Here is a 144,179-nt window from a genome sequence, read left to right as displayed (position 1 = left end):
ATCCTTACTAACGTCTTGGTTTAGGAATAACTGGGTGTGACTCATTACTCATTATTGGGCAATGGTTAGCAAACGCTACTTGACTTTTTCATTTAGAAATGAGTTTCATGACATCACTTTACTCACAGGAACACAAGCTTGGTATGTAAGGGTGTATTAATGGATTTAGACTCATTTAGTGGCATATTAATCAATGTATGAAGTATCCATGAATCTTTACTCATTAACTAATTATGGAGTAATTGTGAGGGAATCACATAGAACCACTTCACTTCATTGTTGGTGATAGTGATCAATTGAAATTAGTCATAAATTATTCATAAATTTACAAATAAATAACATATAACATAATAACATATAATAACATATGTGTGTAATATTTTGCAACATGTAAAAATAAGCTTCTTATTTTGAGAAATGTCCTCTTCAAAAGATTTCAATCAGCTTAATTAAGACATGAGGGTTAAAAGCTTAAAAAGGTACATCAGGGGAAAACCTAATGAATGAGAATGGGAACACTTAGGGGACAGCTTTTCTATCACACAGTCTCAGAGCTGCCACAGTTAAAGCTTCATCAGTCTTTAACCAGCACGGTGAAAGAAAACAGACTGCAGCGGTCTGGACATTCAACACTAATCAGGATGTCATTTGAAGCAGCATACACATATACACCAATCAGGCATGACATTCTGACCGCTGACAGGTGAAGAGAATAACACTGATTATCTCTTCATCATCACCTGTTACTGGGTGACATATGTTGGGCAGCAGGGGAACATTTTGTCCCTAAAGTTGATGTTAGAAGCAGGACAAATGAGCGAGCAGAAGGCTTTGAGAGAGCCTGACAAGGTCCACATTGTGATGGCTAGATGTCTGGGCCAGAGCATCACCAAAACTGATCTGCAGTGGTCAGTATCAATTAAAAGTGATCTAAGGAAGGAACAGTGAACCAGTGAAAGAGTCATGGGCGACCAAGGCTCATTGATGCCAGTGGGGAGTGAAGGCTGACGTACAGTGGGTTAGACCCCCTTAAGTTTTTCACTCTTTGTTATATTGCAGCCATTTGCTAAAATCATTTAAGTTAATTTTTTTCTTCAGTAATGTACACACAGCACCCCATATTGACAGAAAAACAGAATTGCTGACATTTTTGCAGATTTATTAAAAAAGAAAAACTGAAATATCACATGCTGTCCATTTCTTAATATAGGGTGCTGTGTGTACTCCTGTATCAATGAAGAAAAAATTAAATTAAAAATTAACTTTGCTAAATCATGATGATGATTTAGCAAATTGCTGCAATATAAGAGAGAGAAAGAGTGAAAATTTACGGGGGTCTGAATGCTTTCTGTATTTAAAATGTCATGCTTGGATAGAGGAAATGATCAGACAAGACTCAGTTTTTCTTTTTTTTTTTCTTTCTTTTTTTTGTGTGTGTGTGTGTGTGGGGGGGGGGGGGGGGGGGGGGGGCAGAGACAGAGCAGAGCAACTGCAGAAAGCCTCCCTGCATGTCAGGTATTGGTAAATCAGGTAGAGAATCAGGGGCAGCTGCTTCGGCTCTTCTTCTGTGCATGAGAAATGTGTGGAGCTCTTCACTGTGGATCCAGAAAACACTGTCATGTCATGTCCACATTTGCACAGATGGCATGAAAATGATTATTAATTATTAATTATAGTTGTTTTACATGTACAAAGATGGAGTGCCTCATAATAAAACAGTCAGTACACGCATGCTGGTGCTTCTCTGTGAGGCTATGCAGGTGCTTTGATCTAATATAGGCATGCTAACATGTTCCTGCTGTATTCAAAAATTTAGAGTACTGTACGAAAGATAATTAATTTGTTGTATTTAAGATGTAATTTCTCTAGATCTGTACAGTAAAAGGTCATGAAATATGTCATTTACAGGTGGTGTCAATACGCTCTGAAGAATTCTAGCTAAAATAATATATTATAGTGCAGTATGACTTAACGTGAGGTTTTTAATATAAAATAACAATGTCCATCATATAAAGTGATTGTACTGCAGGTGGAAATGAGAGGCAGTTATCAAGACAACCCCTATAAAGAGGTTGACCACCCCTTTGACCACAGACCATTTCTCTGCTCTCATCCTTTCTGCCTGATGTTTTGCTCACTTTTGCATTTTGAGCTCTCACCACTAGAGGTAGCATGCCTGCAACATCCTCCAGCATGACCGGTGTGGCGGTTGGTCAGTAATGGTGTGGGGAGGCATTTCTTTGGTGCTTTGGTCTTTCTATGTGCTACACAGAAGTACCCTGACTGCCATTAGGTACCAGGATGCAGAGGTGTCAAAAGTACAAACATTCTTTACTCAAGTAAAAGTATAGATACCTGTGTTTAAAAAGACTCCACACTGTGCTGACCAGGAGCTCGTTCAGCAACAGTCTCCGACTCCCACGATGCACCACTGAGAGACACAGGAAGTCATTCCTGCCTGTCTCAATCGAACTACTGAACTCTGAACTGTGACAGTCACTCAGACACTGTACATTCATACTGGTATTTCAATCAGGAGAGACTAAATGTTTAGATGAGAAAGTATTTATTGAAGTACAATGAATGAATTGTGCTTTGGCGTTCTAGACCCCGATGCGATGACCGACATACGAAGGGGGAAAGGACAGGAGATGAGGCTGCTTAGGCAGGAATCCCCCGGGTCTAGACCTGGTGGTGGTGAAGGAGCAGAAGAGCAGGGGATAAGAGGCCTTGCCCTGATGAGGAACTGGTGGTGCTTGGGGTGGAGGAGGGTTGCCGAAATCAATCTGAAAGACAGCTGGAGAGGAGACAGAGACATTTTAAATGAATTGCTGAGCGGTGATTGGGCTGGAGAGGAGTGGCTCGGCCGCTGATCGGTGAGGGAGTTGCTCTATATTAACCAGCTGATTAAGAGGGAGGCAGAGAAAGAGAAAGGGGCGAGGGAGGAGGTGAGATAAGTGTGAGGAGGAAGAGGTGATGAAAGAGTGAAGATAGTCTTCCTGATTGAACTTGCGCTAAGAGCTTCATGTTCATGTCATGCTCTTTACTGTAAAGGTTTTTATACAGTAGTAAATATGCTCTTCTTTAGATACAGCATTTAACCAACTCAGTTTTAAATGCTGGGTAGCATTTAAAACTGAGTTGGTTAAATGCTACCCAGGTATTTAGATATTTATTATATATTTCAATTTTTATTTGTCTGTAATAAAAAAGAATTTCCCCTCAGGAATAAATAAAGGAATTCTGATTCTGATTCTGATAAAAGTTGGAGTACTGAACTCAACTTTTTTACTCAATTTAAAGTAAAAGGTACAGGCTCTAAAACACACTTAAACTATAAAAGTATGAAGTAACCTTGCGAAGGACAAAACCACCATTTTTAAGGAAAACTCCCAACAAGCTGTCGCCTGATTTTTTTAAAAACCAATATGATTGTCTTTTCTGTGTGTGTTTACATACATTTCTAAATGTGATCCAATCAGTCTATTGTCTGCACATATTATTGACATGGATGGGTCAAATGCATTGGGAAATGGCAAAATAAACACTATTTAAATGCAAAAAACAATGACACTGATTCGAAAATGTTTGGAGTAGAATGTAGAGATACAGAGAGCATCTGTTGCCTCATCAGCAGCATGCAGGCATTGTAGGGAGGTCATACAGGCACGTGGAGACTAACAAACTGCTGAGCCTCATTTTGACTTGTCTTGAGGGATTGAGACTCAAGTTGGATCAGCCTGTAATGTGATTTTCCACTTTCATTTTGTGTATGGTTCCAAATCCAGACCTCCATGAGATAATCATTTAGATTTACATTGATCATTTTTATTTTACTTTGTTCTCAACATATTCCACTATGTAGTGAACGAAGATTTTTCAACTGGAATATTTCATTCATTGAGATCTAGGATTATTTTTTAAACAGTGTATTAGTGACAGCAGCATTCACTGCCCGGCTCATCCACCTACAGACACACACACACACACACACACACACACACCAAACAAGCCTCCAGCAATCAGATGAAAGTAGAACATCTTGGCATCATAAAATATCTTTGCTTATGTGAAAAATACACAGGTCCAGACCTCTGTGACTTTAATGGCAACAGGATTGTGACTGAGCAGTGGAAAGTACATGCAAGGCAAAACGAAGTAACAGCTGAATGGGTTTTACATCCCTCTTTTGTTGCTTTTTTGTCATTCAAGTTTGGTGCGGGGAAAGGATGAGGGGTCAAAGTGTGACATGTGTCTTGGTTGTGTGCATAATGCTTACAGCAGTGAATGCAGCTGCGGTACATTCGAAGGAATAGGTGCTACTCAGAGCACAGCTCATGTTCATGGCTTTGTGTCTTTTACTTCCTGTCGTTGATCCACGTTGATCCAAATGCTTTATCTGTGTCTTTGTCTATTTTCCAAGCTGTATCTGCATGGCTGTGCTCTTCATCTTTACTGTTTTAGGTCTTTTGTGTATACTGTTTGTACAGTTGTACCTTAAAAGGCTCGTTTTTCCAGTTATGCTGCTTCCTGTATCTCCTCACATCATAACAGGCCGGTGTCAGCTACTGATACTGATATCAGCTGATAATCCTCCTACTCATTTTTTGTTTAGTACAATGTTTTTTATTTCAAACACAAGAAGATTTTAAGAGGTGTTTCCCATGCTGGGAACTCCAGCCATTGCTAGTTTGAAGAGAGTCGTTTTTATTAACTTTATATGTTCAATTTAATTTAAATGAAGCTCTTAGCGCAAGTTCAATCAGGAAGGCTCTTTCACGTCATTCATTTATCTCTATCCCCCTCCCCTTCTCTCTCGTTCTCTCTCTTTCTCTCTCACCCCCTTGCTCTCCCTCTCTCTAACCTCCCACTTTAGCCAGATGATTAATATAGAGCACCTCCCTCACCAATCAGCTGTCAGTCCGTCCCTCACCTGCCCAATCACAGCTTAGCAAAAATATTTCTTATAAGTCTTATAAGTCTATTGTCTCTTGTCCAGCTGTCCTCTGGCAACCCTACTCCACCCCAAGCACCACCAGATTCACACCAGTTCAAGGCCTCCTCTCTCCTGCTCTCCAGCTTCTCCACCACCACCAGGTCTAGACCCAGGGGGGCCTCTCCCCCTGCTCTTTCCTTCCTTTTGATGTGGTCATCATGTCGGGGTCTAGAACGCCAAAGCACATTCTAAATTTTTTGTATAACAATACATTTTCTCTCAATCAGTCACCTGAGTCTCTCCTGATTGAAATCATGTTATTTTTCAACTAGACTCTACTACATAGAGTAGTGCAGTTAGACTTATTCCTACAATTCCATCAATGACACAAAAAATATCATATTTACAAAGTCAGTGCTAAAAAAAAGCTGTTGTACATTTTAAACCAGTGGGGAGGCTCCACAGACTGAGGGACAAAGGTTGCCTTCAGTCTTTGTGTCCTAAAGCCTTGGCTGCGAATAACAGTCTTGTTCTAAAATGGCGAAGGCACTATATAAGGCCATATATAGTGAGTATTGGATGATTTCAGACCCAGCAAAGTGCATGGCTTTGTGTCTTTTACTTCCTGTCATTGATAATCCTCTGTGATTGGCTGTTCCCATTGGTTCCATAGGTGTCTTATTACCATTACCTGCTGTATTTAGTCTTCAGGAGAGTGGATGATGAACACATGCCGTTTGAGCCATTCTAAAGTAAAGCAAAAATGTTTTAGCCTGGGCCAATGAGCCCAGGCATCTCACCAACATTCAACCAAAAGGTTTAAAAGATCTACAGGAGTCATATGCAGGAGTAATATGCAATAGATTCTATTCCATAACACAATCTGAGCCAGAATGAGTGTTCATTCCTGTATACCCAGTTTGACTTGCCCTGTCTAGATGTATTCTCCACCTACTTTTTAAAACTAGCCAATTATTTCTCAGAAAATAAAGAACTCACTTTTTAACATTTGATCAGCTTCACCCCGGGGAAGGTATTAAGGTTTGTTCTAATGATGTAAGGTTTTGGAAAGAGGAGGACTTTCCACAGTATTACTCAGCATTTTCTGACTTTATTGTTTCTGGAGCTCTGGGGACTTTCCAACAAGAGTCTTTTTAAGTTCTAGAAGCCTGAACTTTGACACCATTATTTTTTAAAAGTTCATTTTTACCTTTACTTTAATAGAGACCTTACAATATAAGTTTTAACTCATTTTGGATATAAATATTAAACATAACCAACATCCCTCATTTTTAGTGATATTGTACAAAGGTTGAAGACCTTTATTTCATGTAGATATTGATTTTGCTTAATATGATATTTAAACAAATTCAACCTAAAGAAGTATATTCACTATAGTACAGAGGAGTATGAGGACCATTATAAACAAAAAAAATAATAATTTTGGTCTTCTCTGTATGATGCAGAGAACAAATTTCTAAGTTTAAATTATGATACCAAATTTAAGGTATTAAAGTCATAATTAAAAAAATAATTATGATCATTTTATCATTAGAATTCTACTTAAATCTTGGAATTGTCAGAATTCTGAGAATAAAATGAATTCTGGTCTCATTTCACAATTTTGCGCCAAAGTTGTAAGATTCAGCCTAAAATTCTGAAATTCTAAGAAATAAATCACTATTCTGATTTTAATCTCAGAATTCAGAAAAAGCATACCATTCGTTTTTAAAGATCTTATAAGAAAAAAAAAGATTAAGAGACCATACACCACTTGTTTTTCTTTTGCTGTTCTTTTTTGTTATTGCAGCTGATTTCACCATACACACTACAGCTGTTCCCAGTGGTAAAAAGGTGTGTGAGAGAGAGATAGTGATGGATGCTGTGTTAGGAAGGTAAATTACATGGAGTGAATAAACAACGTGGCATTCATCTTTGTTGCCAAACTGGCTTTTGAGAATGTATTAATTTATTTTAATTGTTATTTCAGAAATAGTATCCTATCCAGTTGAATGAATGTCTGCAGGTCATTGTAAAGGAAGGGAAGAAAGGGTTAAGCCTCTGACTTCTTTTGACCTCTTCATGGCTGGTAGCATTGACACAAAGTCCTAAATTGATCTCACTCAATAAAAGAACTCGATAGCAAAAAAAATGTATTTGCACATTAATAACTGCAAGGGTTATTGGCCAGTTGCCTGGCCATACCTACAAGTCATTACTATGTTGAAGGAGGATTCGGCTGCGCACTAACATATGCATGACCAGCAGAATGCAGATGCATTTCTCTGCCAGTGCTATTAAGGCTGTTCTCCATTCATTGCACATGGTTTGCAAACAGTATGGCATTCTAATTTGGTCATTTCTGAGGTATGGTGCACACACACTCTATGCAGCTCAAGCCCCGGAGTCAGAGTCTATACATGTCTCATCTGCTGCAGGAGCTGAGGCCACGGGAATAATTTGTTTGTGGAAGCCATCATAAAATCAGCTGAAAGTAACATTTCACTCTGACTTATCTCTCTGTGGGTCATTTTATCTTTCAGCTCCGAGTAATGATAGAAACATATGGTGTCATTCCCTGCTGCTTCACTACAAAAATGAAAATAGGTCAGTTTAGTAAAGAATCCCATGCAGTTAGTTACCCTGCAGCCTTAAATGACTCAGCGGTCACAGTTTACAGATGGTGTGCTTTAAGAAAGAATCAGGCTAACAGGTGTAACCGGTGGCACAGCCATGCTGCGACAAGGAAGGAGAAAAAAACACTCAATTAGTTTAGTAATCTATTCGTTTTTTAGAAATATTGGTTATTTAATAGCAAAATAATCTTGTTACATTCTGTGCATTGTTCTGTTTTACTCACAGCATGAGTCTCTTTACATTTGATATCTACCTTACCTAACAATGTGGACATATTCCACATGGCACTCACCCATGCACCCACACAGGCACAGCAAAATAAATGCAAAAATCACAGAGAAGGCCTTACTAAACATAGCTGCCAACTTTGATTCAATGCTTTTGTATCATGTACCACACATGCTTGTAATTACATATATCTAGTCCCAAAATATGCAAATGTTAGGAGATTTCACAATAAAAGAGGAAGACATTTTGACACAAAGCCAAATGCAAAATGTTTTTTTGTTTTCATAAAGTCTCTAGTCATTTTTACGGATCATTCAGATATTTGTAAAGTACAAGCCACAAAATGTTTATCAGTATTCATGCTGTGCCAAGTTTCTGATGTGCTCTGCTGTGTATTTGTTTATGTCTTGGAGACAGAATATGTGATTTATAGTTAGACTGGTGGGGGTGGCAGCAAGGGAAGCTGTTATGTTCTTCCTTTTGCTGCTTGTCGTGCGCCGCTGCTGTTCTCTTCAGCTCGCTCTATGTTCACCCCGATATGCACCCTCAGGCAGTATGCCTTTCATTATTTCTTTTGAAACTTTCATCTGAAGTCTCTGAGGGATTAGCCCTCTTGATTCCTGACACAGTCAATGAAAAACAAGCCTCATATACAGGGAGGCTTACAGCCAGAAAAGCCGTTGCTCAGCCCTCCCCCTCGCCTCTCCGTGTGGAGCTGCATAAGTGTTAAGCCACAACAAGTGGAGCCTTCTGGTTGTTCTTTTGGCCATTTTTGCACATTCAAATTTGTGTATCTGTAGTCAAGTGTTAGAGCAGAAAATTATGATTTCATATTTTGAGATTCAATTTTTTATGAGATCCTGCGGTTAAATCCAAATGATAGGACCATACTGTAACATAGGCTGTATTTGCTAACATCGTAGCAATATGCACATAGCACAAACAATGGTGGATGTCTATATATAACTAAAATAGCTAAAGACGTGAAGAAATTAAATTTTTTAATGAGCTATAGTTATGTAAAGTATTAATGTCAGTTTTAATAGAGGTCATTTGTATAACAGAGGTTGCCTTTAAACTTAGCAACAAAATGGGATACAGACACAGTTAGCATTTAGCCAAATAGCATACAGTAGCAGTTATAGACCATAAACAGAGCTACAAGCGACTGCCTCACTAAGAAAATGAAATGTTAAAGATTGAAAAAAGTGTCTTTGCAGCATGCTGCCATTGAGTGTGGAACTTGTCACCATGGTAACAAAGAAATCGAGGGAAGCATGTTGTAGATGCTGATACTTCTGGTCATTTTGGCCAGAACATCATTGAAAAAGACCTAATCAAGTAGTTTTAAAGTAGAACTGGTGATTTCTGTTAAATGACTCAAATCTTCATGTCCAGAGTTTACATTAAGTCACAGGATTTCACAACATTTAACTGTAATATTTCACAATAATTTACTTTATTTCAACATTACAATATTTTACTGTAGTATTTTATATTAAGTGTGAGTTAGTACATAAACCAATGAATTTTTTATGGTCTTTGCGCATGGATTGGAGGGGTAGTTAGCGGTGATTAGCTGCAAATTAGCGCTAAGCTAATTAGCCCAGCAGAAATCCCACTTCATTTCAAAACCGTTTTTCTTTGTGAAGCTTTGCTGCACATACAAGTAATATACCACTGGAAACCTCTAATTATGCTCTTTCATTTTTGTCCCCCTGTCGACAATCTTTGAATTATTTGACTGAGAAGGTGTAGTGAATTAGACGCGAATTAGCATGAACGGCTAAGTTATGTAGCTCAGTTAGCAACAGCAACCCTGCATCATTTCAAAACTGTTGTTTGTGAAGCTTTCCTGCACAGACAAGTAACTTACACCAACAGAGGACAGAAATTATTCTCTTTCATTTATGGCATCACATGTAAAGCGAAGGGAAGTTTTGGCACAAAGACAACTAAGGTACAGCTCAAATTATGTAGGCCTACTTGTTTTCATAGGAGGGGTAGCTTGTGAGCTACACTATTGAGAAATGTGTTTATTTTGCCACCAGTTAGCACAGAAGTGTACAAGATTTTTAAAGTTTGCAGCACAGTTAAGTTTTCATGAATTGTAATTGTTTCTTTCTATTCTTTTCTAGCCAACATCCACATTTCACCTAGGACCAGTTGAAACCTGCTAGCAGGCTGGATCTCTTGTTGTTGTAATAAAAGGTAAAATAAGTATGATCTTTGTTTTCTTTATTTATTGTGGAGAAAATTCAAAGCATGTTTGTGTAGTTGTGTTAAAATCACAATGAAAAAGTCAAATGTACAGTATTTTGCTGTATTATTTAAATTGTAAATTTACAGTAAATTACTGGCTAATGAGTTGCATTACTTTTACAGTGACAATGTAAAAATACTGTGATTTATCTACAGCAACATCCTGTAACTCCACAACAACATACAACTTTATCACAGTAATTAAATGGGCTTTATAGCTGTGAAATTACAGTATAGCTGTAATTTTAGTGGAAATTACTGTGAAATATTCACAATATTTTACTGTAAAAAGTTTACAGTAAAATATTGTGATATTACTAGGAAAGTAATGCAATTATTAGCCAGTAATTTACTGTGAATTCATGGTGAAAAATTTTACAGTGTACGAGTCCTATGGCTGCTTGTTCCACTGGGCAGGGCACATTATGACCTAGTATAAAACATTACATATCTACCTGGCATTTACTAGGTAGATTAACTGCCAAGCATTCCAGCAACGTATTGAATTAGCAAACATGAACTTAATACAGCTGAGCTTCCTGACAATGGTTCCTTTTCCTATAGTGCTAGAAGCACAGCAAAGTTTAGATTTTGTGTGATTATAGCACAATTTATAAGAAATTTGATTTTTTAAATTGATTGCAAACACAAGTGGCCAAAATGAGTTTCCTTCAAAGGGTGGCTGGGCGCTGTCTTAGAGATAGGGTAAGGGGCCCGGTCACCCAAGAGGAGCTCAAAGTAGAGCCGCTGCTCTACTGGAACACCGGGAGGAGACCTCGTGGTAGACCCAGGATGCGGGATGTCTCTTGGCTGGCCTGGGAACGCCTCGGGATTCCACCAGAAGAACTGGAGGAAGTGTCCAGTGACAGGGAAGTCTGGGCATCTCTGCTTAGACTGCTGCCACCGCAACCCAGCCCCTGAAAAGCGGTTGAAGATGGATGGATGGATAGATAATCAATCTTTTAAATTATGTTTCATAACCTCCTAAATAATTAAACCTAACCAAGTAGTTTTGAGTCAGTTGACATGTAGTAGTTTATGTGTGGATGTGTTGGTGGTTGATTGACAGGCACCTAAGACACAAAGTTGCTGATAGGAAGCAGAGGACTGTTGGGTTAAATTAAAAAATATAGTGGGAAAAGTATTATATTTGTTATTTATTACTGAGAAGTATTTGTTTTTGGTTGCTAATACCAGATTTAATGGTTTATTGCTTGTTAAAATCATTTTTTTGTTCGGATGGAAGGCAACACTACCTTATGCTCACAATGTATTTTTAGAGCTCTTGAGTGGATCAGTGTAGATTAAACTCTGGTTGGACGGCAGAATATTCCAATCTTGACTCCATACACCATTAAAACTGAGTTATTAGAGGTCCTTCGGGATTTACATGCTGTGTAATGACGTATCCCCCTCCTCGTACTCCTTTCAGCTTACTTTTGTCAGCAGTTTCATTACTTTGCACTTTGCTACTAAGCAGGTGGAGCTAATCTATCTAGCTTGCCCTTCAGTTATGGTTTACTGTCCGGGGGACTGGACACAAGTGTCTCCAATAATCCCTTAATTAGGCAATGATGGACTATTCATTTAGTATGCAAAGCTGCAAATCTCCCCATTCACTGAGCGGAGCCCTCTGCAGTCATACGGAGGCCAGCACTAATGATCTCAGCAAGTGGCAGCAATCCATTGGAGCACTGCAGCAAGTGCACATTAATCTTACCGGTGATCCAGTTGATGAATGACCTCGGCCCAGAAGCCCTGGCAGATCCCACCTTAATTATGCTGAGGGAGCCACACCTGGAAGGCTCCAGGGGGGGATGCAGCTAACTAAGGAACAACGACTCAGGAGAAGGACCGCTGTCCACAGGCAGCTCACTCCACATGCAGATCCAACCCTGTGCATTACTGCATCGCCTTGGGAAAATAAAGTCTTTACAGAAACTCCGTGGAGGACATTAAATCTGGGACTGACTTCCAAAGCACAAGTTGCAAAAAGGGCAAATGGATGTCATCAATTCAAGACACTTTCAGCTGATAGATCATTAGAGGAAAATGATTTTTAGGCCAGACCCAGAGGAAGCACATTCATTTTTTTGTGATGATGCTTCCAATAGAACATTTTCACCACTGCCCTAATTGTACCCTATTATCCGGCTGCGCTCTGACATGCTTTAAGAAAAAGAGCACAGCGGGGCAAGTGTTGCATCAGTCTAACATCAACACCCAGAAGATGCTCTGTGTGCTGGCACAATGGGGGGATGAGCCAAAAAGAGAACGTGATCAAAAAGCATGAGTAAACAATATGATGGGGGAAAGGGAGCAAAAGCACCAAATCCTCTGCAAACTATTTGATTAGACATTACAAACACAGGCGGACTAATGTTTCTGAATTAATCTATCTTTCAGGGTGTAATCAGGGTCAGGCAATGGGTTTATATTGCCTTTAAATATAAATGATCTAATGATAAAAAATAAATTAATTAATTAAAAAAAACATTTTAGCTTCAGAATTTTAACACTGTACTGCTCACAATAAAATAAAGAGATGTCAGCAGGAGTTTGGGGGGAGTAATGAATGTAAAATTTAGCCAGTAGACACCTTGGATATTACCTTGATGCTGCAAAAAAAAAAAAAAAAAACATCACACACACACACAATTAAAGAGCTTTCTAGCGGCGTGTGATTTATGCCGGCTTCATTTTCCCTCCAGTAATGGACGATAGTTCCTCATGTCCTCATAGGATGCAACTGAGAACATAGCACATGACCCGTTCATAGAGGTTATTGGATTCTCTGACACAAGAAACTCCAGTAGGGATAATTTGTCCTTTTTTATGCAGCAAAGCCACTGTGACTTCTCCAGAAGCAAATTTATGAAAACTCATTATCTTGTGTTTTGATATGAGGATCAAATGGGAATTTATGCTTTGTTAGAAGAGATGAAAAAATGGCTTGATTCTATCTATCTATTCGTCTGTCTATCTATGAATTGATGTCCACAGAGCCATCGCTGCATCACAAGCATCCAACAAATTGATATAAGTGCATCCATGTACAATAAAGTTAGGATCCAAAAGGTCAGCTGGAAATGGGGACAAAGCCCAGAGGAGTTCCTTTAAGGGCCAACTGAATTTAATACACATCCATCACTTTTTATCATCTAATTAGTCCACAGTGTGGCAGTCTGGTCAACATTGCAGGGAGGGAGAATTATTGATCAGGTAAAGGATAGTATCTATCATTTCCTACCCCAGCATTGACTCTTCAGCCCGCTTGAAAGCAGGGAGGACAATAATCGGAACAGGAGCAGTGCGGGATTAGAGGTGTCTTTCAGCCAGTCTGTTTGTTCTCTTTAGAGTGGCCACTGGCTAATAGGCTTGTTGCTGAGGCTCTGCAGTGCAACACCTATTGAGATATTAAACACAACAACTGCACAAAATTACATAATTATCATTATAATGTTTTTATATTCTTAAATTAGGGGCAGCGGTGGCTTAGTGGTAGAGCAGGGTTGTCCAATAACCGAAAGGGTTATATTGGTGGTTCAATCCCATTGTCTTCAGTACACTCACTGGTGCACTCCTCCCTAGTCATTGTAGCAAGGCACTTTACCCGCATTGCCTCCAGTGCACTCACTGGTGTGGTACTCCTTGCTGGTCATTGTATGACACTGCTTGGCAGCAGCCTTAAGCAGTTTCCCTTCTGGGATTATTAAAGTATTTAAAATAAAAAAAAATACAAATAAACATCACTTGAAAATTTCTTTTTTTTTAAAGACATGTTTTTTTTTCAATGAAGAAGTAATCAGATATACAGTCTAGACATTGTTAATGTGGTAAATAACTATTCTAGTTAGAAAAGGCTGATTTTTAAGGAGATATTTACAAAGGTATACAGAGGCACGTTTCCAGCAACAATCATATATGTTCTAATTGTACATTGTGTTAGCTAATTGTGTTAAAAAGTCTACTAAAATATACATACCATACATATATTCTTAATGTATATTTTGTACCATAATATCAGACCATATAAATATTAATCATATGCATAATTGCAGTATTTGTACAGGTCTCACTACTGGTTTTACATATATGTTTAGACGTTTGTATGCCATACACTTATTCCATATGGGTAACATTTATGGCAGTGCCACTTGGGATACTTAGATTTCTGTTAGGTGCTGTTAGGATCAAAACTATGAAAAAACATTAATATCATCTGTGCAGAACTGATTCTGATTAGTGCAATAAATATATTAGCTAAACGGTTTTATTATGGCGCCACCACAAGACAGAACTGATGAGCTGTTCTATTGTTGTGGTTATTGTTGTGGGAGTATATCTATTTAAACACGTGTACTTTGGTGTTAGTTTTATTTTTTGCCTTGTTCATCACTGACAGAAAAATTCCTAGAAAAGTGATTCTATAGAAAGTGCCATAATTAAAGCTCAGAAAATCAAAGCCAAGATGAAACAGAAATGGATGAGTGGGCACATTACCATAAAATATGTTCTTTAAAAAAGGGCCAACAAATCCTTCACAAGGATCAACAGCAAATTCTGTAAAGCCTCCACTGCATAGAAAAAGCCAGATAATGAGAAGTACAAGCTGTGTTTCAATTCAAAGGCCTAAAATAATGTGAAGCACAACAAAGGCAACACATTCTCACATACACCTCGGGTACCTTTAGCATCAATTTTCAGTAGATTGCATTTCCCTGTTAGATCCTCTTGCTAGGTTGTGCAAATACCACATTATTGTGATTGTTACGTCTACATCTATTATTAGATTAAGGAATGAACTGTTTGCTTTTTTTTCTTCAAACACACCCTGACTGTTCACAATTGTAGGTCTTAATATGCTATAATTACCCTGCCCTGCTAAACATGCAAAAAATATAGTCATAATTACAAAAGAGAATAAAAAAAATACATTACCCATAAACCACACATTTCTGTAAATGCACATCATTTCTGGGTCAATGACATAGAATGGTTTCACTAGGGAGGCCAGCCAGGATGTATGTAATGCAAGCTAATACATCACTGGGGCCGGGGTATTTATCAAACATTCCTACATGTCCGCTCTTATTCATGTCGTGGAACCACCAAGGCTGGAGACTGAACAATACTGGAAGAATATATGGGAGAGCGAGGCATCACAGACCTGAAAGCAGACCACCACAACCTCCCTGAACAGGAACCAGTAACCATCACAACAGATATCCAAGAGAAGGTTTCAAACATGAAGAATTGGATAGCACCGGGGCCTGACATCCACACCTACTGGCTGAAGAAGCTAACTGGCCTCCATGAGTGCCTGGCAGCTCAAATGAACCAGTTGCTAGTAGATAGGACTCACCCAGAGTGGCTAACTAAAGGCAGGACAGTCCTAATCCTGAAGGACCCCCAAAAGGGAGCAGTTCCATCCAACTACCGGCCAATAACCAGATCATCACCAAGACTGGCCTCGCTTACGGACTACGAAATGGAGCAACCATCAGCCACCTCCTGTACATTGATGATATCAAGCTGTATGCGAAGAGTGAGCAAGACATCGACTCACTGATTCATACCATCAGGATATACAACAACGAGATTTGAATGTCATTCGGACTGGACAAGTGTGGTCGAATGATAACAAAGAGAGGATGTCAAGTACCTTGGAATCCTACAGGCAAATGGGAACCACAAAGAAGCCGCAAGGAAAGCAGCCACAACCAAGTACCTACAGAGAGTAAGGCAAATCCTAAGGAGTCAGCTAAATGGGAAGAACAAGGTCCAGGCCATCAACACCTACGCCCTGCCAGTTATCAGATACCCCGCTGGCATAATAAACTGTCCAAAAGAGGCCATAGAAGCCACTGATGTGAAGACAAGGAAGCTCTTCACAATGCATGGAGGACTTCACCCCAAGTCCAGCATCCTGAGGCTGTACACTAAGAGGAAGGAAGGAGGTCGTGGACTGGTGAGCCACCATCCAAGATGAAACAGCAAGAATCCACGAGTACATCAGGAAGATGGCCCCAAGCGATGGAATACTTAATGAATACCTCAGGCAACAGAAGCCCAGGAAGAGGAGCAAGAACCATCATGTCATGTCCCCTTCCACGGAATGTACCACTGACAGACACAGGAAGTGGCTGACATCGAGAAGTCCTACCAGTGGCTGGAAAAAGCTGGACTGAAAGACAGTACAGAGGCACTAATCGTGGCAGCACAGGAACAGGCCCTGAGCATAAAATCGATAGAGGCTGGGGTCTACCACACCAGACAGGACCCCAGGTGCAGACTGTGCAAAGATGCCCCTGAGACAAACCAGCACATAACAGCAGGGTGTAACTCCCTGGTAATTGGTAATTGGTAATTGGAACCCTCGGCACTGTGACCCTCAAACTCGGAGATTGGCTCAATCAGATCCCAGGAACAATGTCAGAATGCTCAGTCCAGAAGAGCTCAGTGCTAGGAACAGCTAAGATACTGCGAAGAACCCTCAAACTCCCAGGGGGGAGGACCCGAGATTGAGGAAGACACACCACCCAGGAAGGGTTGAGAAGGGAATTTTTATATATTTTATATATATATATATATGGGTATACAATTGGTGAATGACTGAGCATTCATAAGCAATAGCATATGAAGCAATAAATAACTCACTGAGGAACTGGCCTTCCATTGTTTACACTAAAATAAGACCAATAAAACACAAATACAAGAGCAATATTATTACTACTACTGTTACTAAGTATTTTCCAACTGAGGTTTCAAAGATTACTCAGATTGGAGGGCTCTGGATCATGTGACCTCCTAATTCAGACTAATACTGCTTTTCCAATAGCTTCCACTGGAGCAGCCTTTGAAATAGGACAGACGTTGTCTGGGCTTTATGATGTATTTGGTTTTTAGACAGGGATTGAGTTTCTAAAGTGGGGCACAGTCATCATCTTCTCCTCTGAGATCTGTGATGTTCAAACAAACAAATCAACACTGTCAATAAGTCATTCTGACAGTTGGCCCCACTGCTGGCAAATTCAGCTATTCAAAAACAGCCTTCTAGCAGCAGTAATAGGCTAAAGTGACAACTAACTTACAGTGTCTGTTTGCAAACAGCCCACTCAGGAATTCAGGATTTTGCGCAGCTGTGTGTGTATTCCAACAAGAGAACAATGCAGCTATCCAACTGTGCATGTTCTGCCAGAATTCTGCAGGTTTTATTTAAGAGAGGACTTGTCAGGGTGTAAATGTTCAGTCTGCACATCTGTGGAGGTTTGAGAACAAATGCGCCAGCTGACAATCTCAACACTCGACATTCAAGACCATATACACTCATTGGCCACTTTAATGGTTACACGTCTTCAACAAATTGCAATCAGCCAATCAGATGACAGCACCTAAGTGCATGTAGATATGTTAAAGATGATCTACTCGAAGTGAGCATCAGAATGGAGATCTTGGAGACTATGAACATAGCGAGGTTGTTAGTCTGAGTGAAACTGCTGATCTACTGGGATTTTCACACTCAACCATCTGTAGTGTTTATAAAGAATAGTCAGAAAAAGAGAAAATATCCAGTGAGCCACAGTTCTCTGTTGATGTCAGAGTTCCTGTCACTGTGACTCATCAACACTGGACAATAGAAGACTGTAAGAACTCTGCCTGGTCTGATGAGTCTTCATTTCTGCTGCTACTTTCAGATGGTGGCTCAGAATTTGGAGTAAACAACATTAGGGTAAAGATCCCTTAGTACCAAGATCACAGCCTACCCGAGTGTGACCATGTCCATCCCTTTATGAGCGCAGTGTACCATCTTCTGATGGATACTTCCAGCAGGATAACACACCATGTCACAAAGCTTACATCGTCTCAAAAATGGCAATGAGTTCACTGCACTCAGATGGTCTCCACAGTCAGCAGGTCTCAACAGAGAACCTTTAGGGTGTGCAGTTGACAAATCTGCATCAACTGTGTGATGCTGTCATGTGAACATGCGCTGGAGGTGGTGACCTGACCAAGCAGTAGAACTGCCTCCGTAGAAAAGCTTCACAGCAGAATTAAACATGTTTACAGCCTGTTACAAAAACAGCTTTTGTCTCTGTCAATAAGTGATGATTGTAGAGGGGGTACATTTTATGTGTAATTCAATCATTTTCTTAAGACTTTTGGATAATTGTGGATGTGAACACGTTAAGTGACAACTAGTGCCTCCCACTTGAAGTCATAACAGCTTTTAGAAAGCTATAAGTGACATCACAGACACTTTGTAGTTCTCTATCAGTGTTAGAAAGGATATTTTTAAAAAGTATTCAGTTACAGAATACAGATTACATGTTCTAAAATGTAATTTGTAATGTATTTCCATTACATAACTAAAACTGAGTAACATATTTTGAATACTTGGATTACACATTGCGACAATAGCATTTTAAGTGACTCCATGCACCAATCACCCCCTGCTTACTACAAAGGACGGTATAAAACACTCAATAAAATTTCATTTTACACACAAAACAAGGTTTGAATATATACAGAGGTTCTTCAGTTTACCATGTACCATGTATCTGACTGCAAGCCACATGTTCGTACTTAAATGTTAATCAGCCAACCAGCGACTGGCCCATAGGGGGCGCTGGGGCACTGCCCTCCCAGAGGTGGAGGGGAAAAATATATGATTTTCTTTCAAAATAATATTATTATCAGTGCAATTTTACTTAATGCATGCATAATTTTCAAGAGTGACAGGTGTGATTGGACTTGGACAGACAGACTAAAAGCAACTCTTTGAACACATTAAAAACACAAATGATCAAAATTTCATATGGAAAACCGCATAAAGCTACCTGTGCTCAGAAAGATTAGCATAGCGATAGCAGCTACTGTGCGGACGCAATAGCTAGCACCTTAGTGGAGAGGCACCATCCTTCCCGAAGGACAAGGAAAAAGTTGATCGCCCAGGCCTATGATGGGGCTTTAGTAATGAGGGGTGCCACTAGAGGAGTGCAGCGTAAGGTACAGGACATCTATTCAAACGCTCACTACGTTCACTGTTATGCCCACTACTTAAACCTGGTAATGCAACAAGCAATCGCTCACATCCCCCAGATCAGTCACTTTTATCGACATGGGAGGATTTGCTTCTTTTTTTCCTCACAAGATCGAGCAAGAGACCCGCAGTGTTTAATGAGGTGGCGGTGCATTTCAACAACCTGTAAACACACTGTACGAGCACAAGGACGATCAAGTGAAGTGTTTTCAGACCTTACAGAACGGAGAGGAGCCACCCAGACATTCATTAACAGCATGCAGGTAGGCGAAATGCATTCATAGTGATGATTCTGTGTAGCCTTAAATGTTTATATATCATCTTATTCAAACTATTCATTTATCTGTGAATTTGAAATATAATTGGCAGTAATTTTAACACAACCTCGGGTTTGGTTAATATATCTCTAGCCAGTTTTCAGAACTTACTCATGAAACACCTGTATTGGATCAGGGAGGCTGTTCCTAATATGGTGGAGGATGAGGTGTACAGAAGACCTGCTCAGGAACCACCCACAAAGAAACAGAGGACATTGGGAGAAGGCACGCAACACCATTTGGCACTGAAGGTAAGCACTTGCTGCTTGTTCTGATCAGATCATCAAATTAAATCTGAAGATGCTGGCCATTTGATATAGTGTCAGGGTTTCAGGTTTGAGCCAGGGCTTTTGTGTTGAATTTGGTTTGTGTTTATTTTTGTGCTTGCGTTATTTCCTGTTTTATTTTGGCATTTCCTGTTAAGTTCTGTATTACTGACTCCTCCTTTTTTGTACTCCTAGCCTAGAGATCTTGTCTTGCCGTTTTTGTGTTTTTCCACATAAGTGCGATTTTGTGTTTGAACTTTGGACTTGTTGCCCTCCTGGCTTTTTAATAAAGACTCTGCTTAGAGTACTGCACCGCATACTGCATCTGTGTCCTCTTTCACGCTGAGCCCTGACATATAGTGGTTCTGACTGAAATGTATATTGTCGTATTATGATATGAATAATTACAGTAAGCCATATTGGTTCATTACAAAATAAAGGCTACAATATTGATCATGGTGATACATGTGAAGACCTAATTCTCTTCTTCTCATATAAATGACATATCATTGTATAGGTATGTGAGACCATTATGAGCCATGCCAAGGAGAGGTTTTCACTCTCCAAGCACCTCCTCAGTGCTACTCAGCAACACAGCAGAAAGTTCCCAGATTCAGCACTGGAAACCATGGTGGAAGCCTATCCGTCATTGGACAAGGCCAGACTTAAAACAGAACTGTCTTTGATCTATGAAAACAAGAAGTTGCAGAGTTGCAGTGGTGCACTGGCTCTCTTTTAGGTTTTGATGGAAAATAATCTGTAAGACACATTCACTGAAGCTGTAAGTCTTCTAAACATCCTCATCACCACACCAATGACAACATCAGAGTCAGAGAGGTGCTTCTCTACATTAAACAAAATAAAGACTTTCCTTAGAAACACCATGACACAAGATCGGCTCAACACTCTGGCTATTCTCTCCATAGAGAAGAAACTGACACAAGACATTCCTGATTTCAACACCAGGGTCATTGAAAAATTTGCCACTCAGAAAGACAGATGAGCAAAGTTCTTGTAAATAACTCTCCACCCCATTCACTTCATCTTCTCCCTCTTTCTCACACATACTGTCTCATACCACACAATGAGACAAGAGATCAGGAGAAAGTTAGACATCTGCTGTAAACAAGATGTTTGTTGGAATGAGGACAATGGTTTTTATGTGACTTGTTTTATCCACCAGAGTGAATAAGAATTATGTAGCAGAAAAAAATATGCATTAAAAACCATTAAATCTTCACAAAACACTAATTTGTTCGACCACAGGAATGTAGCTTGAATCCTGGTTAATTGATGTACCCAATTTCTTGCCAAATTAATCACCTAAAAAACAATAATGACAATGATTTCAGTGCATTTATGACTCTTTATGTGATAAGCAACTCCTCTGACCTCTTATCCTAGTCACACTAACTGATGAACCTGGCCTAAATAATTGAATAGTGTTGTCTCTAAATTCTTCAGTGTACTATGTGACTATGAGACATTGAGAATTCAACATTTTGCAAACAAAAAGAAAGAAAGAAAGAAAGAAGCTAGTAAGTAACTAAAGAGACTTCTTTACAGTGCAGACCTTGAGACCTGTGATTTTGTGTTACAGCATGGTGATGACCTAAGCATCCTGCTGAATCCAGGGCATGTAGCTCCTGGATCACTTCCACTTCCTGCCTGACTTATCATCAACATTGTGATGCACACACTTACACTAAAACCCAGCCGGCTAACAGCAGGAAGGTTCCCCCTTATGAGTCAGGTCCTGCTCAAGGTTTCTTCCTGTTACAGTAAAAGGGAGTTTTTCTTGCCACTGTTGCTCTTAAGGGAGTTCAGGCTCTGGGTCTCTGTAAAGTGCTTTGAGACAATTCAGATTGTAAAATGTGCTATAGTCTATAAATAAAACTGAATTGAACTGTATTGAAAAGCATCCTTTTCCTATTTGGCACTTTAACAGCCAAAATTCTATGGGTATTTACACTACATACCCACGATATGCAGCTTGCAGAGTGGTACACATACATATTTGCACATTGTGTTTATACATCCTGTTTATATGCAGGGCCCCCGGGCCTCAGGTCCCTGGATGCAAAGAAATCATGTCTTTCCTTGGCCCATTTTGTGATGTTGTTGTTCAGCATGACTTCAAATATGTATTAACCAGATTTGTGATTATGTTTGCTTGTTGAAACCAAATGCAGAGGTTGGTGTGATTTTGCTCCAAATGTATTTGCCAGGCACAGAAATAAAGCACACTGGCAGAAAGTAAAGGTGATCTGTTGCAATAAATGTGTCATTGCTGCTTCAGTAGACAGTCTCTCTTTTTCTCCAATCTTCCTGCAAAAATATTCTACAAAGAAAAAAATGCCTTCAAGCATCACTCAAAGGTATTTTTCTTATTAAATATAGCAACAAAGGTGTAGATTTTTCTGAACCTGATTCTGCTGCTATGTACCTTACTTATATCTTAATAAGAACGAAACTTGTGCAGGGAGATTTATTTGTAGTCTGTGATTAATTCAAGGGATGCAAGAAAGAGAGGGAAATAAATCACAAGGTCATATAAATATTAATTCACTAAGAGCTGGTGTGCCAAAGAGAAGTTTGTTCCAATTTTCCTTTGTCATTATCCCTCAGCAGCTGATGTATTATGGCGGTCACTGGTATCTGCTCCATCATTTCCTGCCTGACCTCAGCCGGATAAAGCATTTTTTTCACAGTGACACAACAGGGTGTGGTGGTGCTGGCCTGCCTACACTGCTCTGACTTAAATTACACCGAGCACTGTAACAGTTTGCACATCTGTACCTGCCAAAGCCGCCCCACAATGGCCGTTCATCTCAGCTCCACTAGACAAGCTCAGACTGTGGCAGAGTTCAGAATCAGGTCATTTCATATTAGCAGACCCAAATCTCAGAGGTGGTGCAGCAGCAGTTCCTGAGCTGTAACTATATTGAGAAAGTGCCAGAGGCCTGATGTATTTTGCACTGACAGCACAGGGACCTCTTCATGTGTGTTGCATCTTACAAATTTGGACAGGAATTATTTTACAGTCTTTGGGGTTTTTCACATGTGACAGTCTCAGGACTCCTTTATGTAGCACCTTAGTTCAATCAGACACTGCAGGGGCTTTGTTGTCGTATTAATTTACCACAGAAGTGATGGGAGGTGTCATGTAAGATGCTAACTGTCTCAGGGCTAACCAGGCAGCATCTCCCAGCACACTGCCACACAAAAATACACTGGGCACCAATATCTACAACTGATATGCTAGGATTTGACCTCTCATGATGTACAAAATTTGTTATATAAAACATCTATTTTATTCATCACATACTTACACATAAGCATCACATTCAGGTGATTTGTTTACCCCAGAAACAACAGATATTAACGCTATTGCAGGATGGCTCTGACAGCTGGAGCTGGTCTGACTGTGACCGATGCGATCTAGCTATCCGGGGGTGTGGTGCTTTTGTTGGCCACTGAGGACCAACCACAATTTGATGTACTTACTGTAGGTCTAATCTTTAAAGCAATTCGGTTAGATATAATCACTAAAACTGCCTGGTTAGGTTTAATCATCAAAACTGCTGAGCTAGGTTTAGTCATTGGTTTCAGGCATGGAAAGTATGGTTGGGTTTTCATTTCAATACCTGATGTGATTATGTTGAGTTATTAAAATTACTGGGCTAGGTTTATTAAAACTAGTGAGTTGGGTTTCATCATTTTAACCTGTAGTCAATAAAATTACCCAAACAGTTTATGAATTCAAGCAATTGTTTAGGTTTAGTCATTAAAACTACCACTTTGGATTTAGTCATTGAAATTACCCAGTAGATTTAGTCATAAAAACATCTTGGTTTGGCTTCGTTGGTAAAACTACCAAGTAGGTTTAACAATTAAACTACTCATTTAAACTACCCAGTTAAATGTATCAAACCAATTAGGTTGAGTCATCAAAGCTGCTGAGCTAGGTTTAGTCAATAACACTAATTTGTTAGGTTTAGCTTTAGTTAATAAAAGTATGCAGTTAGGTTTAGTCAGTAAAACTACTTAGGTTTATTTATTTAAACTACCTGGTTAGACCTAGTCATTAGAACTATTTGTTACAATGGATAGTTTGATTCCAGTAAAGACTGTGGTTCAGGTGGAAACACATCATCATCACAGGACTTAAGGCACATATTACAAGGCAAACCTGTCTGCCTCTCTCCATTATTTTCAGCTCCCATGGTAACAAGTGCCACTATAAACAACACATTTGTCATTCACTCTGTATATACAGCTGCTGCTGACTGTATTCAGCTGTCATGCATTAAAATGAAACAATTCCACTGAGTGCATTTAAACGTGATGTGAACCAGATGCCTTCTATCCAAACTTACAAGTGTACTGTACTACAGCTCGGATAAAATCAGATGAATAATTTTACATTAACATTGAGTGAATGTTGTTAGGAGTGGAGACACTGCGCAGCTGCAACACATTTCATTCCAGGTGAAAAAGTAGTATGGATAATTCATATCAGAATACAATCTAGTCATGAGGTGCATGTTAATGTGAGCTGCAAACAGGGCTCTTTGTGGCTTACAGTTTAATCCTGATGAACACTGGATATTTGCTGGTACTGTATTGTGAGAGACCTGTGAAATAAGATTGGGTGTAATAATAGTCCTTTGGTGTCTGATTTTATTACAACATCTAGCTTCACTTAAAGACTTGTTGCAGTAAGGTTAAGTACATGATGCTGTTGGCCTTCTGGAAACCAGTAAATTACTTTGCAACAGAGCAGCTGTCTGGACTTGTACTAACTTCTATAAACACAATTTTTCCTGAGTGACTGCTTATTTGTAAATGCAAATAGACACAATCTGCGCTCTCCACTTCCACAGGGGAAAACTACGTCTGAGCGATTTATGACTGGCTCAGATAACAGACACAACAAAGGGAAGATAAAATGGCTCAATATATTTTCTCTGGTGCTCAGATAATAATTTATTATCAGCTTGGAGTAGCAGCCGCTGTCTTAATGCCACTCCACTTGTGTTGTTAACAGCAGAACGTTCTGCTGCAGCTGGTGGAATCTGAGCATGCTCAGAAGTCTCACTTACACAGGTAGGTAGACGGACAATAGTGGGAATTTTACAAACGGAGCAGTTCTGGTTAGAGAGCTTTCTGCTTCTCCAAGTGGCAATTTACGAATACAACAATTTCAACAAACCCATTGAGCCTCTCCTACGCTCTCTTGACTGCCAAACACCCAGTAACCATTGTGCTCCAAACACTTGTCCATGCTTTCCTCCCACTCTACCAATCACCTGCATTCCTTACATATAGCTCTGCTTTGCCAATTATTTGATATTTCAAACAGACTGAAACATAAATCTGAACAGACAAGATCAGTGCAGGCTTGAAAGCTGTTGAATGGTGGATCCAATGTTTATAGTGCAACTTATGTGCAGCCTATTCATCACATTTAACACATTTATCCAAGTCACAATTACCAAACAGTACTTTATTCATCCAGCAACATTAGCATAATGATATTTGGAGCTGTGTTTGTCAACTCGTTTATAGCTGCGTTTTTCCTTTCTAAAAAGTGACGACCTCCACATTTAAGAGCTAAAAAACTTATTTACAGGAATAAAAACATTTTTATCATCTTTAATAGAGACAACTGCCAGCCATTTATACAGATTATGGCTTAAAGTTTTGCAAAAGTGATGACATCATCACTTCGAGGGACAGGCAGGTGCAATCATCACTAAAAAAATGTTATTTCTAAGTCTTAGAAGTGATACATCCTGTCATACATACATTGTGCATGTCCTATGTGTTTTTGGGGTACGAAACCGCAATCTTTACCTAACCTCCTAACAACAACCTCCAGGCATAAGAAATCAAGCAAAAGCAAGTCAGGCCCCATAGACCTCCATGTTACAATGTCTAATTTTACAGCAGAAAGAAACATGTTTTCAGGCATGTAATTTCCCATACCTTTAGAGCTAAAATGCAGACAGCAGCTGCTAAACAATGACCCTACAAGAGCAACAGAGTCAGACAAATAAAAAAAAGCTTAGCCAGCACCTGCAATAACTAAATTTATTGACTTCAGAAGTATATGATTGGATGGAAAGTCAGCAGTGGTAATGTATTTCCTCTCTGGTAGCTCCCATGATGACAGAGATTTTCTGATTCGGTGGAAACACATTGACTGAATGCTAAAGAGCGACTTTAGTACACTGCTGTCCTTAACACTCTATAAGGAAATGACTTTGTATCACCTCATGCTTTTTTGCATACACAGCCAGCTCTAGTGCGGTACAGGCATGACAAATTTGGTCAGGCAAACATAAAAATATGGCAGTGGCTATATGCTGTGTGAGAGTATTTGTGGCCTGGTGGTTATTGTGGTTCTCCATGGTGTAGTTGGAGGTGTATGATGAATGAGATCCTCTAATACAGGGAGACATTTCAGCGGCATGCAATTTTAGATCCTCATGCAAAGTGCAAAGTTAAGGTCCACTGAATATTCACATCAGTAATTATAGTCTGCAACCATGTATAATAAATTCAGTGTATAATACCCCCCGTCCCCAGCTTAATGCAGAACACAGGGTTGTTTTTACGGTGTGCTTTTTGTGCCATTTGTAAAGCACAACTGCCCCCCCCCCCCCTTTATGACTCATCATTTTGATTTCAAACACACTCAGGATCAACTTTATTTTACAGATTAACTAAATATGATGCTCCACAAAAAACCAGCAGGGTGCAGACATGAGCTTTGTGTAGGAAAAAAAATAATATCAAAAATGATCTTTCTGAGTTTAACACTCAACTTTATACAGTATGAAGCCATAGCAGACTCCAAGGCAGTGTAAGCCCAGTGTGTGTGTTGGGTTGTGTGTGTGTGCAGTCACAGGACTTAACAGGAGGTGAAGCTCCTCTCCACACGGCTCAGATCAGTAAATCTGACGTTTGTAGCCCTTCTTGTGCGCGGACAAAGGGAAAAAAAGTGGGTGTACACAGTAGTTGTGCTGTGTGTGTGTGTGTGTGTGTGTGTGTGTGTGTGTGTCTCTACAGTGCTTCAGCTCAGATGAGCTCACTCAGCCGATGCGCACATCGGTAGGATCCTACCAATGTGAGAAGGCGCAAGGACGGCGAGCAGAGAAGTGTGGATGATTTTTTGCGGAAAAGAAAAGGCTGCCGACTTTCTCCAACACAAAGTGACGCGTAAAGGATTGCGCGCCTCATGTTGAGGAGATTGAGTGGATTTGTGGTTTGCGCGGATGGACGGGGAATCCACTCTTTCATCGCAGATGGGACTGGAGCTGCTGAGAAGAAGACTTTAAACACTTCCTCCTCTTTTCATAAAATGCCAGGATTTTGTCCATCATACACTGTCCAGGCTGCTCATTTGGAAGGACGCCAGACCTCCAGGCTCTCAAATCTGCAAGTTCAGTCCAATAAATTGTGACATTGTCTGTCAGCCTTGGAATAAGAAATCGATACTCAAGAAAAAAAAGGGACGCGATATTCTTCCGGAATTTTAACGATCTATTTCTCCCCCGCTATCCTTATAAATATGCGATTTGCTTGGATTTGGATGGTTTGGTCCAGCTTCACGCTTTTATTAAGCTGGAGCAGCGCTGATAGTGACTGATTATTGCTGTTGATTTTGTCCATGCAAGACTCGGGGTGGAAACATGTCTGGCCACTTCTTTGAGAGGATCACTGCTATCAGAGATGGCATTTTGGTCCAGCACTTCGGTTTTCACCTCTAAAGTGCCCCGGAAAATCTTATTCATGTTCACCCTCTCCCTCTCTGTCACATACTTGTTCTATAGCTTGATGAGCTGTTACAACTCGCTGCAGTTCCCTCTGCAAGAGAACTATGTTTATCAAGGGAGGCTGGTGACAGAGGAGACAACTTTTGTGACATTGAGGGAGAAACTTTATTCCGTTTCCCAGGGCTTTACCGAATTCACCGAGGCCGAGAGGACAACCTCGGTTTCCACCGTAAAGGAACGCGATGCTGAGGCCGAACAAAGGACAGTGGAGTGGATTAGGACACAAGCGTCTCCAACTAAATCTGCGGCCGCGTATCACACCACCGCGCTGGAGAGGGAGCACCAGGAATTCAGCACCACGGACAGCGAACTCAGGGTGAACTGCACCTCGGATTACGGAGAGAAGAAACTTCCCCAAGCCATCATCATCGGGGTGAAAAAAGGGGGGACCAGAGCCCTGCTGGAGGCTCTCAGGGTGCACCCGGACGTCAGAGCCGTTGGGAATGAGCCACATTTCTTTGATAGGAACTATGAGAAGGGGCTGGACTGGTACAGGTGAGTCTCTAGTTTGACTGTCATAATGTGTGTGGACATTACTCTTATAGTTGTAACTGCTCTGATGTTGCACCCAAAATTCAATTTAATATTGATTACTACACTGCAGTAGTTGCACTGATTTCTAGTTTAAGGTGTGCAGTCAGTGAAGCCATCTGATGCTCCGCAGTCTTCCTAAACATCATTTTATTTCAGCAATATGCCCTCATGTAGTGGCAAACGCAAACACGCTCTTTAGGCTTCTATATCAGAATTTTATTTTATAAAATGTGTCTCCTCAATCATGCTCAAAAAAGAATGATCCTGTGACGATTTAGGCTGAATGATTGATTCACAGAAACTCTGTTATTAATCAGGCACATTAATACAATATACTTAAAATTAAAATAATATTAATTGCTATGTGATATGCAGCACTGACCATTTCAATGGGAACATTTTTATGTTAGAATACCTGCTTCACATGTGTCATTTATTGACATTCACTTTGACCCTTGCTGTTTATTACTAATGTGTTTATGGGAAAAAGACAAAAAGAGAATTTAAGAGTTCATTCATGGTCAGTTGGTCAAGGCTCTATTAGAGGTGTTGTCACATAATAATGTTTGACCAGGGGAATTTTACTAACTGAGTCAATGAGCTGATGAGAATGACTCAAAAGTCCCTTCTGTTCCTCTGTAGAAGTCTGTTACTCCGGTATTTGGGTTGTGGAACATCTGCTTTCATCTCGCTGCATAGACATGGGAGCTCTCGGCTGTTCATTTAGCCTGTGTTGATGCAAGCTGTTTCATTATGCTTACGGTGAAGGGCTCATTAGACAGGAGGATGACATGCTTCCATAAATAATAATAAATGTGCTTGTGTGTTTTGCTTTGGTTTTTTTTGTTTTGTTTTGTTTTTTTGTTTTTTTTGTTCTAAGTGAGAATTTATTTATACACCTTAGAAACAGCATTTTTACACCAACCTGGCTTAAGAAGAATCTGGGAGTAAAAGAATTAAAGATTGGATCGCGCTTCATCATTTCTCTTCTGGCTAATATGCACATAATGGAAGCAAAATTATAATCACCTACAGATGCTAACCGAATGAGAGCTATAATCCAGTAAGTCATATCTTCATAGATTTAGGCCTGTTTTAGCAACACCTGCTCCACATTTCCACAGAAGAGGGAATGTCACCTAAAGATTGTGTAGTTTCTACTGTTTTAGACCTGAGCAAGCTATTTGCGATGAGTCAATAGCTTATAGCTTCTGCTTCTGGAACCTAGAATAGGGGGTTTTCATGCATGATGATCAGCTCAAACTCTGTGTTACACACATGCACACACAGACACACAGACACACCCACACACACACACACACACACACACACACACATATATTATCTTTCCGCTAAAGAAAGATAATGCATCTCATAAATCGTGCTAAAGGATGTCATTGATTATCAGTCATATATTTTCACCCACTGTGTCTGAGGACTCCAATCAGCTGGAATTTGCACCAGCCTGAGAACCTATTAGTGAGCCTAACTTGTGTTTTCAGCACTTTTTCATAATGATGTTTACAATAAAAGGAAATATAGAAAAAAAGGTTCCAAGCACTTCAGTTAACTGCAAGGATAACAGCGGCACTTTAAGGCTGCCTATACTGGTAAAAATATCACCTCTTCTTCAAGTGTCAGATTGTCCATTTTTAGATTAATTCCAGTTGAAAAGCATGTGTGGCCAGATCAAATAATACAGCAGGAGGCATGAGGTTTCTCATCTATGGAGGTTCAATGGAATTCTGCTCTGCATTGATGTGTGCAGTGGACAGTCAGGGGAAAGTGAGCGCAGTTATATTAGTCTTTTCACACGGGGTAAGAATGGCTTTCTGCACACTGAAAGAACACGGTGCCCGAGCAATTGTGCTGACAAATATACTGTGTAATAATGGAATTACGCCGTGTAAAATGTTGTGAAATTTGTGAGCAAATCCAAAGTTCAAGTAATGAAAAGTGCATTAAGGCACAGGTATTCTAACCACACACATTTCTATTTGTTAAAGTTGAACTGAAAAATATTAAAAATCAACATAAAGAGTCAGAAATACAGATACGCTGTGTGAATATCATCCCAAAAAAAAAAAAATCCGTAATAACAAGCACAAGTGTTTATACTTCATCCATAGGTGATACCATGTAACGTTCAAGATTTTAAATGGAGGCAACTAGACTCTCTGGACTGGATTTAGTTTTTTTCTGAAGACATTTCACCGCTGAGACTTCCTTCCTTCGCTGAGTTTCCTCGATATAAACTCTAACACATAACATGACCTGGATGAATGATAGCATCCACAGACATACGTGTAACATGTGGGTTTACAGCAGTTTTTATTCATGTTGCTAAATGCGTTTGATGCAGTACATCTTTGAGCCACATGAGGGAGCTTGTTGGTTTTCTACTGCACTTACATAAATCAGATATATAGCACATAATGATTATCAATAACAATAACTGCACTTAAACACAAGGCAGGAATCAGCATGTATAGCAGTGTATGCCAGTGTTATTCTGATAGTGAATCGTAGTAATAATTGAAGTAATCAAAATGGCAGTACAATGTTAATTTCTGCACAAATTGTCATGTATTTGCTGTATTTTGCTTTTAGTTTGTTTTGTCTTGTGGTGGGTTACAGCCATTCACCGTTATTTGTTCTATTCTTTTAATAATCTATACTTCTTCAGCTCTTGTAGTTCTGCAAAAAAGCTACCTATCCTGCCTGTCCTCACTTTGAAAACACAACATTAGCTTGTAGTGTTAGGGGGACTCAAACCCTAGACAAGTAAATCAGTCTGCCATGTGTACCCCAAACCTACCTAGTCTACCTCCTAACAGTGACTTTTGCAGCTTTATCAGTCCCACGACAGATGACAGTCCCATTAGTATCATTGTAACATAATGTCCTTTGTCAGACAATATGTCTGTATATATTCCATTAGCATAAACCTAACCATGTGTCATATCTTGCAGAGGTTTTATTGACCAAATATGGTGTTATTGAGAAGACGTGTTGTACCTGTCACTACCAGTGATTGCTCGATGTCCCTGGCCAATCACAGATCTGTTAGCAATACACTGGGGTAGTGCTAACACACTACCTTACCAGCTGTGAACATAAGCAGCATCTGTTATGACAATATGCAGTGAGTGACATGTGAGAGATTGTGGAATATTTCAGTGCAAAACCAAGCACAAAAATTATCAGTGTTTTACCTATTACCCTCATCTTTAACTATTAACATTGTTAGTTAATCAGGGTTTGTTTTTTGTTGGTGGGTGGCTCAAATTCATACAGCTAGATTTCTAACTTGGGAATGGGAATTAATGATAAAATATGATTATGTTATTGTATCAAATACACAACTGTCCTAGAGAGCATGAAAGTACAGCATCATTCTTGAGGCAGAAACACACCCCAAAGATCAACTCTGCATATAATATATAGTTTAATGTTTTGCTAAAAGGAGCCCATCCTTTTAATCTGTGTATATGAGAAAGCCAGTTCATAGCCTGGTCCCATAACTGTCCAAAAACTATAAATTATCCTTTACACATAAAGCTTCTCAGTATAAGACTTAACAGGATATAAAATTGATTTATGTACTGAACTTCATCAAATAACTGGTGCCACCAATGGCCCAATACTCTGAGGTAATTGCAGGTAGAAGAAAATACAACACTTAGGAAAAGGAGTGCAGGTCCTCTGTATAAAAGTACATGGGAATGTACTGTAGGAGTAGATTAAAAGAGTATGTTTGTTGTGAACATATGAGCTCTGTTTCTAAAAATGTTAAACTTACAGAAATGGATCAGTAAACCAGAACCAAAGATCTGAGGTTTACAAGCTCTAATATCTCTGTGTTATTAAAACACCTATGCAATAAAAGCTAAGGAGATGTGCCTATAAATCTCTTTGAAGGAAATGTTCCTACGAGTCAGAAGTAGCTCCATGATGATTAGTCCCAGCAGACATTGCTTTTTATTCTGGCATATTCTAACTCTATTTTAATCTTGTTGTTGTTGTTGTTGTTTTTTCAATCTTCCTCCTTGTAAAGGATGTCAGAAAATCCAAGGCAACAATGTGCTACAAACTTTTACCTCAGCCAAGGTTGCACCATTGAGTGCATTCACTCACTGGCGTCACCTTATCGAAGATCCTTTCTCTGAGCTGTATTGTGTAAAAAAATATCTCCTATTGAAATATTAAAGCCTATTCACAAAGGCAGTGTCAGCATACCACGTCTTTTTCTATGTGTAATGCAAGCAATGCAAGGCTTTAGTATACCTGCGACCTTTGGTCGCAAGACTAAAGTCTGTGACAGGAGGTGTGTAATGGGGACACAGATCCACGGCCAAGTGCGGCAGTATAAAGTCTAAATCCAGCGTTTATCCCTTGTTTAGCCCTGCTTTCCCTTTCTCAGCTCCTCCATGGGCAGCTTAGCCCCTGACTCTTGCCACCTGACTGGGAGCCCATGACTCCACTCAATGGGAAGAAGGGGGGAAAAGAGCAAGGTGGGCCAGATCCCCGAGCAGGCAGGATGCCATCCCTTCCAGCTGGGCCTCTGCGCTTGTGCTGCTGCTGCAGTGCCTCCCTGTCCCATGCCTTCCCAACATGGCAGGATCTGCCTACGCCTGATAAGACAGCGCCAAGACTCACAAGGACGCACCTCAGAGCTACGATGCCAGCGCAGTTGTGGAATTAAACTTTTTAATTAGCAGCGTACCCCTGTGCAGACAAGAGAGTGGACAGTTCACTCGGGTCTTTCTCATTGCCCACCCTCTTTCCACTTGATTAAATTCCCGAGCTACACATAGCACTGAGGAGCAATCATGTTTATTTCTTGTTTGAGAATCTCTGTAGATTCAGCATAACACAGAATAATTACTTACCGAGCAGCTAGAAAGGGGAAACCCTTATTTTCCCTGGTATGCAATAAATAGTGCACCTACTAGCACCATTTTTAAGTCAATGTGTTGATGTCATATTTCTGAGAAGGCAATGACTTGAAACTGTGAAAGGGCACTCAAACATGGAGCTGATTGTCAAGTGGATTGATTGCTTATGAGTGCTTGTTTAATCTAAAAGGTGAAAAAAAACATACACTTACATTTTAGGTAAAACTCTGATAGAATCATAGTTTGGGAGGTCCAGACCTATAGGAATCATATTATTATAAATCCACTTTGGAGCTGGAATAGAAATTATGTGCAAGTTGTGATGCTAGTCCACCAGTTTGTTAGCTTTTTTTATTTACATAAGCTAACTAGCCAGCTAAAATTATCCGATCTATCCAGCCATTTCCACATGAATTTGAATAAAAGGTGGAATGCATGTTAAAAAGGAAGATCCCGGTTTCTTATTATAAGTGTTGGCAACAAAATGAGACACTGCTAGAGTAGTATTTATAGTAATTTCCAGTGGGACTAACGCCATATTTCTGAAAATTGCCAAGTCATACAGTGTCCTACCATTATAGTTTTCTGAAAAGAAATCTTCATGCCAACTTCCTATTGAGAGATACATGTAGACATTTTATGAGATACATGTAGTTTTTTTCTATGAAGTCTTATGCTACATCTGTATAGCTTAGACAGTCCTGAGAGGTACAGCACATATAGCTAGCACAAATGAACTAGATAGTTACTAGATACTAGATAGTTATTATTGCATTTTAACTAATTTATTTTTATTATTATTAGTAGTATTATTTTGAATTGGACTAAGGTTAAACAGCTTTGTGTCTACATTTTTTTTCACTTGTGTTCACATATTATTCTCATTATGTAGATAAAAAATGTATTCAGGGTGGTTGTGTAAATTTATTCAGCATCATCAGGCTGTGACTTCTTTAAACCTCAGGTGAGACCGTCACCAATCTGCACATATTTGAAAAAAAAAACTGGAACAGTCTTCTCCAGCAAATATCTGGAGATCAACATGTAGAGTAGAGGGCTGAATTACCTTTCAGGACATTTCTGCTTTTACTCAGGATTCGTTTTGCCTGAATGGAGCCTCCGTTTCATCCCAGGGTTACAGATAGGTTTGATCCTATTCAAACCATCTGTATTGTAACATGAGAATTATGGAAGAAAGCTTCATCCATTTCTGCATATGGACCAAAAAAAAGAAAAAAGAAGAAACCCCTCAGTTAATGGATATAGCCAATTTCATCCTGCCTTTGGTCCTCTTCAGACTTCTTCCATTCACACACACATTTCTCTTGTCCTGCTGTAGCTACACTCCAGTGCTTTCAAGTGGAAGTCTATTTTACTTATAGTTTAATTTTTTCTCCTTCCATTGCTATGAAGTGGTCATGGGTTACGGTTCGCCATCAAGGCTCATATCCACTGTTTTTTTTGTGTCCATCAAAGACACTCGATAAAATTCAGGGCAGCTTCCTCTTCCTCCTCTTCTGTTGTGTCAGGAATAGAAGGAAGGACTCGTGTTTTTTGTTCCACAACACGGACAGATTGTCAGAAAAAAAAGAAAGACATAGCTTCATCTGTTTAATTATTTATTTTGGACCAAAAATAAAGTAGTCATTTTATGCTCAAAGGGATTCATTTCTCCCAAAAGATTATTTGCATGCGACAGAATTGCCATGATGTGCTTCTAGTCTGCTAGAAACAATGGCTCTCTTTCGGGTAGAACGCTGGTTCACAGACGTCTTTAAATCTCTGCAAATAAGACTACCTTGGGACAAATACGCATGTCAATCATACTTGTCAGGATTCCAATTTCCCTTCCACATCTCCTGGAGCACTTGTGCTGCTCGTGCTCCTTTATTGGCTGCGAGGGATGTGGTCTCATGACACAAGCTGATGCATTTGTTCAGTCAAAGGGAAAACCCTGACAGGAATGGTCATGGAGCCAAGACGCAGGGACTGCTGGGAGTATGTTTCAAATGTGTGTCCAGGAGCTGATAGGTGCTTCTGTATTATGTTATTCTGAAAAATGGAAGGAATGGAAATGGGAAAAATGTTGGCTTCTCCTAACAGTACAGGTAGCATTATCATAATGACCATTACACTACGCAGGCAAAAATTAGCATCACAAATTCAGAATTTGCACCATTTTTCAAAGATTAGATGGAAATGAAACCATTAATAGAGTTGATCTTGAGTGTTGAATACATCTTGTGCCCCTTATAACATCTACAGTTCAGCAACAACCTGACAGGCTTAATTCAATTATGGCTGTGTGATGTGCTGAGACTCCGGAGGTGTGAGCTAATTCCTCTGTTTACACCCCTGAGTCACTGTCACAAACAAAGACAAACACATTCATTGGCTTCCAGGATCTTGTTTGCTGTGATTGTCCCATTGCCTTTGAAGTTTCTCATCTCTTTATGTTGTTTACTTATTCATGCTCTTTCTTTCCCCTCAAATCACCATGGGGTATTCCGTTAGAATAATTTTAGCACAGTGTGAAACAATGTACGAGCTGAGTATTAGATGTGTTAACTGCACTCAACGCTCTTTTTTACATACAGTGGCAATACTGTGCCGTTGCCGGATTGACTTTGAAGAGGGAAAAATCTGCTCAATTTAATCCAGATTTCATAATTTTGCGATGGAACATATTGCTGACGCCTCTGCCACCAGCAGGTTGGATATGTTGGAAGTCATTAACACAGGCTGTAGCATTTGCCAAACTCCCCTGAGACTTGGATTAAGCCAATGCAAAAGGATGCTTTTAGGGATTATGCTAATTGCTGTATCAGGAGGTGATTGTTTTTCCTGGGTAATTTGGATTATTGGCATTAGAGATTTAGGAGTAAGGTGATGTGTTCTGCTTTTCTAATAAGGTTGTTACCGGCTATCAGCCATGAAGGCAACTCTTCCCTAGTGGGGCCTTTGATACATTGTCAGTGTGCTGTATGATTCAAAGGCAGAACTGCACACAATACAATCAACGGTGAATTACAGGCAAAGAGCAAAAACCGGTGATGCTTTTCTTACAAAGTGAATATGATATAGTGATGGTGCTAGCCTAAGGTGGATGTAGAAACATTCATTTGAGCTTCATTCTCTTGCTGTATCAATGTTTATTACAGTATTTAATGTTTTGAGGTGTTAATTCACACAATAAAAAAGAATCCCACAGGAAAGAGTCTTAAACCTGGAAAAGTGTTAGCATTTTAGCACTTGTCCCATTAAGGTTTTTAATTAGGTTTCTAAAAACAAGACATCTGGTTTACACAAACTGATGTTTTAGTCCCTGATGCAGAATGCACTTGTTAGCTATTGCTAAGTGGCTAAATGGAACTGCAAATGTCATCAAACATTGTAGAGAAGAAAGAGCAGTAGTGGTGGTAGTCTAAATTAAAAGGGAGATGAAATGATGTAAATCTCTGGGTGGTAAGTGAAATCTGCAGGATGGGTTATCGTATGTAAATAAATACGGACAAACCTCTGTGATGTCAACCATAGGGTTTACAATAAGATGCCGAGGTTGCGACTGTTACCATTTTGTCAGCCTCATAGTCTGCCTAAACTCTGTGTTAATTCAAATACTGGCAAAGAGGTGGAGTGCCAGAAGGGCTCAGGGGGGAAAAAGTTATGTAAGCAGGAAGCATGTGACCGGAGTTACCACATGCCTGTCACTCAAAATGGTCACACCTATACTGTGCAAAATATAACATTTACAATTAAACATAGTATTAATATAATTACAAGAAGTCTTTGCTTAAGGCTATTACCCCGAATCACATCATAGTGCTGTGACATTTAGAACAGATAACCAATAAAGAAACTAGCCATTTATTTTTAGTGTCAATAAATATTGTTTTTGACTTCACAGACGTAAGATGATTGCAGCGTTACAATGTATAATATATAGTGAAACATAAGACAATGTCAAACGATCGCTTTTCTGTCTGTGATTCAGACAGTACTGAACTACTATAAAACTACTGATGGTTCATTACCACATTTCCCGTCAAAACGCTGAGGTCTGGTGTTATGACACTCACTCACTGAGTTGAGTACAACACTGTGTAGCTGATATGCTGAGGGACAATGCCAGAATGCATCAGGTGCAGACTCGGAAAAGTCTGGTACCCAAAAAATAACCTTTGAGTTTCATCACAAATGCATTGCATAACAAAAAACGCTTATCAGATTGTAACAAATGTCTTCGGTAGACTTATAACAAAACGGGGGGTGATTATTTCATCAGCTGCCGTTTATTTATTTAATTATTTGTACAAGAAAAAAAAAATTGCCTCAGTGAACACATGACTGCTCTGCTGGGGACAGGAAGTGCACCGGAGACCCTGCCAGGCTGTTACACACTCTGTGCCTGTTCCAACATGCGCACCTACACCTGTCTGCCACCTGCGCTACATTGTCAGAGACAGGAGAAACACCTGCATCTACAATGAGATTCATAGAAGTTTTCTCTCTATAGATGCTTAACAAATTTATAGGACTGATTAGGGAGGCTTTGTGGACTACAATGCTGCTCATTCGGGACACAGTTTCCTATTTCATGGATTAGTTTAGGAATTTTTGCAAATTAGATGTCTTAAACTGACATCAGGCTAGTCTGAGGTTAAGGAGAGTATGCTAGCTTAAGCTAAAAAAGTAACAAAGAACAATAATCTTGCCTAGGGCACCAATATGGCTTGAGCTGGTTGCTATGATACAGAATATCAACCAAGTAATGTGTTGCAACTTTGCAAGTAGTGTAAACGCGTGTGAAAGAAAATTTCTGTGTTAAAATGGTGTCTGAAAGTTTTAAAAACAAGAGCCAAAACATCAGCAGATATAAAATTCTTGTGCGTTTAGAGTAGATTCAGGTCAAAGAGTGACATAGTCACACTGCTGATGAAAAACCACCATGGCCCTGATGCAGAAAAAAACATGATATTACCACTACCATGCTTCACAGATAGGATAAGGTTTCATACTGAAACACAATGTTTACCTTTTCCCAAACGTTTCAAATGTTTGTCTCATCTGTCCACAAAATATATCAAAGTGGCTACAATTTTTCCATCAACACTTGTTTGTAATTTTGCATGTAGTATTTAAAAAAATGTATAAGCTCTAAATTTTATGATGTATTGATTCCCAACCACGATTTTTGACTCTCAGTAACATAAAATCAAAAAATCTCATAACCTAACTTTGGTGAGCCTTTTTAAAATCTGTCTGCACTGACAACAAAAAATAATTAATTGTTAATATTTATTCTCTGTATTTTTTTTCTTACTTATAAAGAAAACTGCCAGGCACAAAAAAACATATTTTGATGTCATGATCACATAAAATAAACATCTACCATAGAATTTCACCACCTGTCAGGCCACAAACTGGAAACTGAATCCTTGCTTTCTTTCTCTGTCCTTTTTTCATATAGTGTGTGTGAACCGCACTCAGTTATTCATTCCATGCATTTTAAATACGCCCAGGGTGAATCTCCCAGTAGTCACTTTCTACTCTAATCGACCTCTAGTTTGTTTCATGTCTACAAGGCAGAAGGAGGCAGAATTCTAAGTATGAATTGATTTTTTTTGAATGAGCATACATTTACTTTTAAACACCTGCACAAACACACTGAGGGTGTGCCGTGCAGCCCACGTGACATGCTGTCTTAATTGATTGGAGTAAATGAACAGGGACAGTGCTCTCTCTCTTTTGACTCAAGGTCACTTTGTCATCAGAGTCTTAAACCTGTGTCCTCTGGTCTTTATAAAAGGACCAACTTACCATGAAAGTGTATCTGGGCCGAGGTGAGAAGGTAGCTGCTGTAACTAATGGGTTTATTTAATTCAATTTATTGCTCCGGCTGCTGCATCATATGAGACATGCTGGTCACTGTAAGATTGAGGTTTCTTTATGAAAGAAAGAGAGATTAACCCTCTTTTCAAAAAGGGCAGAATACACTCTCATGTCATGCTGGATTTTTCCTGCCTAGATAGCTGGATGTATAAATCTTGCAGAACTAAATGAATATAGGTTTGTGGTGAAATGGGGCTCTAAGGCTTATTTTGTACAAGCCTTCTAATCAGCTTCATGCTGCGGCTCTGCTTGCCGGTCTTGGGAATCTGTAATAAATGAGGGCTTTGTCAACATGTCCACTGTTGGGTGCTGGGAAGCAGTGTCTTTTGATTCCAGTGCGTGAGCTGAAAGGCACTCCACCAGCATATTTGTCTAAGCAAATGTTTTAGCATTCACTGCTATCTTTTTCATCTATTATGTATTTCTATGGATTGGGGATGGCATTCTTTTTTTTTTTTTTTTGCCCTGAGCATATTGGAATAATTAATTCGTCCTTAATACCATTATGTTGGCTACATGTCAAACCATATCTGCCTCTTAACACATTGTCTCCAATTAACATTTTCCAAATTTCTGATACTATCTGTAGAATACAAATGAGCAGTCCCAGCGGCTGCTGCCTCTGAGCTCAGAGCCAGTGGCTGTCTCTTTAAACGATTTTGTAGTACACCTTATTCGTGTGGGCTCTGAGCTGTGGGAAAGCAGAAAAAAAGCTTCATGTTAAGAGAATGTATGAGACATGATAATTATCTCAGAAATAGAATAATGTCAGGGGGAGAAATTTCACACCTGCATAATGTGCATAAAACAGTGATTTTCCTTGGTTTGTAATGAATATGTTTATGCATGTTGTTGCGTTATAGATTTGGTGTTATACTGAGGCAGCTCGCTTACGTCAATGAATATCTGTGAGGTTTTATTATGTGACCTTGTATCTCCATGTATTTATGGAGCCATAAAGGGGGTTAAGAGATAATATGGAAAAAATGGAAACATTCTTGTTTGTCTTGTAGAGTTGTGATTTTTTTCCCCTTGGATTTTTCTGATTTAAATGTCAAAGAATATCAGAATAATTTTTTTTTCTTTTTCCTCATTCATGTACAATAGAGAATAGTCTTTTTCATGTAAGTATGGGATTTTTTTATTTTATTTTATTTTTTTACTTTATTGTCAGAGAATATCCACATTCTGTTTAATCTTACAGATGTTGGGTCAAAAATATTTAAAAAATACATTTTAAAATAAATATTATATATAATATTTAATATTAATAAATGCATTAATATTTTACATTAAAAAAGAGTGGTCAAAGAATACTTAATATGTTTGTAATTTATTATTATTTTTTTTTGTTTGTTTTTGTACCCTACACCCATTCCCATAATGGGTCAGTTTTTTTTTTGGAGGGTTTATGTGTATGTGTAACAAATAGATACATATATACAGTACATTAGAAGTATCAATGGAATTTGTAGATAATTGCATGTATCCAACGTAATGGCTGAAGTCCCTGGCTTCCATTTTTTCCTTCTCCCTCTCTCTCTCTCTGCTGCGCCTTTATTTTCATAGTACAACTACATCTTGGCCAACAGTGAATGCGTTTCTGAGGACACAGAACACTGCTTCCTTCTATCCTGCCAGCTAGCTGATTGCAGGTAATTGCATTCACCTGCTATCCCAGGTGTAAACCACTTCCTGACTACAGTTTCAAAATGAAAGCCAGCAGGGCCCTTTAGGTACAGAGGACTTGGAAAAACAACTACCACCCTAAATACTCAACAACTTCCAAAACCACCCAGACTAATTGCTCTCCTGCATGTTCTTTTTTTTTTTAAATAATCTCCAATTATAATTCTTAAATGAAAGCCAGAATAAAAGAACATTTGAGTCATGCTATTGTGTGCTTCACACTGAACTGTCTGTAGAGATGGTAAATTATTCTGATGTATAATGTGGACTGTGCAGACATCGCAGCGCCGGTGCCCCCTGCCCTGTGTAAGTGCTAACCCATAGAGTCAGATATAGCTATTTCTCCCCATCAATTCATTGCTTTTTGTTGCCTGAGTCTTATATATATGTATTAACTTTTGAAAGCTCAAAATCTGAAAAGCAGCAACAATATCTGCCACAAGTTCTGTCATTTTTGAAAGTTGCTAGAGAAGCCGTGCAGGGAAAATTAATGTAATCATCTCCCTCCCATTGTTTTGATACATTTACAAAACAAAAGGAAAAAAAAGTGTTGGATCTGTTAGCGTCACTGCACATTGCTGTGTGTATGGTCTGCAAGGCTGTGCTACACACTGTGGAATTTTATGCCCAAAATAAGGCATCAGGAATCATAGATTGTATATATGTGGCCCCTCTCAAAAGCCAAAATTTCTTGATGAAAGAGCCTTTGTATAGAAAAAGATTCCATCTTGGAAACAGACGCTGTGCAGCAGAGGTTAAGGGATGAACAGAAATCTGCATATTTGCTGTTGTGACCAAATCACCCGCCCACTCCTGTGTCAAGCCTACCTGTCCCTTAACTTTTTGCATAGCTTCACTGCTTAATTGGCTGTTGACTGTGACATAACATCCTATTTTTTTAGCCAGTAATAAATGATGAAATACTTACATGAAAGAGTAGTATGTGAACACAGATCAGCATGATGAACTTCCTAACTAGGCGTAAACCAACATTTTTAGGAGTAGTTGTAGTTTATTAGTTGGGTCCATGACCCACCCAGGAGGTGGGGTTTATTAACCTACACTACAGCCAGCCACCAGGGGGCACACAAGATGTTTTGACCTCACTTTCAGGTGTTGTGTGTTATTTACACACAAGCATGGCAACAACCAAACAAACAACAAAAAATGGTTGAAATTGTTTTTAAAACCAGTTAACGTGGAGCCAGCCTAACAAGGGGAAGTTTAATGGGGTAAGCATCTACATACTGAGGATGTTGTGTATGCTAGCTCAATATTCAAAACTAAAGGTGTGTGTTTTCATTGTGAGCTGCAAGAAGATATGAGTGGGAGTTAGGGGAGCATGTGGCTGCGTGGGGCTGTGTATAGCTACAGCTCTGGTGAGACACAGCAACATGGTATTAGACCAAAAGGACTTCTAAATCTGTGTGTGTGTGGAAAAGTTGTGGAGCAGATGGATGCTGGCAGAAATTAATATACGTTATTGTAACATCCAAAGTTCATTAATGCAACATAGTTGTGTGCATGCCTGTTATCCTGATAATTATTATAATAACATTTTCCACTTCTACCTCCACTCACCTGTGCAATAACTGTTAATATGTAAACTGTTTTTTGATTCTATTGCATATTTTTATGGGTAGTTTATCGTATTATGTATATAGCTTCTCTTTTACTTTCTGTATCTGCCGTTGCGAAAATGCAATTTCCCCATTGTGGGACTAATAAAGGTTTTCTTAATCTTAATCTTACTTTTTCAGCACAGCCCTGTTTTTCTTTGTTATAGTGATTGATATGTCTGAGAAATTACTGCCTTTGTTATCCAACTTGTTTGACAATCATAACAAGCAAAAAGTTTTAGACAGAATAGATGCTTTTCCCATCGGCACCACTCCACACTCAGTGCCTAGATAATCCTACATTTGCGTACTGGAGTATTTAAATGTAGTTTATTATTTTTCTGCAATAGTATCCTGGGACAGGTTGCTTTTTGTGTTATCCTATAACTCCTTGCTAATCACAGCCCTATAATTGATGCAAAACTCAACTGAATGTGGTGTGTATCTATAAACATTTTTGCTGCTTGCACTCTTAAATGGCCATTTGGGGAACTGTGGTTTTGACCTTATTTTGCAGACCTGGAGTTTGCCTCTTTCTGTAGGTACACAGAGTTCATATATAATGATGTGAAGCAACTAATACTTTCTGTGATCACAGTGTCATGTAAACCTTAGAGTAGGCCTACATGTCCAAATGTGTTTTTTTTTTTTATTTTATTTTAGATACTTTAATAATCCCAGAGGGAAATTGCTTAAGGCTGCCAAGTCATACAACGACCAGCAAGGCGCGCCACCCCAGTGAGTACACTGGAGGCAGTGCAGGTAAAATGTCTTGCCCAAGGACACACAACAATGACTTAGGTTAGGATCAAACCAGTACTGGACAACCCTGCTATACCACTGAGCCACTGCTGCCCTTGTTGTTTGTATTGTATAATGTATAGGTTAGGTTTATATATTTTTATTATATGATATATATTGTAATATATTTTCTACCTGGCTGAAAATGTATTTTTCCTCTGTAAGGTTGAGCATTTTACGTAAAGGTCTATTTGGATTGGCTCACTTTTACAAGCAGCCTCAACTGGTCCTTTGAGGTACTGCAGTTTTTGGTGCTTGAGCATTAACCTACATAACATTGTGCACTATGCTAATGATATGATCATATCTACATTGTGTCTTCACTGTGAGATTAATACAGCTAGCAGCTTTATTTAGCGTTACAAAAACAGTTAATAAGGACTTTCATATAAGCTATTTGCCAAGCTGACCTGGCATTGCTAGCATATTAACAAAATGAATGTGGTAAATATTAAAGGTTAAAAAAATTACTTTCAACATTGTCAGTCGGTACTGTATGTGCTAGTACACTTTCAGATCAAAGCAGTGCGCACAGAACTATAAATATAAAACCTTGTTAAAGAAATTACTGACACAAAAACAAGGTAAACTGATTGAATTTTAACAGCTACTCTAAAGACAAGATGTGTTTTATATTATGTAGCAACATTTTAGAATGACCATCTGCACAGTTGGCTTTTTCCATATGAAATAAGCCTCAGGGTGTGATTTCAGCTTCCTCAAAGCTATTGCTGTGGTTTGTTTGTTTTAGAGTGGCAGTGCCTTGCCTGGCCTCTTTATTACTGCATTCCCTAATGCCTTGATTTAATGCACTCTCAGAGGTCAGATATTGTGCCGGCAGCCACAGACCACTTCCTTCAATACCGCCCCATTAATAACAACGAATAAATCAGAGCTCACTGTGAATTTCCTCACTTGCATATTGAGCCTATTTTGACCTGCTACGAGGGCATCTTATTACACAGGAGGGTATAGCAGCAAACACTCATCTGTTTACACTTCAATCCCAAGCACAAATGTCTAGTCCATGTCCAAATTAATTACAGGTGCTATTCATTGTGGGGTACTTACATTTACATTCTATTAGAAATACCCCGAGGACCTCAAATTGATCCTCGGAAGATTGTAATGTTCACTCATTTGGCTTAACTTATCAACAAATGATGCAGAACATGTATCCAAGCACATGCATGTAACAAATAGCGCGTGCACATAAGGGTCTGTGAAATGAGTCATTCTGAGAGTGCAGTGAAGTGCCAGAGCTTTGCAGCAGCCAGCTTTCTGCACATACATATCAGATTTAGTTTATCATCCAATGACACAGATGTGGTCAGACAGAAGAATTATTATTGTTGTCAGCATGTGTTTATCTTGATTTAGCCCTGTATAATCAAGTTTACCCAGCATGCACCTTTGGTTTTTTTATTGCGCAAATTTGCCATCAAAACCTGTGTGTATAACCGCAGGTGTCACGATTCCCTAGAAAAAAAAGGACCTTCACATTCTGCATTTTTTACAGATTCTAAACATGAGCTTTTGTGGTGAGGTCTGCAGAATTTGTTTTTTATTTAATTTTTTTTAAGGGAAAAGGGAAAAAATTAAACATATACACAAATTGTTGTTTTAAATATATTACAATTTTAAGCTTAAATGTGGGTCAACTACATTTACTGCTTTCTGCACTTTCATTTAATGATAAATGGTATAAGTTTGCCAATATTTATTTTTAGACATGCATTCCAAACCTGCTAGCTGCTGTGCAGATTTTTTTAATGACTGGAATTACTGAAATTTAGGCCACCAGATCTAACTAAGAATAATAAGTTCACTTTTTTGCCCATCTGAGCAGCTCACATTTAGTACAGACACATGTGTGTGTGTGAAGCTATAGGGCCTCTAGAACTGATTTCTTTGGTAGAAATTTAGCACGAATCCTGAAGTGAATGGAAAGTGTGCGCGTTCAGGTTCCCGCATATTTTACCTCAGGATACATTACATCTGGGATGTGCGCCTCTCGGCAAGGTTTCCGTCAGGGCGTATATGTTTGACGGAATACTGATTAAATAAATAAATAAATGCATAAAGATAAAAAAACAGGACTGGTCCAATGGTTATATTGTTTATGTTCCATTAATCTCCCACAGCATTTTCCCGCGCCTCACATGAAAGCATAAATCGCTCCAGGCTACTGCCATACACTTTTCCATGCTGTAATGGAAGAATTCACAGAATATATATATATATATATATATATATATATATATATATATATATATATATGTCAGAGCTCACTATATGTAAAAACACAGGACACCGTTGTTCATACTTGGAAAGCTTTTATGAAACATAATTATGATGTGAAAATGCATGTTGCCTTAGGTTATTAATTTTACACCTTTTCTTGAAGCTAGTAATCAAAGACTGCATTAATCACACAAATGAACAAAGAATCTTGTTAATGGAGATAAACATGAGAAGGAACTTCAAATACAATCCTTGGAGAATTATGGTGCACATATGTGTGTTGATATGCGACTTCTATATAGGGATGTTCATGCTGGTCATTGACATTTGTATTTTTTTTCCTCCCATTGCAATTAAAAATGAACAAACCCTCTACAGCTGCAAAACTTGGCAGCAGGGACTTTGTCTTGATTTGTGAGGCAGTCAATGGGATGTCTTGGAGTGGGTGGGCATTCTCTCAGATGTTAAGATTTATAAATTATGCACAAAGTAGCTATTCCAATATTTATCACTATATGTGATATTCTTTATTGCACAAAAAAAACAACACTGGCACATGTCATATATAAAGATTTCTTGTTTTAACTGCAAAAGCAGTGTCCAATTATCTGTTTCTCAGTCACAATAATCTCATTACAATTCTGCAGTCAACTTAAGTGGATGCTAAGAATACTACAGGGATAGTAAGAGTGAATGGATCTCATGTTTTCACTTCCATACTCGGCTAAATTATGCACTGGAGCATTGTTTATCCATCAAACTAGGCCCTGTTCCAGCAATCCACTCACAAAGAACTTCAGAATTAATTGGCAACAGCAAAGTAGAGTCACAGCAAACAGACAACTTTCTTCTTTTCTGCAAATAATATTCAGCGTTGGAGAAAAAAAAAAAGCGGAGCTCTGTGTTTTATGCCTCATACCCCTTGGTTCTCATGCCAAAGCACAGTTGCTCTGTGAAGTGTTTAACCTCTTAACACCTCCTCCCCCCAAAAAAAAGCTCCCCAAGGCTACAAGCTGAATATCCCACCTAAAAATTAATGCGGCAGCGACTTCAGGAGGTAAATGAAAGATTGTGAATGACGGTCTGATAATTGGGGTCTGCCTCTGCTCTCCGTCCTCTCTGTCTCTCTGATCTGGCGACAAAGAAAGGAATGGGAGGAGGAGAGCAGCGCAGCTTACTCAGCAGAAGAACCCATTTGAAGTAGGGACATACACACATACTCCTTTATACTTTCTAAAAGCCCTTTAGTACACTCTTAAGAGACTTGCTTACATATATATTGCGTGTGGCTTACCTGTTTTTGAAAGTTACTCTTCAGCAGTGCTATCAGCGGCCCTCGTGCAGAGTTGCGTTCATGCTTGAGGGGGGAAGCTGAAGGGGGGGGGGGTTGAAGGCAAGCTGCTAAGTGGTGCACCTTGGCGAGAGCAGTGTTTACCCATGAAGCACTCAGCACAGTGACACATGCTTTCACTTTGACTAATAAATCATTGAAGGTCTGATGTGCATCGATGGGAATGCAGTGTCAGTTTTGATACTTGATTAGCATTTCTGTCACTTCGCCTTACGTTTAACATAACTCCAGCTGTGTGACTGCATTCACACTGCCCATGAGCATGACTAAGGCGAACCATACCTCAAACTGACAGCCGGTTGTGGAGATGTGTCGACAAACGTGTAAATTTCATTGAATATTTGAAACAAATAAGATGTGTTGCAACGGCTGTTTGCATAATGTAGCAACTGCAGTTCTTCTTTTTTCCTCTCAATATCAATCCTCTGCAATACATGCAGTCTGTTATGAATTACATATATAAGAAACGTTTGATGTTCTATGAAAAAACATGCATAAAGGGTTATCAATACATGCAAAGCCCTTGTACCTGTGGCCTGTAGGGGGACTGGAAAAAGACAGCATGGATGGTAACTTGCTGATAAAACTAGCATAGTGAGTGATTTGGCCAAGAAAATAGACAAATTTGTGATAAAAACACAAAAATATCCACTGACCGGACACCGACAGTTTGTAGACGTTTGTAAAAGACAGTGTGTGTGTGTGTGTGTGTGTGTGTGTGTGTGTGCACACGACGGCCACGACCCACCAGCAGAAACATAAATCGGCACCCCTTCTTTGGACATAAATGCGTTGCTTGGCAACAATCCTGGCTTTTGCACACACACACACATACATCACAAGAAAAGCCACAGCTACGACAATAGTTAATCAGGCTTGTTGCCCTCTGTGTTACAAAGTCAGATGTTGCCAAGACTGATGTAAGATCTAGTTTTTTTCTGCCTGAAGCACTCAGTTCCAGAACCTAATAGGTGATGTCACTGAAGGTCCGTATTTATTTGCCAACAGTTATTCACAAATGTCCTAATGAACTCATTTTGTGATGCTAAATTTGGACATATTTTGTCCTCTTGCATCATGAACATGAAGTGATGGTTTATGGATCTGTCACATATTCATAAAGGAATAGGTAGCTCTAATTTGTCACAGTTGTTAATAAAAGGGTATCTGGATATGCTATCTGTAATATCTGTATCCCTTAGAATGCCAGGAGATCACAAAAGCTGGCAAAATGGCAAACATGTCTTTTTTAAGAGATGCCAAATATCTTCTTGAATACAAATATCACTGCATATCACATCTATTCTAGCTCTTCTTTAAGCCCTTGGTATTTCTCCAGCTTCTGTATCTTGCCATCACTTGGGATTGCTACATCTACCACTATGGCTTTCCTCTGCTGTTTGTCCACTACTACTATGTCCGGTTGGTTAGCTATCACTAGTTTGTCGGTCTGTATCTGGAAGTCCCACAGGATCTTAGCTCGTCATTCTCCATCACCTTTGGAGGTGTGTCCCATTTTGACCTTGGGACCTACAGGCCATACTTGGCACAGATGTTCCTGTACACTATGCCAGCCACTTGGTTATGCCGTTCCATGTATGCCATGCCTGCTAGCATATTTATATATGAATTGTCTCAAGGTGCTTTACACCCAGAGCCTGAACCCTGAGCAAGTACTAGAAGGCAAACAGTGGCAAGGAAAACTCCCTTTTAACAGGATGAAACCTTGAGGTGGACCCGACTCATAGGGGGAACTCGGAGGCAGACAGGACAGAGAGGATTAACAAATATATGACTATAGACAATTACCCACAAAATTACAAAATTTCATTCATGTATATTAATTAAAATATGCAAGGATTGATGTCAGAGTCTCCAAAGCTGGTAACATTTCCAGAGAGCAGAAAGTAACTTCCCACTTTAAAAGGCAGCATAGAAGCAGTGGTGTTCATATAGAGCCTGTGTTTAGAAAAGCACTCCCTGCACCATTTCACCTATCGCGCTGCCCTCGCTGCATGTTTATTTTAGTTTATCACACCATGCTAAGTTTAGACACTATATAATGTGCCAGAGCGCCTAAAGATCAGCTGTTTGTGAGACTCTGCTACCAACAGTTATGACATGTTAAAAGTTGCTATCACACTATATTCTAATGTTTGTATGAAGGGGAGCCCAACCTGTTAACCCTGCCTGCATGTTTTACACTTGTGTTTTATTTATATACTATATGACTCATTCATTAAACTGAGCTACTCGCAGTAATGGTGAAATTGGTGGGGTGTATATAAGTAGCATGTGGCTCACAACTCCCTTTAGAGTATTATGTAAACAGTGTGCCTGTGTACAGATATGGGATTTAGCATCCTGCCTTAGCGTATGTTAACCTGCGCTCGGCTCAGATCTCCCCATCTGTCACACTCAGAAAACAGTGAGCGAGATTAATAATATGCCTGTTTATTAGCTATATTTTTTATCCTGTGAATATTTTACCATGATAGAAAATATATCATAATGTATAACAGTCCACCTCTCTCACCATGTTAACCTTTTTGTTTTTTAACAGAAATGTAGCCTATGTGTACTTTGAAAAGCTGAATTATTTAGACTTTTTGTAGGATCAGAGGTAATGTAGCAGTGACCTTGGAATTCAGCTATAATTTAATTGAGGTAAATGCTTGGGCCACATTTTCATGCACATTGTTAATATGGTAATGAGAGGATATGTTAATATCCACCTTCATTCTTGTCCTCATTCATCCTGGCTGTAGTGATACCTGTCTGCGGTAATGCCTGCGCTGCATCCCTCTTGATAGAGGCCGGCCTACCCCGGTCACTGTTAACAGTAATGCTGTCAAGTCTGAGCCAGAGGCAGGATGCACTTAACCCCTTCCTTCTACTTTCCTGTGAAACTTGGATGGGCAATTATATCTTGTCAATATACACGCAGACACATACCGTTTTCCTTTGTTGCACCTGTGCACTAACAAATATAAATCATTTTACTGTAATACTAGTCAAAATTCAAGTTTTTGAAACCCATTTAATAAGTATGAAATTTCAGCTATTTTTTAAGGATACTGTAATTACTGTGAAGCTTCCCTGTGAGCAATAGTCCTGGCACCATTTTTCAGGTCGAAATTGCACCCTGAGACAGAGGTGGAAAACCATGTAGGTCTGGCTCCTACTCCAAGCTAGAGCCATCCTATAATTAAAGGGTGATCTAATGGGGAAATAGTTGAACAAAAAATGTAGTTTTCATTTTGAAATATTACAAAACATATACATAATTAGTATATATACTAATTATGTATATATATACTAATTATGTATATGTTTTGTATATATATAAATATATATAGTTGCCCTACACCAAAAAAATCTTGAAATACAAATATACACATAGGGTATAATGTATTGTGGATAAAGCCTCATTGGTATTGTTCTTAATAAAGACACTGATATCAAAGGACGGCTTTTTTTCATTTTTTTTGTTGCTATTAAATTATTATTTTTTTGTGCAAAGAATCATCGCCGCGAAAAACGTTTTGATCACCATGCTTACTTTGATTCCAAATGGTTAGAACTTTACTGGAGCCAAATCCACTTTGAAATATGATATGATCAATGTGTGAAACGTTTTTTTTTTCCATGGCAACGATAAACCGGCTCTTTTCACTACTCGGCTACAGCTGACTAATCAAAATCAGCTCTTGACACTGCACAGCAGATTAAGCTGAAGAACTACCTTGAATCAAGAAAAAGTAATGAGTTTTGCTGCTTGCCACATTATTCAGCTCAAGAATGTTCATGCAATTTACCACTCTCTGATGGTGGGTAAATAGTGCTGCATATCAATGCAAAATGTGTGGAAATCTCCTGGAATCTCTGCTGCTGGCAGTGTAAATTGCTGTGTAGTGGTGTCAAATTTACACATATGGTGGATCAGAACCATTGTGTACTTTTATATGCTATACAAGGAAAATATCTGTAAATATAGATTTTGTGAAAACAATTCAAAGAATGATGGTAGAAGACAAAAACACAATTGCACTATTTTTGTGCAAATATTCCCTCTGTGGTGACATCTGAAGTGGTGCAGTGATGAATGATCTGCTGGCTGTTTTCTGATGACAACGGGGCTGAAAAATTAGTTTATATCAGCTAGTTTCATTTTATGGGCTGTTTTTTTTTACCGTGAGGCTGCCGCTGCTGCTGACATGCCTGATTTCACTACTATGCAGCTACAAGGTGTAGTTGAGATGGCACCACAGTGCAATATTTAAATGACATTACATTTTAATTTTACATTTCTCAGATCTGGTTCCACAATAATTAAAACTCTCTGTTTATAATGAATATCCTGATGGATTATTCATCATAAACATTAATCCCTGTGGAATTTACATCAATTGTAGGACATTTCATGTATGACAACATAATACATCATGCCTGATAAAATAATTGTAGATAATTATTTTTTAACCAAGAAGCAACATCCAAACGTATGATGCATTTGTGAACAACTATTGGGTTTTCATAATAACGATATGTTAACTCAGTGCAATTATTTAATACAACATGCTTCCCATAGGATGCTAAATTACACAACAAGGTTTTGAAATTGCATTTTTGATCAATTTTTTTTACAAATTGTACTTGTGTGGACTTCACATCCTGACGCCTGACATTAAGGATGGGCTATCTTAGCTGTTTCCTTTTGGTTTAATCAACATGGGGTCTACATTTCAGTCCTTGAGTCCTAGAACATGTGAGCTTCTTCATGGTAATCACTGGGGGTCTAATACATGTTACTCTGGAGAGAACACTCCCAGACTTCACTGTGTCCAGTATACTGCTCCACACGTGATAAAACCTTGGACTGTATGCAGAAACATAGGATGCATACAGTGCCAACGCCCTTCCACCGCGTTGGTAGGTCAGATCACACAACATCAAATACTGTACAGTGTAAAAGTGTGAGGACATCGTTCTCGTCTCCCCTCACAGAACCAGACCATGGAACCACAGCTCACTACACCTCCCACATCAGACACAGAAGATTACTTTGGAAAAGTAAATTGTGACTGTTACGTTCCCCGGTTAGTCCAGGGGATCAGGGGAAGCAACAATAATGTTACCCAGGCCTGAGGAAGAGACAGCAGACAGAAACAGTGACTGCGCATTATTTCATTTAATAAAATAAATAACAAAACGGCAAATCAAACACAAAAGCAAAACTGAAAAGATCAGCACTGATTATCATGCTCTCGTCCCTCTGGACGGAGCAAAGACACATGGTGTGTGCGTCCACAAGTTGGCCCACTGGCCCCGGCCATGTGCACACCTCCAGCTTGTGCTGATGAGGACCAAGTGGACTCAGGTGATGATCCACTTGGGCCCCGTTCACACTGAAGAAAGTCATTCCAGCTAGAGTAGGATTGAGCCCAGACAGCCTTTAAGCTGGATGCGTTCACACCTATTTTCAAATCTGGCTAGCACACAGTTGTGTCCGCACTCAATCCGGCTTCATCCAGCGTGTTTGCTGTTCTCCAAACCACTAGGTGGCGCCTCGTAATATGGCTAATAATGTGGCAAGCCGGATTCGCTAGCCACATTTGCGTTCACACCTGAGCCACATTTGAGCCAATCCTGCTAGATCCACCTCTCGAGGGTGGATCTGGCCGGCTTGAAATCAAACTGGATTCAGCTGGATTGGAGGTGTTCACACTCGGAAAAAAAAACACATCTGGATTGATCTGGATGCGGCCAAATCCTGCTTAAGCCACATTTTTTTCCCCAGTGTGAACGGGGCCTTAGTTTACCAGAAGTGCACAGGGGACCCTGCAGAGAGAGAGAAAAAGACACACATAACAAACATACATACAACAGACAAATACCGGCACGTAACAGTGACAATTACAAGTTACACTGTTAAAAATGTAATAGTAGTGTAACTATTTCAATTATCTTATCAAAGTAATGTAACTACTTACATTTAATTATATTTTATTTTTTTTTTTATTTTGAATGAATGCTCTCAAACTGGCTGTGTTAACCTTTCAGCAATAGCCTGCTTATCTTTGCCTATGAACACACTAATTAAAGCAGTCACAAGATTGAAATTCACTTCAAATCTCTTTTTACTGAAGTGAGGGGTCAGCAGGTAACAGGCATCTAACACCTCCACAGCTGTATAGCCTAAATGTCGATGTTTATGTATAGGCTACATACCCTTAGATGCATCTTCAAATTAGACATGGACTGTTGAGATGTCAGCAGCATCTTAATTGCTGGCAAACACTCCTTGCACTGTATAATAATATTATGGCCCTTGACTACAGTCTGGGTAAAATGCTTTTTGAACCTCTAACACACCAAGGCATTCAACATTCAACAGCTTTTAAGGCCAAGGTGTAGGGCCCCCCTTGTCGACGCAGTGGGCTACGCAGGGGTACAAATCAGGCTTATACCAACTCAAGGCTGAAGGCCCAGAGGCATCAGCCACGGGATTCTAAAGTCCTGTTCCAGCCAGCTGTCAGCTGTTCTCCAGCATCTCTTTAACCTAAGCCTCAGTCTGGAGAGGTTAGTCACTACTCTGGAAGACCTCCTGCCCATGTCCTGTACCAAAGAAGTCATCTCCATCTCGTCTGGTCAATGGTATAATAGCCCCACAGGGCACTGTGCTCTCTCCATTCCTCTTCACCTTATACACCACAGACTTTCAGTACAACTCAGAGTCATGCCATTTACAGAAGTTTTCTGATGACTCTGCACTTGTAGGGTGTATAAGAGTACAGGGGGCTGGTGGACAGATTTGTGGAGTGGGCTGGAGGGAATCACCTACTGTTTAATGTGGACAAGACCAGCAGTGGCGGTTCTACATGGAATTATTCCCCGGGCGAGACCCCCCCATTGACCCCCCTTTGACGTTGTAAAATATGCACACAAAAGCCAGAAAGGCCAGAAAAAGCTAAATATCGTAAAAATTAGCTCACACTTCTGACCCTAGACCTTAAGGGAAATCACTAAGCAGAATTATTTCTTACACAACAGAATAGTGTAATTATTTGTGCTCACTCGTGGATTTGTTTTTTTTATATAATGGAAGCAGAGAATATATAAATATATAAAAAGCCCAACAGACATCTCTGTGTCTGGTGGATTTCTCTGATTCTCTTCCAGAGTTGGTCAGACAACACTCTCTGCGGCTTGACCCTTGCTTTAAGGCTTATGGCCTACATTGTATTGAACAAAGTAAATCTTCTTCCCCTCTAAGGGAGCTCTGAATCAGAACATAATGGATACACAAAGAAATGGTACTGGAAGACAAAAATGCTCTTGGGTATGTTCTCTTGGAGTAGCTTGTGTCTGCATGATAATTATGTCTTAGCGTGTCCTTGTTTTGGACATGGGGATGCAGCTATACAATGAAACATTTAGAATGTTGGCTGTATTCATAGAGATGGGCCTGTGAAGTCAGACGGGCTGAGATGAAAGCAAGACATAGATTTCAAATCTTCTCATCTTTACAACAAAGACACATCATACGGCAGTCTACAAGCAGAGTGACAGTCTGTATGTGTAACTGACACTGCACATTTTTGACTGTATTCTGAAATACTACATTGTTTAAAAGCAAAGCAATAAAATCAAACATTTGTAGTGTAGCTTTGTGTGTGGCTGTTGACTGCAGCACCGGTAATAGCATTTTTAAAGCTGTACATCTGCCCTGCTCTTACAGGCTCTGACAGGTTTAGTGGCACAACTACATTAACCCAATGCTGAGAGAAAGAGCTGAGTCTGCCAGTCCCCAGTCCCATTTTCACAGGCTGATCTCACACTGGACAAAGACTCACACTTTGATCTGATGAGCCAGTTCAGCAGGAACATCTTAACTGCCTCCTTCCACTCTGCTCTGCAGTTTAGATGTGAGCTAAAGATGAACAGTATATATGTAAAACTATTCTGTGCCTATGGCTGGGGACACACTACTGCGATTTTACACACGATTTCTTGTCTTGCAATGTCTGCACCAGTCCACACTAGTTGAGGACAGTCATCATATGTAGTCTTTCAGTCCTCATATAAAAATCTGCTGAAGCCAGTCTGTTAGTGTGTACTCCTAGTCTTTTCACAAATTGTTAAGACGGTGAAAGTCATGTAGTTTGTCCTCAGCCAAAAGAAGCTGATATTAGACGTCTTTGGTGTTTTTTTTTCATTTTTCTAACTTTTCAAATCTAGAAAAAAACTCTCTGAAAAAACTTTGGTTGAACACATCCAATGACAGCCACAGCAGAACCCCACCTCAGACCACTACCAAAACATTAAACAAACATTAGATAAACAATCTTTAATTTATTTTTGAAAAAAAAATGTAAATGAAAAACATAAATTACTACTAAAAAAATACTATGGTTAGTCATGCAATTTCTGTCCTAATTTACAGGGTGCTTGACAACAAATCTAATCTGTTCAAGTAGTTTTTTAATGCCAAATCCAACCACAAAGTGATGTCAAACACCTTAATCCCCATCAAACTAAGAACACCGGCTGCCATTGGAGAGGAGCCATTAGCATGTTGTCACGTGGTCAAAGAAGGATAAAAGGACATTGGGCAATTTTCCAAATTTTACTTCTGATATAAACAAGACTGTAAACATAAACTAAAAATGTAGAGATAGGTGTACATAGTTACGTGACTATCTCACAGACTATACACTAGTATCCATATAGGGCATTGGCTCTCGTAGAAATTCTATAATACTGGGTCATTACAACTACTTGGTTAGGTTCAGATATCAATATGACATTTTCACAGATCATTTTAGAGGCCTGGAAATATCGACCTCTATGTAGGCTATGTATGTAAGTAGTCTATACCCAAGATGGCGGTCTATACCCAAGATGGCGGCGCAGACACGTGCGGCGGCTTCTCTCTCTCCCGATTCTTCGTTGTTTTCGTGTTCTATGTTACACGTGCCGCAGACTTATAGTAAGTCATCGCCGTGTTTGTATGTCAGGAAGCGCACATACAGCCGTGAGCTACTTTTTAACATCAGCAGAACTGTAAATGTTGAGTTAGACCCTGCACTCGCTGAAGAGCTACGGGACTGTGGACTACTCTGCCTGCCGGCACCTCTACCGGCCCCTGCAACACCATCTCGCCCGCAGTGGAAGCGCCACAGACGGTGTGAAAGGAAGCAGAAGAGGGGCAAGCGTGGAGGGATACGGACCAGGCTAGCGGCTAACCCACATAAGCCAGCCATCCCTAGCATCGTACTGGCCAATGTACGCTCTTTGGACAATAAAATGGACTATATCCGGCTACTTCGCGCTACACAGAGGACTATAAGTGAGTGTTGTGTGTTTGTGTTCACGGAAACATGGCTGAATAACAGCATCCCGGACTCTGCCATTCAGCTCGACCACCTAACATGTTTCAGAGCAGACAGGGCCTTGGTTGAAGGAGGTAAGACCCGCGGCGGCGGGCTCTGTGTTTACATCAATGACTCTTGGTGTCGGGACGCTACTGTGGTCTCCAAACACTGCTCGCCACTTGCGGAGCTTATGATTATACAGTGCCGGCCGTTTTACCTGCCACGGGAATTTACAGCTATACTGCTTGTAGCTGCGTACATCCAGCCGAGCTCCAGCAACAACAACAGGAGCGACGCACTGCATGAGCTCTACCTGCAGGTGAGTGAGCAGCAGACAGCCAACCCGGATGCTTTTCTCATCCTGGCTGGTGATTTCAACCATGCAGACCCCAAGACTGTGTTTCCAAAACTTCACAAACACATAGACTTTCCAACTCGTGGCAACAACACACTGGACAATGTTTACACCACCCAGAGAGGTGCTTACGAAGCCCTCCCCCTCGCCCACCTCGGAGCTTCTGATCACATCACTGTTATGCTAACGCCAGCATACAGACCACTGGTAAAAGTTGCCAAACCGGTCCGAAAAGAAGTGAGAGTGTGGCCAGAGGGAGGCACTGGAGCTTTACAGGACTGTTTCAGCACAACAGACTGGGATGTGTTTAAGCAAGCTGCAACCCACAACAACTGTACTGACCTCCAGGAGTACTCAGAGACTGTCACTGCTTACATCACCAAATGCATTGATGATGTAACTGAAACCAGGATTGTCAGCATTCGAGCCAGTCAGAAACCATGACTGACAGGGGAGGTCTACAGGCTGCTGAGGGCCAGGAACGCTGCCTTCAGAAGAGGCGACGACACCAGCCTAAGGTTAGCCACAGCCGACCTGTCCCGTGGCATCAGGAAGGCGAAGAGACAGTACTCCAGGAGGGTTGCCCACCACTTCAGCGACAGCAGGGACACCCGGAGCCTGTGGCGGGGGATACAGACCATCACAGACTACAAGCCCCCCCACAGACCTGTGACAGCAACAGCTCTCTGCTGAACCAGCTGAATTACTTCTTTGGACGCTTTGAAGCACTCAACAGCACTCCTGCACAAAAAATCACATCCTCTCCCACTGACCAGGTATTTTCCCTGTCCCGAGCCAGCATGAAGACATCTCTCAGCCAGATCAACGCACGCAAAGCTCCTGGTCCTGACAACATACCTGGCCGTGTGCTCAGAGACTGTGCTGAGGAGCTCGCTGAGGTGTTTACAGACATCTTCAACATCTCACTGAGCCAGGTTGTTGTCCCCACCTGCTTCAAAGCCACCACGATCATCCCTGTGCCAAAGAAGTCCACCCCCGCCTACTTCAATGACTACCGTCCAGTAGCACTCAGACCCATCATCATGCAGTGCTTTGAACGGTTAGTCATGAAACACATCAAGACGGCCCTCCCTCCCTCCCTGGACCCCTTCCAGTTTGCATATCGGCCCAACCGGTCAACCAGTGATGCTGTTTCCACAGCGCTCCACACAGCTCTCACCCACCTGGAAAATAAAGACTCATACGTTCGAATGCTGTTCATAGACTTCAGCTCAGCATTTAACACCATCATCCCACAGCAGCTCATCAACAAACTGGACCAGCTGGGGCTGAACTCCTTGCTGTGCAACTGGCTGCTGGACTTCCTCACCGGGAGACCTCAGACAGTGCGGGTCGGCAGAAACACATCCAGCACCATCACAATGAACACCGGGGCTCCCCAAGGATGTGTGCTGAGCCCCCTCCTCTTCACTCTGCTGACCCATGACTGCACGCCAACACACAACTCCAACATCTTTGTGAAGTTTGCGGACGACACAACTGTGGTGGGTCTCATCTCCGGTGGAGATGAAACACACTACAGGAATGAGGTGCACCTTCTGGCCGAGTGGTGCAGAGACCACAACCTCTCCCTGAATGTGGAGAAGACAAAGGAGATGGTTGTGGACTACAGGAGAGCACACAGTCGGCACACCCCTCTGACCATCGACGGTGTTGCTGTGGAGCAGGTGAGCAGCACCAAGTTCCTGGGTGTGCACATCACTGAGGACCTCTCCTGGACTAACAACACTGCATCCCTGACCAAGAAGGCACAGCAGCGCCTCTACTTCCTCCGCAAGCTCAAAAGAGCCCCTCCCTCCATCCTGTGCACCTTCTACAGAGGGGCTGTTGAGAGCATCCTGTCCAGATGCATCACTGTGTGGTACGGAGCCTGCACCGCCACCTGCAGGAAGACGCTTCATCGCATAGTGAGAGCAGCTGAGAGGATCACCGGCGTCCCTCTCCCCTCCCTCCAAGACCTCTACGACAGCCGTCTCACCCGAAAGGCCCTCCGCATCACAGGAGACCCCACCCACCCTTCACACCGCTTCTTTAGCCAGGACCAGCTGACTGAGGGACAGCTTCATCCACCAGGCTGTGAGGAAGCTGAACTCTCTCCCTGCTGTGCCCCACTTTCTCCCCCTTCCATGACACCACCCCCCACCCCTATCCCCCCCCCCACACACACACACACACACCACCGTTACATGTTATACACTCAACAAAAATATAAACGCGACACATTTGTTTTTGCTCCCATGTTTCATGAGATGGACTTGAAGATCTAAACTTCATTCCAGATACACAATATTACCATTCCTCTCAAACATTGTTCACAAATCTGTCTAAATGTGTGATAGTGAGCACTTCTGCTTTGCTGAGATAATCCATCCCACCTCACAGGTGTGCCACATCAAGATGCTGATCTGACATCATGATTAGTGCACAGGTGTACCTTAAACTGCCCACAATAAAAGGCCACCCTGAAATGTGCAGTTTGTTTCTGCTTTATTGGCGGTCTGGGGACTCAGAACCAGTCAGTATCTGGTGTGACCACCATGTGCCTCATGCAGTGCAACACATCTTCTTCGCATAGAGTTTATCAGATTGTCTATTGTGGCCTGTGGAATGTTGGTCCACTCCTCTTCAATGGCTGTGCGAAGTTGCTGGATATTAGTGGAAACTGGTGCACGCTGTCGTATACGCCGGTCAAGCACATCCCAAACATGTTCAATGGGTGACATGTCCGGTGAGTATGCTGGCCATGCAAGAACTGGGACATTTTCAGCTTCCAAGAATTGTGTACAGATCCTTGCAACATGGGGCCGTGCATTATCTTGCTGAAACATGGTGGAGGTGATGTTCATGGATGTATGGCACAACAATGGGCCTCAGGATCTCATCACGGTATCTCTGTGCATTCAAAATGCCATCAATAAAATGCACCTGTGTTCTTCGTCCATAACAGATGCCTGCCCATACCATGACCCCACCACCACCATGGGCCACTCGATCCACAACATTGACATCAGCAAAGTGCTCACCCACACGACGCCACACACGCTGTCTGCCATCTGCCCTGAACAATGTAAACCGAGATTCATCCGTGAAGAGAACACCTCTCCAACGTGCTAGACGCCATCGAATGTGAGCATTTGCCCACTCAAGTCTGTTACAGCGACGATCTGGAGTCAGGTTAAGACCCCGATGAGGACGACGAGCATGCAGTTGAGCTTCCCTGAGACGGTTTCTGACAGTTTGTGCAGAAATTGTTTGGTTATGCAAACCAATTGTTTCAGCAGCTGTCTGAGTGGCTGGTCTCAGACGATCTCGGAGGTGAACCTGCTGGATGTGGAGGTCCTGGGCTGGTGTGGTTACTCGTGGTCTGCGGTTGTGAGGCCGGTTGGATGTACTGCCATATTCTCTGAAACGCCTTTGGAGACGGCTTATGGTGGAGAAATGAACATTCAATGCACGAGCAACAGATCTGGTTGACATTCCTGCTGTCAGCATGCCAATTGCACGCTCCCTCAATGCTTGTGGCATCTGTGGCATTTTGCTGTGAGACAAAACTGCACATTTCAGGGTGGCCTTTTATTGTGGGCAGTTTGAGGTACACCTGTGCACTAATCATGATGTCAGATCAGCATCCTGATGTGGCACACCTGTGAGGTGGGATGGATTATCTCAGCAAAGCAGAAGTGCTCACTATCACACATTTAGACAGATTTGTGAACAATGTTTGAGAGGAATGGTAATATTGTGTATCTGGAATGAAGTTTAGATCTTCAAGTCCATCTCATGAAACATGGGAGCAAAAACAAAAGTGTTGCGTTTATATTTTTGTTGAGTGTATGTTGCGGAGTGAAGAGTAACGCAATTTCGATTCTCTGTATGTCCAGCACATATAGCAGATTTGATAATAAAGCTGACTTTGACTTTGACTCTACAGTGTACATTCAGTTTGTCAAGCTCTGACCAGCCAATAGAAGCTAAGGCAACAAGAATGAATAGAAAAACGTCCCCTTTCCCTCGTCTTCACTCTGTCCTTTATCTTTTTTAATGAAGTGTAATTTCATTATTGAATAATTTCTCTTTGAGGACACCATAACTATAGAGTTGCAAAGACAATTTGGTTACTGTTAACAGCACTGAAGGTCATATATTTGGAGTAATTGTTACTCAAAGTCTGTGTAATTACAGAGTTGAATAGCCAATTAAAATCCTTGTTAAAGGTTGAGATATATTCCTTTATTTACCTTCTCTCTGTGGACTTCCTGCTCTTGTCATTCCTTACAGCCGTGCAATGAGAACACCCCTCTGCATGGACACACACACAGAGCTGCTGCTCTCACGTCTGCTCTTGTCATGCTGGTTGAATAAGAGATAGCAGTGAATTAGAGAAAAGACAATACTGGGTGTTTGCACTCCCCCATACTGAGGTTATGGTCTGGGCAAGCTGATTAAATACCATGGGAGCTTCTGTCCAAGCAGCCTAATCGGGCAATGCAGAATGTGGGTGAACACTATCCCATAGTGTTCACACCCGCCTATTCTAAAGAATGAAATTAGCCACACATCCCACACACTCCAGTCTCTCCTTTTCTTTGGCATTTTTGGGCGCGTTTCTTTCTTCTTTCTGTATATGTTCCATCAGTAATTATCGGCAGCAGAAGGATTTTTTATCCATTAACATAATCATACTTTGTGTTATTTAGAGAAACACAGCCACCAGACACCTTAAGCTACAACAAGCCTCCTCCAAATGCGTCATAGCCTGCACCTACAGTAGTATCAGCACAGAAAATCCAATTCCCAGGTGGAACAGTGTGAAGGTGGGAGAGGATGTGTGGATCTTAAAATACATCTCTTGTTGAGTGAGCAAATGGTGAATGGATCATATGTGAGTGTAGAAGATGGTATTTATATGTTTAGCTGTGTTTCGTTACCACACTTTGTTTGCTTTGTATTTCATATTCTTTAATAGGCAGATTTCTGAAAAATACATTCATAAAATAATAAAAAATATACTATCAAATGACATGCATTTCATTTTGAGTTTACGTATCAGTGAAGTTTGCAATGCAAATTTACCCGGAGTACAATAAACAGTACTATTATTCTAATTAATTTTTAATAGTAAATTCCTTAACTTTAAAAGCTAGAAGTACATTGTTTTTATCAAACTTATATTTATTTTATTTCATTTTATTCTATTTTATTAGTCAATTATTCTATGCTTGGTAGGCTGTGTACAGCACTTTGGCTGACCCTGTTGTCTTTTAAAAGGTGCTCTATAAATAAAGATGGATTGGATTGGATTGGATTGTTGTGATAATAATTAGAAATGTTATTCAATAACAGTATTTGGGTTGTTTAAATGCAAATACTTTTTTAACATCAAATATCTAATAATATACAATATTTTCATCTAAAATTACAGATTAAAATTGACGTGATATGAATGTGATATAATTACCAGCATATTGTTAAAAATAGAATTTAATTGTCTTCACAAATGGAAATACACTTCAACAACCAATAAAAAAACAAGGAAAAAAAAAAGGACAAACTCTATTTTGGTTATGGAAATAACATATTTGCAAGATGATTATTTTCTGTTATTTATATCTTATTTATATTTTTTTCCAAAGTGTACCTAAAGTGACATGAGGTGCACAACTCAAATAATTAACGCTTTAATAACTCAATCATTTAAATATCATGGTGGCCAAACAACAAGGAGAAGGCGAGCCATGGGCCCCAAATTGGGCATCCACTGTTTCCCTGCCAATGATAAGCACACCACAAATGCACTGCCACAGTGGCCCTATAGGGGTTCTCCAACAATGCCACACTGTACATGGCCCCTGACACTATAGAAAGAGCTGGAAAGGCCCAGCCAATCGTCTCTCCCTCATTTCAGTGCACTCAGCATGTTGGGCCCATAATGCCTTGAGTGCTTGCCTGAGCCACATGACATCACTCAGTGCTGCCACTCTCCAACTCTAGTTTCTCCTCCGATATCCAGGGTAACAAGAATAGAAAAACTGGAAGAGAAAAAAAAATGCATAGAAAAAGAGGTTTTGGTGTGGGGAGGGGGAGGGGGGCACAGCAAGAAAAAGCTTGCCTGGGGCAGAGCACACTGGAGAGAGCTCTCTCGCTCTGGTATGCACTAATCTGGCCACCCACTGGTTGTGACCCGTGTTTTCCCTGTGTGTGAGCAGCGTACTCCAGGACAAGACCACCCTTCCATCACTGTCACATGCTGCACTAATGAGTGCCAGAGGGCATGAGGTCAATGACTAAGCTGATTTGCCTGCTGATAAGTGATTGCCAGGAGGTACTGCAGTGGAGAAACTGAAAAGAAGTCTTTCCTGAATTTGCCAGAACTGCCCTTATAAAAAAAGAGCCTGGCCTTGCTCCATATTCTTAGCTTGAGGAACTAAACTGAGCCACGAATATTGCATTTCCATTATTTAGTGAACAAGATGTAATAACACCCTAGACAATTTTTTTAACCTTAAGAACTGTTTGATGAATTAATACCCCATCTCTTTATCATTCTCTGTACATGAATCTTTGTTATTCCTAATGGCAGAATAAGTGATTTGCAAGTTTAAATTGGCCCTGAGTGTCTGAGTGAGTGTTTCAGCATGCCATTCACATAGGTAACAGCCCCTCCAAAACTAATTTACATGTGATTATGCAGCTGTTACTGCAGAGTATAGCTGTAATTGTCTAACTTTTAGCGAGCAATTACACAGCAATTGCTGTGTGTAATATGAGATTCTATAGTGAGAAGTGTGTGATAGAATTAATTTAAGGGAAAAAATGTGTGCTGTTGATGCAAGATTTTTGTTCACATCTCCTCACATTTGTCATTTTAATGAAGTGTGTTTTTCACCTTTACACACTCTTACTTAAAGGACACAGGTTTGACTTCTAGCTTTGCCTTTTATGATGTATTGGAATCTGTCAGAGGCAGCGCTGCAGCAGATACAAAAAAGAGAAGAGAAGAAAAAGCTGTGCCGTAATTATCTTATACCTTGTAGTGCAGAAAAGATTTTTTTTTTCTCTCGTTGTGTTCTATGGATAGCTCCCTATCATTATGTTTCCAGCTTATCTCGCAGTCTTTTAACTCCACAAAACAACATCAAGCTGTCGAAGACTTTAATCTTCTCAAATTCAAGAGAAAGAGTAAGCCCAATGTGAAATTTCTGGCACCAGGTAGGACTAACTCTGCGGCCCACCTGCAGGAGATCTCAGCGATGTTACTATAGAGATGCACTTGATGCCTTTATTTTGGTGAGACATTAGATATTGGCAGTTCTCAGGGAGACTGGCAATAGCTGTAATCAATCAGGTCATTTGGTGTTGGGGTGGAAGACAGGCAAGGAGTCAGTGATTTTCAAAATAAAACAGGAAATAATATAAACATAAATGGAATACAACATAAAAGCCCTGGCTCAGGCTGTCATCTGTAGGCGGCCTAATATAGGTCTACCATTTCTATTCATATAATTATAAAATGTCCATGGATTTCTAATGGGATTTTTAAACCAAATACTCATATAATTATTTATGCATTTTGATAATTGATGGCTGATATACTTGAAGAAACTAGTGCCCCGTCACTACATCCATAACCTAAAATGTTTGGCATATCAAGAGTGACAGGCCGAGTGTCATTTATGTCAATCATAGCGGAATTGGTTCTCACACCAAAGAAAGTACATTTTGGAGATATCAGTTATCCAAATGTATGTGTAGTGTCAGATATAAAGGACGTAAATAGCCCTCAGGGTTTTGTGTTTTATTTTATTTTATTTAATTTTGATTGATTGATTTCTCATTATACAGTACGTCAAGCCATTTACTTCCATAGTATGTGCATTCCATTGTTTTGGATAGAAGTACAGAAAACACGTTTGCACATTCGGGCACCACAGCAACTTGCCTTATGAAGGGCCAAAAAAAAAAAAAAGGAGGACTTCGACCAAAAATAAAAGATCAGTGAGCATGGCAGCCATCCCAGACCACAGGGCTACAGTACCTGCAAAGGTACACATCTGCATAAATGAAAAGGTTGTTTAAATTAGTTGGTGCCTTCTTAATGTTTATTCAGTTTCCAGACTCTTAGTGTCATTAAAAGGAGGTTAAATTATGCATCAGGGTAGGTTTTTGTGCTCCCACTCAGAGGATTTGCAAATATCCCTAAAAGATTTAACAATTCAGAGCTGTGAAACTTGTAAAATGGTTTTAGGCTGCTTCATAGGAAACCCATGCATACATTAGTTTTATTGATTAACATCGTTTAAATGTTTATTATTGCAGAGGGGTAGGGGCTCAAGCAAAACAAAAAGATATAATAGTCCAGAAAACCTGTAAAAACGTTCTGTAGTTTATGCATGAGCACTGCAGTAGTATTTTTGCAGGATGGAGACACCATATGCCATTGCAGGTGGTGTTTTGTTATGAATCTTGCCCAACAGTAGTATATTCACTAAAATTTACTTTTCTTGATTGTGTTGGTAAATACACAAGCTTGTAGTTGCAGCTGTGACAATAAGGAAATAATTGTTTTTCACTGGAGATTCTGTATCCCAGCAACATTGGAATACATTCATCACAATGGTACTCAGATGAAACAGTTTTAAATTGTAAAAAATGTAGTGATGTACAACATCATTGGCTCTTGCCAATGATGTTGTACATCACTACATTTTTTACATCACTACATGCCATTGCCATGGGAAGAAATAAGCCTTAAAATAAAATATTATCCAATAAGTTAATGAAGGTTCTTAGTCATCCAGGTCATATTCATTTAGAAGTTTAAAGCAAGGTATCTGGACTTGCAGAATTTCCTTGTGGCCAGCCTCTACATGGAGGAAGTGGCAAGAAAAGCCCTGGGTTCCTTTCCTGGAACCACCCCCATCCACTGGTTTCGATATGTGGATGACACCTGGGTGAAAATCAAAGCCATGAAGTTGAACGGTTCACAGAACACATCAAAGCCGTGGACAACAACATCAAGTTCAACATCAAGGACACCATGCAGGGACAACAATCTGGCCTTTTTGGACTGCACAGTCCACATTGAGAAGGACAGGAGCCTCAATGTGGAAGTGTAAAGGAAACCCACACACACGGACCAGTACCTGCTGTTTGATTCACACCACCCACTGGAACATAAGCTAGGAGTCATCAAGACCCTGCAGCACAGAGCACAAACTGTACCGACCAGCTCAGAGGGAAAGAAGAAACTTCACCCGAAGGACAAAACTCCCAGAGACAAAGAGCAATGTGATATATGCAGTCCAGTGCAGTGAGGAATGCTCTGATCTGTACATTGGTAAAACTAAACAACCACTCAACAGAAGAATGGCTCAGCACAGGAGAGACACCTCCTCAGGACAAGAATCAGCTGTTCACCTTCACCTCCTTTGACACTCCTTTGAGTACAACAATGTTAACATCTTAGACAGAGAGGAAAGATGGTTTGAAAGAGGAATCAAGGAAGCATCTATTTTAAGCTGGAAAAAACTTTTCCTCAACAGAGGTGGTGGCCTCAGACATCTTCTACCACATAAAATGCAGCTTCCATCCATTCCCAGGAAGTTTCACTTCAAGTGACATGCTTACAACAAGAACCATGGACTAGTCCACTCTACCAGTCCCTGTCCGGTAGTCTCATAGTCTTTAGACACACCAGACACAGTCAGTCAGACCAACACCTGTAAGTACGTAGACATTTAGAGCTAATTTTTGTGAGTTTCACACAGACCCACCCACTGAGGTCCTCCACCACATATAAATCACATTTCCCCACCAAACAGATAGAACTGATGAAGCTGCTTGGATGAGCAGCAAAATTTCTTCAAGAAAACTCTACAAGTCCAGACGCCTTGCTTTAATCTTCTGAATTACACAATTAGATATTTTAAGAATGGTAGATCAATTGATACTGATATACCCTGTGTGCACAAAAATGTGTTGTATTACATTACTTTAGCTACCCAAGGATTGTAGATGTACATCGATACAAGGTTGTAGAGTATGGAGCAACCAGAAAAGGCAAAGAAAGGTCCAGATTCCAATGTATTAATTCATTAGCTTTATAAAATATAGAATAAAATTGAATAAAGTCTAATTACTTCATCCTATGAACATATTTTATGCTACTCTTAAAAGGTCAAACTGTATGGTTACACTAATTAAACTGTGCCAATTGTCCTTTAGAGGTGAAAAAATGCTTTCAAAGGATAACTTTCTGATGATGTTGACTAAATCTCTAATAACATGAGATCATTACATGAGAAACAATGGTGGTATTGCCCAACCTATTGCAGGATCTTTACCAAAACCTGGTAGTTTTAGGGCATAACCCACCCCTTCCACCTCCTTCTACAGACTTCTTTCTGCATGAACAAAAACCCATGGTGGGTTTACGCCAGATGTGTCTGACCATCTTCTTCTATCATTTCTTGAGCAGGTAGATATCGCCTGAATTCATGCGTGTATCTGGCACCCACACCACTGGAGCAAATATCAAAATATACACAATCTAAATATTTTCCACAGTGCATTCCTGTCCTCAGGAGTTGTTGTGTATGTTGTTGTCAGCCCATGAATGATGCATGCGCATGTGCTGTAGAGCTAGCGGAGCTTCATAATAGTGACCCTGCTTCACTCCCAGGTCTAAAAGGAGAGGGAAGAAAAGTGGCAGCCTGGAAGCATGTTGACATTTTGGAGTGAGTGATCCACAACAAATGTCCATTAATGGTGTGTTGCATTTCATGGAAGTCTGTTTTTTTCTGTTTTGTTTTGGGGTTTTTTTCCAGCCAAGCGCAGGTCATCCGCAACACGCCAGCAGAGGTGATGCTTCACCACCCTGCTCAAATCAGTTTTCCATTTCACTCTGCATGACAGATGCTGTTTAAAGAATGTTTGTGCCTTTTCACTCCATAACCTGGGCTGCTTCCCATGGTAGAAATACAAATAGTATTTCCTCTTAAAAAAAACAACAAACTGTCAGAGTCTCACATTGTGTCTGCTGTGCTTCCCACCTGCAGTGTTTGATCATCAGTGCTGAGAAGACGAGGACAGGGAATCATTAAAGATATGTAACAATATATTATTATTGTCCCTCAAGGAAAGGACAGTCAATGAGGATATGACCTCTAAAAACATCTCTTTACTTTTATAATGCTTCTTGAAATGTATCATCAAAATAGACGTCCTATTGCATGCTGGCACTAACACAGCAACATTGTTCAATTAAACAGGTACTCATCAAACACCTTCAAAGGATACATCATCTTTGACGCTGTACAGCCTGACCACAGAGATTTTCTCTTGCATAATGAGACATGCAATGAACTTGCAAGATCACTGTTATTGCTCCAAGTGATGTGTCCTGCTTGTTAAACACTGTCTTCACTGTGGACACTTTTGTGCACTATGGGCATTTGCTGCTTTAATATTTTGCAAATTTACATCATAGAATGTTATGAATGATGTACACATTGCTATGGATGAACATCGTAGCACCAATACTGATGTAGCATAGGGGGGCATGAACACATGAAGTTATGTTTATGATGTATTTTTCTATAGCATAATATTAGCTTGTAGGCTTCAATAATTGTAACACATTTATACTTGCTCTAATTTGTTATTGCTAAATAGTAAGAAAACAAAGAAGGAAGGAAGACACAAGTTATTTCTTGATTAATTTGCTTTTTTATTTTCATGTCCTAAAAAGCCATTATGGGTAACAAGGGACTTGTTTCACCTAAAAACTCACCACTATACATATTCACAATCCCCCCACCACCACAATACATTGTTCATAATGGCATTATCCTGTTCTGATACAGTCTTAATGCAGTTTTTTGGTTTTGGACCCGTGCTGGTCAATTAAAAACATATAATCCACAAATGGGCAAAAAGACAAAGAAAAGAGCGATCGCTATCCCACTGGTATACCAGGTAAAAATAATGGAAAAGGAAAACAAAAAGGATCGATCCTGCGCCTACCACGCCTAACCAGTGTCTTCACCTCGGCAAGGCAGGACACAGTTCCCTTCTGACACTCAGTCACAAACGTCTATGTAACAATCAAGGTCACTGACATCCTTTTTCTTCTCAATTCTGATGCTCACTTTGAACTTTACCATGTCTACATGCAGAAATGCACTGAGATGCTGCCATCTGATTGGATGACTATCTTTTGCTTTAACAAGCAGTTCAACAGGTGGACCTAATACAGTGGATTACTTTTGATATTGAACAATATGCACATACAACATAGTTTTTGTCACATATGCTAATGAAAAAGTCCACCCAGAGTAACAACGTGCATCACTACTGTTACAAACCACTGCTGGGTCCCCTGCCTAAGCAGCTACACCGCATACATATGAAATCCTACCTTGTGGATTACACTTAATTTGTACCATTTATCCTTTGGGAAGAAGGAATTCAGACACTGCATTTCCTAAAAGGCTTCAAATAAATCACGATAATGAGAATAATGTAGGTATTTTGAAATAATATGAAATAGTACTCAACATAATCCGGAATAAAAGAAAGCTCCTTATATCAAGCACCACGCCCATTCTCATGGAAAACTTAGCAGATACTTAATCTTATTGGTTTTAATTGAAAACATCAGTAATGTCCTATTCTAATTGTTAACACATTTAGAAGAGCAGATAAAGTGAAGCTTCAGGCAGCAGCCTGTGTGAGGCAACTCCCAGTTATCTCTCTGTGTGAAAAGAAGTCTTATGTTCTCGCCTTCATGCATACAAATAGAAGCAACACAGGACATTATCCTGCCAAAGGTCCAGAAATACTAATTACCTGCTGTTTACTGGGCTTTATACACCCCACCTTTCTCTGGGAAATCAATAATTACTCACAAAGGCCGAGGGAATGAATTCACCCTGATAACCATTAGCATGAAACTGGATGAAGTTCATTAGCCATTCTGTGGGCATGCTGTGTAATATTCGATATTGGAGGCTCTGTTGTGGCTTTGTCTTTTGTGAAGAACGTACACGAAGTATTCTGTGACAATTCATTACACAACATGCAGTCACACATGATGTCTGTTAGCAGCGAGATGAGATATTTTGATATGCAGCTGCAGCTATTTCAATGGATCTCACATCTGTGCACTATAGAATGCAGAGGGTCAAGCAGTAGGCTTTCAACCTAATTTAACTAATAGCCTAATAATAGTGGCATGATTACTTATTAATATGATGTGAGATTATTTGTCCCTGCATACACACTTAATGCATGTCACACAGACCTGCTCTTAAGTTCTCCAACATTCTGCTGCATGACTGCTCCCCTATAGAAAGACAGCTCCTTTCAAGCTGGGATGGACATCACAAAGGGACCGAGCATGCAGAAAATAAATAAATGAAGAGATATGTTAAAAATTAACCTCAAACCACCACGAAAGCTTTCAAAAGGCGAAGCAGGCCTGGTGTTATTTTTCCATTTTCCATTCAGCACCTCTGTATCATCTGCATGTGATGCATTTCTGTAGTCGGGGCAAGTGAACCTCAATTTGTACTCTGTGTAACCCACAGCGGTATTTTAATTAGTTTGTTGATGCACATTTACATTTGCTGAATATTTATCTTGAATTGCATCCTATTAAATCTTGTCAAAATATCTTATCAATTACAATAATTATATGCACATGCTGCTCATTAAATTAAGTAAACTGAGACACAGCACTGCATCAAAACATTTCTAGCCCTGCAGGCGGAGCGGCTCAAGGAGCATCTGTCCATTGGTCGGTCCACCACTTTGGTGCTGAGTGGACTATTACTGGATGGAGTTAGTACAGTACAGGCATACAGAGTGCTCAGATGACTTTGGTCTGTTGGTTTGATTTTTCCTGTAGTGGCACAGTGGTTTCACAACACAACTACTGCAAGTTACAGCCCAAAATATGGATTGATTAGCTTCCCTATATGTGCAGTTATTTTTTATAGCTTTATTATTTACCTGAGGAATTAGTATGAATGCATCTAAATGTATATGCAGGCTACTTACCCAGCAGGAGAACATCTGTACACACACTCATTCTGGGTGGTGAAGTTTTACTACTACTTTGGCATAAGGAAACCATACAAGTTCCAAGTGGGTTTGTCCGCAGGTTTCATGGTGGCCCTGATTGTGTTTGGCCTGAGCTCGGAGTGGACTCGAACTAGTTTTTAGGTGGGTCCCAACTGGTTAAATTTATATGAGTCCCACATCCCACGTCTGCCTTTGAGAAGGATCTCACTGCCCAACTAGGCTGCAATATGGGTTCCAAGTGGGTTTGTCCACAGTGGCCCCACCTGTGTGGGCTTTACCTGGTGCCTTTCTGGGCAATTTAAACCAAATCCACTCAACTTGAACTTCAACCATGGCAACCTGAGAATATATGATGAAAAGCACAGAAAGGAAATGCTGTAGTAAAGCTATGATAGTGTTCATTGCCATTCTTTTATCTTTTCTTCTCTCTGTTCTTTTTGATCTTTCTGTTGTTGTCTCTCTTTAAAAGCAGTTTTTCACCACAACTGCTTGGTGTAATTAGTAAGTCGCAGAAAATGGAAATACTTAAAAGTATCTTAAAATGTTACACTGGTACAATCCTCAATTGAACTGTTATATTATATGTTAATGTATATGTTATATTCCATCATCTGTTAATTTACCTAAAATAAGTTCCATTTTAACAGCAAATGTATAGCCACTCAAATGCTCTGATTTCTAATGACGGATATTAACCTTAAAACATGATATCATTAGCCCCTTCAACATTCCTCACCCTGCTACTGTTTAACAATATTTATTCTCCTACAGTCCCCCAAGTCCTAAGATTCCAGCCTCGTTGTTGCCTAATACCCCCTATAATGTAATTCCTCACATTAATATAAACTACAATGCAATCTGTTTTCATACACAAAATGGTAAGCTCCTACCGTATTTCAGAAGTGATCATGGCTTGCGAGAAGAATTCCTTGGAAGATGGCCTCTGATAGATTGCAAGTGGTTGGAGATAACAGTGATTGTAAATCCACAGATTTACAAGTTTTTTAACATTTTCTAAGGCCCCGTTCACACTGGAGAAAGTCATTCCAGCTAGAGTAGGATTGAGCCCAGACAGCCCTTAAACTGACCTATTTTCAAATCTGGCTAGCACACACTTGTGTCCGCACTCAATCCGGCTTCATCCAGCATGTTTGCTGTCCTCCAAACCACTAGGTGGCGCCTCGTAATATACAGAGTCCGTTCGCGCCGCGGTAGGACCGCGTGTGCGCATGCGTCATGCGTTTTTTTGTCCCGTGTCGCGCCATCGCTAACCGGAAGTAGCATGTCGCTAACCGGAAGTAGCATGTCGCTAGCCGGATTCGCTCGCCACATTTGCATTCACACCTGAGCCACATTTGAGTCAATCCGGCTAGATCCACCTCTCGTGGGTGGATCTAGCCGGATTGAAATCAAAGTGGATACAGCCGGATTCAAGGTGTTCACACTTGGAAAAAAACACATCTGGATTGATCTGGATGCGGCCGAATCTTGTTTAAGCCACATTTTTTTCCCCAGTGTGAACGAGGTATAAGCAAACTAAATGCATGTAATCGAGTACAAAGCTTGATACCATTCCTATGCCAAGGTCTTGTAGAGGGGAAACACCATGGTGATGTTCTTCATCCATCATAAGTTCAAACTGCAAATCTGTTCTCAGTGGTGCAGTTAAATCAGGAAACACAACCCTATTTTCCATATGAACCCCATGCTCTGTACACCGCTCACAGGAGCTGTAACCAGAATGACTCTTGGCACGTGCAGGAGCATCACAGATGAAGGCATCTGGAACTGCAATGTTATAATGTCTTCCATTGAAATGTAAACCCTCCTGAGTTAAAAGCTTCATGTCTTGAATGAACTCCTTTAAGTAGTCCTCAATAGAATTGGGCTTTGTCAGCCCTGCATGCAGACCAATGATAACCACATTAGATCCTGGAATTTCTTTGATCTTAGCCAAAATAGGCCCATTTTAGAGCTTTAGAAGAGCGACAATCCATCAATGTTAACACAGAGAGTTAAAGTATCTATTGACGGATGTGATTCATCTGACAGCAATGAAACTATTGCATTTGACACTCCAAAATGGTAGTAGCTTCCATCTCAGTTTCTTTGACCTCACATGTTTTTTATGGTTGGTAAAAGAGTACTTGGATCTTTTGGTACATCCAGGCCACACTGCACTAATATGTAATAGTTCTGACAAGGCACTGTGTGATTGCGAGTTGCTGCCCAATCTGCCAGTGTTCTTTTCACATCCCTACAGAGATCAGTTCCTTCCATGGCTCCGTGAGAATTAAATTCTTCACTGCTGTCACTGGACAACATGTCAGAACCCGATTGACCACGTTCATTGTACAAATCCTCAGAATATAATTCTTGGCCTCTTTCATTATGAGCAGTCTCAAAGTCCAACTCTTCATTACGCATCTGGCTGTCTGTTTCTGCAGCATGGTCTATATTTGATGGCAGATTGTTTTCAACACAAAAGTTTTCCAACATCTGCAAATGTGCTGCAACTTTGGCTTTTATGCGTCTTCGTTTAGTCCAAGAACTACCATAGTAATCCATTTCAGGATCTGTAATAGAAAAGATTTTGAAACTTAGAGACATCCTTTGTTATATTGAAGAGTTGCACCTGAATTCTCTGTCACTACCTTGGATTTCTTTATCTGGTAGTAGTAGGCTCTACTCTCACTTTCAGCAAGTATAGTTTTAAATGAAAACCATGCCTATAAAGCAGAATTTTCTCTGCATTGCTCATAAGCATGTGTTGATTGAGCATGACCTGAACCTTGGTGGTTCAGCTGGATTTTGTTTTTGCCATTATTTGACCACTTGGAAATCACAATTTGTGTGAAACCTGGAATGTTCTTAAGTTCAGTCTGTGTCAAGAATCTTTTTTTTTCCTGATGGATACAAAAGAAAAAAAAAACTGTTTATATGTAGCCTAACCTAACATAACCACATGACTCATTTACAAGCTTGAAATCATGCTTGGACTGAGACATGGGGAGATTCTGTCCTTGTCCAGTGGATGATATTGTGATCAGTATGGGGACACTGAGAAGGATTTTAAACTGCATGGGGCTTTTCAGAAGAAAGATAAATGATAATAATATCGTCTTTTCACGTTATAACGTGGAGAAATGTGGCAAATCAAGAATAAAGTATGTTTTGGCCAGGAAATTTCATACTTCACGAGAAACTTAAGCGCTCATAGGGCCTCCCACTGCAGTGCACGTAACATGATACAGCAACAACACAGTGACAATAGAAGAGGCTGCAGTTTTTCAGTTGATGAAGGAGGAAGAGGAGGAGGATGTTGGAGAAAATGTATGGAGATGGATGCCGATATCTACCCCGGAGAGATTAGCGGTCACACTGCAAATAGATTCTGGGAGCTAACAGAACATTTGTGCTTTTCTGCAATAACTACGCCCACTTCATATTTCTGACCAATCACACATTATTTGTTCTGATCAGATGATGTGTCTAGAACTTCCAAACTCGGACTGTGAGAAAAGAATGAAAAAAATGTGTTTAATGTTGCTATTTGTGTGTTTTAATATGATCTTTACCTAAAGACTGAACTTAACCTCTGTTGAAACCAAAGAACGAGGAAAAGCAGAATGTCTTGTGTTGCTCGGGGACTAGAACCTCGGACTCCACTGTCCCCCATTCATCTCTGTAGTCAGATTTTTGTGGCTTTATTGGTCCCATGATGAGATGTCAGCGACCCAGGGGCGTCAGAAGCATTACATCATCTAGGGCCATGCAACAAAAGAATAAGGCTTTAACAACAGTTGGACATGACGTTACCTCCTCCAGCTTCGACCAGCATTGACGGTTCACTTTGCAATCATTTATGCTTACTCAAACAAAGTCTCTGGCTTGCTTGAGGTGCATTACTATAGTAACAGTATTGTAATACTGTTGTAAACAGGAAAAGGTGGAGTAGATTTGAGCAGTGTGCAGAAAAATATGTATGTGTTTGCAGCAACATAACCATTAGTCATATCTGGGGGTGTACTATTAACCAAATTCAGTGTCTTTTTACAGGACTGCAACACATTTTCATACTTTTTTTTAAAACATTTGTTATATATACAGTAGTTGACACTAATATAAATATACATATTTATAACACACAAAACAATATTTCATTCAGGATTCTAACAGTTCAAATGTCCATTTATCCCCCACAGGCTGTATCTCGAGCTCTACTTCTGTCTCTGTATTTCAGAAAGATACAGATAATTTAGCGTGTGTCAGGGGAAGCCGAGCTTCACTCTAGTAAACCTGTGTCTTTCAACTTTTCTTCTTTGCTGTCTCTGCAGTGAATCAAATGAGCGCACTTCTCCTTTTTCTTGTCTCCTGAGACTTATTTTGTTGAAAATCACACAGTTTAGTCAGGGGTTTGAGAGATGGTGGTTTACTGCAGTGGAAAGAAATCCACCATGAAACAAATATATTTAAACTTAAAGTACAAACTGAAGCAACATATTTCTCTTTGTCAGAAGCCCCAGCTGCTCACTTTCAACAGCGTATGCGATGACCGTGGATAACCTTTGAATGTGCCCGTCCATTGTCTGGTTGGACACTTGATGAGAGAGGAAGAGTGTCTCAAGAACAGAGGGGTGCTAAAAGTGCTCAGCATACCCTTCCGCTGACACTATCTTAAGTGAGACTTACAGCAAGTGGACAAGAACAGAGTGCAGAAAATATCAGAGAGAAGGAGAGATAACATTGATCAAGGAGAAAAATAGGATCTGTCTTCAGAGTCGTTCATCATCACATCGCTGTGCTACTTAACTCCAGATGCTTCTAAAGGATGTGTAACACTGATTACTGTTTGGAATAACACCGTTTGAACCCTTCGCCTTTTTGAAAGCAGAATATCAAAATGATCCTATCTCGCCTATCGACAAATCTTTTTAATTTCTGTGAGATGCACTGAAAAATGGGAACACGCCTTGTGGAATGATATGTGTGCAGTTTATTTTTCTCAGGCCATCCTTGTAGAATAGTGTCTAAGAAGCATAGCCAGATGTGCCAGGGGCCCAGTCTGGCCTTGGACCTTTGATGAATGATTTGTTTTTATTTGTTGATCCACCCTTCCATGTTCTAAGTAACACAACCTTAAAGAAAAATCAAGCAATTAGGCTGAGGACTGAATCTTATGAAATCTACCAAAAAAGTCATGTGCAGAAGGCATGTGCTTACTTTTGAGACCCAAAGTGAGTCCATAAGAAAAAAAAATCCATGAGAAAAGGTTCAGAAATTATGAGATGCTTTTAATAGGCTGTTGTTAGGACGGGACTCATCACCCTGGCAGCCTCAAAAATTGGGCTTTCTATGGGTAATAGCTCTGCAGAACAAAAATACTTGGTTAAGTTTGTTTGACAAAATATTTGCTCAAGTAAACAAGTAACAAAACTAAGTGGTCAGATTTGGCAACAAAGTAGTTAGCTAAGTTTAATTGTCCAAGCTTAATCAGAATACACAGTCTGGCTGTAGCTTGAGGCAATACAATACTTGGTTTAGCTTGTGCAACTAAATGCTTGGTCAAATTCAAGTACTAAAAATACTCTAAAAAGGTTTAGTCATCAAAATAATTCATGAGGTTTTGGTAGGAAAATATTTGTAACACAGGTTACTTGTACATTTAAACAAAATATTTGGTAACAGAAGTATTTTTTTCAGGTTTAGGGGGAAAAAATTGTTTTTGTTTGGGCAACAAAACAGATTTGAGTAAAAAAAAATACTTGTCTACATAATACAAGTACTTTGTTTACAGTTAGGCAACAAAATGATTTGTTAATAAGTTTAATAAGCCGTTATTGTGTGATTGACATGCACTGTGGACCAATGTAGCTGATGCATAGCTCTTTGTTTGTTTTTTGTTTTTGTTTGTTTTTTAAAAAGCTGCATTTTTAAGACCACAAATACAAGCAAAAAAAATGCACCATGCTCCTTTGACCTCATTAATTCCACAAGCACACAGTACCAGTTGAGATGCTGTGGCGTTACTAACACAAACATGTGACCTTGTGTTTCCATGCCATTAAGCATACTGGAGATCAGGCAGGAGCATTTTTTTTCACCCTGGTTGCATTGCAATAAAAATAACAGAGGAGAGCATTTCCTGTCTTATTTCAATATCTCAGCCATTGTGTTCTATCTGTAGAAGCACATATTGGTTTGCTGTTCTCCCACCCAGTCTGTAGTACAGTTTCTGTTACGAGGTGTGACAGTTTAGGAACAGCTCTCACGCTCTGATGGGGACTGTTTACTCTAAGACATGATTTGAGCAGCAGCTAAAATTGTTTGCTTGCTCAGTTCTATTCGGTGTTTATCCATTCACAGTCTCCCCCACCCCCCTCGTCCAACCCGGATTAGCTGTAAATCTATGTTCCAGTCTAAAGAGAGGTTGGACAGTTTTTCCTATCTCTCCAAAATGACAAATACCATCAAAGAATCTGGAGACTACAGCAATACTGTCTGGCTTGCAGTTTCCTGGGTAATTAAAATGGGAGGGCATCTACCTCCCTAATGTCAGACAGATTTTGTTATCAGCCTCGCAAGGTGCTATGAAATGAGTCTCTGTGAGCCATAGTCTTAATATCTCCTCCCTCACTCTTGGGCTTGAGTTGCAGTTTTAGACAAGGTTGCCATCCTTAGACCCGTGGCTCGATCATTAGAAGGTCAGAGGCACACAAGCTCACATAAAAAAAGAGACAGATTGTGCAGCCACCTCTCAACAGGGCTCATCTCATCTCGTTTACAGCACAGTGGGTTGCTTTCACAGTGCTATGCTCAGGAATGTGACACGGCTAACACTGACAACTTGAAATGTACATAAAACGCAGGCAGAGTCGCCGTTCTGTCCTGCCCACTGGAAAAAAAAAAAGATTTGTTTTGAGATGCAAATTTTTCATTAAGCGCAGTTGCACCTCACATTTCTGACAGTGTTGTCACATGGCTCAGTACTGCTCCCAGAGCCTTCCGCCTAATGATGCCGCCGTTAATGAGGCAGTGTTTGATGGCACACCATTTAACGTCCACTGGATATAAGCATCCAAACATGAAATTCATACAATATGCAAAGAGCTGCTATGAATATGGGAGATGAAAGTGTTCATTTATCAATACCTTACTTGGCAACATGTATTTTTATAGCTAAAGCTGTAGTGTCTCAGCTGGAGATGTCACTTACGTTATGTTCAGGATTTGCTCTGTAAGGATGAAGAACATTTTAATGAATGTACTTTGTTCTGTTCTCTAAATTTCAGGCAAGGTCTCCCATTTTGAAATAAATTTAATATATAAATACATTTAAAAAATATAATATTTCTAAATTAAATTAAATTAAATTAAATTAAATTAAATTAAATTAAATTAAATTAAATTAAATTAAATTAAATTAAATTTCTAACTAACTATCGGAGAAATTGAGGTACAGTTTGTAATGCATGTCCATTCAATATCCTAGAAATGGTCACTTTATGCCTAGATGGGCCATGGGGCTTATGAAGATACATAATAACATAGACTGCAAAAAAATATGGACAAACTTTCTGTGACTAGATTCATAGTGTTTCTGAAGAGCTGATGAGGGAGGCTCCATGTCGGCAGCGTCTAAGTCCACCTAACTGAATTCCTACTGAATCAGCTCAGTCACTTAAAGCATACGCTATGAATTATGCAGTTTAACTATAAACATATTTAAATGTGTTAATATATTTAAAGGCAAGTGAAATATCATTAATTAATGGAGACCATAACTGTTTCAGTACCAGGCTGGAAACATGTTTATTTCTGCTGTTATAATGGAGATTTAAAATGGAGTCTATGGAGTCTCATTTTTGGGGCCAGACCCAAGAAGTTGCACAGGGAACTTCCATGTGGACTGTGGTTGCCACTTTTTCTAACGTATTAAAAACTTACACATCTATTTTTAAGTTGTGTAAATCAGAATAAGAATCAGAGTTCATTTATTTATCCCCTGCAATTAAATGCACCCGTCTCTTACTTTTTTTGCAGTTGCTTATTAGAGTTTATATAATGCCTATATGGTTAGGTCAAATCAAATGAATTGGTTGTTGTTAAATATTAGTAAGGACATTGACCTGATAATCTTAATGTCAGTTTATAAGATAATAGTTTTAGAAAAAAATCATACTTTGGTTTAAAACATTAAAACTCTTTTCCAGGGGACTGTTTTTAGTGACTGAATTGGCTGTAGGTGTGAGTGTGAATGGTTGTTTGTCTGTCTACGCTAGCTATGTACATGCGTAAGTGTGTGTGTGCTGTGCAGTTGGGTAAGAGTGGCTTATATTCACACATTTCATTATATAGTCTAAAAGCACACATGAATGGCGTGTATCAGGTGTAAAAAGCTCTCTGGTTTTTTTGCTCAGGCACTGACTGAGACTGTCAAAGAAAACATACAGTGAGTCTCAACCCCTCCTCATTGCACTTCTCCGTATTGCTTTTCCCAAATCAGAAGCACTTCTTCACACACATGCTGCTCACTACCAAGAATACCCTCACACTTAGTAATGACTTGTAACATCTCAAGTAAATGGCTTTCCCAACCCAGCCAACTCCTAGCTGACGGCAGTGAGCTGTTGTAATTTACACCGCAGGTTTCTGGATCTCAGTTATGCTAAATGTAACCGGTGACTGGGCCTGCTACCAGAGCAGAGTGTCATGCTAAAAAAAAGTGCTACCTCACCAAAATAAAGCTCTTTTTATCTACAGCTTTGGGGGAGTAATTAAACTAGCTGCATATGTTGCGACTGAGCATTTAATTACATCAGCTGTACACTGCAAGGCGACGCTCCTAAGGGCTAAATTGATGTTTAAATAAAATTAGCCCTCATTGTCCCTTACAGTGTTCAGCAGACACTTTGTGCTACTTTTATGTGTGTATCCTGTGTACTGAGATTTAATTGGCATTCGGAAAGTGCTGTCTTTTGTTTCCCATCAATTTTTCATAGTGTGCTTTCAGCTGGGGAAGGGGAATTAGCCGATTTGTGAGGTGCAAACCGTCCAAAATGAATGACCCACTTTGGGTTTTTTTAGAAATAAAACAGGGTGAGCAGCAATGACCACCTCATCTTTTTCCAGTTTTTATTCCCTAAACCTAGCTCTTTTTTTCCTCTAACACTGTTTTTCTCTTGCTTTTAGTTTTATATGACACAAACACACACCAACCACCTTCTTGCCTCTCCACTCTTTACAAAGCTTTTAAACATTGATAGTGCCTGCAGAGGGCACGGATGTCCCATGTGGGAGGACAGTTGGTAACCCCGGGTGATTTTGAGCACCTGGCTCTCAAAGGAGACAAGAGCGCGGTGTGTGTCGCGGCGCTGCGCGGCTTGGCTTGCCGGGTTTCTACTTTGCTTTTAGTCAGACCCACTTTCTCCGACTGCTGATGAATTCTTTTTCTTCTCACCAGTCCCAGATGTGCCTTTGATCACGGTGTCTATTTTTACAGTCTTTCATTGTCACCAAGACTAATAGAATCCATAAAGACAGACCACTATTTTGCAGTATGGAAATCTGGAGGACAACACTTTCTTATTTTGCTGGATCTTAGATGTTTGACATCAGTTGTGTAAATTAGTTAGATAATATTTTCATGTGTATCTTGAAAAAAAAAAAACAGAAAGGACCCAATAAAAAATGACAAGCACACATTTAAAAATTATGGGTCTGTTCCTCTTATTTTGTGTATCTGGCAGCCATATTTGATAAAAAGTGACTGTTTTCCAAAACCTAATGCAGCTTCATATTTCCAAAGATGCATTTAGTCATACATCATTTGGTTTAACGTCACTTAAAACCCTCAATTAGTTTCTATTTCCCATCATGCTTCCCCATCATGATTGCTTCATTCTCTAATAAAATAATGATGGCTTATGCAGCATTTTTTTCCCATGAACTGATGATTGAGTGCAATACAGAACAAGACAGGCTGTCATAGCACCATGTTACAACTCGCACATGTGCTGCTGACAAACAGTGATTTAGATGTCACCAGCCACTCTGTTCGCTACACATATAAAGCTGCACAGGCATTTCAGAGCGGTCAAGCATGGCATTAGCTTCTTAAATTCCCTGAATTTGTGAGGGTTTTAAAGGATTACCAGGAAGTACACGGCTCATGGCTGCCCAAAAATTCCCAGATTCTGCAGTGATTGATATTTTCAGCCTCTTTTGGCTGGTTATAATGTCTTCTAATCTGCAGTATTCATGAAATAGTAGTGATAATGTCAAATAATAAATATATTCTAAATAATAGAGCACTGATGATGTGAGATGAGAATAGAATATTCAATGATTTGTTTTATTTTTTATAAAGAAGAATTAAATAAAATAAAAGCAACAATAATAATACAACTTTCCAGGAAAAGCAAACGGTCTAAGAAATAAATCTTATGCTCTAAATAATGCATTATACATTGTCAGGTTTGTATGTAATTTAGCAACCCATTAAATGCCTTCTCTAAGCACTTGCTCATTAATAGTTGCTGAAACATTTATGGTGTTAGCATTTAAGCATCAGTTAGCAATTAAGGGCAACACAGACAGACAATACAGATCTGCCTCAGGCTGTAAAAGCTACAATGTGCTATAGGAGTATAGTTATCTCAACAATAGATTTGTTATTTTCTGTTTCATCTCTGGTAGCATATTTTTATCCGCAATAATAAGATCTATGGTCACCACTGCTAATATCTTAATGGATCAGATAATATTAAATAATATAGTAAATGTACAAAAATGAAATTAATAATTGTGTATTTCCATTATCGTGAACATACACTTAAATGATTCTTTCTTTCTTTCTTTCTTTTTATTTCCCTTTGTGTCTTTTTTCTCAAATAAACAGATGGCCTTAGTATGATCTTTTCTTATTGTTACCATGGTAACCACACAGGGCAGGGCCTTATATCCACCTAGACCTTATCCAGGTGTAGGTGGATATAAGGCTTGTACAAGCTTATACAGAAGACATATACAGCACTTTATTGTTTGTTTTTTTTATATAAAAAAACACGTCCCCTTCTCTTGTCAGTTGACATGTCAGTGCTGCGTATTCACATGCCTTTTATTGTGCCTGTCGTGGCTGTCATCAGGCACATTTTTCATTTTTCCTTCCATTCCTGCTTCTGCAGATGAAGCAGCGAGAGTTTATAAGTGTTTTTGACATGTAGATGATGGGCAAGAGAAAGAAGAAAAAGCTCTGCAGCCTCGGCTTACTTTTAGACAGAGTCTCAAAGAAAAACCCAACCTGGGTCACGGAATCCCTGCAGATGAAACAGGTTACTGCTGATAATAAAGTTGAGGAAAAGAAACACTGTTGTTTTCCTCATTTATCTTAAGGAATATATCACACCTTATAAAGCAGGAGGATGGAGCTAATGGCAGACAGAAGGCTGGTGTCAATGACATCACACTGCAGTAGTATCAGATTTGTTCACCCAAAGCGACCGAGCTGTAACAATTAGGTGTCCATTTTACTTCCGTTCGAATATTTATCGCTGTCACAGTTTGAGTGGATTATTTTGTTGCAAGGTTTCCTGTGTTCCTCAATCAAAGATGGCACATAGCAGGATGTGTATGTGTACCAACTACTATTGGTACATAGCTCTTCATTTAAGCAGAGCAAAGAATTATGTAATCTCCTCTAATATATACCACATCTAAAACATCTACAACAGGTAGACAGGATGTCCACGGGGGTCTTGATTGATTTATGATTGACAGACCAACAAACAAATCAGCAGCATGGGCTCTTGCTGACTTCATGTGATGGGATGAACACTTGTGTGGTGTGGTGTCTGCTTCTGGAAGTCATGGTGGTTCATTTGTATAAGGTTGCAGTGTCCTGTATTTGCAAGGCTGTAAAGATGTATATTTACATCTTTACAGCCTTGCAAATATATTCCTGCTGTAGTTGTAACATAGAAGTCTATGGGGATTGACTCACTTTTTAGTCCACCTTCAAGTGGCCACTTGCCACACACCAAGTGTCACAAGGAAGTGCAGCTTTGGTGTCATGTCAGATGCACACTGTGCCATTGGCTACCCAGTACACCTTCTTTGTCCTGTTTATAGCCAGCCACAACCAGCATTAAGATGCACTAACACCACCTACCATGACAAAACAACAACATAAAAAACAGGGTATTTACATTAGTCACCCCTTATAACATTTTCTGTTCTCAGAAACCAATTTAAAGTGGACAGAGCAGGAAAAAGAAGAGAGAAAATGTTGGTAAAAAAATGCTTTTTAAGTGGCACACTTGATGAAGATTGGCCATCAGAATAAAATATCAAAGAAAAGCCCAGTGATGAAGAAGCACACTTCATCTCCAGTTAAAATGTAACAGCTGGAGACAGGCCCTGTCAGACTACCAAACCCTTGCATGTGTGCAGTTTTCCCAAGCCACTACCTTGTAATGCGTAAGATATACACAATTTTCCGCTGCGATCATATACTCTCAAAGGGCTGCATTGTTTTGCTTGAATAGCCTTCGTCTTTGCGTCTCAGTTGCTGCGTGAACAATCCATTACTTGGTCAAAAACACTGTTTTAGAAGAGAAGGCAAACATTCATATTTAATGATATTGTTTGTTTCTGAATCTGTTGTTCTCTCTTGAGTGCCATCCTGCCTTCTGTACCGCATGTATAGCATCACATCATGTTTGTCATCTTTAAGCGTCGACCTGTAAGAATCTTTAATGTGGCTGACTGATTAACCTATTAAACTCCATGCAAAGTGGGATGACTGCCTCACAGAGCCGACATGGGGCATCTATAATTCAGCATCCTGTGTGCTGAATGCTACAGGCTGGAGATTAATGTTGCATTCTTTTTTTTGTTGTAGCTGCTATACTATATAAAATGATACTGTGCAGGGAATAAAGCAATTCTGCTATTGCTTCTGGATTTTCATGATCCACTTCAAATGTTCACTACTCTATTGCATGTGTTAGCACAGCAATAATGATGGATTAATGTTATTGACCGATAACCTGTTGTAAATAATTGTATATCCATTAACACCAGAAATTATGGTGTGTGATCCAGTTGATGGTATCCTTTGGCAAAGTGATAGCTGCTAACTGCATTTTAGTTATAGACTGCATATAAAGATGGATGATATGACAGCTCAAAAGTAAGGGCAAAACATCAGGTCATAAACCCTGCCTCCTCCATGTCAGCACATAGGACACAGATCCAACTAAAAACTAAAAGTAATCTTATGGTTTATGGCTTGTTAGCTAGTTTTGTTTTGTTTTGGGTTTTTTGTGTCTTTTTTTAGCCCACTTATCTGGTTATTTTGTGTTTGTTTGTATTTAATCTTTTATTGTAAACTAAGATGTCTTCCTTGACTGCACAGACTTGGGTTCCAAGTTGGCACGCTTTTTTCAATATGGCCCAGAAGCCAGATATTTCAGCCTTGGCATTGTACCATGGGCTGGGGGTGAAACTGCATTAAACACAGTCTAACATTTCAACATAGGGACCAAACTTTATTGACAGATGCCCAGAACGCCCAGAAGTGTCAACCACTTTACCAACAACACTTAACCCAAAGGTGCTCCTAGTGTTGGACCAATGGTGTATAAACAGGTGTGAATGAAGAGCTTTGAGTACCTATGAGGCAAAAAAGTCAGTGCTTCTTCTTAGATTTCATGATTGTCAGTCTTTGTCACGACCAATTAAAAGCATTGGGGATACTTTGTTTTTGTCTTATAACTTGTCAACAGGAGGACAGTGGCAGCAGTTAATGCTTCTTTGTCTGTTGTGCCTTCCATAATTTAATGCACCTAACTTTATCTCTCAGAGCTGCAGTCATCTCTCTTAAGTATAGAGACAAAGAAATGTGGAAATGCTAGAAGATGGTGTCGTAACCTAGCAACAGTAAGCTAGAAACTATCCTCCCAGCTCAAGCCAGGTCAGATTTATATTGCCACTCTGGGTCTTTCTTCTTAGTCTAGCAAAGTTTGCTCAGTGAAATATGTCTGTCCTGATTAAATTAGTACTGCCTGTGATGGTCACAGGAGTGTAAATACACCGTCGCTTCCTTGACATTCATTACGTGGAACAGGGAGTACATGTGGCATCAGCCTCAGTACAAATTGTACAAATTTTATTCATGGTTGGTATTCTTATATTAGTAATGTTAGCGTTGCAATTTAAGCTGGAGCAAAGGTTAATCGACAGAACAAGGTGGGTCTGAACCAGCTGCATGATCTCTTAGCGCACATTGTGTTTCAGCTTTAAAAGACACCTGAAGCGCAACCACTGATGTAAGTTTTTGTTTGTTTTTTAGTTGGTATCAGTTGGGCAAATAATTGGAAGCACATTTCCATGTTAAGGGAAATTATTATAATTAGTAATTCATTTTCAAAGACTATGTGTGTGGTGTATGACCTGGGAGGTCATAACATAAGCCCTCCCTGTGATATGTACAACAATCAAAGGTACAGAAACACTCCCTGAGGCCACAAAGGTCAAAGATTTTTATTTGAACTAAGTGATGTCATAGGCAGGGGTTTGCTTCACCAGAACTTCTATACTCCACAGCGGGCTAATTGTTATCAAGCACAAGTGGCCTGATAATCTAATGTCCCCAGTATGGCATGTTTATCTTTAATTGGCTGCGATAAAGTTTTTGGGTGACATTTAAATGCTTTGATTGACATTTTTCTTATATTTTTTATCCTCATAAGATTCAGCGAGGCCACCCTATTAAGACAAGCTATCAAAACACTTCTGCTCATGTGGGTAATAGCCTCGCCATCTCCTTTGTGCTACATTTGAAATGTCTCTGCTCTGAGGGGATGACAGCTGTTTAAGACAGGATTTTTTCTAATGTTAAAGTATAACAAGTAGTTCACACCAGTGGAGGAAAAGAAAAGGCGGCATCACCTCACAGTCAGACTTATTTCCTCTGTGGCCTTGGGATATGTAAGATAGGCAGAATGACAACGTTGTCTTATAAGACAAAAGCTTGGTATTTTGCACCCTGACAACTTTAAAGTACTTAGATTTTGTAATTGTTATGCAGAACACAGAGTATCTCAGCTGATCTGCTCCCTGCAGAATCCTAAGTTTGTTGATAGGTCGCAGTTGGCACTTCTCCTCGCACTCTGTGACGGGTGCAGGGAGTAGGATCAGGGGTGTGTCCTATAAGAAAAGATGCAGTTCTCGGATCTTCATAGCCAGAACAGTAAGTTTTTTGTGTTAAAATTTGTCAACAAACCTGAACTGAGAGGGGAAAAAGTAGATATTTTCTTTTTTAATCATTTTTCTTTCTCCATGCTCTTCTCCTCCTATTCCTCCTCTTTTTCTCCTCCTCCTACATTTTCTCCACCATTATTATTATTTTCCTTCTTTCTTGTTAGTCCTCTTCCTATTTTTCTCCACATTTTCTGTACCTCCCACTCCTTCTTTGCCTCCACTCCCCCCTTTTTCTTCTCATTTTTCCTCCTCCATCTTCTCCTCTGCCTCCTCCTCCTCCTTCTCATTCATAGTATTCCTATTCTTCCTGGAACCTCTAAAACCACCATAAAACCACAACATGTGTTTTTACACTTAGTCTTTTATGCCGATTAAACACATAAGCAACAATACGTTAATTAGGAGCTTTAGAGTTGCTGCTTGTAAACTGTGACATATTCAGTGTGTTTCTCCGTGTTTACAGTCTTTATTCAGAGCTAAGTTAAATGCTTGCCTTTGTTTTTTTTTATTCTTGTTGCGAGCCATCCATCCATCCTGCAGAGGGCTATGGGAATAAAAAAGGCAGAGTGACATGGCTAAATAATTTCGATACTGGTAATCAAACAGTAAAACACCACAGATTCAAGTGTCAGTGCAGCTGTTAATTATTTTGTTCTCTAAGGCACAGCCTCTAGGATGGTAGTGAGGGAGAGCACTGTTTAGCATCAGCAAAGACTATCCAAACAAAGCAGCAACATCCAAATTAGTGCTACGTGTTTGCCAATTTGATGCATTGAATTCAAATGAAATGTACAGGGGCATTTGTGCTGTAATAGTTTAGTTTGGTTATATGGATTTCCTGTGTTTGGTTATGTGGTTGTAAAGTCCGCTGTTTCTTTTTTACACCAAAATAGCTGCTGATGAGCCTGTCAGCCGAGGGGGCAGAGGGTTACCCTGGCCTGTATGTGCTTCTATTGTGTTTTGTGGGTGTGTGTTTGTGCAGATGCTTTAGCTAAAATGGCCAAAAGGAAAGAACAGTGATGTGTCTTGACAGGTATTCAGAACAACTTCAAACTACCTCTATTATAGACAGTAGCATAAGCTTTCAGAGCCTGAACACAGCTCATTCCTGAGCCGAGATGGAGTGTCAACGTTGTAGCGGAGGAATGTGTATGCAGCTCACAGCCATGTGTTGCTTCTCTGTCATGGTCAGGGCAAATGACATGCCAGACAGGGGCAGACTCTGTCACATCGGCTCGTAGCGGAGGTGGAGGATTGTCTGGGGCCAAGGAACACGCACTTGAAAAACACAGAGAGAGAGAGTCATATCGTCAAAACATCGGGAAAAGGGAGCAAAGGGATGTTTTTAAAGCAGAAGGGGCCAAATTTAGACAAAATGGATAAGGCGGTGAGTATTCTGGTCAGCGTTTCACCAAACAATCCCAATACTGTTATATGTCCAAATATATTATAAGGACCAAAACATTTAAAGCAATGTGATTACGGTGAACACTCTGCCTGAAGCTTTAGCCTTCAACTATATAGCCATCTTGTGTAATCCCTTTTAAAGGGCAAAATGAATAGTCCTTTTTAAAAGCACATGGAATTACAGGCTACTGTAACTGATAACTGATCTTGTAGTGATTTATGATTTGAAACTACCAAAGCCAAGGTTGTCAGTGAAGACATTGGCTTCAAATAAGAGAGTTATTGTTTAAGAAAATTACAGCAATTTTCATGTAAATCTGCCACTGTGGTCATTATAAACGGCGTGAAAGCAAGAAACTTGACAAGCATACAGTGGCTAAGAAGCACAGAGCTGCAGAACCTTTGCAGAACAGGTCTGAGTGAGGCTTTCAGGTACACCGTGGAAGAGGATAACCACAGAGATCGCAGTGTTAATGGGACAGTTCACTAAATCAAATATATTTTTCCAGTGCTGTTTATCCAAAACAACAAAATAAATACAGCTGAAGTTCAAGTGCCATTTTGGGCGCTGTTATATTGAAGAGAAGGCAGAAATCTTTACTGGATGGACTGTCCCTTTAACACATCTTTACAATAACAATCCTTTCCATTCGAAATTGCGCATTTTATATTTTTCACAATGTGATATCTGCAGCCTACATTTCCTCCTTTATGTGTGTTTTCACAGCTTCTTTAACATTCCTGCGGTGCTCCATTGGATTCACCGAACATCTGCTCTGAGAATAACAGAGAACTACCATGGGTATACCATGTTGCTAAATACTAATCAAATCAACAGAATAAGTGTCTAATTTGATTACTAGCGTGACATCAAAAGCGCAGCCTAGGATAACAACATTAACCTTTAAAGTATACAAACACGCTAGTTAGACATTTTAATTATGTTGGGGCCATTAGAGAAATTCTACACATGTAAACTATTTCACCACTATGAGCTTTTTCAGCCCCCATTTATTTTTAGAAGCTTGTTTGGATTGTATTATATTTTTATTTCAATTTAGTGTGGCTCCATCAGGTACTAATGATCTTACAGACTTTAGTTTCTGGACTTTGTAGCTTCCAAACCAGGTAGTATTATTCTAGGTCAGTGTGCGTTTGTGGTCTACTACCTCTACCTCTGTAGAAGGTGGTGAGGTGCAGAGTAGTTGACTACCAAGTTAGAGGTGCCTGTGTCCACTTCCAAGTGCCTAAGATATTGTGTAATGATGATAATAATTAATGAAGAGAATGCAAGTCTTCCATTCTTCCTCTCTCCCCACACTACGATATGCAGTGTGAAGTGGAGACAGTATCCTCTTCTCTTTGAATTATTATTATAATTGTCACATATGCATATGCACGTTTGCAAAGAGAGAAAGAGTTTCTAATGTCTTGGTGGTGACCAGGAAGTCAGTGGGAGTGGGGAGTGGGGGATTGAGGGCCCGAGCACGAAACGTGCAAGAGCCAGGTTCGCAAAAAAATGGCGATCTGAAACTGTTGCCGCAACAGTGACTTGGAAATGGCTCTGCATAAATTCCACCCCCTACAGGAAGTCGGCCATCTTAGAAAAACTTCGCCATGTTCCATGTCACCCCGCAATTCTGCGAACTCCTCCTAAGGGAATTGCTTCATAGGGCTGAAAATTGGTGTGCTTGCCCTTAAGGGGTTAGGGACCAAAAGTTATCAAAAACGCAGCACTTCGTCATACGGTCTGGCTGTGGCGTCACCACGAATTTGACCCTTTGCCAACGCACAGGAAATGGATGTATTTCTGGCTGTATCTTACATACTTCACCCAATATGTATGACAAAATGTGGTATGATTTTGTTTTGTCAAATACTAATTAATTCATTTTAAATTTACATTTGCATTGTGTTGTTATTCTTTTCTGAGGCTCACTTTAATATTATGGAAACCTATTTCATGTATATAAATTTTAAATTAATAAATATGTTAACAAATGTAATGTGAACATAAATAAATATGGAACTGGATGGTGGTGGAAGCACCTGTCATTTACTTCAGTAAAACCAAACAATGTGAGTCTTTGCATTTAGTTTTGGCTGTCAGGTTTTTGTGTGTACAGACTCTTAATGTTGATTTGTTAATAATGTTGCTCTGTAAGCACTTCAGAGCACTGCATTGAGAAGAAAACAACCCAGAACTGCTTTGATGCAAGCCTTTGTGAAGTCAGTCAAACCCAACGTTTTCCTCCTCTTGAGGCACTTAAGCAACACGAATAATTACAAGCTTTATAGAAAATGTCTAACAACTTGGTCATGAGATTGGTTGTGCTTGTCACAAATTGCACATTAAGTCATCATGAATACAGAGATGTCCAAATGGGACTTGTACCATATCTTTATCAATAATATAAGTCTTTCTCTCTGACTTCATCATCCTGTCCCAGAAATGTCGGAAGCAGCTATTGTTTCCACGTCTGTGCCACAAGGATAGACAAAGATCTCTTTAAGAAAAGAGGTATGCATGTTTGCAAACATTATGTTATCTGTTTTTTTTGTATATATGCATATGAGGCTTAACAGAATTCCCTCTGACAAGCCTGAGGCTGGTCACTTCAGGATTTTTGTTTGAGACATCAACATCCTGAGCTGTGAGAAATAATGAACATCCTGGAGGAGAATAAAGCATCTTTTAATAGCCCTCTGTCTCGCTGAGGTACAAGTCAATGTGGAGACCATTCATAATGAGGCAATCATCAGGTGGAGCCAGTGATAATATTGTTTCTCATAATACACCCTGAAATTCTCCTGGCTCGCAAACCTTTCCCCGAGACAAACATGCAGAACTCCTTACTGAGCTTGTTACGACTGGAAGAACCAACAACATATTACAACACACATTTGTCGTGCGCCAATACTAACACGAGTCATGTTAGCCCTGCACACATGCAGATGGGCTTGTACGGATTAGCAGTGATCATGTGAACAACCAGGCAGAGGATTAATTGAGGGGAAAATCTTCCTGACAGGCTTTTAACTGCTATGCTCAGATACATAAAGTGTCCACTCTTTGCTTATTTGCGTTCAGCTGAGATTATCCCTGTGAAAAACTCTTTCATAATTTCTTTAAGTTCCATGGACAAAAGGAGGCCAGGAAGTACATGTTTTTAGTTGAAAGGAAGCATAAATCCTTGTGTAAAGGTGAGGGTATAAGGTGTAATATTGATTATGTCAAATCTGCTCAAAAAAAATAAAATTCTATTTGACAAAAATTGTCTGTCTGTGTCATAGATGTTTTTCTGTTGCTCTTCTCACAGCAAAACATGCATGCCAATCCAAAACATTAGGAATTAACAGAGGCCCACCGTGGGTTCTTTTGGGTTATCCTTAGAAAAATAAAACTAAACATGTTTTTTTTCCCTCTTTAAAACCACATGAACATTACTAATGTTCATTCAATTTTTTGTAAAAACTGATATGCCTAGATGATGGAGATATTAAGATATTGTTAAGTTTCTTCATAGTTAGAGAGTTAGAGCTGGTTAGAGCTTGTCTATGTTGTAATTTTACAACGTTAGGTCAAAGTGGTAGCAGATTTTGCCCATGTCTGCAGCTGCACTTCATATTGATGAACTTTAGTTTTTGGGGAAAATACCAAAGAAATGTTTCCGTATAGTTTCTGATCATGAATGCTTTTTAAATATTAAAAGAAATCACTAATTTATGATTCATAGACCTCATGTGACAACATCTAAAAAGCTATATCCTGCTTTTGAGTGAGGGCTTAGCACTACATTTTGGAACATTTTCTGGATGAACATAAAGGTTTTGGAAGACAGCGGTATGCCAAAGCGGTATAACAGCACAAATGTACAGTATTGTGGTGTATATTGGCCAACATTTTTTTTTTATTGTAGAAACAATGCTATAGGTCCAATAGTTTCAACTGGTTCACCTTTATTGTTTATAGTACTCTCAGCACTGTCTGTGGCACATGTAGCGGTGTTAGCATCACAGTTGAGAAGGTGGTGGTGCAGTGAGTGATGTGAAGCGTTGTCACAGTTGTTATGGTTTGCTCAAAAAGCAATAACAAATAAAAGGGAAAACATCTGTAGGAATAACCTAAATCCAAGTTTTATGTGACTAGAAAATAAAAAATCAAACACAAAGCAAAGGGCTGACAATCAATCAGGATCAAGAATCTAAAGCAGCAACAAACTACTAGCACACACACAGGAGCCACACAGTGCTGGAGTTAGATATGAACCTCTCCATGACAACTACCTAGTAAGCTAGCTATAGCTACTTTGTAAGTGTACTACACATCATTGCTTCTCAAGCAGTTTACACCTCAGAAGGGAAACTGGCTTTCCAAGTAACCAGCGAATAAATATACACTCAACAAAAATATAAACGCAGCACTTTTGTTTTTGCTCCCATGTTTCATGAGATGGACTTGAAGATCTAAACTTCATTCCAGATACACAATATTACCATTCCTCTCAAACATTGTTCACAAATCTGTCTAAATGTGTGATAGTGAGCACTTCTGCTTTGCTGAGATAATCCATCCCACCTCACAGGTGTGCCACATCAAGATGCTGATCTGACATCATGATTAGTGCACAGGTGTACCTCAAACTGCCCACAATAAAAGGCCACCCTGAAATGTGCAGTTTTGTCTCACAGCAAAATGCCACAGATGCCACAAGCATTGAGGGAGCATGCAATTGGCATGCTGACAGCAGGAATGTCAACCAGATCTGTTGCTCGTGCATTGAATGTTCATTTCTCCACCATAAGCCGTCTCCAAAGGCGTTTCAGAGAATATGGCAGTACATCCAACCGGCCTCACAACCGCAGACCACGAGTAACCACACCAGCCCAGGACCTCCACATCCAGCAGTTTCACCTCCGAGATCGTCTGAGACCAGCCACTCAGACAGCTGCTGAAACAATTGGTTTGCATAACCAAACAATTTCTGCACAAACTGTCAGAAACCGTCTCAGGGAAGCTCAACTGCATGCTCGTCGTCCTCATCGGGGTCTTAACCTGACTCCAGATCGTCGCCGTAACAGACTTGAGTGGGCAAATGCTCACATTCGATGGCGTCTAGCACGTTGGAGAGGTGTTCTCTTCATGGATGAATCTCGGTTTACATTGTTCAGGGCAGATGGCAGACAGCGTGTGTGGCGTTGTGTGGGTGAGCGCTTTGCTGATGTCAATGTTGTGGATCGAGTGGCCCATGGTGGTGGTGGGGTCATGGTATGGGCAGGCATCTGTTATGGACGAAGAACACAGGTGCATTTTATTGATGGCATTTTGAATGCACAGAGATACCGTGATGAGATCCTGAGGCCCATTGTTGTGCCATACATCCATGAACATCACCTCATGTTTCAGCAAGATAATGCACGGCCCCATGTTGCAAGGATCTGTACACAATTCTTGGAAGCTGAAAATGTCCCAGTTCTTGCATGGCCAGCATACTCACCGGACATGTCACCCATTGAACATGTTTGGGATGTGCTTGACCGGCGTATACGACAGCGTGCACCAGTTCCCACTAATATCCAGCAACTTCGCACAGCCATTGAAGAGGAGTGGACCAACATTCCACAGGCCACAATAGACAATCTGATAAACTCTATGCGAAGAAGATGTGTTGCACTGCATGAGGCAAATGGTGGTCACACCAGATACTGACTGGTTCTGTGTCCCCAGACCGCCAATAAAGCAGAAACAAAATGCACATTTCAGGGTGGCCTTTTTTATGTGGGCAGTTTGAGGTACACCTGTGCACTAATCATGATGTCAGATCAGCATCTTGATGTGGCACACCTGTGAGGTGGGATGGATTATCTCAGCAAAGCAGAAGTGCTCACTATCACACATTTAGACAGATTTGTGAACAATGTTTGAGAGGAATGGTAATATTGTGTATCTGGAATGAAGTTTAGATCTTCAAGTCCATCTCATGAAACATGGGAGCAAAAACAAAAGTGTTGCGTTTATATTTTTGTTGAGTGTAGCTGTGACTACTACACTGTAACCAACTGCTGTAAATTTGCGGCCATTTTCCAGCAGTAATATACTGCTTTGGTATAATACAGGTGTGTACTGTAGTTTGCAATGCATTATGGGCTGTTCAACCTGAAGTTGTTGTTGTTGTAACAGTATGCTAATGTTACAAAATACGGTAAACTACAGTATTTTTCAAAAATTGGAGCAGACGGTGTGACGGATAATTCAGTTCTTCTCCCAGAGCATTGAGAACGGTTGCTACACATGAACAAGATGTCCTGCTTCATCTGCTTCATCTGCATCGATCAGATTTTGTCAACAAAAACACGGTAATTACAAACTTCATCTTTACTTCTTTGCCAGGAGAATCCTACTAAATGATGTTTGAAATCAAACTGTTGCTCAGTAAGTTTTCTAGCTAGTGGGTTTGTGGTGTTCAGTGCCACTTATCGGTAAAGCTAAGATCTGACTAAGGTTATGTGTGTTTTTTAACGTTTTATTCAGTAAATTTAAACTGGGCTTCGTTCTGAGGAGTGAGAGCTGCTGCTCAGTTAGCATTAGGCTACACGGCACGTTAGCATAACGAGGCGGGGTCAGCAGGCAGAATTAAGGGATAATTTGAGCAAACTGCAGTTGATGGTTGATTGAACAGTGAAATGACCGACAGAGATGGTTGGGGTGTGTTTCAGTTTTCTTTATGTCGAGTTTGAATGAAATTATTGAGTTAAAACTAGTAAGCTAACATTAATCTTTGTTCGGTAATCAACTTTACATGAGGTAAATATTTTTGAATGATTAGACTGAAAATAGGTTTGTTTTCTTGTCATTTTAAATGTATTTAGTTTACGTTAGTTGCTCTCCTACGTGCACACACAGTTTCTTTCTTGCTATGATTTTAAATATTGAATGGCAAATCTATGTTTACAGCAGGTTACTCTCACCTGGTGTTTCTGATCAGTGATTGTCTTTTTTCCCATAATATGTCTGTTCCGTACAGGTTTCCATCTCATGGAGACAAGCCTCACCCTGAAGCCCTCTACTGCTCGGTAAGCATTATGTTTTCACTGCTTCATCAAATTGGTCATAATTATGAGACTTTGTAGATATGTACATAAAGTAAATGATGCTGTTGATGTTGCTATCACCCTGAAGTTTCATATCTGAGGCCATCACTCCATCATTTTTGACGGACTGGCTGCTGTGTTTCGATCTACTGTAGATTCAACCTGAAAGAGGCAGCTTGTACTCTGGATCAAAGCCCATCTGAGGAAAGGCTGTCTCCAAGAAGACAGGTATGATTGACTTGTCTCTAGCTCTAAAGCTGGATCCATACTCCGCGAGACAAAGAGCGGAGAACGCGCTCCACGGGTGGTAAGAGATACAAAAAAAAGGTCTTTTCCGCACTGAGGTACCATACTCCGCGAGACGCGTGTGTGCAGAACTCCTCATACGGCCCGCCCACTAAACTATAAGGAAAGACTTTACTGAGTGTTTTAACACACCACAAGGACGTGTGCCATGGCAAGAGGGCATTATACAGAGAGGGTGCCTGCAACAGCGTGAGATGTCCGGCGATGAGTTGTGAAAATGCGACATTAAAAGTAACAATAGCAAAGATTCAGTGTTTGTGCCTTTATGACCACATTTGCACATCTACTGTGTTCCAATATGCCTGCGATACTTCAAACTGTCCGGTGATGAGCTGTGAAGATGCGACATTAAAAGTAACAATAGCAAAGATATACAGACATTGTTAACGAGCCTGTTATGCCCGGGTATGTAGGAGTATATAGAATGGTAATAACAGTCACCATCTGGTATGTGTGAATGGCTGTCTGGAGTTATTGGTGACAAATCACCCTGACTTGCCTTTCTTTCTTTCTTTTATTGCTCATCATGCAAAACCAGTATGGTCTTATCTAAATCTGTTGAATCAGTGCTGTTTATACACCTACCTATATACCTGGAGAGGCTCTTGCGCTTCTCCACTTTCATCACGCCCACAATAAATTCCGACCAATCACAGCATGGTTGCCGCACAGCCTTGAAAGACAAAGTTCGGCCCGGACCCTGTGCACAGGAGTGCGGATCAGCGGGCGGTCAGAGACAAAAAATGACGTCATTTTGTGGGCGTAACGTCTGCAGGGGGGGAAAATGTCTTTGTCTCGCGGAGTATGGATCCAGCTTTAGGTCCACATGTTGTTCTAACAATGACATTGCAAATTTAAACAAAGATTTTGATGGGCTGTATAAGCATACCGTATATGGTTACTGTACATCCTGACTTATTGTGATTATTTTGTTGTTTTAGAACAGCACCATGGGAATAAAGCTAGGGAGAGGAACAACGACCAGCAAGGTCCCTGGCCCAGTAGATTCTTCTTTGAATCTGGACTGTCCACATCTACTCAGACAAAGATAAACACCTGCCTCTCTGAACTCTTAAGAGGTAAAACAAAAACCTCACAGGACTATTTTAAGGTAATGCACAAGCCTAACAATTATAAACTGTACAATTAAAATGGCCCCCATTCCATTATAGGCTAAACACTTATTTCCTATTAGTCGCTTCAGTATTCTGCCCTTTTGTATGTTTGTTTTTAATATGGTAAGATACGACACTGTACGTAAAATAACTGGATGAAAACAGTTGCACCTTTTGTGTCTTCATGTTTTAGTTTATTGCCATGGCATCCAGCAGATGGTATTTGGCTGATGCTATTTTGCTAATAAGAATGTCTTTGGCTTGCAGTATTCATGTTACACAGCCTGCATAAATAAACATTTGTGTGTTTTATATCCTTTGTTAATTGTTGATTGTAGAAAACAGTGAAAATGCAAAGTAAAGTAATCACAGAAGTATACTGCATATTGTTTTTACTGTAACAGATTGTTAAATTTCGCAGCAGTATGAGTACCGTAAAATAACAGTAAAGTAAAGGCGTCTCTGCTGCCAGCACTTTACTGTAAACTGAATAAAATACAGAAATATACTGTATTTCACTATTACGGTAATAAGCTGTAAAATCATTTTACAGTACTATAAAATAACAGGCGTCTCTGCTGCCAGCTCTTTACCGTTATTTTACAGAAACATTCTTTACAGTCTAGTGACTTTACTAAAAGTGAAAAATAAACAAATAATAGTTTGTCATCACTGTATTTAGTCTGAAAGTGCTGTGTGAGATGTGATGTTTAGCATGCTTTGCTACGTACCACATACTGCAGCCTGACCTTGTCCTCCATCTTGCTGCAACTGAATCCAAATTTGATGTAATTCAAGTCATATTTCATATTTTCATTTCTCCTCCTGATCTTCACATCTTTTTCTTCACTTTTGGAGCCATGGTTTCATAATTATAGCTTCTTATGTTTACTAGTCAGCCATCAACGTTTAGCTTTTTATCACCATGAATGTTGAACATCACAGTGTGGTAGCAGTTCATACAGAATGATATTATATATATTAATATATTTCTTCTGAAAGAGCAAAACAAAAGCTGATTTCAGTGACATCATATTTTGATAGCATTGTGTTTTATAATAATTTGACTTGCTCCAAATATCACTAGAAGGGACTTTCCACTCTACAAATAACTGTACATACCTCTATGTTAATAACATGGGCCAATATATGATTTTATTAATATTTTACAACCAAAAATTGCATCTTTATGTATAAGCACGGCTGTAATCCCCACTGTCATTAGAGCCTAAATAGAAGGAATCGAGTAGTGTGCAGTAAATACTGAATGAATTGTGTTTGTTTTCAGCAGTTTTATAGACGGACAATAAAATACAGCATACACTTGAAGCCATTGTTGTGTGCTTCAGGAAATAAATACAGCATGATTTAAGTAGTCATCTCAAGATTATGGCAAAAACACAAACAACTGCCTTTCTGGCAACACTTTCCACCGAAAAAAAATAAAAAAACACAAACAAACTCCTAATTACTCCTCAAAGAAATATTACCTGGAATTTCCAGCCCTCCATTTTGGACTTTACACTAGAGCCTCGTTTACACTAAATTTCTGACAGATAGAGATAATCATATCTCACGTCACATTTCTTTTGGCAGTTGAATAGTTGAATGAGTTGATCACTGGAGAGGGCCTTCAGTGAAGCCGTTTGGAGCTTTCTTTGCACATCTATTGCCTGCATACATTCTCATTGAAGGAAGCTGCATTGTGTTGTAGAGTGATATCTGAGCAGCCATTACAAGATTACGAGACATGTCTGCTACAAAGAGATCAAAAATAAAGCCTCTCTGAAGCCTATCATGAGAATATATTGCTTGTATGTGCAAGAGTCATTAGGCAATTAATTTATTGTGTAACTTTACACACCCTGGTGTCCAATTCGATTTACGAGTGAGGACTAATAGTGAAATTAGAGTCAAGCTTTGACTTCATATGCGGAGGGAGGATCCATAGTCACTGCAGCATGACGTGGAGAGGTCAAGGATTGGTCAGCTCGGTGTACACACCCAGCACTGTTACTCGTGGAAGATAAATCAGTAAAGAGCTCACAGTGGTTAATGATGTATGGCAGCACAGAAAGAAATCTGTCTCCTGGCAGAAATAAAAAAATGGTGGGGATTTTCTACATTTCTATCTAGTTTTACATATGCGGCTACAGTATTTAAAAAAAAAAATATATATTTTTTGTAGCACACCTTCCATCCTCACATTGCAAAAAAAAAAAAAGGTGCCAAATCATCTGATCACAGTGCTTAACTGAATGCCAATGTGAAATGCAGAGTGCTGCTGGAGATAGCAGAGCAGGTTTCACAAGTAATTAAAACATGCTACTCAGCCCATATGGATAATTTGCTTTAACTCATTTATCCTGTGTGTCAGATGTGCACCTGCTTTAGTTTGTTATTGATACCGCATTTTCATATCAGCAGGATGTTTGCAAAATTAGCATGCAGGCAACATAGTAAAAGCATGTGTACATAAACGTATGTTCAGAAAAATTTAGAGTCTATACATTGCTTTGTAAATATGCATTAATCAGCTGATGTTCATGTAGGGACAATGTGGTGCACAGTATGGCTCTCAGTGCATTATCAAGTCAGCGAATTTTCTTTGGCAGAAACGGGGTGCAAAATAAACAGCCAAGCCGTGGCACATACTGTATTTTGGCCCAAATGTGCTTTGCTCATAGCAATGTAATCCAGATTATATATTTTAGATTGATGTGTGTTTTAGACTGTATGGATTGACGCATACCTGCCAAACTCGGGTGCAGCTTGATGTTATGTGAAAGCTTTTGATTGCCATAATTCAGCGCAGATATTTGTATTGTATTTGTAGATTTTATTTATTTCTGAGTTGCTGTGACCTCAGTGCTCAGAGCAGGATTGTGTGAGCAATAAAATCTGGCTGCTTTTGACACTCAGCCACCACCAAGCCCCTTACAGCATTATTCCTTGGACCTGCTGTATGTATGACACCTATTAACATTTAATTCTGTATACATGTATACAGTACAATCACTTTAGCTTGCTAATTTAATAGACAGTAACATTTAAATATGTTATAAAGCAATGTATAGATTTAAAATGTGGAAGTAGAAATGTGTGTCCCAAATTAGCACTGGGGATGGCATGCTAACTAACCTCACATCTAGTGTGAGAAGCCGTTTTCGTTAAAGTTAGACAAAGTTCTCTACTGCCTGTTTTAACTAAATGAATAGTTTTTTGATAGTTATTTGCTAATCTTGCTTTTCTGGAATGCAGGATTTACATTCGTCTCTATTTAGTCTTAAATTGCTAAATACTCTCACAATCTCACAATATGAACAATATGTTGAAAAAATTAAAATATTGTGGTGAACTGTCCCTTTAAAACTGCTATTTCCCTCAGCTGTGTTTAGGGCAGCAGACAGCTTTTTATGTTTAACCGCCTTGTCTCCTAAATTAATTGCAAATTGCTGCGTGTTGACTGAAGCGCTCAGTAATGCCATGAAATTACTTGGGAAAAGGCGTTCGGATGAGGGTGACGGGACTTTGATCAGTGGATTTTCTTTTTAACACCTTGATTTTTCTTTCATCATTTATTTAAAGAATTGTTTTCTTATGTTTGATTTATTCATGTAGCATTTTAAATGTTTCTTTTTTTCCTGTTGAGGGAATTGCAATTGATTCTCCCCTTGCACTCAAAATGCATCAGGACATGTGAGGACAACAATAGAAAAAATCCCTTAGAGATTAAGGTTTAATATTTGGTTTTATTCTATCTACAAACATTTGACACATTTCTCTATAAGCTCTCCCTTTGGCAGCCAGGATTACACGACCTAATCTGTATATCTTTAAAACATTATCCTGCATTTGTGGTGTGTGTGTGTGTGTGTTTATGGCAGATTCACTCGCTGTGTCAAACTACCTCTGCTGGGGAGATTAAGGGTGTGTACAGGGGTTTTTTACTGGAAGTGCTCAAACAAGCTGCTCAAAGGGCTGAGGGCTATACCCAGATCCATTCAAGGATTACATCCTCATATCTCCTCCCATCTTGAGTATTGAAAACCAGCGAGATGTTCAATGACTTGCAACAGCCATTTCACAGCTGAGGTGCTGTCTGTCCATTTCCCCCTGCCGATAAAGAATATCTTTCTGCTGGTTCTGGGGGGACTCTAACCTGAGGAAATTATGCAGAACTGCCATAACAAGAAGTTTTCTGTGCAGTTGGCTCATATTATGGAGTCTTTGTGAGCATGTGAGAGTGGGAATGAACTTGCTACTCTTTGATCTTGAAGATTATTAAATATACATGACAGAAGGCAGAAAACTCAGACGCCATGATATGAAGCATCTATAAAGAGAGACATTTAGTGGAGTGCTTGTTTAGTAGCTATTTCCATGTTTTCTTTTTGACAGCGTCGGAGTTAGGACCTGTTCGTAGTGGACTCCCTCTAATCCAATCCCTAATTCCTTCAGTCTGAGAAGAACTATGGGGAAGAAGCAGCCCACTGAGATTAAGGTGTTAGATTAAATCTAACAGTGATTAAATAACCAACCATTATATGACTGTAGCAAATTAATTTCCCCAGTGTCATGTCAGCCTGCACTGTATCCGTGGAGCTCTGCTGATATTAGATGGAATAAAACACACAAGAATTTAACAGCATTCATGTGCTTATAAAAGTAAACACTGTAATTCTTACTTTAAGGAGCTCTTTCAGTGCTTGCCCCTGTCTGCAGTTGTAAATATAACTGTCACTCAGATGATTTGAGCATGATGTAAGTATGGCAGCTGCGGCTATTAAGCTTGTGTCAAATAGAAGCATGCTTAAGGCACTTCGAACTGGTCAGAGATGGTAGGGAGAAAATGTGCTTTTCTAAGTGGGGAAAAAATAGCAAGGCTCTTGTGCATATATAACACAGGGAGATTCTGTAAATATCTTATAAATGATAGTGGCCCATGTGGCACGGCAGGTGAACTATTTTCCCTTTTTCAACCCCTCCCAACAGACCGTCTGAATTGAGCAATCTCTGCCAGCTAAAGCACAATTTGGATTAGCAAAAAAGCTCCACTGATAGGTCAGCTTAGCCCGTAATGGAGCAGCTTAGGCCTTGTCTGCATGATTATAACATTCTTAGCAGCTTTTTTTTCCTGCATCCATATGTTGCAGCATCTCAGCCCCCCTTTTAAGCCACATTTGGAGACATACAACGATGCACTTTATGCATGCATATTTGCACACTGCTGTTTCCTATCCACAATATTTAAAGCAATATTTTTGTTGTTTTATCAAAGCATCAGTGCTAATAGACCTGCTTAGGATACAGCAGACATTTCGGCTTTGACACTTCATTTAAAATGTTGGCATATAAATAATGCTTAATTGATATTTAGCGACGCAGTTATTTTTGCACTCTCTCTCTTTAAACTCTTGACAAAAATTCATTTCTCAGACCTTTCAGCAGTCATTTATTTTCAGCAGCTCAGTTTGCGACTGCTCTTTAAATTAGAGCTCCCTACAGACTCTTCCGGCTGTTCTCATGATGACAAAGTGAGCTTCTTCATGTCACAGACACACTTCTCTATGTGTGTGTTACTGTGCGACACCTACACCTAGGATTCAAGGGTGTATTGTTAATAGAAATACATAGGGATTCTCATCTCTGTTCAGTGCGTGCAGCACAATCAATACATGGGTACAATAGGCCAAGGCAAGGTTAGAGCTTCTAAAGGTTCATAAATGGTGTTGTCAATGATGGAAAGTAGTTGGAATGGAGATTAGTTGGAAAATCAATAGTTTATTTTTGCAGATGACAGTCTAAATATTTATGCAAAATAGTCTGTGCTTGAGTCATTTAAATGCATCCCAGAAAAAATGACACTTCCAGGCCTGGGAAGTGTACATGGTCATATGCAAATGTTGAATGTGCATTGAATGTACTATTGTTAATCTTATGAATACTTAAAAACTCCAATACTAGTATTGCTGTAAGAGGAGAGTAGTATTGTACCAAAAAAGTGTATTTTAATTATTTTTTTTATTATTTATTTTTTCACTATGTGCAGACATTAATATATTAACTGTACCGGAGTCAAGATGTCCTGAGGATTTAGGTGGTCCTGTCATGAAAAGATCTCCGTAGTGTCCTGCACACACCGAAAGACCCCAGACTCTGGCCCTTCTTGTATGGGACACAGTTGCTGACCAGTCCAGTTTATTGGACTGGTCAGCAACCTATGCACATCCACCTCTGTGTCAAATCCCTGCATATTTAATGGTGAAGTCTGTGAGGCCTTTTTTTTTATACAGAAATCAGTCACCACCTCCCTCGTCTTGGCAGCATTGATGTGAAGGTGATAGATTTTCTTGTAGATTGTTCCCATCAGATCGCTTCAGATTTACTATTATTATATTACTATTATTATTAAAGGGGTCTCACAGAAATAAGAATGTGTGCTCTAATCACATAGCAACCATTTTGACTTTCTAAAAATCTGCTAGTTAAATCCACATGCTTCCCACATTAAAGTGAAAGCTAGCAGAAGGAGCAGAAAGCAGCAATGCTCCTCCATCAGATTGCTGCAGGGCAGCCCACAGCTTTATGAATGCACAACATCCAGGAGGCAATGAGATAAATATTGTGCTTTTGAATGTGCACTGTAGTGCATTTCAGTTGTGAAGTTATCTGGATTTACATTATATTTGCAGCCAACCTTTTTCCAATGCTCTTTATGTCTCAAACGTTCATAATTTAGGTTTTAAATGATACCTTGCAAGGGTTAAAGATTTATTCTTACACTAATGTGTATGCCCCAAGCCGTAGATGAATATAATTGTTGTTCTTATTGAAGTTTTTCTTTCACACTGGACAAAATGATGCACTAAAATATGATGTGGTCAGGGTACAATCATCCTCGATTCCCAGGTGACATGACTAACCAGTATTTATTACCTGTGGTCACCAGAAATAAAAAAATAACACCCAGGTGGACACAAATGTTCTATTCTAAAAGCATTTCAATCAGGAGAAACTCAGGTGATTGAACAAATTAGAATGTGCTTTGATGTTTTAGACCCCGACGTGATGTCTAGTCAATAAAAGCGGGGAAAGTGCAGAAGAAGCTGATGAATTTAGAAATCCCCCTTAGGTCTAGACCTGGTGGTGGAGGAGAAGGCTGGAGAGCAGGAGAGACGAAGGCTTGAGCTGGTGTTGGCGGTGCCTGGGGTGGAGGAGGGTTGCCAGAGCTGATCTGAAAGACAGCTGGAAGAGATACGAAAGGTTTTTAACCCTTATGTTTGGGACATTTTTGTCCTCTCAGAGTAATTTTTCTGTTTATTTTGGCCATAACTTTGTCTATATGTGAGCAAATTGAATGATTTTTGCTGAATAAGCTTAATTTTACATACATTTTGTTAATATGATTTTAAAATTTTTGATAGGTCAATAATACACTGTGGGCAAATTTTAGAAGTAAAAATGAGCCATTTTGTGTGTTTTTTCCATTTATCAGCACCACCCGACTTGTGAAATTGGTGATTAAAGGGTTAAAATTCTGGGGGAAAATATTTTTTTACTACTTTTGATCAGAACTGAAGTTAATTAAAAGATCTATGCAAAAAAATATGAAAAAAAATATGATATCTTTTTAAAACCATTAAAGTTAGAGGCGTTTTTATCCCAAACAACACAAAGGGTAGTGTTTGCGAATGTTGCACAAGGGTTAAATTTGCTGCTATGCCATGATTGGTGAGGGAAGTGCTCTCTAATACCTGACCGAAGTGGGAGCATAGAGAGAGAAGAACTTCATTTATTTTTCCCTGCTCTCAGCACAGTGACTAGTTGGCCACTCAGAATACGGTAATGCTTTATTCTACCACTGCACATAAAACCATAAACAGTTGTGGGGGAAGTCTTCCTGGTGCCTTTACATCCTGTGTACCTAACATCCCACGAGAATACGCTTGTTCATAAATTGACAGAGTGGCTGACAGAGCCGTCGCAACACCGTAGGCAAGCCAGGCAATTGCCTAGGGCCCCGAGCATGAGAGGGGCCCTAAGACGGACGGTCAGTTAGCCCCACCATTCATCTACAGCTGTTTTGGCGCATTGACACATTCAGACTCCCCCCTCGCCCCCACGGGGCCCTGTGACAGCTGCTGGAAGCAGAGAGGAGCGGCTCGTTCAAAATAAAGGAGGAAGCACACACACTGCAGGCTGCAAGGAAAGGAGCAGAGGACAAAACAAGAGAGGTAAGAGTCTGTGACACAGCTCAGCCTCATCTTACTCCACCACTGTTTGTCTTTTTTCACATTGTATCACAGAACACTTTAGAGACGCAGGCTTCACGTCACTACAGCCTCCTTCATACTGCAGCCTGAATGTTAGCTGTGAGTCGCTCTGCGTATAAACGTCTGCTAAATGAGTTACAAACGTCAATATAATGACGTGATATAAAACTTAAATGAAGCTGTAAAGTAGCTTGTTAGCTCATGCAGCAACAGTGTGTAGCTGCTATGCTAATGATACTTTAGCTTGTTTAGCATTAAGCTAAGTGCTGCTGTTACAACTTACTGTTAGAGTTAATGAGCTCTAAACCACAGCACGAAAAACTAATGTATGTATTTAGTCTATTTAGTGTTTATTAATGCTCAGGTGTTTCTCTGTAAATGACAAGCTAGTGAATTATTGTCATATAGTTGTTATTTTATGGCTTTTTTAAATTCTGTTTTTCATCAGGTGCTGTGCTTAAACACCTGTCTGTGTCTCCTCATCATTATGGTCATATACCACACAGGTCATGTGGAGCCCTGTGAGGAAACTCCAGAGGACGTCCCAGCAGCAGTCCAACACCTGAGAGCCTCCACTCCTTCCTCTGCTCCTCCAGCACCTGACCTGGTAACAGAGGAAGGGTCCAAGGTGTCCAGGTCTCACTGATGATCCTGTACTGTGGACAAACTTCATAATAACAATACTAGTCATATCTTGTGTTGTCAGTGGTGGAGGAAGTACTGATGTTTAGTACTTAAGTGAAAGTACAATCACAGTACAACAATATATACTCAAGTAAAAGTAGATGTGCTACATCAATGATCCTACTTAACCAAAGTCTTAAGTACTTACTTTTAATTTCCAAGAGTTTAAATCGAGGCAACTGGACTCAAGGATTGTTTTTTTAACTTGGGGATACATAAAATACATGAAAAATTACTTAAGTACAGTAACAAAGTACAAATACTTAGTTACTTTCCACCACTGTGGACAGTCTTCAGAGAGTACATATTTCTATGATGTATTTTGATTGTGTTGTACATGTTTCCTTAAGATATTATTTTCATATGTGTGTTCACATTATTTAAATAAAAGGTTGCTTATATAATCATCACTGTACATGTCTTTGTGTTTGGGGCGGCATTTCTATAGAATCTAGTAGCCCGTAGGGTCCCAGTGTTACCTTCTTGCCTAGGGCCCCTATAGTGTCAAGCAACGGCTCTGGTGGCTGAGTGACTTAAGACTAAAACTCTGCCTCCAAACAAACTTCTCTGATAATCCAAATTCTGGTCTAAATCTTTTCCTCAAACGTTAGACACCAGTATTACAGATGACACATGAAATAATAAATAATAAAATAATTGTCTAAATGTCTGAATCTGAAACAGATAAATGATTATTATTGTTTTTTTATTAAGTACTGCTGGATTAGCTGAAGCCTGACTCCTCCTCGCTGTTGGTTTCGCCACATTGTCAACCTTCCTCTGTATCACCAGGAACCCATTTCCAACCTATTTCTATCTTCTATCACCACAGCCACACATTAATATTTCACAGTGCATAGTAACCTGCCTGCAGATGAACCTGCCACAGTATCTGAAAAGAATTGTGCCACCATGTTTGATTGGTATTAAAGGTGCCTTTACTGCACAATATACACCACTGCAGTGTGTATAAACAGACAGGAAGCAGGTCAATCTCTCAATCAAAGCTAACAGATACTTCTTATTTCACACCTTGTTTTTCTTTCTATTGGAGGCAAAAATCATTTACCCCTAAACAAATACAAAATATTCTCATGCACACAATTATATTCAAATATAAATGCAAGATAATATTAAAAGCATGTACGTCAGTTTTGCAAAGTAAGCATGATATTAGCACTCATAGCTATCGATATGCTATATCATACCTGAGTCACAGCATATTTAACATGAAATACAATACAATAAAATGAAATTTAGCATGATATCATAAATACAGTGCAGCACACACACACACATGCCCCCATCCCAGGAGAGAAAATCACTTCTGTTTGTCACATATAGTTGCTGACCAGTCACAGCTACAGTATGAACTGCTGAGCAAACATTTCACCCGCGTTTTGCCTTTTAAAATGTATTTTCCAACAGCTTATATATATATATATATATATATTATAATGGACCCAAATGGTAGCATGTATAGATAGATCAAAAGAGGATTCAGAACCCTATGGAACACAGTGTCAGGTACAAAGCTACCAACTAAAACACAGAACAAGCTCCAATATATTTTGGTTACTGTGGCTAAAATGATAAAACATACAATCTGATGCTGATATTCCCCAAAGATTTTATGGGTAACATACCCATTTCTGTAACATTAAAAAATGGCAAAAAAAATCATCCTGCTGTAATTTTCCCAGATATTCATCTTGACATTTTGTGAGTTACCTTAAACTTATCTCAAAGGGAGGAGCCTGCCAAGGCTCCGTCTTTCTTATATGTGCATATCCTATGCACTAACGCCTTGCTAAGAAAAAAATAAAAAAGTGTTGCCTTGCTCCTTTGTGGTGTCACACTGACCTACAGCTTTATAATGTATTGAAAGGGGAAAAACGGCTGGTAATTTCCGGGTGTATAACTGATAGTTCTGCCAAAAAATGTACCTGCTGGATAGCAAATCCTTCACATGCAGAAGGTATCAAGAACACATAGGAGTCAGAAACAGTCTATTGTAGATGTGTGCTCACAATTAAACAAAAATAATCGATGGTCTTCTGTTACAGGAAAATCGGACATGCTGTTTAATTTGTCAACTTTAATGATCCATTTTACTCCATTTGGTTGTGTTAATAGCTTCAGCCATATGGCAGTTTGTGTCTTCTGTGCTGACTTTTTTATTCACACAGTAATTGATGCCCTTCAGTCTTTGTTGTCTTGTCAAACGTGCAAATGTGGAACCATCTGAACTAAATTAAAGCTAAAATTATTATTATTATTGTTGTTGTTGTTGTTGTTGTTGTTGTTATAAAACAGAATTTTGAATCATATAACAAAAAAGGACCCAAATGCAGGACTAGATGCAGTTGAAGTAGACAAAGGTTTAATGTTCAAAACAGGGTTTGGAGCACAGGTAATCAGTCCAAAGTCTTTCAAAATAAAACAGAAAATAACAAAAACAACTCAAGAAAAATACAATAATGTTGAATACCAAAACACCTAAAATACCATAATATTAAAAAAAACCCAAAAACTAAGATTTAACCAGAAAACAAGAACAACAGAACACAGGATCATGACATAAATAGTCAGAATTTACTTTTTTAATGGTATGGGTGTTTCAGCTGCACTTTTAAAACCGGGTCCCGAGGTGAATACATTTCAAAACGGCATTTTCATGTTTCCTGGTATAAACCAGGAAACATGAAAAGATACACAACTTTTCTGCAACGATGACACCACAGTTCCACCTCTCCCCTAACCCTGGATGTGCTCACTCTGACAGGAACAAACTACTGAACTTGTTATTGCTTTAACAGCAAAATCTTCTGCTCCTCTACTAACACTGCAATCAGCAAATGGACAGCATACACCACTTTTTAAAAAAAATTTTTTAACTTCCTCCATATAATTCTTCCTTTTATCCTAGGTTAAATTACTGCACTTTTTATAATTACTGTCGTTTTTCATTAAATTAACTTAGGCAACATCAGCTTGTTATATAGGTAGAAATTTACAGTATTCATATGTATTAGTGAAAACTGGCACATCACTGTACAAAAGTCCCTGTAATTTTACTGCAGTAACTACTACAACTAAAACAAGGAAGATTATATATGCTGCAGCTAACAGGTGCAGATTTCATCTGCAGTCATCTTAAAATGATTGGAAGTGTCGGCCATTTGTCTCCAGCAAGGAAATCTATCATGTTCAAACTGTCATATTAATTGGTTCTGCTTAACTGAGCCAGATCTGCAACATTTCCAGGATGTAAATTTTAGCCTTTGACTCTGACGTATTCAGGTGTGACTTTCAATTAGAGTTGGCTGTTCTCTTGGAGCTAATGCACATTTTGATAAGGATTTTAACAGTGTGAGTGAATAATGTTTGAAGATGCTGAGATAAATGACTAAAAGGGTGTCGTATTTCAATATTTTTCTATTGAATGTAGTATGTGAAATAATATGGGACAGATACGAAAGACACAGAACATACATGAATACAACACTACTGTTTGGTGTATGTCTGCAAAAATTATTTATTATGTCAGTTCAATCATATATATATATATATATATATATATATATATATATATATATATATATATATATATATATATGTATATATGTAACCATCTTCTTCTTTGGCAAAAATTATTTATTATGTCAGTTCAAGTTCAGTAACCATCTTCTTCTTTGGCTCGACCGCCAGCTGACACGTCCCTAATCCCGCTACTCTGCGTTGTATTTAGTCGTGATGTGATGTATAGGTATGGGAAGAAAAGAGACAGCGGACTTGAGTTCTGGTATTGTGATTGAGACCTTTCGCTGCACTTTAATAGACCCTCCAAACAAGTTCTTTCAGAAGAAAAGAAACTTCTGTCAGATACAGAACTAGAACAGATAGATGTACATTTGTTTGTTCCGCATGGAGCTCCCAGGGAGCCATACACAATCACCAAGCTCACACAAAACTAAATCGGAAAATCGGAGCCTGAACATAACAATAAACTATTTAGGCAACATGGGTGGTTCTGGTTTTCAGAGCACCTACAGTGCTTGCTTGCTTAGCGTACAGAAGAAAGAAACTTCTGAAGGCAATATGGCACCCTGCGCAACTTCCCTTGATATGTGAGTAATTTAAAATATATACATAAAGCTAATGTGAAAGCAATGATGATAACTCATTCATTATTGTTCTTCCAAATTATCCCTTGCTGCTGTATTATTTTCAATTGACTTGATGTTTTCATGGCACCATGGAGCGATATGTATAAATGTGTGTCATGGCCGTTACTTAACACCACAGCTTGTTTTTGTAGACTCAACATCAGGAATATTGAGGGCAACTGTGATCAAATTGAAAGAGTATATCCTAAAGTGCACTCATCAGGTCATCCAAAGGCAAATAAACAAACAAGTAAAGAACAATAAAAGAAGACAATCATCTTTCAGAGGAGTGGCAAACTGCTGTTGTTTTATTAGAACACAGTTGATCTATTATGTAAGGATATTATTTTAGATTTGGGGCCTGTACTGTATATTTATCTCTAGATTTATGAGAAAATGTCTTTTTATAGCTGGCAACATTAAGACATGAACAACAAAAAAAACAATATCCTCAGAGCCTTTGATTTCAGATAGGATTGCTTCCATGTGGTTAAAAATATACACTGTTATGGACTAATGATGCTGGGCGGTACAGCATTCCAAACATCCTCATAGTTTCCCTCTCATTGCCACGCTTTATTTCATGTTTTTATGTCCAAAGGGCCTCTGAGCACTGCTCTGAGGAGTGCTGGGGGTGGGGTAGGGTGGTGGGGAGTACCTGGCTTGCCCACTGTTGGAAGTGGGATGGTCTTTGGGGGACTCTCAGAATGAGAGCGGGGAATAGGGTTTTGATCAGGACCAGCTGTCATTTCTGTCCTTCAGCTTTTCTGCTATAGCTCACAGTCCTACAAAGTGCAAGTATATTGGGCTTATTTATAGAGAAAAAAAGGTGTTAATTAGTCTTACTGTCTTCTTCCAACATGTTTGTTACATTTCATGAAATGTTGAATTTGTATATATGACATGATAGGTAGTCTGCAATCTAAGGACATGGAGCAGTGGACCACAGACTTCTTAAATCGGAAGAAAAACACTTCTAGCAGCCGTAGACGGTATATAAAGATCGACGACATGACAGCTCTCCAAAAGTTAGGCCAAAACATGCTGGCTGGCTGCTACATAGGTCATAAACCCTGCCTCCTTTCTACGTTTGTGGATGAGACACGGGCCTAACTAAGCACTAAAAGTACTCCAGGGATGGCTTCACCACCTTCACCTCTTAACCTCTACTGCGCAAAAAATGATGATGCAAACTCCAAGTTTATAAAGGCAGTCAATGCCTATTGACCTCCACGTTAAATGATTTTGCCCACGATTCCTTGTCAGGCAAAGCCTGCACCAGTCTATAGTGGGGACAGTCGTCATGTGTAGTTGGCACAAAAATCTGTTAAAGTGTGAGGGGAACAGACCTGACCTCAGTCGCAGTGTGGATGCAGAATGAAGATACAGAATGTGGTTTAAATATATTTTATAAAGGTCTGTGTGGGTGTGGTTTTTTTCTGATTTAATGATTAATAACTAAACAACCCACACTTTACTACACAGAAATACAGTTTGTGACAAAAACTTAGACCAAATGCCCCCTCCTATTTAAAAACAGCAACAAGATCTACAACCAGAACTGTAACTATGACAGAAAAAATGTTTGTAAGGCAAATAATGAAATTCTGTGTTGGCTCATTAATATAAAAATATTAGCTTTTATGTCAGAAAAAAAATATTCACCAAATACAAAAATGAGAACAAACTGTGTGCACAACTGAAGCAAGAAGCTGGATAAAATACTAATAAGCTATTCTTAAATTATTTCTGGTCCAAATATCTGCTACACTAATCTAAAAGCTGCATGCAGATAAAATATTAATACATTTAACCACATCTTTTCTTTCACCTATTTTGAACCAATTCAGTCTGAAACAATGGCACTAACCAAAACTGTAGTGGATAAATTATTCAGCAGGAACCGTTAAAAAAATGTGTGTGTGAAAAATATATTAACTTGATAAAATGTTATGAGGTATGATGGTGAAGCCAGAATTGCCATACTGAGGAAACCTTACTTCAAGCATTAAATCTAAGATGGCAGCACTATTGTAGGGAACTCTGTGGTAATTTACAATTTATTGTTACTAGTTATTGAATTGCTTCTATGTGGTATTGCTAACAGTACATATTGCTAACAGTGGCTAACTCAAATGTTTAAAAGCATTTTTATCTTGTTAATTTAATTGCAAAAGCATGACTTTCATGTATATAAATATATATACATAAGTTATAATACCACTTGCTAACAGTGGCTGACCCAAGGTCCACACGTTGCTTCATGCAATAGGCTAAATTGGCATTTTTGTCTTATTTAATTAGTTGTTATTTGATAATTAAGCAGCTTTCACATTTACTTCAGTGCTACACTTGCATTGGTGAATAACACTTGCCTTCAACCTTAACTGTAGTATGTTAAATATAATGAAGTACATTAAATATCATACAGTTGGACTACCGGTATATGCTGCCTGTTTATAACTGTTTCCAGCCGATAGCTTAAAGGCATGAGGATGCTTTCACTACACTCAGGTGGTAGGGTCAGATTCAGGTTGAGAAAAACAAAAACAAAAAAATAAACTCTGCGCCATTACTCCAACCTGAGCAGATCACTCAGGATGGCCGTGTACTCCGTGTTTGTTTTTGCACCTTTTACTGTGACAAAACAATGCCTCCCACTCCACACACAGACCGACTGCAGGACCCCTGTGCTCCGGCCCGTGGGCTTGTTTTTTTTATGTGTGCCAAACGTGTATGCATCCACTTGTTGAGAGCTGAGGAAAAAATGACTCATTTGACCAACCTTTGTTTTATTGTGTTTTGTTTTGGGTTTTTTTCTCCCTCTGTCTCTACTTCACTGTGTCTTTTGTTCTTTGTTGCCGCTGCTGCAATCACAAACATGTCACTCAGGGTGAAATAATTGGATTATTCATTGCAAACTGACCACACTATCTCTCACTTCAAATGTCCTGGCTGACTGTTGTTGATGAATAGACACTAAAACCCTCGATTGATATTTGCAAGCAAACTCCAAATAATACAATAATCCATTTGCCATCCATTTATTTTGTGCCAGAGTAAATGCTTTGTTTAAAATAATAAATAATAAAAATAAATAATAAAAAAAAATAAAATAATAAAAAACCTCTCGAAATTCACAAATTTTTTTGGTTTGGTTAGAAATTATTCAAAGGATCTGCCCACATCTTTGGCATCCTCTCAAAAATGTGCTCTAAGGACTCTGGAGCTTGGACTCCTTTAGAATAATTGATTGTATTTGACATGACACAGAGGAAGCTCGGCTGGGTTGATACTCCAAGATGCGATCAATCCAAATGAGAGAGACTGGGTAGTGGGCTTTTATCCCTCTGCCAGAGTTTATTAGAAACTACTAAGCTTCTGTGGGGAAACTCTTTTTTTTCCTCCAGAAACAGCTTGGACCTATTAGTATCTGAAAAAATGTAAATTAGCACAATCCCTCACCTCATCATGCCTCAAAATAATTCCCCGGTGCACCAGTTTGACAGAACATAATGAAACATTGAGCTTTAAATGCTTGGGCTTGTTCCAGAGCAGTTTTGCGGTGGGCGTGTAGGCATGAAGAGTTGTGATTATCTGCAAAGATTAGTTTCTGCCTTAACAAACACAGGAAAAAAAATTTGATGTGATTTGGTATACTGTGTGTTGTGAATGATGAGTCAACCTTCAGAGACGACTGGGCATCCTCCTGATCTGAATTTCATGTGGAGTGGGTGTGAAATGGATTTCCTTCCTAAGTTAGAGTATACAAGCTTATTACAACTGTAGTTTTAAAGCTTGATTTTCTCTGTTGACTGCCTCGTATGACATTTTGCTACATTTTATGATTTACCTTTATTAAATCTGACAAACACAAAAGCAACATAAGCATTAAACTGTTTTTTTTTCCACACTTGTGCACCGGTTACCCCCTTTAAATGTAGTTTTATACAAATAAATGTATAAGTTGTACTAGTTGTTTTATATAAAACTATATATCAGAACTTAATTTTGTTTGGCTTGATTCTTTGTGCATAATGTGTTGGCAATGCATCACAGCAGGTGAAAACAAGGAAAAAAGCAATAATTTGATTCTTACAAAAACTAAAAAATGGAAGTATATTTGTATTTGTCGAGCACATGAGTGCTGAAAATCATTGCATAAAATTAAAATAAAATAAAAATAAAATTATTTGTTACTTATGGTTTTGTTCAGTCACTAACTGCAGGCAGTGTGCACACACTTCACCCATGTTTTTGTTTTCTCACAGTCAGAGCAGTGGAAAGAGCAAATCTAAATTTGCATAGCGTCCAAGGAAGTGGGCCTCTGTTTATATATGACATGTGTACATATTTTCTGGAAATATTGCTTTTATCTGTCAATAATATGTGTTGAGTTAAGTGAATGTAAAAGGGTAAAGAAACATAATTTATCTGTAATACATGCTTTGACTATAGAGACAAATTAGTCATTGGTTTTGTATGGAAAACATTGAGCCCAATGGGAGGGGCCACATCTATGAAGGACGTGACTAGGCTATAGCATATTTTTACATGTCTTTAAAAAAGCTGATCAATGTCATCAGTGAGGTATTTACTTGTGTAAACAGACTTTATTACAGGCGTACAGTTCATTCATACATTAACAACATGCAACATACAACAATGGCAATTACTGGTATCATTATCATCATATTGATGTGTATAACTCCCTACTCTGAATTGATAATATATCTTATTTAATGCAGAGGAATTGACATATTGCCCCATTCACAGTATCTAATTGCAGCTATCTGAAGCTGTACCGTATACCATATCCATGGTAGAGTTCATTAAAAGTGACTCCAAGCATGAAGCACCTTTACTTTATCGTCACAGTTGTGTTATGCTATGTAAATAAAGCTCGGGACATGTGTTGTAATGGAAGAAATTGAACATTATGTGATGTGTTCTTGCTGTGAGGCAGTAAACAGCAGATGGTAAGCAGGGCCTCTTTAGCGCTATGGATTTTATTTAGCTACCCACCTGAATGACCTGTGTTGAGCTGAGCAGCTGATGTGGAGAGAAAGAGGAGGAAAAAAAACAAGTTTGCACTTGTTTACTTTAGTTCCAGTAGAGTGTGAGGCCAGAGGAGTCATTCGACACACACACAAAGAAATTAGCTTGTTTATCAGCGTTTTGATTTCGGTCCCGCCTCACCATCCCACTGACATTTTTGATGTACATGATCCATGACTGATTCCCAATCAGAAGCACAATATCAAAGCGCTTGGCTTGCATGCTTTCCATTCTTTTATAATTAAATGTTTGATTACCATTGAGGACAAGAGCTTGTTGTGTGCATGCCTTTAGAAATGTAACCTTGGAACACTGTACATCTGTCCTGTCAATTGGACATGCTCCAATAACTGCCAGTGAGAGATGCTACGGCTAATGTTGCTACAGTAGGATATCAGTTGTTTCAAGGTGATCGGCTGTGGTATATCCGAGGATGCATGGTGATGCTGCTCCCTCAGACCACCTACTGTACTTGGGAGTTAAATAGCACACTGAAGTCCTTGAAAGGTTACAAAAATCTTTAGCCATTCATTACTGTAAAAGTGGGGGAAGTGTTGAATATAATGAAAACTAATACTCTTTCTAGTCACTATGCTATCTGTAGATATGTTTAATATCCCATTACAGGCCCAGGAGTAACCACAGTTCTATACTGTCAAGAGACAAACATAATCCAGAGGGAAATTACCCATCAGGAAGGCAATACTGTTACTGAGATGCAATTACCAAGCCACTTGTGAGAAGACTTTCAGCCCAGTATCCATGGGTGGATGTGTGTATGAGGGTGGTCGATATGTGCGCAACAGCTCTTATGTTTAGCAGAGTAAATTGGATTCTTTGCCGGAGAACAGTTAATTTAGAACATGTCCAAGATGCAAATGATTGATGTGACTATATCGTTACAACTGTAGGTTTGTGTCGCAGGGCAACCTAGTGGAAAAAAAATATTGCAGGGAGAAGGAAAAAGCTTTTATTGCAGAATGATGGAGAATTTCCTTTTACTATAACTGTAGATGGGATAATTTTGTATTAATTTCTTGCCAATTTTACTTAATTTGGAAGGCAAAAACTGTCTCTGTGTTTGGATTTAGCTTGTTTTTGTTTTTTTGTTTTTTTTACATTTCATTGCAGAGCTCCTGCTCGGGTTTGTTAGTAGTTCAATAATCTGCATGTCTCACAGAGGATTTAATGTACCAATTTAGCACTGAATCACATAGCCTACAAACAAAGAAAACAGTACGGTTTGGAATGAATACCAGTGTAAACATTTGATAAGGATTTGCTGCAGGGGAACGCTACGCTTTATTATTGATACAAAAATACAAACTGCAGATAGGAGACTCGCCTCTGTGCACCTAAAACATAATATTTGTGGCACTGGCAAATGGCAATAAATCTCTCAACTTGGGGACATTTCAACTGCACTACAAATGATCACCTTAAATCTGATAATTAATCATCGCCCCCCCAACCTTACATGTAGCACAGATGAAAATAAAAGGGCTGCCCGCACCCACTGCCGAGGAAAAAAATAAAACCGCCTGCACCAAGTGTGAGCCTAGCATGCATAATAAATGTATGACAAAACAATACCCCAGGCACCCCGGTATTAATGATATGCAGTGAACTCATTATTAAAGTTCCAAAACAGCTCCTGGAGTAACACAGATGGAGTCAATTAAGGAATGAGCATACTTGCTTGCCTGCCGTTTCATCTCCCTTCTTTTATCTCCTGCATATTACTCCATGGATGTAATTAGCCGTGTGTTTCTCCTCACAACATAATGTCCAGTGATAATAGCAGTTATTTTCACTTGTAATTTCAAATAATGTACTGCTTAATAAATGTACCAATTTTGCTTGCACTCTGTCCTTGGGTATTTCATTTGCACTGCAAGAGGTGTTACACCGTGCTAAGCTCCTTTTTCCCCCCTCTGTTTTCAGAGACCTGATGCCTTCAACGCTAGAGGGGCAGATCACCATGGAGAAGACACCCAGCTACTTTGTGACTAACCATGCCCCAAAGCGCATCCACTCCATGGCCAGGGACATCAAGCTTATTATTGTCGTGCGTAATCCTGTCACTAGAGCCATTTCAGACTACACGCAGACTTTGTCCAAGAAGCCTGAGATCCCGACCTTTGAGGTTCTTGCTTTTAAGAACCGGACGCTGGGTCTTATAGACGCTTCTTGGAGTGCGCTGCGTATAGGAATATATGCGCTTCACCTTGAGAGCTGGATGCAGTACTTTCCTCTCTCCCAGATGCACTTTGTCAGCGGTGAGCGGCTCATTGTGGATCCAGCGGGGGAGATGGCCAAGGTGCAGGACTTCTTGGGGCTTAAGCGGATTGTCACAGACAAACACTTTTACTTCAATAAGACTAAAGGATTTCCGTGTCTGAAGAAGCCCGAGGACAGCAGCACTCCAAGGTGCCTCGGCAAGTCTAAAGGGAGAACTCACCCTAAAATTGACCCAGACGTAATTCGGCGGCTGCACAAGTTCTACAAACCCTTTAACATGATGTTCTACCAAATGACTGGCCAGAACTTTGAATGGGAGCTGGAGGACGACAGGGAATCCCATAGCTCTCAGGACTAGCATGGCTTGGCTCAGCCACACCACTAGCCTTCTCACTATTGTCTCGCTTCATATTTGGAGAGAGTGCTTGAGCACGCCAATCATTGCAGTGTCTGTACCCATTAGCAAGAGTATACTGACATGCTTTTTCTTGATGATGGCAAATCACTATTGTACATATTTAACATAAAATATATTTATATTTGTGTAAAGGAGATGATTTATTCCTTTTGTTTTTAAAGCATAGAACTGATATAAAACTCATGTTGACTATGGCAATGCATGCAATGAGTTAAGTGTCCTTACCTCTTGAGCCCTAAGGGTGAACTCTGCCTGTTTCTTTTTCCTTTTCTTTCCTTGCTTCCTCTGTTGCCCTTACACCCACTCACCAGCATTCAGTACAAAAGATATTCTATTTCAATGGCTAAGGCCATGAGGTACTCTGTGTTATTTCTTTTAACACAGATCTGTTGCTTCAGAACAGAGGAATGAGAATATTATAGATATATGATATGTCGTCCATCCTCAACAGGAGAATTGAGAAACATTTGAAAAAAGGCCAACATTTCCAGGCCTTTGAAACGATCAGTGTGTAGGGATCTGGTTCCGCATTTATATGGCATGTCAAATTTTTAGGTAGCAGTAAATGGCAAAGGAATATGTTGATTGGAGGGTAATTTTTGTTTAACATTGGGAAATGGATAAGCTAACTTAAGACACAATCTTTATTAAACCTAACTGGATTTAATGTCTGATCTAAACTAGGAGTAAAATAGACATCTAAATAAAGGGCTCCCTATCTGAATGTTGTTTAAAGGTAGGGTAGGAGATTTCATTCTGATGCACTTTTTCTTAAACTTCTATTTACAATCCGCTAGCAACCAGTTAGTTCAGCAGTTTCACTTTAAAACGAAGAATATGAATCATCTGTGGAAGCTATAAAATGCTAAAAACATCAGCCAATCCTGCGAGGCGCCCCTGCACAGAGTATTGGCTGGTTGTCACTCTCTTCCTGCTCTGTGCGCACCAGAGAGGTATGTGCATGATGGCCGAAGTCACCGACCGCAGCTCGTCTTCAGGTAATGCACGTCCATTTGATTGGGAGGCATTGCTTCGGGGTGAGCTCTGAGAGAAAAGGGCGTGTGTTTACTTTCAAAATCTGGCTGACTCTCACTGATTTTTCAAAATCTCCTACCCTACCTTTAAGATGGGACTCATCACCGTGGTAACTGAAAATGAAAAAGAGTTTTGGCTTGTTAAATGTGCTAGATTTTGAGAAAAGTTTTAACCCAAACACAATCCTTTACCAAACTCCTTAATGCCTAAACCTAGCCAGCATATAAAATTAAAAAACTGATAAAAAAATAAAATAAAATTAAAGCTGCAAGCAGCATTGCGGGCCCTCGCGCACCTTGCGATCCGCGGGGCTATTGCTGTCTTCTCTCCTATGCTCTTGTCTCCTTTACTCTCCTGTCCTATGCTCTCTTTTCCTCTCATTTGCAGAGATGTACAACAAACACATGTTTACAACCAAACTTTCCTGCTACCAGTAGGTGGCGCTATGACCGTATCATCCTATTAGCATATATATCTGTTCAGACTCGGGTCCATAGCAGTACTGTAAGATTTTGTCCACATGGCATGAAGTATATGGGTAGTACTGCATAAAACACAGCGAGTTCCTTTGTAATGGCGAATGGTCAACTTTGAGGCCACTCCCCCACCACACAGTAATACTTTTGAAAGAGTTTTGGAATGCGTCTATTCCCTATGGTGTCCCGAGTGGACACAGTGAATTTCAGCTCAATTGCATGAAGTATGCGAGGCATGAAAAGTTTTATAGCAGGGTCAGAAAACGGTAAAAATTACAAAAAAAAATCAAAATGGTGGACTTCCTGTTGGGTTTGGAGGGGGGGTCCAAGAGACTTTTTTGTGCGTCTTGGGGTGATACACATGTGTGCTAATTCTCATGATCCTGTGTCAAACTGGCCAGCGGGGCTACGCGTTAGGGCAATAAATACAGTGAGTTCCTTTGCAATGGCGAATGGTCAACTTTGAGGCCACGCCCCCGCCACACCGTCAGACTTTTGTAAGAGTTTTGGAATGCGTCTATTCCCTATGGTGTCCTGAGTGGACACAGTGAGTTTTAGGTCATTTGGATGAAGTATGCGAGGCGTGAAAAGTTTTGTAGGAGGGTCACAAATCGCCAAAAATTAACAGAAATTTCAAAATTGCGGACTTCCTGTTGGGTTTGGAGGGGGGGTCCAAGAGACTTTTTTGTGCATCTTGGGGTGATACACATGTGTACCAATTTTCATGACCCTACTCAAAACAGGCCAGGGGGGCAGGCAGAAAAACCTATGAAAACACAACATTTTGTGTAGCCAGTAGGTGGCGCTCTGTCAAAGCCTCAATATTGTTGTATAGATGTGTTTAGGGTCAGACTCTGATCATACATGTGACATTTCGTACAGATCGGACAGAAAACGAAGAAGTTATAGAGACTTTCTGTGTCCTCAGAAATGGTCAAACTTTGAGGCCACGCCCCGGCCACACCGTCAGACTTTTGTAAGAGTTTTGGAATGCGTCTATTCCCTATAGTGTCCTGAGTGGACACGGCGAATTTCAGCTCAATCCGATGACGTATGCGAGGCGTGAAAAGTTTGGCAGCAGGGTCACACATCGCCAAAAATGGCCACAAAAGGTAAAATGGCGGACTTCCTGTTGGGTTTGGAGGGGGGGTCCAAGAGACTTTTTTGTGCGTCTTGAGGTGATACATATGTGTGCTAATTTTCATAATCCTGTGTCAAACTGGCCAGAGGGGCTACGCGTTGGGGGCGCTATAGAGTCATTTTCCTATGTGCGTTTCAAACGTCAGCAAATTTCAAAATTTTTCGGGCGAATGAATTTTTCTACCAAGTTTGGTGAGTTTTTGGGCATGTTAAGGCCCCCAAAAATGCGATCTAAGGGGGGGAAGGAAGAAAAAAAAAAAAATGAAAAATAATAATCCTAAGGGTTTCAATAGGGCTCTTGCACCATTCGGTGCTCGGGCCCTAATAAATGAAGTGATGTTTGCAACATGAAGGAATGGAGACCATACATTCTTCTCCTGGTTGAATGTCATATATGTCACTTGGGACTCATCACTATGGTATGGCTTTTTGCAGAACGTTGGGACTGAGCTGCACCACCCTCTGTTGACTGTCAAGCTAGTGAATGCTTGTGGCCCCACCATGACACTTTTTAAAGCATCCCTGAAGCAAATCCCTTCACTCTACTCCACAAAGGATATGCTCCAAGTCTATTTCAGACAGTCAGGCACTTTAAATGCCTGACTTGCCTGCAGAACAACAGAGAGAATCCGGTCAAATTTATAGTAAGATACATTTGTGTGAAAAGACTTGGTTCAAAAAAGTAACAATTTGATTCGTGCATCTTCAAAGTTGCTGGAAACTGCCAGTTAACATGAAGTCTATACACATTTTAATCATGTTTTTAATAGAGAGTCGATACTAGTGTAGAGAAATAGAAGATCTATAAATGTGAAAAGCTTTATTGGGGATTTGGCTGCAATAGAATATAGTATATGTGTGCAGTGTAGTGATTGGTATCCGGCACATACAATGTTTACGAATGATTTTTACACAAAGTCCAGACAGGCACCACCTTTTGAATGCCTGGTAAAAATGTATTAAGTGTTGGGAAAGGGTCTGTTTTAACTATGGTTTTATAATACCTAAGGCTAACCATAATTACTGTATTTTCTGGACTATAGGTCACACCGGACTATACATCACCAGCCAAAAAATGCATAATGAAGAAGAAAAAAACCATAGATAAGTCGCACCGGAGTATTAGTTGCACCAGTGGGCCAGCGTAAATCACTACATTTTTAGCATGCCTCTTGATTTCCTCTTAACTTTCCTTAGCCTTGGTGCGGCGGCAGGGCATTGAGAGTGAGAAACACTCATTTCAACAAGTCCTCACACAGAGAAATGATGAGCTTCAACACACAGAAATTCCTATAAACATCCTGTAACAAGAAAAAGGCAGACTACTGTGCGCTATAGCTGTCTGGAATTAGCGACCTGTCGGCCTATCGGCTCAGGTGCTAGCACACATTCCATGAACGTGCACATCACCTATGCTCAGAATGCAAAATGTGGACAAGCTGGAGGTGGAAGAGAACTGTCAGCAGAGGGACTGAACAGCAACAACAACATTTTTTCATATATAAGTCGCATACCCAGCCCAAGGATGAAAAAAAGTGTGACTTATAGTCCGGAAAATACGGTACAAAAAAACATAAAAAACATACCTGATAGTGAAAACAAATAAAGTGGTGTTTAAAATATGTCAGGAAGCACTTGGATGAAGGACAGAATGATCACCTGGTTGACCCAAACCCCATTCTCCTAGAGGAATGGTATACATATTGTTTGGAACAGGGATTGTCACCATGGTAACCAAAATGAACTTGTAAAGTCCATTAAATGTTGGGAAACGATTTACCTTGACCCAAACCAAAATCTCGCAACAGGTCATGAAGCAATGGAAGCAATAGTGGTCATGAACCCCCAGGCTCCTGGGTAAAAGCCTGGAGCAAAGAGCTACCATTTCCCTCCCTCTGTGAACTTTTGACTGCCTTTATATAAACACAAGTTTGATAAGGCGACCATCTGTCGCTTCTGGGGTCGGTGAATATCGGCCAGATGTGATGGTATGCTATTTATACATGATTCCACATTCTGAGTGGAGACAATCCTTTTAAGTTTACCAAAGTGTTCATTTACTCTGTGTCACTGTTTTTGGTTTTTCTGCACTCATTAACTGCACACACATTCAATAAGAGAGTGAGCGAAAGTACAGTAGCCATAATTCAATAATTGGATTGTTTCACTGCACAATTGAGCATTAGCATACTGATGACCATGCAGGCTGATGTGGTGCAGTATCAGTTGTTTTGGTATTATTTTACAAATTAATCATCTTTCTCCTTGTGCATATAAAAATCCCTGCTGCCAAAAAAAAACATACCCCGTAATATCTCTTACAGTTCCGGTGACCCTCCTCTTGTCACAATAATACATGTCAAAGAGGGTGAAGAAAAGCACCGGAGGGCTGCGTAGAAGTTTGTTCCCAAACATCTGCTGCAACGCAGTCTTCTGTCGTTAGAGATTAATGGTGTGTTAAATAAACTGCTGCCGCTGGAACAATGTCAATGTCAGAGAGAATTTGCTGTCAAGGAAAAAGCTACATACAAGCCCAGGTAAAAATTACCAAGCCATTACTGTATGTGCTTAAGAGGAAGGAGAAGAGGGAAATGTGCTAAAAACAGTGGGTGGATGCATGTATGAAAACTGTTTTTTTTATGTGAAATGCTCATTTACTCATGCTATGAAAAAAAACATCATCCTTCTCTTATTTTGATTTTTTTGCATAATTCGCTGTGCGTCTGTTGTCTCTGGACTTTTCATCAATTGAGACAATCAATACAGTCAATGAGTCAATAAATACAGTCTGCTACACATCACTGGTTGCTATAGTTATGATGCATTGCTCTGTTAATCCTCCGTGTTCTCTCGTCATGCATGGCTGGAGTGGTTCACTCTCCACAAACCTCCTCCGTCACCCCTGGGAAGCCGACACCAGCTCCTACTTACACAGAGCAATTGATTTAATCAAAGTAAGCACTATAGTGCCCTTTGTAGCACCTAGCCTGAACACTTACCTCTGAGTCTCACTATCCCAGAGTCACAACTTCCACTTTGAGGTTTTTCTGTGTAGCCATCCCTTGGTGTTTTGTAAACAGTCTCTCTGCACTTTTACCTCCATCACCCTCACCCTCACCTTTACACACACCCACCCCCTATCCACTGTCTTCCTCTTTCGCAAAGCTCTGTGAAGATAACTGAAGTAAAAGCAAGACATGCTAATCATACATTTAAAAAAAGCTTTTATCATTATTTATTTATTCGCATTTTTTTTCTCCTCAAGCTTAAAAACATGAATAATCTACCTTCAAGCCAGACAGTACCTCCTACTCAGTGGGATGCTCAAAGAAACTACCCTACAGTTTTATTAGGACAGATGAGGACACCATCTATGAATATGCACCCGTGCTGTCATTTGCATTTCCAGGATTGCACGCTTAAGAGAATGCGTGAAAACTTGGACACAACCCCTCATTAAAAGAAATGCACACACACACACCTTTTTGTTTGTGTAGCTCATGCTTGTTTTAGGTACAGGCAGAGTCCTGTGATACATCCTGCGAGACTCGCAATGCATGAAAAGCATGCCAAGCCGTCCTTCAAGTGTGCCTCCCAGAGGGGGTCATGCTGCGTTACTAGGTTCAAACTGTGTTTCCAGCATCAAGTAAAGAAGATTATAATGATAAATTAGCATCACCTGCTCATCAAATCGTCACTGCTTGAGTGCCATCATTTTAGAAATGAAGTACAAATTCATTTTTGTCAGTCATTACTGACAATTTGGCGGAAAAAGCTGCAGTTTAATTCATGCTGTGAAAAGGCTACCTCGATGTACTGAGAAATGTTTTCCAATAGCAGGTGGTGAGTTTATTTTTGATTGAGGGGTGCTGAGGTGTTGTATTTGCTTTGCTGTTTTATAAGCTACAGTTATATACAGCATCATGAGAAGGAGCAGCAAATATAAGCCACACTACTGTATGAATATTCTGAAACCTAGACTGAAAAGAAAGAATAGAACAGTCACAATTTATTTCCACCCATAGGAGAAGAGTAAACAAATCATCATTGGAAGCTATTTTATTTATTCATTCATTTTCTTCTGCTTACCTGAGATCAGGCCGCAGGGGCTGCAGGGAAACCACAACCTCCTACTATATATATATATATATATATATATATATATGTATATATATATATATATATATATATATATATATATATATATATATATACATGCCAGGAACAATTTATGAGGGAGGGGCATCCAATCCTAATTCCAAAATTATTTAACTATTAAAATTAGGGACAAATGTGTTGTTCAAGGCTGGAATCAACAACAGTGAAAACTGTCCTCAATATTAATAATGTTGTGAAGGATGCAAGGGTTTTGATTGCGTTCTAAATCAAACCAAGACATTTTTCTAAATCTAACCAGGCAGTGTTAATGTTCAAATGAACATTTACACATAGACAGGTACTTTTAACTGCAAAAGCTAAGTCTTATTGTCTTCACCTAATCAAGTTAGGCTTTGTTTTTGAAGATTGTACCTGGCTTTTTGCCCTTTGATAACGGGGAAACCCTTTGTAGGATATGTGGGTTAAGAGAATGGATAGGTGAATAGACAAATGGATGGTTTAATAGACGGATAGTATTTTAAATGGGTAAACCTGTCTACTACTTCTGTGGGCATTCAGTCCTGGCCATTCAGCCTAAACATCACCATCTATTCTTTCTGGATTTAATGAATCCAATGTGCTGTTCACATAAGAAGTTAGGAGTTTGCCATTTTTTAAATAAACACCCAAATTGGATTACCGTCGATTTCAGATTTCAGATAGTGGATACATTTGAAAACATATTTGAAATATGTTATATACAGTAGATATTTACATTTGAAATCATGCTTATGTTTGCAAAATGCTCACTCAATAGCCACCATTAGCAATTTGTCTCAAAGAATGTAATTCAACATCATTTTATTAGTTTCAGCCCTTGATTGTACAAGGAGATGCCAAATATTTGTTCATGGGTGTGGTTAATAAGCTGTGCTTTGTCTGAAGAGTAAAATTGAAGCTGCATTGAGGCTGCTGCCATCAGTGTAACTCGCAGCAATTCCATATATGCTACAGTTGTTGCTCATTTGGTGCAACCCTCAAGTGGCCACTTGAGGAACTGCAGCTTTTGGTACATTTCACACCAGACAACTAATATTTTTCACTTTATTTTCACTTCTCACTTCTTAATTTTTAAAATTTTTTGTTAAATATTTGTTATAATATACATTTCATTGTAATGTATTTTTTATGTCTGTAAATCATAGAAAAAAAAATCCACAAAATCAAATAAGCTTAAAATGAGATTGAACTGTAAGCTTACGTATTGTGCTCATCTTTGTTTCCTCCGTAATGAAACCATTTATCCACACTGCAGTTGTATCTGCATGAAAATAATTCCAAGGTAGCTTAGGTGCTCCTTGATCAACAAATTAAGGATTACAGTCCCCTCTTTTCTTTGTGCCTGTTGTTCTCAGGTGTGCTAAAAGAGGCAAAGAAAATAAGGGCAGCGCATCCTCTGGTTGCCAGGGACAACCTAGTAGCTGAGCATGCTGAGATTCACAACTAAAACATAAACATCTCTCGCTCTGTTTCTTCAGCGAAGATGCTACATTTCCATCTTCAATTTATTCAAGTGTTGCCCTGCTTTGCAGAGTAGAAATGATATTCCAACCCATTTCAGTGTAGAAACTAGGACTGAAGTTGCCGTAGTAATAATTATAACATTCTTAAAAACAGGGCTGAAATAATTTTAGAAAATGTCTTCAATCACTAGTGATCCCTCTACCCTCAGAACAACCATTCTTCCCGTTTTCCACTGAGCAGAGTCAGTAGCTGAAGTAATCATTTCATCTAATGCCACTTCCTGAAACAGGAACTTCCTCTTTACAACCTCAGGAGAGGAAAGCATCCTCTCAGAAATCTTGACTTGAAACCCTTTCCTCCTCTGTCCTGTAAGGGGTGATGCTGCATTCTAAATAGAGTCTGCTCTTTTTAAAGGCTGAACTGAGCAGAACTGGATCATTACATATTTTTGATTAGAATACTGAACAGAATGTGTGTGTGTGTGTGTGTGTGCATGTCTGTGCCAAACACTTTATACTAAAATATAATGCAATCTAAATGGCAGAAAACCATCACACCACACCTATTTTTACCCTCCATGGGTTGTTTATAAAGTACCCAGTTTTCTGTTAATTAATGGTTGCCTGTGTATCATGTGCATACACAGGTATTGTTTGTAAAGGTCTGAAAGAAGGTCTGCTTTAGCATAGAAATAAATACCACTTAGCATCAGTGCTCACAGTTATTATCTAATCACCAATTAAGCAGTAATTATGGAAAGATAAACATGTTGATAATGTAGTCCAATAAATTAGGCATACATAATTAATGTATGTTTAATAAAATTGGCAGAAAATCGCATTGGCTTCCCAAACTGTGCTATGATAATGCACTGTAATCCAGTTGCAGCTGAATAATATTAACCCAGTAGTTTCTCTCTCAAAACAACAACAACTGTCTCATTGATTCTGATGTGTACATGTAAATCAATACAGGACACTTTAAAGCCAATGTGACCCAGGGTAATGTGCAAATCAGTGAGCCAGGTGACTGCAGTTAACCAGCTAGCACAGCCATAAATAAAACAACGTTAAGATGCATGTAAGATTCTCTTACAGTACTACAATAGGGTTCAAGGATCTAACCTGCCAGCCAACTTTGGCCTTTTTGTGTTGGAGTTTGCACCCTCTTCCAGTGCCTGCATGGATTTTCTAGGAACCTGTCCAGGGTGTATTATTATTATTATATATTGTGTAATATTATTATTATATATTGGTGACACTGTATAGGATAAAATTTAACCCATTTCATGGCTGGATGGATGGATGAATTGTGCCAGCTGTGTATGCAATCTTATTTTAGTGACATTCATATGGATCCTGCTGCTGTATGAACTAAGAACCTACAACAGATGTAGGATCTTATCAATCAACTGGAACCCATGTGATATATGTAAAATATGCTGACAAGCCTACCTTGTTAGTTAACTCCCAGTGACAGGGTTATGAAAGTTATATTGGAAAGGGAAATACTGTATGCAAGTCATTGTTTGCTAACTATCCAGTAATACACTTCACAAACTGCAATCTACTAAGAAAAAATGTATTGTAAAATATGGACAAACCTGGGGTAGCCACATAGCACAACTGGGTGTACCATGAATCCCAATGAATACAGGATATAGTCTTATAATACAATGGCATACGCTATAGCTTGTGGCTCTTGGCTGTATCTTGACTTCCTCTGGTAACCCTCATGAATTCAGTCATGTCTTAGTTTAATAATCTCATAGAAATAGTGTCAGTCTCACGTCCTCCCACTGTCCAACTAGCAATTGTTAATAATAACCTTATAATAATACGCACTAGCAAATACTCAGAAAAAAGAAATAGAACACTCAGGTGTGGATTGTTTAACATACGAACCCTTAACTCTAAGTCTCTCTTAGTTATTAATGACTTAATCATAGATCATCACACTGATATATTTTGTCTCACTGAGACTTGGTTACAGGATGAAGAATATGTTGCTTTAAATGAATCAACTCCATTTAGTTATATTAACTATCATGTTGTTGATGAAGCTTCTCAGTCATTCAGGTCATAATACGTAGAAAAGATTGAGGCAAGGTGTCTGGACTTGTAGAGTTTTCTTGAAGACGTTTCGCTGCTCATCCAAGCAGCTTCATCAGTTCTAACTGTTTGGTGGGGAAACATGGTTTATATGTGGTTGCACACCTCAGTGGGTGGGTCTGGGTAAAACTTTAGAAACAATAGCACTAAATGTTTCCATACTTACCTGTGATGATCTGGCTGACTGAGCCAGGTGTGTCTAACAACTATGAGACTACTGGAGGGGGACTGGTGGACAGCCCTTTGTTCTTGATGTATGTGCAAACTTCCTGGGAATGGATGGAAGCACTGCATAGTATGTGGTAGAAAGTTGATGCTTCCATCCATTCCAAGGCTAGCTCCATGATATAATTCAAATAGAATAGAATAGAATAGAATAGAATAGAATAGAATAGAATAGAATAGAATAGAATAGAATATTTAAATATATAGAATATTTCACAAATATTTGAACAGTGAAGCAGGTATCAAGACGAAGAGGAAGCGGTAGTCTTCCAAATCAGTTGCATCCCAGAGGGCTGGGAGAAATAGTTTACTGTTGTATAAGAAGACTTTTCGTAAAGCCAGAACAGCTTATTATTTATCATTGATAGAGAAAAACAACCTGTGTTTTCCTTTTAATGCTGTAGCCTGGCTGACAAAGAGCCACAGCTCTGTTGAGCCTTGTAGTCCTGCAGCTCTTAGTAGTGAGGACTTCATGAGCGTCTTCACTGATAAAATCCCTAAGAAAAAGATGGCTTGTCCTCTCAGGGTTGGAGGAAAGCTCCTGCATGTCCCACTGAGGGGAGACCCCACGGGAGACCCAGGATACGATGAAGGGATTATGTTTCTCGGCTGGCGTGGGAACGCCTTTGCCCCTGAAGAGCTGGAAAAAGTGTCCGGAGAAAGGGAAGTCTGGATGGATGGATGGACACTTGCTCCAGTCTGGTTTCAGGGGGGCAGGTAATTCCAAAGGAAGGAAAACATTAGGAAGACAAGTGACAGAAACACGTGGGAAACAAGGGAACACGGTCTACAAAATAAAACAATAAAATAAACCAACATGCAGGAAAAACACAAGACACTAGTACAACAATAAACAGAGGAAAATCAGAAGTAAACATAAAGCCATGCAAATATACAACAACCTAAGAGTTTAACATAAAAACAAGAATAACTAAAACACAGAATCATAGCCAACTAAGGATTTAATAGTAAACACAGAAACCTAACACTGTCATGTGTGTCCTTTTCTTGACACTGTCTGTTTGCATCGAGGTTCAGGCTCGCAACACTCCATTATATGCAAAAATGTTAAAAAAAATATATGTTAAAAGGGTCTACCATAGGTTTCAGTCATTGCCATGTTAAGAGTATCTGAGTTGCCGGAGCAGGAAGCCTCCACTGGGAGTTGGCATCTGGCTGTCCTTAAGTGCTCCCCTAGAGGCTGCGGAGAAAATGTTTTTGACCCTGTCACATGGGCTTTATTTCTCCCCCATGGATGTTGCTCCCCAGATTAGAGTCCTTGATCTGACCTGGTATCAACATCTGGTTGACAGAGCTTCTGCTTCTCACAACAGTCTCTCTAAGAGACATGATTGTTATTAAAGGCAGGATAGCAAACAACATCTTTCCTAATTAACTTTGCACTAAATGGTGTCATTCGGAGTTTGAAATAGTTACCTTATAATTAACTTATACAGTTAGTCCTATTTACAGCTGGACTAGTGCTGCTTTTTTTCATTCCCCAGGATAATGTACAAGTCAGTAAAAGAAGAAAAGATTATCAGTCTATTCCACACTATTCACTGAACTAAAAGCCATACCATTTAACAATTGGTCTGCACTGTTAGTTCTATATCTATAGATAGTATAGTGCATTTTTCTACCTATTCAAAGGTACTCAAAGCACTTATGACCAACTTGCCCAGGGTTAAGCGTCTTGCCCAGGACGATATCAAACCGCCTGCCTACCAGTAGAGCCACAGCCACCCTTGTCTTGGAATGCAATTCAGAAAACCATCATGGAGACAAGAAACTAGCGGCCAACTATTTAACTTATTAAATAGTACCTTATTAGAAATCAAGGCTGAGGAAATTCTATAAATTCCGGTGTGGAATGTGTGGCTTAGACGCCAATATAATTAGATAGATAATTAGATATCCATAAAATTCTTTTTTTTACTTTGTTGGGTAATATATATTTCTATTGCTCTCCTGCCCCTTGGTGCTGGTCCTTTTAGGGCTGTCCTGCAGGTGTTTGATCCTTCCTGACAGTTAACAAGCCACACCTGCTCTGTATCTACTCGGCACCGAGTGTGGCACATTAACTATGAAGAAGGGATGGAACACCTGGGGGACAGCAGCCCCTCCGGGAGCTCAACTAGATGTCTAGGCTACAAGCCAAAACAAGGGATTGTCTGGAAGCCTAGCATGAAAGCTCTACCAAGGTGGTCCTCTGTCACCTGGCACTGAGGGTCTTTATACTAAAGATTAAAAGCAGTGTCAAGATCTTGGAAAAACACTTAATCTCTGTGTTACTTTTATGTTTTTGCTAAATATTAAAGAGATTATGTGAAAAATCAAGAAGAAAATTACACAAATTAGCTTTTGTGTTTATCAATCATTTATCTACTTCTCTATTGATTTTCATGCTAGTAATGATGAGCCATAAGCAGGCAATATGAGTAGCCTAAGGCAACTACATCACAGCTGGACTCGGATTCTTTTGCTGGATGCCAAGCACTGGTGCTAATGAATATCAAGGCTGGTGAAGGACGATTTATTCATGCTGGAAAATCCATGCCAGAGGAGAAACAAGAAGCAGACATCAGGGTCACAACGTAGTAAACTTTCAAGCTACTTTAGAGCAGAATTACCTTTGAGATTACTGTGTTGGTAAGGAGGTCTGTGATTAGTGTCATGAATTCCCTCATATACTGTGTTGAAATCACTGATGATAAACAGAATTGCAGGCCTGTGATGAGGAAATTGGAACATAGCTGCTAAGAAATTAGGATCTCAGCAGACAGTTGTTGAATGCTGGAAAAAATGGAGGGGAGTATTTGCATAACGAGTCAGTCAGAGCTGCAAAAGGAAACAAAAGAAACAGACCAGATGTGATATTGGTGCAGGGTTGTGCAAGGCACATAAAATTTGGGGTTAACAGTTCTATATTCTGTTGACATTATGTTTCTGTTATGGTTCTGTTAAGTGGGAACATTTGGAGGGAAAAACCTTTTAAAATATCTATAATAATAATAATAATAATAATAATTGTTTTTCTGGAAAGATGGTTAAATACGGAAGTGTGATTTAAGTTTTTGATTGGGCCATTTACGTATAAGTACAATATATGTTGCCAATCATTCGGTACAACATTGTATTCAAATGCTTAAAGGAAGGGTTCTGGACTTGTAAAGTTTTCCTGAAGGCATTTAACTGCTCCTCCAAGCAGCTTCAGCAGTTCTAAATGTTTGGTGGGGAAACAGTCTAACGACTATGAGCTGTGGGGAGCTGTGGTGTGGACTGGCTGACTAGCTGATGACCTATTGTAATGTATGTAAGAGCAATAGGCCATTAGCCAGTCCCACCTCTGCAGTCTCAAAGTGGTTAGCCAGTTGAAAATGACTTGGATGACTGAGAATCTTCATCAACACATACAACATTGTACAAGAGAATGAACAACATTGTACAAGAGAATTATTATGTAGGGTTCACATCCACCTTCACTATAAAACAGAACCACCCAAGTTATTATAAAACCAGAACACAGCTGTGTTGTTGAGGCCACAGCCTCAAATACAGATATAAATATTGTTTCTTACACTTTATTTCTGCGGGAAACACTGCTATTACCTGCTTCAACATGTCTGACTTTTCTAATACAGACACCAGATGTTAGTGGGTCTTTTTCAAGTGTAAAAGGGGCTTTAACTGGGTAACATGGCCTCAGATTTATCTTTTGACATGCTGACTTTGGTTGTTTGGTTGGGAGTAATGAATCCAGCACACCTTGGGTCATGTGCGGCCCAAATCCCCTTCTTTAACATTAAGAAGCTTGTACCCTGTACTCTGAAGATCTTCATCCAAAAGAAAAACTTTACTGCAACACAGTGAGTCCACCAGCTGCCCCTGCCAGTTTGAGGAGGCTCTGCACCAATATTTTCACTGGCAGCATGACAGGCAGATGCACGATATGTTGTTTTAACCATAGCAAGTAGGACTTGTGCTGCGAGCTCTGTGCAGACGTAACAAGGACAGAAAGCAAACAGGCAGCACTGAGAGTGTTTTACCTGTGCAAGAGTAACCTGAATGTAATCAGGTTTCTACAGTGTTGTGCTTATGTTCTCCACATGTAAATTTATCTTATCCCTTGTAGCAATGTGCATGTAAGCACTGTCACAATAATCATACACATAAAGTTCAACAGGATATATTCAAGTTTAAATTCATCCACAGGTTCCTTTTATTGTGAATGACTTGTATTTAACTCAGTTATTTAAGTCAGTCATCATAACTTACATTATAGCACTTATGAAACAAATCACAAGTGCTTTGTTTGACACAAAATAATAGTAATGAAATGAAACTAATCTAAATTAAAATAATATAAATTAAATAAAAAAGAAATAAACAAAACAAATCTATAAAATGTATGTCATAATATAATGTTCAAATTTAATACAATAAATTAATAATTGAAGCAGCATGCAGATTCATACAGAGTAGGATAAAGTAAGTATAACAAAACATTAATTTTTAAAAGCCAGATGTTGTAGAAATAGTAAAAAGTATTTCCAAGACAGTGAGGGCAGTGAAGGTGAGTGATACACAGGCTGTTTTCATTGCCATTCTTTCTCTCCAGTTCAATGACAGCCCCATATGACCCTGGACCTCTCTTCAAAAGGTATTTATAACAAGATGATCACTCGCTATTGCTCCTCTGCTTCCCTGTCTGAACTGTTACGTATATAGAGATGCTGAGGGGGCTGGAGGAAGCAGGAGCTTTCAATCCATGCTTCCATGTCACACTAAATAGAGCATCAGAAGCAGGATTTACAGTAATGACAAATTAATTCTATTTAATAGAAAATTTTCATATCATTTGAACTTTGAAGCCCTGTTCCAATGAATGATTGCTACATGAATCAACCCATCTCTAGAGTCTACTCTACACAAAGGACCATGTGACTCCCTGCCAATTAATAACCCTTCCCACAGAGACATTATTTCACAATCCTCGGATTATCAGACCAAATTCAAAGCCAAACGCAGGTGGATAAATATTTTTAAATGGAAAGTGCAGCATTGGACATTTCGTTTCAAACAGCTTTTATTGACTGCAACCTATAACATTGAGGATAGCTTGGCGCGGGCCATATGGTCAAGGGCTTCACCCACAGATGCATTATTTTTCAAATCACAACCTTCACATCCCAGAAAGTCCTGCTTTGAAAGAAGACTAATTTCGTTATCAATCCATGCAGGTAATGATCTCATTAATTCACTGTTGATTCATTTTCAGCTGAGTGGATATTAACCTTTTGCCAGGAATCATTAATTTTGTGTGGGAGAGGTGTGGTATGTTGTGATTGGAGCTACATAAACAAAACAATTAATAGGCTCCTGACATTAGAGGTCCTTCATGATGTCCAGCCAACTTCTTACACTTCAGTGATCGATTTATCGACCCCCCCCCCCCCCCCCCCCCACGCATACTCCCTCTGCTGATCTCTCACCTCACATGAGGTGAGTTTCGGCCCAGAAGTGACAAGAGGGATTATTTGTGCTGTTTTGTGTAGCCATGCATGTATTATGAGGACAATTATCATGCTCTGAATACTCATAACTTTGTAGTTGGGGAGTAATGTGCAGCACCTGGTCACCGTATCCTAGTTTGCCTCACTATGCAGTCAGACATTATTTAACTTATTTAAAATGACACTTGCCATTGGTCACAAATTAACTCTCACTGGATTCTATAATACATCCATAAGATACAACACATAGATACATTTATGCTTTGCAAAGGGTGCAAACATTTATTTAGGTGCAGAATCCAGAAAATTGAAACAATCCCAGGTGAATGTTAAATAACATGATGGCACATGGTGTCAGGACTGTTGTGCTTAATGTAAGAGAGCAACAGTTACTAAGTAATGATGGAGTACATGTCAGGATTTGAGCCAGGGCTTTTATTTTGATAGCTTATTTTCTGTGTGCATTTACCCGAGTTTGACTAGTTACTTCCTGTCTTATTTTGGTATTCATTTTTCCCTCTGTGTTTCAGGATTGTCGACTTCCCCTCCCTCGTGTGTGCACCCTTCCCCCCTCCCGTGATTACCTGCTCCGCCCTAATGTGCCTCACCTGTGGCTTCCCGCCCTCTTGTGTTTAAAGTCTGTGTATTTCCTCCCTCTCGTTGCCAGTTCGTCTTGTGAGTAATCCTAGCGACATAGCCGTCCAAGTAGCCTCCCGCTCTTGTGATATCCCCAGTGTGTTTTCGAGTGAGTTTGGCTTTTCCTGTGTATTACCTGTTTTTGGATCGGACTACTGTTTTTTGCCTTGCCCTTTTGTTACCTTTGCCTCGCGGACTTATCCACTGTGTACCGACCACTGCTTTGAACTTTGACCACTGTTTTTGCCTTTGCCCCTTTTGGACACTACTGCTAAGCTGAATGATTACTCGTGTACTGAACTTTGGCCTGTATTGAACACAGAGTATTGCCTGATACTTCCGGCTCCGCTGCGTTTGTGTCCTCCATCTTCCACCAGCCGTGACAGTACATGTTCATTCTTTTCAGCTCTTCACCCTACAGAGAAGGGCTGGAAGCTGGAAAGACCATGTATTCCATGTATACCAATATATACACTGATAAAAATTATAAACTACTGGTTAAGATAAGACATTAGTGAACAGGTCTATTGTTGTAAAGTAACAATCAATGTTTGTCTGAGGACAGCTTTTGATCTCACTATCATTTAATGTCTGACCTTTTAGCTATGAAGTTCTTTTCTGTCCATTGTTTTGTTTTTCTGTTATTTTCTGTAGGTTAATGTGCAGTTTTTGTGTGTGTTTTTACACTCTGGATGTAAACGTGTGAAAAAGGTACGAGTGACTGTCCAGTGACGTTTCAAGATGGCGCCATGTGTTTGTGGACTGTCATCTGTTGCTGCCAACTTTTATTGTGTATTTATTATTTCTAACATTCATTTGTCAAAATGTCAACTCTCTACTGGTGTATAATCCCCAAACACTGCTGCATCTTCGACCATTTGCCAACAATCTCTTGTGTTCTCTGAAGGATGGACATGGAACATTGCCTCCACTACTTTTGGGAATCCTAGCTCACCTTTTCTGCGTACCTGTGCTGCCCCTATAGGGCACTTGGATCTACTTGGATCTACTGCACATGTGCCAAATCTGGCTCCATCTGGCCCAAACCTTTGTTGAAAATGTAACATTTTAATTTTTCATATTCATTTTCACTACCCACAACACTCTGGATAAAACCACAGTAATATTGACAAATATGATTTATTTTGTGCAGCAAAAATAACGGCAAAGATCAAAAGGAGGCACACCGTTGTTGGTGAGAGAGCATTGTGAACAATGGGGTGAACAATAAAGTTTTCAAGTCAAAAAGGAAAGTGGTGACCAAAGTTTCAAAGATGGACACAGCAGTAAATTTTAGGAAGTTCAGTGGAAACAAAGCTGCCTGATGTGTGAAGAAAAAGTCACCGTCCTAAAGGAAAATAATCTCAAGCGTGAATACTCGACTAATCACAGAGAACAGAATGGTCAGGGAGACAAGAGGAAAAACTAGGCACACAGCTACAGAGGAGGCTAACATCTTAGCAAAATGTTTTTTTTTCATACAGTCAGTTTTGTGGTGAGTACCAATAATAGTAATAGTGAAGTGCAACTTCATCGTGTTTAACCCTCAGGCGTCATTGGGGACTTTTTTGTCCATTTGGGTAATTTTTGCCTCTTTACCTGGCCACCATTTTATCTGTGTTGGTGCATATGGCACATTTTTTTGTAACAAAGACTCTCTCTAGACACATTTCAGAATTCCAATTTAAATTTTTCAAATACATCACCAGAACATGGTGAAACAAATTTACTACCCTTTTGTGTCATTAGGGGACAAAAATGTCCACTTACAAAAAACTGCTATAAAAAATTAAAAAATGTAGTATTATAATAGGAGTTAATGGGACCTAAGTGGAAAATACCATTTTAAACTGCTGCTACACAAAAACTAATAATGCATCAAACTCAAAATTTTGGCTAATCTTTGACCTATCCATGACAGATATAAATATAATGCCTCAGCCACCTAACTTTTGTTTTATGGAAAATAACTCATTTTATGAGTTTTCTTCATAAGAAATTACTGTGATATCAAGTAATCAAACTGGCATTTAAAGGGTTATATATCATAACTATAACAACATATAACCATGCATTTCTTGATGTAAGGGTTTCATTTTTGAAAATAGTTAAATTTGACATTTTCTACTGTTCACCACTAAAATCAGCCATTAACCCATTATATTCCTATGCATAAAATCCTTGTGTTTTGTGGATGTGTTTTGGATTGTGTTCAGTAGGCTGTTTTTCATTTCATCCTGAGCCTCTTCCACATAGAAACACCATCTTCATCTTGCTCCTTGGTTGTCACAGAAATAAAATTATGTTTTCTTCACCTTGACACATTGAAGGGGGCATGTTTTTGTTTACTTGAAAGAGTGTTTGTATGTCTGTGGATGGTATATACTGAATCAGACATTACATACATAAGTTTTAACACCAACAATGACTACTGCAAAGACACATGAAACAGCACACAGATGCATGCACACACACACACACGTATGCACACACATGGACACATACACACGTGTACAAACACATGCACACACACTTAAAACAGCCTACTGAACACAATCCAAAACACATATAATAGGAGTTAATGGGCCCTAAGTGGAAAATACCATTTTAAACTGCTGCTACACAAAAACTAATAATGCATCAAACTCAATATTTTGGCTAATCTTTGACCTATCCATGACAGATATAAAAATAATGCCTCAGCCACCTAACTTTTGTTTTGTGGAAAATAACTCATTTTTTGTGTTTTCTTCATAAATAATAACTGTGACATCAAGTAATCATGGCATTTGAAGGGTTTAAATTCCTCAAAATGATTTAATGTTTGATAGTTTTGAACAGGGCTGAAGTTGTTTAACATATTTATGTAGAAAAAGGAAGAAAAAATATTAATCTGTTAATTTTTTATAGCAGTTTTTTGGAAGTGGACTTTTTTGTCCCCTAATCACACAAAAGGGTAGTAAATTAAAGTGACGCCTGAGGGTTAATCTGGGCTGGATACAAATGTTCTTGCAAACCTCAGGCCAATCTCCAAACTATTATTAACTATATTGCCTACAATATAGGCGCAATATTGCTAAGCACCCACAGAGATTGCCGAGCATCCACCTGTGCAGCCTACACTTGTCATTAATTTGCTAATGACCACTCCCCCGCTACCTATCAACGCATTGCATTGTGATGTAAGATAAACTGCCAAAAAGGCTGGACGGCAACTTGCTGTGGTTGATTTAGCCAACAAAATGGACAACAAAAACGTTTGTTTATAGACTGTGTGTGTTTGTAAAAGAGAGTGTGTGTGTGTGTGTGCGTGCATGGGCATGCATCAAAATAGCAAGGGGTCACACAAGTATGGCGAGCAACCACCAGCACTTTCCAATCTGTTTTTAAAGCAATGCGCAGTACTGAGTCAGCACTTAATGACATTCTTTTATTATGTAATGACGCTGATTGTGTGGGTCTTGAGCTGCTGGATTTCACAGCTGCATTGGACCATAATATTTCAATCTCACACCTGGAACACTGGGTTGGCATAACAGGTGTTGCTCTGGACTGGTCAGGTCCTATTTGTCAGGTTGAACTTTCAGTGTTCAACTGGGGGATTTTGAGTTTTCACGGGCTTCACTGCACTGTGAAGTCCCACAGAGATCCATCTTGGGCCCTCTTCTTTTTTCTTTGTATTTGCTCCCCCTGGGCTCATTCAACAGGAGACATAGCATCTCCTTTCATTGTTATATAGATGATTGCCAGATCTATATTCCCCTTAAAAAGAAGGATGGGCTCTCTGAACTCTGCATACGTGTCTGAAGGACATTAAATCTTGGATGGCACTAAACCTACATTTTAAAGACTGAGGTGATGGTGTTTGGACCCAGCTTTTAAAACGGACAGTGTCTCCATAATTTGTTGGTCTGACTGACAGTGTCTGGTGTGTCTAATGACTGGCTAACAACTGTGAGTACAGGGTGTGGGGGTGGGACAGGTTAACAGTCCATTTATCTTGCTGGGCACATGTGACTTGGACACTTAGAGCTATTGTTTGTGAGTTTCACACAGATCCACTAACTGATGTCCTACACCACATATAAACTATGTTTCCCCGCCAAATAGTTAGAACTGATGAAGCTGCTTGGAGGAGGAAACTCTTTCTAAGTCCAGTTGTCTCATTTCAACCCTTTGAATGAACATGACCTTGATGACTGAGAATGTTCATAAACATGTATTCCTATTCTTATTATTTGTAAAGAAAATATAATCATTAAAATGGTTACCAGATGTCTCTGTTTTTCTTACCCTGTCCCAGAGGTCTTCATGACATTAAACTTGTTTAAGATGAAGCTGGGCATGACTGTGCAATTTGAGGCCGTTTCAGAACTGATTGATGAGCCGTAACTCCTTTTAGAGTCAGGCTGAATAGGCGCCAATAAGCGTCAATTGAGCTAAATGCTAGCTGCATTGGAAGAGAAAGTAAGTCAACCTGTACAGCAGGTGACAGTGTACCTAAGTATGAAGTTAGTAATCTGCATGGTTACACATATTCAGTGAACCTCCAGATCAAATGGCAAAGCAGACAAGCAATATTGTCCTCTACTTCTGAGCCACCTTCGATTCCATTAACTAAGGTGTCTTCTCTTTTTTGGAAAGTTTTGATACACAGGGTAGCACAGATGGGGTGTACCTTGTTAGCAATAAAAAAAGGACACAAAGTTGTTGAAAAATACCCAGCCTCATTATTTAAAATGGTTACCTATATTGAAAACCTAAAAAAGTAAGAAAAGAAAGAGTAAGAAATCACATAATATATAATATTCAATGTAAAAAAAAACACTTTTATTAAAGTAGAGCAATCCAATTATCTTAGGTTGTGCTAAATGAAAAAAACAGAAAAGATTTGGCAAATGACATATTCAGTATAATTTGCAGTGTTTAACTGTGTAAATTATTAAAACATTGTTTTAAGTTGTCTCAAATGAAAAACACCCATCTGTCAGGGTGGTGTGGATGAGAAGACTCAGGCGCAGGCACAGATTCAGTTAAAGCCCAAAGTTTATTGGTGTTCAAGGAAGTCAGTCCAAGAGGCAAAAGTACAAAAGGGGTGAGACAAAGGCAGGGTCAAAAAAGCAGTTCCAAAACTGAGTGACACTGAAACAGGCTAAGATACCAGTAGGACTAGGCTAAAGATTCCTCTCAGTTCCATGTATGGATAACTGCAGACCTTCAGTCTACCAAGAAGACCACATTCAAATTTACATTTACATGACATCAGACCTGGTAGTTGGTTCCCCAGCTCCACTAATTTTATATTTCTCTTTAGCCTACCTTACCCCAAGCAATGACAATCAACAATCAAATGCATTGCTCGAATAAAAAATAATTCCAGTTTAAAGAAACACATTTTATGCATATAAACATTTCAACCACAATCATAAATCAGAGTTTGGATTACACAATCAAGCTGATCATTTTCAATTATTATAATGAGAAAAAATGAATGACGTGGACAGCAGCTTTGTTTTACATTTTTCAGGCTAAACATACAGGGCTGTCTGCATGTTATAGCCTGGCTCAAGACAACTGTGTAAAACATGGGGTGAGCAGAGCGGAGGAGAAAGGAAAAAAAAGATGCACTCCTCCTTGTGTATTTCATTCTGAGCTTTTGCAACTCAATTTAATACTTTAATAGAGAGTCTTAAAGTTGCTGTCCAACTGTGCCATTACTGATGCTCGCTGCCATTACAACTGTCCGTACACTGCATACCTTGTAAGTGACAAGTGATAGTAATTACAGTTGTCACTCCACGGGCTCCATGCAGAACACAAATGTTCTTGATTGGAGCACACTCTGTGCATGTCTGCATTCACATTTTTGCACTGTAAAATACTGATCCTGCTCATTCATTTTAAGACAGCTACAGTAAATCCTGTAACAAACAGGGAGATTTACAGAAAAAAGACAACTGCTGGAAAAGGTGCACTATGCTCAGAATGCTAAGGCTTGTAGTTCCATGTCTTTTTTTAAAACTGTGTAAAAGTTTGCAGGAGGTAAAAAAAACTGTATGTCTGGGTTTAAATCAAAACACAGTTTATAGCTTAAAGGAATCCAATCACAGTGATTGGGTAGGAGAAGACTGCGTAGGAAGAAGAAAGAAGCGACTGTTGCTTCATAACAGGAATTAAGAGAGGCAAAAACTTTCACACTTCAGGGAATCATCACCCAGTGGCCCATTGTCTGGCACTAATGAGCGTATATTGTGTAGAGGGAAAAGTGTGTGCAAATATTTTGTAATTAAAAATGAAAATTAATGGGAAATAATTCAAATTAAATTCTTGATAAATGCTTTATAGCCTGTAATAAAAAAAAATAGGCATTTCAGTCCATATGAAAAATAAATGAGGGATAAATATGTGTCAGTATTGCTTCTCCCATTGAATCCAGCCCCAGTCAAAACTGGACAGGAGAGCTACCAGCTGCACGCTTTCATCGTTTCTGAGCGTCTAACTCTTCCATCTGGTCATGACAACGGTTTACATTTTCTATCAACATAAATTCACTGCCTAATTGTTACTGAATGATAAAGTACCCTCTGCACCCTGTCAGTGTGGAGATAAAGTCTGAAGCAGTGTGCCTGACCCCTGCTACTGTCAGGTATAAATCTTTGGGTTGCAGAAAAGCATCTCAGTTTTGAATGCAAATAAGACTTTGAATCATGACTGGAGGCCCCGAGAGGTGCAGAAACTCCACGTCTGACGTGCAGTATTTTTCAGAGCAGATGGTTGCAGTTTAGAACTGAGACTCAATTTATTCTTCCACCTTAAAGTAGGACTTCTTCTATAATTTAAAATAGCTATGTCTTTGTTCAATTTAGTCAGACACCACAACCATTAAGCATTAATCACTATGTTACCCTTAATAAATAACCAAGTATAATATTTTGGTCTCATTTGTTTGGTTCTCTTTGTATACGTGCAGGACTTGTGTGATTCTTAAAGGGTTCACAACTGTTCAAGCACCACTCTAGTGAGTCTTTTTTTTACTTTCAGGTCAATATAATGAGATTATAGAAACATTTTTGTTTCTCCAGATTATTGCCCTTTTTCTTATTTAAACTATTAAACATACAAGAGTGACTTGGTTGCCCATTGACATTTGTTTTTATTGTGTAATAAATCACACATTGACAATAACAATTTTTAATCAATTGCTATTGTTTGTACATGGACAGCTGAGTGAGCTGTACCTACACAAGTGTCACTCTTTCAGCCACACACATGCTGGAATAATTTAGTCAACCACATTTGCACACAGATAAATTTGTTACACACACTCATACATGTGCAGCTCAGTCACTCATGCACAAGGGTAACTAAACCCAACCAACAGACATCTGTTTTATAAAGCTGTCAGTTGGGCTGGTGGATTATAGAAAAGAAACACCTCTGTCTGTAAATATATAAAATAGGGTGGGCTCTATCTTTTGCTAAATTTCAGTGTGTTGATGTTGCAGACAAAACAAATTGTGAAATTTCTTGAAAAAACATAATTATTTTCTATGGAATAGTACAACGAGAGCTCTGATTTAATCTTTTAGCAGGAGGAAACATGTCGATACGTTTGTTCAGTGGACTGAGTGTGTTGCAGCTGCTGCATGTTGATGCTGGCAATGCATTAATGATGCAGGACTCAAAGTCATGTTGGTTATTTTGCCTTGAGCTATCTGACTCCTAAAGCAGAACGCTGTAGACCAAGGCGAAGAGACAGTGCATCATGAAAGCATTGTTAACAATGCTTAACCATCAGTATTTATTATTCTAAAATACAAAATATATATCATGCCCAGTGATTACAATATAAGATACATAGCTGCCTTTAAAAACAAAAAAAAAATAAAAACAGCACCCAGACTCATCCATTTGGGAATAAGGTTTGATCAGGTTTAGTCTAATGAACCTTCTTGGGATTACACAGACTTCCTGGATGCTGTCCATGCTGTCTAACAACAAGCAATATGTTAATGTTTCCCTCAAATAAGACCATCTCCTGTCTGCTGCAAGTGCCAATTTGTGTATTTTACAGCAGAGACTGGCTCTCAAAGGCTGTATTTATAATCAAAAAAGAAGTGGATTCCCAGATATGCACCCAGATTCTGCTGGCTTATTGATTAGTCTTCTTGCAAGAAGACAAATGGCAAAAAAGCCTCCCACAGGTAAAAGCAACTGAGTAAGTTTGTAGGTTTAAAGGTAAATCCTTCAGAACAAAAGACCTTAAATTGAAGTAGAATAACTTCAGTTCCTGCAAACTGTTTGGACATTTCTTTCATTTAAATACAGAAAAAGGGCTTATCATTTAATTGAATTGACAGCAGCAGAAATCGCAGCACAGTAAGATGTGAAGCCGAAGATGCAAAAATAACCGCACCCATATGATGGTCTAAAAGAGAGATGGAGCAAGTGTAAATACATTGTGAAGGAATGAAATAGAACGTTGTGCCAGAGCCATAGAGACTCCCACTAAAACTGATGTGTTTGTGTCTGAACCACTGCACAGAACTGGTGGTATGTGTAACTCCCAATTATACAGCCTGTCCCTACCTGCACTTAGTAAAAATAAGCAAATATCTAGACTATACAAATGACCAGTATGTACCATGTTGTTTACATATTAGAGACTACAAATAGAGATGAACGCCATGACAGCTTCTCAAAAGTGAGGCCAACACATTTGGATTGCCCCTAACAGCTTGCTGCAGGATAGGACATACATTTATTAGGTACTCCTCCAAGTACCTAATAAATGTATGGAAGTAACAATATATGTGTGTGAGAGTGAAAGTATGTATGTAAGGAAGTGAGAATATGTGTGTGTAAAAGGACCATTAGCTCCCTCATCAGGAAGGGCCAGCAGAGGATGTTCTTCCTGCGGCAGCTCAGGAAACAAGGTGCCAGCCAGGATGATGGTTCAGTTATACACAGCCATCATTGAGTCCATCCTCAACTCTTCCATCACCGTGGGGTCACAGCACAGAATGCAGCGTGTTGTGCGCTCTGCTGAGAAGGCGATCGGCTGCAGCCTGCCATCTGCCTCCAAGACCTGTACATCTCCAGGACTCTGAGGCGTGCATGTCGGATTACAGCTGACCCTTCTCACCCTGGACGTAGACTCTTTGAGCCACTCCCTTCAGGCAGGAGGTTACAGTCCATTCAGACCTCATGCCACAAGAACAGCTTCTTCCCCTCTGCTGTTGGACTGTTGAACTCTGGTTAATCATACTGCTCTACACTGTCACTTTACACTGTCACTTTAGTATAGTCATTGTACGATGCTCCAGTCATGATCCACCTGATGACTATTTGCACCGTTTACTTGGAACTTGCACTACTTTGCACACTTGTACCACCTTACCTATCCATATGTGGTACCTGTTGCACTGTGTTCATATCAGGGTCGATGTTGTGCCATTACAACCATTACTCATGTTCTGTTCATTGTATGTCTTGTAAATTCAAATGTCAATTTTTTAGCTTAGATTAATTTTTTTTACTTTATTTTATTTTGGCAAAAAACACAATTCTGATTCTGATTCTATGCATATAGGCTACCAGGCACACCAAATCCTCATTCTGTGCATTAACACTACGTTCCTGAAATATGCCAACAGAATGTACAGCATGCAGCATCTGCAGCCTAAATTTATTTAGAGCAAGTCTGCTATGAACTGAATCTAGCTTGTTGCCATGCGTGAATGTCCAAAAGCATTTACAGTGTTGTGACTTGAGTCAAATGGAAGCCCAAGGCCATGCACAGACAAACTAAAACATTTTGAAAAACCACTTCGGCTTCTTAAAAAAATAAACTTAAATAAAAAAAAACCTTCAACATCACACCTTCAAATGTGTTTTATCTCCTGACCTGTTTTAGAAGGTAACAAAATAAAACAACTGGATGGCTGTGTGGGCACAAGGACAACAGTGTTATACTGAGTGCTACATCGAGTGTGCATACACAGAAAACCATTTCCCCCTATGACAAATACCTAATAATTATACTGTAATAATAGCTTACCATGTCATTATATCGACATTAATAACCAGTAACTATGTGGCACTGCAGGGTAAACAAACACACCTCCGTCAGCACACAGTTTTTCACCTTTGTATTTAACACTGACTCACACATGCAGGAGCTTCTAATTTTAAATGTTTGATTTGGCTCTGAATCAAACCCCATGAATCCACCTTCAGAGCACATTCCACAGCAAGGTCCTGCATACTTCTGTCATCATATTAGGTGTCATCAACTGCTGATACAGAACTGAGGTCATGTTAGGTTCTTAGCATGTAACCATTGCTCATGCTGCATTAGTCTTAGTCAGCAAGTGCAGTACTTCCAAGCACTGTCTGTCTGGCAGAACCTGGTTGGACCTACATTAAATCAACATTCGTGGTGGGAGACTTCTGCACTACCACCCATCCTAGTTGTCACTCAAAGAGTCATCAAATGTTTCTTCTTCGAGTTATCCAGTTAGTTTAGCTTAGTTTAGCTTACATTAACACTGTCAATGCACATTACCAAACTGTAATTGCACAAACAAACACACAAACAATTACGGTTTTATTTCAGAACAAATCTTGCCTTCCTACTGCACCAGCATGGATTTTCTGTGCAAAGTGATTATGTCTAGTGTGGTGCTAGAATGATATCAAAGCCTGGCCAAAGTAAAGGTCAATTTAGCGGTGTAAAATGAGCTGCATCAGGTGTAGGCAGGCAGAGAAGAGGAAGGGGACATCCTCTGGGCAAGAGAGCACCGTCTACAACCAAAAAAGAAATGATCTTTAATGATCCTTTAGTAGCATGCCTAATTCATAACATTTACCATCCATGAAGAGTCAAAGCTACCTAAAGCTAGTGTGAGCTGCGAGTGATGTCATGGTCTGCATCACAGACCATAAGTTAACTTGCAGGTCCAGTCGATATTGATTAGCAGCTGAATA

General features: G+C 39.5%; 1 protein-coding gene across 1 annotated transcript; it reads left to right on the top strand.

The window, feature by feature from the left end:
* Positions 1-27,429: 27,429 nt before the first annotated feature.
* hs3st4 (heparan sulfate (glucosamine) 3-O-sulfotransferase 4) lies at positions 27,430-116,369 on the top strand. The gene is made up of 2 exons (XM_028412014.1): positions 27,430-28,028; positions 115,715-116,369. The coding sequence occupies exons 1-2, from the start codon at positions 27,430-27,432 to the stop codon at positions 116,367-116,369; spliced, it is 1,254 nt and encodes a 417-aa protein (XP_028267815.1).
* Positions 116,370-144,179: the final 27,810 nt, after the last annotated feature.

Source organism: Parambassis ranga, chromosome 8 (genome assembly GCF_900634625.1).
Source record: "Parambassis ranga chromosome 8, fParRan2.1, whole genome shotgun sequence".
Taxonomy (NCBI): Eukaryota; Metazoa; Chordata; class Actinopteri; family Ambassidae; genus Parambassis; species Parambassis ranga.
This window is presented reverse-complemented; position numbering and strand designations above follow the sequence as displayed.

Excerpts from the sequence above, each read along its gene's own strand:
- hs3st4 (XM_028412014.1), top strand. The coding sequence starts at position 27,430 with ATGGCATTTTGGTCCAGCACTTCGGTTTTCACCTCTAAAGTGCCCCGG. Across the intron at positions 28,029-115,714 it reads AAGGGGCTGGACTGGTACAG|AGACCTGATGCCTTCAACGC; the intron begins GTGAGTCTCTAG and ends CTCTGTTTTCAG.